Here is a 130,079-nt window from a genome sequence, read left to right as displayed (position 1 = left end):
CCGCATCCGCATGGCATGCTCTGACAGGTTCACCCGTCTGGTGAGTCACAGGGAATGTGTGGCAATACGGTGGAACTCCCCTTTTAAGACCGTCTGTTTTAAGGGGAGAGGTGGCACGAAAAATGAAAAATGACTACTTGCATATATTTTCTACAATATTTGGATGTACATTTAAGCAAAATTTGAACTTTATTTAACAAGGATTAAGATTTAAGGCTACGCCTTTTCTTGCAATCTGTCCTTGGGACGCACAGACACTCAATGATGAAATTTTAGACAAATTAAAAATTGGCAACAAAAGGAAACTTAAACTCGTGATGATAACAAACTATGTTAAATCATTTAGTCAAAACTTGACTAAATGTAAAAAGGTATAACAAGGCACATTCATGCTCATTTTACCGCTCTTTTGAGATCCTGCTTTTTCAAATGTTCCTGTTCATACATAATCTCTGAAAATGTACCTCCAATTTGAGACTCGCGCCTTTTTTAAGACCTGATTTTCAACTAACATTTTTGGAGGTCTTCTTCTTCTTCTTCTTCTGCGTTCGTGGGCTGAAACTGCCACGTACACTCGTGGTTTTTGCACGAGTGGAATTTTTACGTGTATGACCGTTTTTTTCCCCGCCATTTAGGCAGCCATACGCCGTTTTCGGATGAAGCATGCTGGGTATTTTCGTGTTTCTATAACCCACCGAACTCTGACATGGATTACAGGATCTTTTTCGTGCGCACTTGGTCTTGTGCTTGTGTGTACACACGGGGGTGTTCGGACACCGAGGAGAGTCTGCACACAAAGTTGACTCTGAGAAATAAATCTCTCGCCGAACGTGGGGACGAACTCACGCTGACAGCGGCCAACTGGATACAAATCCAGCGCGCTACCGACTGAGCTACATCCCCGCCCGATTTGGAGGTCTAAAAAGGGGGGTTTTGCCGTAGATGGGTGTGACTCTGGTACGAGAATAGTTTTTAGGTTCTAATCGTTAAACTTCTTTGAAAAGAGTTCACATTGTACAAGCTAGGTAAGGACAAATACCTTCATTGTCTGTAAAATGGTATGATCGATTGGTAATGTTTCTGATCCCATGACCTGCCTCTTTGTCTCTGTTAGCTGAGGAGGTGATTATTATGGATAATCCATCACAACCCCTGTCATTGGTCATTGTCTTTGAGTACAATTGAATAATTTATAGAGGTCATCTGCATTTTTATCGTTAACTCGGGGACTACTTTCTATAGCAAAACGATTGAGATATTCTGCGGTATAAAAGTCGAACTCACGTTTAGCTAACGATCTACATACATTTTAACATTGAAGAAATAAAGAAAACAACAAAGAATACACATAATCTGCTGGGGTGAAAAGAGCTGAGTGAAGAGTATGAGTTGGCCGAAGCGGTGTGAGAGAGAGAGAGAGAGAGAGAGAGAGAGAGAGAGAGAGAGAGAGAGAGAGAGAGAGAGAGAGAGAGTCAGAGAGTCAGAGAGAGAGAGAGAGAGAGAGAGAGTGATTCAAGGCGCACAACTCTAGTAGGGGAAGGGCCCCTGATATGGACCACTTTTTGTTTATTGCTGATAACTAGCTTGTTTTTTTGCGAAGAAGTTTTATTTTGGTTGGTAGTCCTTCTCTCTTAGGTTAACCGTTAGGCCTAATTAGAGTGAAATAGCTTTGATAGACATTCAGCAAAAATTAAATACAGAAAAAATCACAAATGGTCCATATTAGGAGCCTTTCCCCTACTCTTCATAGGCAACCGCTTAGATCAATCCCGACAACAAAATCCTGATTCAAAATCCTGAGCGACGAAATAAGAATTAAACTAAAACAGTATGCTTACAGTTTTGTTCATTTGCTATCGCTTTTAGAGCATTGATTGCTAAATCTGGTTCAACAGAACAAGGCTGTCCCATCTGTCGTCTGCTGCAGATCTGTCGTTTGCCGACAGAATCATCGGCTAAGCTTACTGATCAAGTTGGCCAGCAACATGGAAATTGCCACTTACAAAGTTGGAGATACGGTTAAAATTAAAGGTGGCGAAGAAGGTCGGATCTTGCGTGTGTTATTTTTCAATTTTAAAGTAAACAACGGTGTCTAGGTTCAGGTCATGCAGGCAGATAGATTTACAGGTTTTGACCTACATTGAATAGACCACCAGAACAAAACTACCGCAGTACAGTTCAGATAACTTACTGGCCTAAGACTGAACGACAGACATCAAAGTAAGGCTCACCAAAATGACGATTGAAGAAGTAAGTAATCCAAATTTGAACACTGAAGCACAACAGCTCGAATAAGCACAAATTCAGCAATCATCCTCATCGCTTGTAAAATCACACACGCAGTCTTTTTGGCGAATGCCTCTGACAACCGATTTGGGTCACCGACTAAAACCGGCCGGTAACTGCACAGTTTCAAATGCATTGAACTGCGCAATCTCTGTAATTCGTTTTCTAAAGCAGTATTGATGACTAAATACAAAAGCAGACGTTTTATGGCGCGTTTACCAAAAAGACAAAAGGGGACTCGTTTCGCACATGAATTTGATGACACGACTTGCGGTCGCTGAAGGTTTGGCCAGCCGAAAACAGGCACTCGCAGAGTTTGTGTCAAAAAGTGGTGTTTTTTAATGAAAACGTCGGAGTAATGGGATAAAAAGCTTACACACCTCGTCCTAAGAAAATCGACCCTAGGGAAAATATAGATTTTCAGGTATTACCTCGCCAGGGGCTCGGTAATACCTGAAAATCGACCCTAGGGAAAATATGCACGATATTTAGAACTCGGAGTGTGTAACCTATATCTCTTTGCTTTTCAGTCTCAGAGTGAGGTGGAATTGTACATATCCCTCTGTGTCTGTTTGTCTCTTGGCTGTCTGTTTGTCTGTCTGACCTTTGATCGTCTGTCGGTTTGTCCTTCTGTCTGTCTGTGTGTCTGTCTGTCTCTTTGTCCGTCTGCCCTTTGGCTTTTTGTTTGTTTGACCTTTGTCTGTTTGTTTGTCTGTCTGACCTTTGTCTGTATGACCTTTGGCTGTCTGACCTTTGGCTGTCTGACCTTTGTCTGTCTGACAATTGGCTGTCTGACCTTTGGCTGTCTGATCTTTGTCTGTCTGACGTTTGGCTGTCTGACCTTTGGCTGTCTGACCTTTGGCTGTCTGACCTTTGGCTGTCTGTTTGTCTGTCTGACCTTTGTCTGTCTGAACTTTGTCTGTTTGTCTGTCTGACCTTTGGCTGTCTGACCTTTGGCTGTCTGACCTTTGGCTGTCTGACCTTTGACTGTCTGACTTTTGGCTGTCTGACCTTTGGCTGTCAGAAATGTGTCTGTCTGTTTGTCTGAACTTTGTCTGTCTGACCTTTGTCTGTTTGACCTTTGTCTGTTTGACCTTTGTCTGTCTGACCTTTTGCTGTTTGACCTTTGGCTGTCTGACCTTTGTCTGTCTGTTTGTCTGTCTGACCTTTGACTGTCTGTCTGTCTTAACTTTTTCTGTCTGTCTGTCTGTCTGTCTGAACTTTGTCTGTCTGAACTTTGTCTGTCTGTTTGTCTGTCTGACCTTTGACTGTCTGTCTTTCTGTCTTCTTCTTCTTCTTCTTCTTCGACCAGCACGGTTGGCCTAGTGGTAAGGCGTCCGCCCCGTGATCGGGAGGTCGTCAGTGGGTTCGAACCCCGGCCGGGTCATACCTAAGACTTTAAAATTGGCAATCTAGTGGCTGCTCCGCCTGGCGTCTGGCATTATGGGGTTAGTGCTAGGACTGGTTGGTCCGGTGTCAGAATAATGTGACTGGGTGAGACATGAAGCCTGTGCTGCGACTTCTGTCTTGTGTGTGGCGCACGTTATATGTCAAAGCAGCACCGCCCTGATATGGCCCTTCGTGGTCGGCTGGGCGTTAAGCAAACAAAAAAACAAAAAAATCTTCTTCTTCGTTCATGGGCTTAGATTCCCACGTTCACTCATGGTTGGTTTTTTTGCACGATTGGATTGTTACGTGTATGACCGTTTTTACCCCGCCATTCAGGCAGCATACGCCGATTTCGGGGGAGGCATGCTGGGTATTTTCGTGTTTCTATAACCCACCGAACTCTGACATGGATTACAGGATCTTTTCCGTGCGCACTTGGTCTTGTGCTTGCGTGTACACACGAAGGGGGTTAAGTCACTAGCAGGTCTGCACATAAGTTGACCTGGGAGATCGGAAAAATCTCCACTCTTAACCCACCAGGCGGCAGCGACCGGGATTCGAACTCACGACCTCCCGATTAGGAGGCCGACGTCTTACCACCACGCCATTGCGCCCGTCGTCTGTCTGTCTGTCTGTCTATCTGTTTGTCTGTCTGTCCGTCGGTCTATCAGTCTGACCGTTGACTGTCTGTTTATGTGTCTATGATCAGCTTCGATCCTGATTTTGTTGTGATGTATTTTCAGTATGAAGGCGCAGAGAAGAAGAGCGGCAAGACTCACTGGTTCGTGGACTTGTAATATGACAGGCGGTCCTGCGGAGATTGCCGCATACATGTCAATTGGTGATTGCAACAGACAGCGGCGCACCTTTTGTTCATGTTGAACCGTCACCGTGTTGTGGAGAACACCGGCTGTATTAGCCCACACTGATCCAACTGGTCATTTCTTTAGGCGTGTGTTCATTATTTAGAGCAGATCAGAATAGTTTTAAGAAGTTAATAATCTGAAACATCATCTTGCATAGACAGGTTAAGGTTTTAATCATTTTGTAATTGTTCACATTTTCATCGCAGTTCGTAAATTTGTTTTATGAAATGCATAACCTCCAAAGGTGATAGTTTTAGAAAGTTTATTATGCATTTCATAATCATAATTTGTTTTTATCAAAGTGATGTATTGCATTTTGTGATAGCCATATAATGTTTATTATGCAGGGGCGGACGAGGGGGGGGGGGGGCACAGGGGGCACGTGCCCCCCCCCCAAAAAAAAAAAAAAAAAAAAAAAGAAGAAGAAAAAAAAAAGATTTTTCTATGCTGATTCTATGACCATTTCTAAGTTCAAATGGCACCAGATGGCACAATTTTGCTTCTTTGGGCAACATTTTTTTAGCAAATTCGGGCGCTTCGCGCCCATCACATTCACTTTCGATTCAAAGTGCCCCCCCCTTACAAAGCAACTGATCCGCCCCTGTTATGTAACGCATTTTATAATCATATTTAGCTTTGATCAAAATGTTGTATTGCATTTTGCAATTCCATGTAGTAACCATTACTCGGCTATTTCATATTTGTGAAACTAAAGCACTGAATAATGGCAACAGTTCACTAAAATCGTGAAAACAAACATTGTAGTTGTTTAAGCACATTTAAATATATTTCTAGTAGCCTAAGCTGTACTTCATTATTAATGATATTGCATGGCACACAAAAATGAATGAAAAAATTCCGTTCCTGTCTTAAATATACAATACACTGCAACACAACACAACAATATACCATATAATTTACTCCAAAGGGGAAACACTATCCCGAACATTTTCATTGTCTGGATATGTTTTAGCCAGTATAATTGTGAATTCGTATGCACTTTCTCTGTCGTTAGAACGCATAAAGCGATCACAAATTTTGTTTGTCCTTTAAAAGGGAGTGCAATGGTCTCCCTTTTCTGGTCTTGTTTTGACTTGCTTCGTCTTCTCTCGTTTTCAGGATCTTGTCTTGTCTTGTCTTGTCTTGTCTTGTCTTGTCATAACCTCAATTGTTTCATTTCTTTTCTTTGCATATTTCTAGTTCTTAGTAATAACTTCTACCGTGATAATCTTCTGCTCGTTCGCATGGAAAGAGAAACAATGTATTCGCGTTCTCAAATGAAACGAATCTGTTCAGGGTGTGTGATTCATGTTAGACGTCTCCGAAAAAGCAGTTTCTATATATATATTCAAGTTGACCATTTTCGAATTCCATTACAAATGTGGCTGTTTTTGGGGTAATGTTTTGAAATACACGTTGAAAATGTATGATGCGAAACAATGCTATGGAAAGACGGCAAATGCCCTTTCCCGCAGGTTTTATGCACACTGGTAGCTGGATTTCAATTCAGAAGGACAGAATCTTCAGAATATTGTTGTTGTTGTTGTTGATGATGAAGCTTATCTTAAAGTATTTTGTTGGTGGCATTTTCCACTGCCCGCTGCATATTGGCATAGTTTAAAGCCATTTATTTGTGTATAAACACTTTTTGAATGTGAAACCTGTAGATCAGTAGGCCTACGGTTCTTCGGTTTCCGGTGGCGAAGCTCAAAGTGTTACCTGATGTCTTGGTTCTTCATTAGCAAAACCCCGTTTGAATTCCTAGTGTTGCTGTACGTTTATTGTTACGTGTTTTGTTAGAATGTATATGTATATCATGTTTAAATAGTATGGTTTTATTCATAGTTAATATGTAAAGCGCGGAGAGCATAGTTTACTGTGGTTCGCACTATAAAAGCTCTCATTATTATTATTATTATTATTATTATTATTATAGTCGAGAGTGAATCTGGTATTTTTGTATTTTATGTAAGCATGTATATGTGCTCTTTGATGAGCATTTTTTCCTTTTCATCTGAGACAAATTGTATTAGTTGTATATATCGTGTTGTGTTTTTGATTGAACTTGTAAATTGAACTTGTAAAGCGCTTCGAGCTGTGGAGAAGTGCTATATAAATGTCCATTATTATTATTATTATTATTATTATTATATTATTATTATTATTATTATTATTGTTGTTTAGCCCTCTGTATGTCAATGAAGACGCAGACAGACTCTCCAAACAATGCAGGAGATTGGGCGAGAGCAGAGCACCCACACAGTCCAATTTTTTTGTTTTTTTAATTGTTAAAAAATGTTAAAAAAAACCAGTCTCCTTCTCTGAAGTGAAGTCCATCCTCGAGAGTTGCTTTCACAGCCCGTGGAAGAACCGTCGAGATACCCACACAGAAGATGACGACATGGAGCGTCTGACAAGAACACGACAGGTTGTTATCTTCAGGCTGCCGACTGGTTTGTGTTGGGTTCTTATCTCGTCTCTGCAGGCTGAAATCTCCTGAACACAGAGAATTGCCCAAACGCTAACCTAACAGATGTCACAACTTTGCGGACCTGAGACACAGACTCTGGCCGGGGGTGATGGACATGAAGGTGAAACTGTTGGGTCGGGCGGAGTCCCTTCTACGACCTGCATGCTCCTAAATTTCAACAACTTTGACCAAAAAGCAGAAGATTTTCGCTGTCAACCGTTCAAGTTTACCATCTCCGTGTTATTCATATATTTAGATTTGTCAAAATACGAGTATGCTTTGGCCCAGTTTAATTCTAAACAGAAACCTAAAATATATTGTTTTACGTTGCATGTGCATGTTGGGCTTTGACTTTTTTCGTAAAATAATGAATGAGTGTTAGAGGATGAGAAACAATATAAAAATAAACGGAGAGAGGGTGGAGAGAGAGAGAGAGAGAGAGAGAGAGAGAGAGAGAGAGAGAGAGAGAGAGAGAGAGAGAGAGAGAGAAGAGGCGAGTGTGGGTGTGGGTGTGTGTGTGTTTTAAGTTTCAGATCTCTTGCCACCTTTTTTGTCCTAGCGTGGGTCAGTGTTTGTTGGTACGTAGCAGAAGGACGTGATACGGAAAGTAGAATTCTGTTTACTTATTGTTTACTGGTCAGTTTTGCCCTCGGCATCATTGATGCTCATGTGATCACAGGATTGAACAAAATTGAGATGAAGTTTCAGTTTACAATCCGAACAATATTAATTACTGTCGCGCCTGTTTCTGTTTTCCGTCTGTCACACACGCGCGCGCGCGCACACACACACACACACACGCACACACACACTGTGCTTGACCCACGGACACACACTCTTAGCGCAAACGCCGAACGAAGCACAACTCACACACACAATATCTGACCCACACAACAGCAGCAGAAGAAGAAGCAGGTATATGATATTCTTTAAACTTTTAATTTTTACAGATCTCATTTGTAGAACACACCTTAATTATCACAAAAGCACACACAATTAATTCGCAGTCAAAAAAGTATTTCAGAGTCAATCCATGTACAATTAATACTGGGGTAAAAATTTAAAAGAGAGACAGAGGGAGGGAGAAAGTGACAGACAGACAGAGGGAGAGAGAGAGTGACAGAGGGAGAGAGAGAGTGACAGACAGACAGAGGGAGAGAGAGAGTGACAGACAGACAGAGGGAGGGAGAAAGTGACAGACAGACAGAGGGAGAGAGAGAGTGACAGACAGACAGAGGGAGAGAGAGAGTGACAGACAGACAGAGGGAGAGAGAGAGTGACAGACAGACAGAGGGAGAGAGAGAGTGACAGAGAGACAGAGGGAGAGAGACAGAGGGAGGGAGAGAGTGACAGATAGACAGAGGGAGAGAGAGAGTGACAGAGACAGAGGGAGAGAGAGAGTGACAGAGGGAGAAAAGACAGAGAGAGAGAAAGAAAGAGAGAGAGAGGGGGAAATGCAGACAGAGAGAAAGAGAAAAAAGGCAGGCAGAGAGAGAGAAAGAGAGAGGCAGATAGAGAGAGAGAAAACTGAGGCATATAGAAAGAGACAGAGACTTGTTGAAGACATTGCAGAGGTAAAGAGATTCAGAAATATGAACAGGTAATCAATATTACGATATTTTCAATACCAATAATTTACAGTCAACGCATTCCAATATGCACAAGTATCACTGAGATAAGAGAGAAAGAAAGGGAGAGAGAGTAAGGGAGGGAGCGAGAGAAAGGGAGGGAGCAAGAGATGAAAAGGAAGGGAGGGAGCGAGAGAGAGAGAGAAAGAAAGGAAGGGAGAGAGACTTGCTGCAGGAAAAGCAGAGAGGGGACATAAAAAGAGATGTTGGAATAAGAAAACATGTTGTAGGTAGTCATTCACAAAATATACTGTGAATATGCATCCAGATTGTATATTGGATCACATTTCTTCTTAAATTAATGTCTGTGTGCGCGCTTTTTCTGTTTGTTTGTCTGCATGTTTGATACAGTTATGTACAGTACTACACATTAACGGAAAGACGTCGTATCACAAGAAAACTATGGAAAAACAAATACCGTTTAAAATCACAAGATCACAGAGATCACATAAAGAGTATCACAACATGTCTGTCATAATCGGTTTCATCAATTACCAGTGCTTCATCGTTCATCTCTGTTCACAAGTTCCACTTGCCACTAGTCTTTGGTTCACTGGTCATAGACAACTTAGACATTCTATCCCAGGAGAATGACAGAAGCGTAAGAGAATGCTGTCCTTTAGTCTGTAACGGTGTATTTTTGATGAGCAAATTTAAATGTCTGAGGCTCTCGCCACATCACAACCACGGGGTCCGCAACCACGAGTTGGGGTTTGGTTCAAATGTTGTGCGGTCTTGAAGCGAAGGCGAGCAATTTATGGCTGAAGTCACTTTTAAACACATCTAAGGCCACGAACTAATATTGCTTCTTATAGTTTCAGCACTGAACCTACACATTGGTATGTCACATGAAAGTTTAAAGCGTCACATGAAAGTTTAAAGCGCGAACCTATGGCACATCTATGGCAGCTGGAATCTCGAGTCATCGGCGAACTCAAGAATTCCTAAAATACCATCTTGATATTTCGCCGTTTGTGCTCCATGGTGGTGGGTGAAGGCAAGTCTTCAGCGACCCAAAAGGGCGACTCAGGTCAAGTTGTTTCACGGAAAAATCCAACTGTCGTCCTTGTGGCGAAGAGACGTGCACGCTTGTGTTGTTCTTGCTGAATGATGACCCGGGTGTAGAAGGATGATGATGCTCACAAGTTTTCCTGTCGGCTCACAAAGCCTACAGTTCCCGGTAGGGGAGGGGGGGGGGGTGAGTGTCACAAAAACCGTAGACTGCGAGGGGGGGGGGGGGGTAGGCAAAGGTGTGGTGGAGTAGAAGTCTATACTCTATGGCGGTTGATATTCAAGTCGCCTGGAGCCACAATATGTCTCATGCCGGGAGGGGGGCGTGGTTGTGGCGGGATATTCAAGTCGCCTGGAGCCACAATATGTCTCATGCCGGGAGGGGGGCGTGGTTGTGGCGGGATATTCAAGTCGCCTGGAGCCACAATATGTCTCATGCCGGGAGGGGGGCGTGGTTGTGGCGGGATATTCAAGTCGCCTGGAGCCACAATATGTCTCATGCCGGGAGAGGGGCGTGGTTGTGGCGGGCAGGGTGGAATAGAAGTCTTTGGTGGTTGATATTCCACACAACTGGAGCCACAAAATGTCTCATGCCGGTGGGGGCGGCGGGATGATGAGGGGGACTACTTGGAATAGTAGAAGTCCATGGCAGTCGAAGTAGAAGTCCATGGCAGTCTTGAATGGTTCAAGACGACTGCAGTCACACGATTTCTCAAGCCGGGCGGTCGAGGTGGGGATGGTGAGGTGGGACTACTTGAAACAGTAGTCCATGACAGTCCAATCTTTGATGATTCAAGACGACTGGAGCCACAAGATGTCTCTGGCTACCGGGGCACGGCTGAGTCTGAAAAGAACAAGAACAAACACAATGAAAACCATGTTGACTGACGGTGTTTTCTTTCCGACTTAGTACAGATTTCAAATCAAATAGAGAGGCAGGGCTTTTACATGGTGGCTTTATTCAATAAGAACAAATCTTCATCAAATCAGGTGCAAGCAACATCGTCCCTTTGTATCTAGTTTTGTATCAAATATACTAGTATTGACAGTGACATTTTCATATTTATCCTAAGACGGCCAATTTTTGCCTAAAAGTCAAAATAATTTTAGCAGTCGTACAGTTAATCTTTTACTTTGGATGACAGAGTCCCCGCCGTCTCTTTACCTGTGAATGTAACAAGCGCGCGTACACTTAACAACAAAAATATCCGTCCATGTTTTACGTGTACCATCTTTACGAAGGATGGCCAACAACTAAATTTACACTAGAAACACCATGCACACAAATCAATGTATTAATTACAGAGTTCCATGAAAAGTGTTGTACTTACGTGGTCTTGGTGAGTGTGACTCCATAGCGACCGACTACTGCCTTCACGTAACACGTCGTGGCCAGCTTGCTCATCTGCACAAGAAGAAAAATAAGTAAATAAACAAACAAACAAATAAAATATGGCTTAGATTGTTAAGCACGCTTACTTTTTACAGCACAATACAGTCCACATAAGATTAAAACGAAAGCACCAATCACGGTAAAAGCAATATAATTATACGAAAATAATGTCGTATTTCTTGCTTACGAAATAACACAACAGTTGAGCTCCGTAACGGTATTAAATATCAGAGACACACAGAATTAGGCAGCGCCTAGAGACTGGGTTTTATTTTGCTCTTGTTTATTGAAGTGATTTAAGAAGACTGCCAAGTCTTTTGAAAACAGAAGAATGAAACGACTCGATCCTCAATTATAATAAAAAGCGACAATTTAGATAACGGCTATCTTTTCAATATTCAAAGTTTCTTGAGCAAAAGACGAGAATATAAATCAAAGTGCTTACCTGTTTTCGCTTTGTGGAAGTCATCTTGTAGAAGAGAGTGTGCTGGGGTTGAAGGAGAAACTGGTGCAGACACCTGGCCAGCTCCGCCTCTGGTTGCGGCATGCATCCGCTGCCTCTCTCCCTCTGTAATTGTTAGAATACATTGTCAAAACGGTAATCAATTGCGTGTGTGGGAGAGTAAGATATAAGAGAGAGAGAAAGAGAGAGGCCTATTCAGTTTTTGATGACACGGTGTTGAATTTGTGTACGCTTGCGAACAAGAACGTAGCTAAATGCAATCACATATTTAGTTGTTAGTGTTTGAGCGTTTACTACTCTTTTTTCTTCAAGTACTGAAATTTTAATAATGTAATAATAAAATAAAAAGAACATGAGAAGCTCATTTTCGAATAGTGCTTTAATGGAAAGCTTTAAGCTAAGTGTCAGTGTTTTGTCAAGAATATCCTTTACCTCCAATTGTGTGATGGTCTTGTTTAGGTCGGCTTCCGACAGAGATGTGACGGACGATTCGTGAGACTCTGCCTGCCCTGTTTCCTTTCTCAAAGAGATGTGATGAAACACTGTCCCTGTTGTCTTGGATGACCCGCTTTCTGTACCTGATAAACAGATGAAAGTGTGAGTGCTGGTTGCTAATTGACGGAATACATTTTTCAAGCAAAACATATATATACAAGTACAAGTAATCTGATGGTAAACAGTGCAACTCCCCTTAAACGACCTATAAATAAAAGCTGAAAAAAATCAGGTTTTAAAAATGGAGGTAAATTAACAGAAGTTAAGAATAGATTAATCTAAAAATCATGGTCTTAAAAGGGGGGGGGGGCCTAAATGGGTGTCTTAAAAGGGAGGTTCCACTGTAATAATGTGCTGACTGCTTCGGAAACATTATTTCGCTTTCATGATGATGCAGCAATATAAAAGCATGAATCATAGGGCATGGTCTGATTACTTTTGAAACATTTACACACATTTTTGTTTTTCAATAGGCCCTACTTCAGAAATAATTCCACGAAGATTCAGTTTACGAAAACTCCCGACAACGTTCAGCCAGTCACAGTCATGTTTGAAAGTACAGACTTGGACGACTGCTGCGTGAAGAATAAATTTACACAGAGTAAAGGTCTTACAATTATATATAATTTAATTTTTTTTTTAAAGATAGCCTTACCTGCAGTGTGTTGAGGGGCGGGCCGAGCGGGCAGGTAGCAGACGGTGTTGTTGGCAGACGACATGTTGGCGGAGACGTTGGCCCGGCCACAGCGCCGCAAGTTGTGCGTCAGTCGCTGCAGCAGGTTCCTACAGTGACGTTTCCTGGGGGGCAGTCTCCTCCTGCTGCTCTCAGGCTGACGGGTGCCGGACCCTCCGCTGCTGCCGGACGTCTGGGAGTCCGACGGCTGCAGTCTCTTGCTGGTCTTCTCTGCAGTGGTGGGGTCGTCGGACGCCGGGGAATGGATGGCTTTGGGGTTTTGCGATTTCTTGGCTGCTTCTTCATCTGGGCTCATTCTGTGAATGGTAGAGAAGGCAACACGGCGAGACTGGTTGTAGTTTTCCCATACAGAGTTGGTCCAGTTGTCGGGTTGCTGGAACACAGAGCTTGACAGCGGCAGCTTGAGGCCGTGTCGACTGCTGTCCCCGGCTTCCAGGCGTGTGCTTTCTGCTGCAGGCGCTCTCTGCTGCTGGTGGTGAGAATAATGAGGAGGCCTGAGGGAGATCTCCAGCCGGGTGCTTTCTGCCGCAGGGTGTCTGTGGTGGAGGGTGGTGGTGGAGACGAGGGCACGGCTGTTGTTGAGGCAGGCGAAAGGATGAAGGAGACTCGAAGATCCAGCCTGGATGTCTTCACATTCTGCCACAGACGTCTCCGCCTTGCCGGCAGGACACAGACTGAGCGTCGTGCTAGTGTACTGGTGAGACGATAGCTGGTAGGACCCTGAGTTCTGGGTGTCTGTGGTGGCTGTCTTCATAGAGTTCTGCTTCATAGCGATCGCTGTTGGAACACAGGTGTTATGATGCTGATGATACGGTAGCTGGAGAGAGACTGAGGTCTGGGCGTTGGTTGCTGCAGTCTTCGCCGTGTTCTGGTTAGTAGCAGGCGGTGTCGGAACAGTGGTAGGCGCGGGTGGTTCCAGCGAGAACGAGCATCCCTCCGGCTCGCGTCTTTCTGGGAGGATTCCCGCAAGACGGAGATGACGTGGCAAAGCTTGGTGCCTCCTGGTATGCCTGTGGGTGTTGTGGAAAGGGACTGCAGGCTGGTAGGAAGGGAGCGGCGAGCGGTGTGAGGGGGAGGTGGTCTGGTAGGCAGGGAAAGCGGAATGATACGCAGGTACTGGAGATTGGAACGAAGCGAGAGCGGTCTTGTGTAGGGGTACCGGGGAGCATGGGACTGGGAGATGTCTTGAAAAGACGCTTGAAGGGTGTGTTGGGACTGGGAGATGTCTTGAAAAGACGCTTGAAGGGTGTGTTGGGACGGGGAACCGATACATCGGAGCTGCCATCTTGTAGGACAATGTTGAATGGTGCGAGACGACTCCGAAATGATATGGAGAGACGGTAGGATGATAGTCTGGGACTGTTCGTTGACACGCTTGGACCGGTGGTTGATAGGCTGGCATTGTGGGTTGATACAGAGGCATTGCAGGTTGATACATAGACATTGCCGGTTGATGTAAGGGGGCTGCGAGCTGATGTGTGGCCTCTGACGAAAAGAAGGAAGGGGTTGCAGGCTGGTATGGCGGAATTCTGACTGGACGCGAAGGGACCTGGACATCACGAGAGAACAAGACAGACTTTCGTGAAGTCAGCGCTGGTCTTGGTACCGAAGTGACTGGAGACGCTGTGGGGTGATCATCTCCAGACACGGTGAATGTGGTCGCCAGCAGTCGCTTCTCGTTTTTCGTTGCATCGGTCTGAGAGACTGGAGAATTGAAGAACGCGTGGCTTGTTGAGGCAGCTGAAGAGCGTTGGAAGTCGGAGGTAAGGTTCTGACCGCCTGGGACCGTAGCTGTGGAAAGGCAAGGTTTGGGTGTAAGGGTGCCTGATTCGTTTGCCGCGTTTCTGTCTTCTTGCTTTGGGGTTTGCTGCTGATTTAACGATGCTGTACAGTCCGTGGACGATTGCAAGACTTCGTTTGCCTCTTCAACATCAGTTTGGGGGAAATCAGGCAGGAGAGAAAAAGAGGTACCGTAGCTACCGCTGCTGTCGACATCATCTTCGTCGTCACGTTCCAGCATTGAGAGTTTCTTGGGACTGAGTCTGAACAGCGCGTGTTCCAGTTCGGCGTCCTGCAGTGGTGCTGTGCCTTGCAGTGAGGTGGATGATGTTGCTGTCTCGTCATGGTCGCTGTCGTTGGAGAGTTTGGAGTTGAGTTCATTGCACAAGATGTTGATCTCTTGATGCAGCCTCTTGGACTGGTCGGACGGCGGGTACTCGGAGAAAGACGGAATCATCAGGGAAGAGTCTGGCCGCATGAACTTGATCGTTTTCCGTGCGTCGGGCGTTGTCGGTTCGGCTCTGGAACCTGAAGGGACTTGGTCTGTGCTACGATGATGGCCGAAAGAGATGGTAAGATCAGCATTTGAGGTGATGATGGGGTACACGACTGACTCTGCCTTCTGCGAGTCCTGGGGAAGATCATGATCCTGGAATCCGCTGCTGCTCTCCACAAACGATCCTGAGATGTCCTGAAACTGGCTGGATTCTGCGTTCAGGGTGTAGATGGACTCAAAGACTCTGCTATGGGGAGTGTAGGACTGACTAGCATTGTCAAAACCCGACACAGGGGTGCGGGAGCTAAAACCTGAAACGTCTCTGCTTCTTGCGTGAGAGCGGCTGACATTCACCACAGTTTCTGAGGTGTTCAGACATGTGTTCGGGGTGTGGTCGACAGAGGACTTGGACGTGTTCGGACTCATGGTGGTGGGGGTGGAGGTAGCACTGGTCAGTCCTTCTCCGGACAGGTCAAGGGTCAAGCTGTCCGAGTCCGACTTCTCCTCGTTTCTGGAGCTTCGCAGAAAGGCGGTGACGGACAGTGAGTGTAGTCCTGTGTCCTGCTGAATCGGGTGAGAAACTGGGGTTTCTGCAACACAAATGTTGACTAACATTGTACTCGCTGTCAAATATGGATAAAGGGAGAGGAGAGCCGGCGGGCACTCCAAACAGATGTGTTCCACTTTTGAACACATTTCTGTTACAAGTTTTCAACACTTTGTGACATACTACATTGTTCTGCTGCAATAGTAGCACGTGAACATAGTACTTACTAGTGTTCAAATGAACAATCATGTGTGCCTCTTTTGCTAGTAGAACTATATACTATGTCACAAACTTTTTACAAAAATGTGGAACACCAATTCTGTTTAGATTGACCGAGATAGAGACTAGAGAGAGACGGACATGAAGAGAGAGACAAACATGGAAAGACAAAAAGACAGACAAAATGGAGACAGAGATAAGAAGCTTGGATAACAAAGAATCGGAGGCGAGCATTAATGAGAGAGCGGGACCAGCACCCGTTGCTAACATAATGCAATTAACTGACGATGAAATAGACAATGTGTTGGAAAGGCTCAGACAAGTAACTCTTGACAAGAATTGCGAAGAAAAACAAACATAACAGAACAAAACAGACAAAAGTAAGCTCAACATTAGTTGACAACCAGTTTATAAAAAAAATCATTTTGAAAAGCCAACAAGACATCACTGAAAAAAACATATAGGTGATAAAACTTCTGTAACTGTAACCTCGTTTTTCTGTTCGCTGAAACTGATTTTATGGTGCGGTTTGTGGTGTACGTCATAGCATAACATTGTCTGAATATATATATATAGCGACTACTAAACCAAAGGCAACAGAAGAAACGAAATGCCAAAGAATAATGAGACAAGCAATCAAAAACTGACAAGACTTTGAAACATTGAAATTCTGAAATTTAAGCTGTGGATAGATGCACCACGCTTGCCTAGCAATGTACCCAATAAAATTGATGTTTTTCGCCCTCAGGGTATTCGGGGCATATGATACGGGGCAATCCTGGCGTTAGATGATGGGGTTGGAAATTTAAAAAAAAAGTATGGTTTAATCATAGCCTTGAGAGAGAAGAAACGCCGTAATGAGAGGTCGCTGATGTTTCTGGCATTTAGGTATTGATTGACTTGTATATGACTATCTAGGAACAGTATAAGAACATATTTATCGCTTCCATAATAATTTTCCAGAAACCCATGAATGTAGTTACGACTGAAGTTTTACAATCGTATTCTGATATTCCGATATTCTACAGGGATGTCCGACTCCCAGAGTGGAATTAATGCATGAAATATAGACTTTTTTTGTTCTCTTTTCTTTTTTTTTAAGATCATTAATAGAAAGTCCCAATGTCTATTTCCTAGAAAACTAACGTAAGAGTGCTAGAGAATAATTTTTCGGCTGTCGGTGTCCTCCCCCCCCCCCCCCCTCAAAACTACCAATTAAAGGTGAAAACCTACCGCGCCGATGAAAAGTGTTGAAAAGAACAAACCGTATAAGAAATGTTTCCGTTGAAAAAAAAGTCCAGAAGGTAAAAATAGGCAGTGTCGATAATTAAACATTTTTCAAAAAATAACCGAAAGATGTCAAGCACAAACAACATTGAAAAACGATTTCTTTATTTTAGATGTTTATTTAATCTTTTTATTTTATTTTATATTCTTAATTAATAGAAAGTCCCAATGTCTATCTCCTAGAAAACTAATGTGAGAGTGCTAGAGAATAATTTTCGGCAGTCGGTGTTCGGTGTACTCCTACATGGATTTCGGTGCGGGTGAACATACACTAAGATCAAATGAAGGAGTTTTTGTGTGTATGGGAGAATGACATGTTATGTTTTCTCTCCAAAAAGAAAAGACACACCCTATAACCCACCCTCCCAGGCATATTCCGGGCATGTCAAACTTGTGAATGCCTTCACTTGCAAACAGAACAATTATAAATGATTCTGAGAGAGAGAGAGAGAGAGAGAGAGAGAGAGAGAGAGAGAGAGAGAGAGAGAGAGAGAGAGACAATGACAATTCTTTATTTTACGAAGGTAACAGAATAAGCATAGGAATACTTTTTTTTGCATCTGGCCCTCGCCCCAAAGAGTGACTACATCTACTATAATAACTACTACTACATGAATACATAATTAGTGAAATAGTATAAGTTTATATACATAAGCGCATAATATGTAAACATTGCAGTTTATAAATGTTTATGACTAGAGGAGGAGAGAGGGAGAGAAAGGGAGAGAGGGAAAGGGAAAGAGAGAGAGAGAGGGGGGGAGAGAGCGAGTCGTGTAGTCGTAAATGTAAACTTCACATACCTGAACTGGCATCACACGGGCGCTGAGTGCTGTTGCTGTTCATGTCGTTATGGGAACACAAATCACAAAATATTCACTGTCGTTGAAGATGTCACCACAAGGGCTGTCCTTGACCGATCTGGACGTGCACTGTCACTATTAGCACTTTTCTTCAAATACAAGATCACAAATCCTCAGTAAAGTTCCACAGAGCACTTAGGTTTCGTGAACGTCGTTTCGGTTTCGAGAAGAAGTCCAAAACACAAATTAGGACGTATCTTCCGGATAAAAAATACTTGGAATCAGGCACAAACGTTGATGAAGATAGAGTAATTCCGCGATCTGAAGACGACTTTTCCCTCGGGCTGCTGAAACAGTAATTGATTTGACACTGGGGTGCACGGCACTTTATTGGGATCTCCTGGGACTGGGACTGCCTCGAGCTTGGCGAATGTTGTCACGTGATGATCAACGTACGCCACGATTGGCTGTCACTGTCAATGCGCCTCCTGTTCCTCGCCAAACCCCGCCTCTTTACTGTGACGTCAGCCCAAGGCGACTCTGAAGCGATAGCGATGGCAATTTCCGCCAATCGCTGTCGTGTAGCTCCGCCCATTCAATTTGCTTTCATGTTATGCTAATGTTGTGTAAGCGTTATGGATATCTTCGGCTATGACCATTACTGAAGTCCGCTGCTTTTTCAAAGAATTCAAATTTTCATCATTATTATAAACAATGCTAAATAGTCTTCGGCAGTAATATGTTGCATTTGTTTTTTTTCCATAACTCGTCGCTCAATATTCATGTGTTTCTAAACGGTATAATATCATATGAATAGGGAGAACATAAAAATAAAAATTGATGTAAGGTCTAACTAACCGTCGTGATTTGTGACTTTACCTTCTCTTTTTTTTTTTTTTTTTTTTTTTACATTAGTACAAAAAGCAGCAACAACAACAAAATAATGTACGCAATTCTTGTTTGTTTGTTTTCATTGATGATGTCTGACGGAGAAAAACAAGCCTTTCATACCATCCTTTTTATCTGAAAATCTCGTTGTCAGTCCGTCCCGGTTCGTCTGCCAGTCAGTCTGTCTGTCTGTCTGTACATCGAAAAATCTCGTTGTCAGTCTGTCCTTGTGTCTGCCCCGTGTCAGTCTGTCTGTCAGTTTGTTCGTCTGTCTGTCTGTTTGTGTGTCTGTCTCTCTCTCTCTCTCTCTCTCTCTCTCTCTCTCTCTCTGTTTTTCTGTCTGTCTGTCTGCCTGTCTGTTAGTCTGTCTCTATCACTGTCTGTGTCTGTGTATTTCTCTCTCTCTCCCTTTCTCTCTTTCTCTCTCTCTCTCTCTCTTTCTCTCTTTCTCACTCTCTCTCTCTTTCTCTCTCTCTCTCTCTCTCTCTCTCTCTCTAATTCTCTTTCTCTCTTTAATTCTCTCTCTCTCTCTTTAATTTTCTCTACTATAAACTTAGTAAATAAGCAATCTTTGTTCACAGTAAATTCAAATTTCCGAATAAAGGTCGTCTGCGGGCTTCTGTAAGCAAAGATTTATAGAGAACAAGCACACGGTTGTTTTTGTCTCAGCAGCTCCCCTAGCGTTAATGTGTTGTTTTGTTTAAAACCCATGTGCTGGTCTAAATGCACACACATGAATAACATTGAAATTAATGTTCCTAGTGAAAACAGAGGCAACAAAATAGCTTCGGTGATGATGCACACACAATACCCTCTGCAATTCTCTTTAGGTGTTGGTGATTTCGGTATGGTTTGTTTGTTTCTTTCTTTGTTTCTTTAATTGTTTTTTGTTTCAGTATATAAAATTAGCTGGGAGCGATGACATAAAAATCAATTAAGCTTGCACTGGCTGTGTCCGTTTATTTTCAATAATTATTGTTCTAAACTGTGCTGAAGTCAGATTCAGATGGTCATTATTGATTTGATCGTCGTAGTAGCTTTTTTTTTTTTAAATGTTATCCTCTATCTCCCCCCCCCCCCCCCCCCCCAGGTTGATTTGATGACATGTGCGAAGTGTGTGTGGGTGTGTGTGAATCGAATTTTATACATTTTCTGATTTCAAGAGGGTGATTTAAACTCTGTCACCGTTGTAAAGTTATCTCTGATCAGTTTTATTACCGAAGGATGCCTTTCACGTTTTTTCAAAGACACTTTTTCCTGGCGGTTTTTTTTTGGGTTAAAAGTCAACCTCGTAAATAACCTTAACCATAAAATTCCGTCATCCAGGAAGTCAATAGAACTTGGTGCAATAAAGTTCCATAACCGTGACGGCGGGAGACCAAAGACAAAGAATTGAAAGTCCCCCCCAAAAATGGTCATAAACCACCGACAAACAATCACTGCCGCCGTCCTTGACGATTAGAGGTCCGTCTTATGATGACCCAGACATCAGCGAGTGCGAGAGTGCAAGAGTGCTCGTCCATGCGTGACAATAATTGACAGACTTTGCGTCACAGTCATCATTGATCCGTTACCGATTCTGCTCCTCGAGTCCGGCCATCGCGAGGCTCAGACTCTGTTATCAGAATGAAGGGTTCTTGAACTTATTGAGCCAAGGGCCGTGGAAAGAGGCTGTTAGCGCGGCGTGTTATCATCTCGAGATTTTTTTGTCGGTGCCTGGAAGTCAGTCATACACACACACGCACACACACGCACACACACACAAACACACAAGCACACCTTCATACACTCACTCACGCACGCACGCACGCACGCTCGCACGCATGCATACATACATACATACACACAGGCAGACATACACACACGCACGCACACACACACACACACACACACACACACACACACACACACACACACATACACACACAGTGAATACATAATCGAACACACAAACCGACACACGCACACATACATACACACACGCGCGCATAAATGGGACGGAAAATTGCAGATATCACAATGGAAGGTTAAAGTTGATCTTTTTGTTGATTTGTTCTTGTATCCTAATTTATCAATTAATTTAGTTTATTTGATTATGGATTTATTTTCTTCTTCTTCTTCTTCGGCGTTCCAGGGATTTATTTTGATTATTTCATCATTACATTTAGTCAAGTTTTGACTAAATGTTTTAACATAGAGGGGGAATCGAGACGAGGGTCGTGGTGTATGTGTGTGTGTGTGTGTGTGTGACTGTGCGTGTGTGTGTGTAGAGCGATTCAGACCAAACTACTGGACCGATCTTTATGAAATGTTACATGAGAGTTCCTGGGAATGATATCCCCGGACTTTTTTTCTTTTTTTCGATAAATACCTTTGATGACGTCATATCCGGCTTTTTGTAAAAGTTGAGGCGGCACTGTCACACCCTCATTTTTCAATCAAATTCATTGAAATTTTGGCCAAGCAATCTTCGACGAAGGCCGGACTTCGGTATTGCATTTCAGCTTGGTGGCTTAAAAATGAATTAATGACTTTGGTCATTAAAAATCTGAAAATTGTAAAAAAAAAAAAAATTTATAAAACGATCCAAATTTACGTTCATCTTATTCTGCATCATTTTCTGATTCCAAAAACATATACATATGTTATATTTGGATTAAAAACAAGCTCTGAAAATTAAAAATATAAAAATTATGATCAAAATTAAATTTTCGAAATCAATTTAAAAACGCTTTTATCTTATTCCTTGTTGGTTCCTGATTCCAAAAACATATAGATATGATATGTTTGGATTAAAAACACGCTCAGAAAGTTAAAACGAAGAGAGGTACAGAAAAGCGTGCTATCCTTCTCAGCGCAACTACTACCCCGCTCAATTCTTGTCAATTTCACTGCCTTTGCCACGAGCGGTGGATGGGCGGGGATGTAGCTCAGTCGGTAGCGCGCTGGATTTGTATCCAGTTGGCCGCGCTGTCAGCGTGAGTTCGTCCCCACGTTCGGCGAGAGATTTATTTCTCAGAGTCAACTTTGTGTGCAGACTCTCCTCGGTGTCCGAACACCCCCGTGTGTACACGCAAGCACAAGACCAAGTGCGCACGAAAAAGATCCTGTAATCCATGTCAGAGTTCGGTGGGTTATAGAAACACGAAAATACCCAGCATGCTTCCTCCGAAAGCGGCGTATGGCTGCCTAAATGGCGGGGTAAAAACGGTCATACACGTAAAAGCCGTGGGAGTTTCAGCCCATGAACGAACAAACAAACGAGCGGTGGACTGAGGATGCTACGAGTATACGGTCTTGCTGAAAAATTGCATTGCGTTCAGTTTCATTCTGTGAGTTCGACAGCTTGACTAAATGTTGTATTTTCGCCTTACGCGACTTGTTTATTTTATTATCTTCATGATTGTTGTTGGGTACATCAGTTAATATGCCTATTAATTGTTATTGTATTTGTATGTACTTTCTATTACATTTAGTCATTACATTTCCATTCGTTTGATTGCACACTTATTTATCTTAATTTTTCTTTAATAATAATAATAATAATAATAATAATAATAATAATGATAATAACGGGTATTTATATAGCGCCTTATCCGAAGTTCAAAGCGCGTAAGCCGTGTGAGATTATGTTCATGAGTTTGCAGCGTTGTTTCAAGTAGGCCCAAAGAACATGATACTATAATACCGTTGTTTTCGGAGGAATATCTATATGAGTAGTTTTATGGCCGTACGGGTGCCCCTATTTTATTTGTGCAAAGACACTTCTATCTGGCGGTTCTTGGTGACAGTCAACCGAGGACATAACCTCTCCCATGAATATGCGTCATTGTATGCCAGGAAGTCAACAGTAGGTGCAATAAACTTCCATAACAGTGACGGCGAGAGACCAAAGACAAAGAACTGAAAGTCCCCCCCAAAAGTAATGGTCATAAACCACTGACAAACAACTGCCGCCGTCCTTGACGGTTGGAGGTCCGTCTTATGATGACCCAGTCAGCGAAGCCGTGAGTCCAAAGTGCTCGTCCATGCGTGACAATAATTGACAGACTTTGCGTCACAGTCATTACTGATCCGTTTCCCCCTTTAGCTTTTGAAAGTTATTGCCAAGCGTCCGGGCAATAGCGACCTCCTCGAGCCCGTTCAGCGCAAGGCTCAGAATCTGTTATCAGGATGAAGGGTTCTTGAACTTAGTGAGTCAAGGACCGTGAATAAAGCCGTTGGAAGTAGGGCTTTTACTTTTAACGCGGCGTGTTGTCATCTCCAGATTTTTTTTCGTCAGTGATTGTTAATCAGTTCACACACACACACACACACACACACACACACACACACACACACACACACACACACACACACACACACTCATACGTGCACAGTGAATGCGGCAAAATAGAACATACAAACCGACACTAACACAGTTGCAGATATCACAATAGATGGTAACAGTTATTCTTTGCATTTCTTCTTTTTTGTATCCCTATTTATTCATTAATTTAGTTTATTTGATTATTCAACTATTTGATTATTTGATCATTTATTTGATTATCTATTTCATTACTTTTGGGCCTATTTATTTCTTAATTTACTTGTTTGTCCTTTTTATTGCATTTATATTTCTTTAGTTGCTCAGTTATTAATCTTATTTATTAATTTTTCTTTGATTCTTTTCATGAGTTAACAGGGTGTGTTTCAAGTCGACCCACAGAACACGAAACTACAATAAGCCTACCGTTGTTTTTGTTGTTTTTCTATAATAGGTTTTATGGCCGGACGAGTACCCCTTTTTTGCAAAGACACTGTTTTCTTGGTAAGGGTCTTCTTCTTCTTCTTCTTCTTCTTCTTCTTCTTCTTCTTCTTCTTCTTCTTCTTCTTCTTCTTCTTCTTCTTCTTCTTCTTCTTCTTCTTCTTCTTCTTCTTCTTCTTCTTCTTCTTCTTCTGCGTTCCCGGTTAGTAAGGGTCAACCTCGGACATAACCTCAGCCATAAAATTCCGTCTTTTTTTGCCAGAAATTCCACGGTAGGTGCAATAAAGTTCCATAACCGTGACGGCGGGGGAGACCAAAAAAGAAAAAAAAAGTCCCCCAAGAAGCCTGGTCATAAACTACCGACAAACAACTGCCGCCGTCCTTGCCGATCGGAGAGAGGTCCGTTTCATGATGACCCAGCCAACAGCGAGCGCGAGAGTGCAAGAGTGATCGTCCATGCGTGACTGCCAATCATTGACAGACGTTGCGTCATCAGTTGTCATTGTCATTGTCATTACTGATCCGTTACTGCTTGTGCTTTTTATTGCGCGAGCATGAAGAGACCTCGAGCCCGGCCATCGCAAGGCTGGGACTGTTATCAGGATGAAGGGTTCTCGAACTTAGAAGGGCTGTAAAGAAAGCGGGTTGCAAGGCTGTTAGTGTGGCTTGTTCTCATCATCTTTGAATTTCGTGTGTGTCACTGACAGGAAGTCAGTTCACTCGCACCCCACCCCCCCTCACACACACGCTTTGATGCACGCACGCACGCGCACGCACACACACACACACACACACACACACACACACACACACACCCGCGTCACACACCACAAATTGACATTGGACAGAAAGTTGCAGATATCGCAATGGAAGGTAAATCAGAATCTTGTTTACACTAACAGTGTTTCTTGTACCGGTAATTCTTCTTTCTTTTTTTCCGGTTGTAATCCATTCACTCATTGTTTTGATTATTTACCTGTTTGATTATTGACTTATTTGATATTTTTGATAATTTATTTGGTTACTATTTGCTTAATTATATGTGTGCATCTGTTTAATTAGAAAACGCTGAATGCAGGGTTTTGGGCGCTTGAAATAAAAACACCCACTGTAAACTCATAAAGATAATCATCGAATCATAACTAAATAAGGTAAATAAATGAGCAAATAATGAAATGTAAATACGCGTATAGGGAAGGGCTTCTAATATGGACCACTTTTTGTTTTATGCTCAGGGGCGGATCTGGGGGGGTACAATGGGTGCAATTGCACCCCCCCCCCCCCCAGCGGGACAAAAAAAAAAAAAAAAAATGAAGAAAAAAAAAGAAGAAAAATGTATCACCTGAAAATAGCACTTTACACGCTCAGATTGCACCAGATTGCACAATTTTGCTTCCTTTTTTAAAAAAATTCCGGGGGGGGGCATGCCCCCGGACCCCCCTGGCATGCTCGGCGCTTCGCGCCATCGGTTCGGCGCTTCGCGCCTTCGCTGATAAGATACAAAAAACAAAAAAACAAAACTTTGCACCCCCCCCCTTTCAAAACCCAGATCCGCCCCTGTGATAACTAGCTTGTTTTCTTGCGAAGAAGTTTCATTTTGTGTTTGGTAGTTCTTCTCTTTTAGGTTAACCGTTAGGCCTAATTCTCCGATCATCATTCTGGTTTTGTTGCAAAACTTGAAAATACAAATACAAATAAAAGTTATCTGTATTTCAAGTTCAAGGGACGTAACAACCGGTACATCGTGCTTCACAGTCGAAACAGTCACAACTAATTTTGGACATTGCTTTTGAATTTTACCAGGCATTTCCTGCGTGAAATGTTATCTTGAATTAAAAACGAACGACAAAAGAATGAGCCGGTTTGAGATTCGAAAGTTGGGGTTTTTTTCAAGCGCCTTTGCTCCAACATCCTTTGTTTACTAACACGGCTCGGCCTTTTGCGCACGCACTGTGCAATATTCGCAGGTGATTGGTCAACTCGGCCATCCAAATTGGCGACAAACAACATGGCCGCCTCTTGACAAGGAACTCCGTCGTTCTTCAAACATTCAAACAGTAAGTGGATAAGCTTTTTACATTTGTCAGCAATTTTTGTAATGATCGAATGAGTCAAGCTTTGCGCGTGTTATTGCACGCGTATTTAGAGGAAGGGAGATAGGAAACGCACTCAGCCCCACCGGGTCAAACACCCCTTCGTTTGTAATGTAAACAAAAGCCCACATTTTATCGTGTTTGTTTTTTTCCGTTTGAAAAAAGATCATTTACGCTGACATCACAGACATTTGTGGTAGGCAGCTTTTTGTGTTATTGATGATCTCATTTGTAACCGGAAAGCTGGGAATCTTATTCGTACATAAGTATTAATTAGCGTGTACTGTAAGGGGATGTCAATTTGGAGGCTTGACCGAGATCTTCTCTGGTAAACATGTCAGGATTTCCCCCAACATTTCATGTGATTCGACATCTTGGATGCGAGATGAAGTCTTCCTAGCAGGGCGCTGTGCGAGTTACATCTATTTTATTAGTTTGAAGAGTGTGAAGTTCCTAACACGATAGTACATGACTCCGAAAAAACAACACTCGGTAAACACTCGAACGCGCATTCACCATTTTGTTCTTCTTGTTTCTACTCTGTAAACCGTTTACTATAACACATATATAATATTGGTGTTCTGTTTTGGTAATCAAAGTATGACATTACACATTACAGCAATGACAAGTATGTGTGTATGACTATAGATTGGCGATGTAAAGTTGCACGCACAAACATACACACACACAAACATACACACTTACAGAATGACATTTAATATATTTCATTGTCTGGTATCACTCGCATTCGTTTAAATTATACTAACATTAACAGATTATATTTGGTTATACTGTCGGTCATATAGAGACCGATGTGTTGATAAAATTAAGGGTAGTCCATCTCTCTTTTCACTCTCATTCTCTATCTGCGTGTATGTGCGTGTGTGTGTGTGCTGGATTGAAACTTTACATCGCCAATAAACCCAAAAAGTAAAATACACACACACATGACTCGTGTCTTCATCCATAGTTTTTTGGTCATTAGGGTTCGGTCAGTAGGCATGACACTGTGGAGAATGCCAGGTGCATCTTATGAATCTCATGCCCTGTGCAAGACATGTGGTCATAATCTGTTTGCAGGTTCATTTTTAAAAGCTTGACACACTTCCGGCATCACATCAGAATCAAAGACATTCTTTACTTGGTTACATTGTATGACACGGTATAACAAAGTGAACAGAAATTCTGAGAAAACTGGTTTTAAAAGGGAGGGTGGGAGGGAGTAAATGGGGGGGGGGGGGGGGGCAGTTGGTCATAAAAGGGGGGGGGGGTTATCACTGGTGATATATAATATTCAAACTGAGCCTGTTCTAAAAAAAATGAAAATGATTTTGTTAAAAGCTGTCAAGGTTGACTTTCAGAATCGCTACCGAATGAGGCAGATGCTAGAGCACTTATACTGTAATAGTAATAACAAGATCTAACAAATACCAGAAGGGAGCAGATGCTCAAAATATGCATGGACAGCAGTTAGTTAGATTTATGTAAAACCAGTCTCCTGGCCCCTGAAAGAATAACAGTTATCCCCGAGTACGCAGTAGGAGGGTCCAGCAGACTTTAATTGTGTGTCTGTCTGTGTATGTATGTGTGTCTGTCTCGACTTAACAGCTTATTGCTGGGAAACTACTGGGCGCAGTTCGTTCAAAAGTTGATACACCAACTTGATAATAGGTCCGATTGATCGTATTAAAACTTCATAATGTTACTTGGGACCTAAATGCCAAAAAACCCACAAAAGTTCTTGACGGTTGGACGAATTCAATCGGAGCGACAGCCAGCCATTGAGCTGATAGAACAGCGAAACATGTCACACAGTGATGAGAAAAGCATGATTTGCAAGCCAGCCAGCGGGTGGGGATTATTTTGGTCTCGGTGAGACTGAAAGAGATACAGTCGTCTGCTACAGATCTGTCGTCTGCTGCAGGATCTGTCGTTTGCGTGCGGTGTGTGTGTGTGTGTTCATTTTGTGCACATGTGTTAGTGTTACTGTTTGTGTGTGTGTGTGTGTGTGTGTGTGTGTGTGTGTGCACTTCGCGTGCTGGGCAACCTAATTTTAGCACCCTAGGCATTTGAGTTCACTGGGAAAATTGTCAGAGTTAGTGGCTTGGTGGCCAAAGTGATCCGGGTTCGATTCCCGGCATGGGCGGTCTATTTTTTTATATTTGTTTTTAAATTCTTGTTTACTATTGTTTATTATGAACGTTTTAATGTTTTATTTTACTCTAATAATTTTTTTAATTGTGTAAAATAAATAAATACATTTTTTTTTTTTTTTTTTAAATCCAAGTGATCCGGGTTCGATTCCCGGCATGGGCGGTCTATTTTATTTATTTTTTTTTTTAATTCTTGTTTACTATTGTTTATTATGAACGTTTTAATGTTTTATTTTACTCTAATAATTTTTTTAATTGTGTAAAATAAATTAAATTTTTTTTTTTTAAATCCACGTGCACAAGACAAAAACTTTCATTCTGGCGGAGCGAGCCAGTCTGAAGAGTACTCGGGTCCAGCGCCAGCGTTTTTTTATTGAAGTGAACAATAATAACAATAACTATAACAGCACTTTATTGTCCATTAAAATATTACATAAAAATGGAAAATTTTCTTCGGCACACCCTGCCTGCCTGTAAACGACTATAACAACAATTGTATAGGACAACACACATAAAACATAAAGCCACCTTCATCCTGTTCATTTCAATACTTGGCCAGAGTTGGGCAATATAACTCTCCTTTACCCGGTTTGTCTACATTTAGAGCAGTTACTCCCCTTCATTTGTAGACTTTCAGATTGACAATGAAAGTGACAGTCCAGCGGACGATAAGAAAAAGAAGAATATATTGTGATGAATATGAAGAAGTTTACAAAGTAAAGTATTATTGCAATCCTGAGGGGTATTGGGTTGTGAAAGTTAAAACATGTAAACTTTTTTTTAGTAAGATGTTAGTATAGATGTTAGTCAGAGATGGGAAGATCTTTGATAGCACCTTGTTTAGTGAACTTAAGGTCATTAACGTCATTGACAATAATAACAATAACTGTAACAGCACTTTATTGTCCATTAAATTTATCCCATGATAACTTTTTAGTGCACACTTCTTATGCAGTTAGTGGTTTTAGACTTTGTTTATTCAATATTTCACACATGCAATGGTTTTATAACCAGTTTACATTTCTTGTGTGCAGGATTTATTTGTGAATAAAAAAATAAAACAAAATGGAAACAGTGAGACGCTCCTCAGCAGATTTGGATGGTTCCGGATTGGCCTCCCGTGTCAGAGGTCGTGGTAGGGGTCGTGCACATTTGCCGCATGAGGACATTGTCGCATCCAATCCTGGACTGAGCAGTGCATCAAAATCAGAAAGATACAGTTACATGCATCATGATGATAGATTCAGTGATGATGCAGTGCAGAATGGGGAAGAGAACAGAAGTAGCAGACAGTCGAACTCAGAGCACGACAAGAAGCAAGCATCAGACAAAGAGAACTCGTGCAGCCCAAGGCCACAAAGATCTCGCAGACATAATTTTGACAATGGGGTCATGTCACGGATCAACACCATCCTCCGTGTGGGAAACAATGAACGTTCTGATGCCAGTGCCACACAGTCACTGGACAGAAAGACGAAAGAGTCATCCCCATCGTCGGACAAATCAGGACGTGGGTCCCCTAACCTGCGTCTGCACATCCCACCAAACACTACCTCTGCTGCACAGTTTGCGTCAATGATTCGTAAGCAGATTGCAGCTGGGGAAAGACCACGCAGCATGACCGACCCCACATCTTCCGGGACGGCTAGTGAGACTGAGAGAAAACAGACTGATGTCAAGGCAGCTGAAATCGTCAGTGATGACGCTTCCTCGTCTCACCCACAGACAAAATCATCAGGTAAGTAATCTGTACAGTAGGGCAATTCTGTTTTAAGTTTTTTTCCCCTGAGATTTTCTGTCCATAAAGCCCTGCAAGCTTACTTCAATTTAAAGACTGCCTCTCTTCGTGTCCTTAGATTTTTTTTTCACATGAGAACCCTTGGATTATTTATTATAGTATACATTTGAGCTTGAAAGCAAATCATTTGAAATATCAGTACTGTAATAGAGTAACTGAAGGTTTTATCTTGACATGCTCTCACCCTTTCTGTCCTCCGTCCCAATAAGCTCTCCAGCCACGCCTCAGAAAATGTAATACTCAGAACTCATCATAACTTCATCTGCTGTCAAGGACTAAAGCTTCTACATAAGTATTTATGCACAATAAGACATAAGATAATTTATTGTTCATACAATTTAACAATAGATGAAAAAGTTTGGTTCATCTGCTCTTAAAACAACCATATAACATTGACAACAAGCCTAAACATAAAAACAATAAAACACCCAAAGTACTACAGACAAGCAATATGCCCACATCCATACTACCCTCACACACACACACACACACACACACACACACACACATACACATATATACATACACACTGGTATGCATAATTAGAGCTGCCCAGATGATAGTATGATGAGAAACGGGCATGACCTGTCAGTAACTAATGTCAGGCACAGTTGACAGTGATGGATAGAAGGTCACTTTTAGCTACACTACAGGCAAGTAAGTACAAGTAGGTTTGACTGAGTCTGATTAATGAGTCAGTCTGTTTTTCTTCTTCACCATTTTGCAAGGACCCAACAGTGTTTTTCTTATGTTAAAAAAAAGTCTGTTTATATTTGCTACTACAGTGGTGAGTACATGTACTGTAACATATTTTATGAAATCAATGATAGTGAAAGTTACTGAAACTAGTAAAGGGTACATTCAGACCTACTAATTTCAGGCTGATTGTGTGTGTGTGTATAGTCAGTACCATTTCCCACAGTCAGGTTTATTTAGATTCGTGAGATACCTATGCACGATATGCTTCAAATTGTAAGTCTGTGTATTCCCCACAGGCTAAGATTTGTACTGTAATTGTTCAGTTATGGTGTAGTTACACTAATAGCTTAATTATGCTAACACTTTTGGTGGAGTCTTCTTTTTTTTAGGTGAAAAGATACAATGTCAGGCCTGAAAGTCACTGAGTTATGGTGATTTTACTGCTTAGGTATACAGTGTGCAGAAAAAATGTCAGTACCATTGTAACTCTAACAATGCTTTTCAAAGGTAAAAAATACATAGTAAGATCGGAAAGCTTCTTCTCTTTTTGTTTGTTGGTTAAATGAAGATGCATGGAATTAAGAGGAGGAGGAGGGGCACTGTCCACCAGTTAACGAAAGCTAAGAAAATTTGGCTTTTATTTTAATGTTCTAGTTTTTTTTAATGGTCTAAACAAAACCTTCTTTAAGTTCAATATCATGACATTTTAATTTACAAATATGACTCAAGCTCCAGATTTAACACTTTCAACAGGTTATATCACGATGTTAGTTAACCGGCACGGTTGGCCTAGTGGTAAGGCGTCCGCCCTGTGATCGGGAGGTCGTGGGTTCGAACCCTGACTGGGTCATACCTAAGACTTTAAAATTGGCAATCTAGTGGCTGCTCCGCCTGGCGTCCGGCATTATGGGGTTAGTGCTAGGACTGGTTGGTCCGGTGTCAGAATAATGTGACTGGGTGAGACATGAAGCCTGTGCTGCAACTTCTGTCTTGTGTGTAGTGCACGTTAAATGTCAAAGCAGCACCGCCCTGATATGCCCCTTCGTGGTCGGCTGGGCGTTAAGCAAACAAACAAACGATGTTAGTTTTAATTTTGTACATTTCATTTCAGGATCACATACCTCATCTTCTGCCCTTGTCAAAGCTAAAGGACGTGGGCGTGCCCGGGGACGTGCTCGTAGCAGGCAGGCCGATGTAGACCTGGCACCGGCACCAGGAGGTTCAGTCAACTCACAAGGTCATCTTGTGGAATATCACTCAGAAAATATGGACCAAGAACAGTTTGTTGATGCTAATACGACCAGCTCTGTACTAGACAGTGATGCTTTTACAAGTGAATGCATACCTGAGGATTCTCAGTCGTCGTCTCGGGCTGCATCTGACATGGTAGGAGACGCTTCCGAAGATACTGAGACCCCATTTCAAAACAATGGTGTGGATATAACTAGTTCTGAGGTGGACAAACAACACGAAACTGCCAAGAATTTGTGTCTCAAAATAGATGTGGGTGGAACCAATCCAGCAGGGGATATGTGTAGCCCTGGCCAGGTGGATGATATCACACAACTGCTGTCTCCTGACCACGAGTACACGCTGGACTGGGCTGCTGCCATGGAGACGCCCACTCCGGACACTTCTTTTGAGTCGCCGCCTGACTGGAGTATAAGGGAAGAGGATGGGTACTAGTGATGCTTTCCTTTATGTGTAAGTTTTGCCAGCTACCGGTACTTTACACAGTCATGATTTGTGGTTGGATTTGGGATGGAACATGGCGGGCATTTGTGCTTTTCAGTTAGGTAAATGGCAACCGTCATTCTCTTACTGCGTACGTTTTTGAATGTGAAATTTGTCATTTTAACGAAAAGACATTTTTGTAAAAGTGTTTTGGATTGACAATTGGAGTAAGGGAACAATGGTAGAAAGTTGTGTTGGTGCAAAACAGGACTGGCTTTCATAGGCAGTTCCATGGAAATGTTCTATCAAAAGTATGGTTCTGCAAATTTGTTTGATGTATTTGTCAGGCATTCTACATTACTTGGTTGTTCTTCAACAGTATTAATTTATTGAGTTCATTATTTAGAAAAATCATCACTGACTGAGTTTGCAGTGTTTTGATAGAATGAGCTGTGAAGGACATGACTTTGTGAGGAAAAGGTTGCAAATGCCAGATTGGAGTTTGTTATGCCTTGACTTAAAACCAGTTAGGCATTTTAGTCAAGATTGTTAATACCGTAATTCTTCATGTAATCATTGAATGTGATGATGGGATCTCCTGCCACGCTAACCTTGAAAAGAGAACATTTATGCTACAAAGTACAAGTGGGTAAGATAGAGAAGATAAAAAGAAAGTCTCTTCTGCCATTCGCTTTTAGTGACATAAATGTTAGGAAATCTACATATATTTCATTGTTTTATTGTAACATTGTCCCAGTATGTCTTACAACCCACAGGCGTTCTTTATATCAAAAATTGTACATATTTGAATGCAGGTTTTTAACAAAGCTTTATGCTTTTAACTACTCTATACTACAAAGTCCAGGCTGAGCAGACTAACTTGTCTTTTTAGCCTTTGTTTTTAGTTGTAGTTGTCTCGTTAAACTGTGCAATTTGAGCACAATTTTCTTATTAAAAGGCTCACTGTTTTAAACAGAAAGTTGTTTTTTGTTAGATCAGTGAAGATCGGGTGGCGATCACATGTTGCATTGAAAATAACTCCTTTTTTCTCAGTGATTTAGTGCAAAAATACTCACCTTTTCGATGCACTTCTTCAGGGATGTACAAGAAGAATGCATTCAAGTCATTTGTACTGTCATAATTATGCTTGTGCATAAAAGAGTAGTCTCCCTTGTACCAGCAACTGCTTCCATGAAGCTTCAGTTCTTGATTTCTTTGTTACATGGATCTGGGGTCTTTGTATAATGTTACCTTCATGCTGAAGACACCTTTATTCCATTCATGTGGTCAGAACCCTCAACCATAGCTTGTTTTTCGCTGGTTTGAAGAAGAACATGTTTAGTTGTGCCTTTCTTACCTTTTTTGTGCACTTACATAAAATTCTGGCGATTTCTTGTACATTCCTGGTCATTTGTTGAAGACGTGTTCATGATGATAAATACACACTTGAATTGTAATGCCGGATTTACAGTTCAAACGAAACAAAAATGACACTACCATTATGTTACCCGAGGGGTCTGGAACATGCACAATGGAATCAGAGGCTGGGAAATAAGAATGAGAAATCTGTCTTCATGTATATAAGGTGCAAAATGCACCAAACATTTAGGTGATGGGTTTGATTCTGTACCAATGGAAAAAAATACCCGGTAACCATTTTTATTTTTTTACAATGTTCGATCATATTGCGTGTGGTAACGCTGACTGCTGTGTTAATGACAAGCATAACCTCAGGCTTATCGGGTTATCGTTACCAAGAAGTTTTACTCCTCCCCGTGAGTGTGATTCTTTGCAGCTGCTGCGTCCGAACAAATCAGTTTAATATGGCTATGTTAAGTTTATTTTTGCTGGAAGTTTTACTAACACTGGTACCTTTAATGTGAGGTTCCGACACATCCAATAAAAGGGTCCCGCAGTGGGGCACTGCGGTTATGAAATTAAAGGCCCCTCCTGTTTTTGGAACCGCAGGAGCTTTCTAGTTTGCTGTTAGGTAGATTTTTGGTTCCTCTTTCCTGTCATGCTCTCTTTTTCTTCATGAATTCTTTTCTTTTTTCTGCCTTCTTGCTCATTCACCTGTATTTTTTCCAAAAATCTCTTCTCTTGCCGCTTGTCTCGCGATTCATGTATAGTTTAATCTGTTAGTGTTCTGATGTAAGTCCAGCAGTAGATAGGTTAAGCCTATTTTAACATACTGGAAACTGGTAATCTTCCAGTAGGTATTAATTTAGTTTTACTAAAGCCTGCTGGGACACAAGTAATGGGTTAGTGCATTTGTAAACAGGAATCGCTTGACAAGTGGCCCCCTTCATCCCCCCCTTCCTCGTCCTGATATGGCTCTGCGTAGTCGGCTGGACGTTAAGCAACAAATAAACAAACAAATAAAAGGGACACTTTCAAGGCACACTCCTTCTGGTGAAAACAAAAAGTTCTGTTTACCATCTCAGATCTGGCTAGGTATATATACATGAGATAAGAACACCCTTCCACTTGCTCACATACCAAAAACCAACATCCTGCCTCCTTGCTGTGGTTAGTTTGAATTTTTTTAATGCATTGATTTCTTAAAAAGCCATTGGTGGCTTTTAATTTTACAAAATTAATTCATAACAAATTCCCACTGTGCGCAGAGAACAGCAAGGCTTTTTGTTGTTGTTTGTTGTTGTTGTTGTTTGTTGTTGTTGTTTGTTGTTGTTTCTTGTTTGTTGTTGTTGTTTGTTGTTGTTGTTGTTGTTGATGTTGTTGTTTGTTGTTGTTGTTTCTTGTTGTTTCTTGTTGTTGTTGTTTCTTGTTGTTTCTTGTTGTTTTTTGTTGTTGTTTTTTGTTGTTGTTTTTTGTGACCAAGTGGAGGGATGGTCTTATTTCATGTATAAGCCTGGCCAGATCTGAGATGGTAAACCAATCTGTTTACTCAGGAAGGAGTGTGCCTTTCAGGTGTCCCTTTGTCTAGTATCTTTGCCAAAATATATGTGCCAGTGAGTCATGGGAGCCACCTGCAATGTACAGATACTTGTACAAAGGGATGTCCTTTCATCATAGGTACCACTGTTTATTTATGTGCAAGCTTACTACTAATTGATTTGCTCAACCATTAGCGATTTCCATTTGAAGCGTAGTGTGAAATATCTGATGGATGTGCACAGCTGTTGTTGGTGAGTGATGCTGCTGAGAGAATTTGTGATGGTCAAGTTTTGGACAGTTGTTTAGACTGATTTGACTTGTCAGTGTCAGCGTTTAAAAAAATGTCTTTTGATTTGTAAAACTAAAAGACAAACTCCAGAAATAACTTAGGTTTATTAAGGTTGTGAAAGAGTGAATTTTCTTGCTTTTAGTTTTATTGAAGCAAACCTTCCACACATGCTCCTGGTCCACCTGTTTCAGACACACGCCTCGCTAGTGACGTACCTATAATGTTGTGTGGGAAAGTTTGCCTCAATAAAAGCAAGAGTATTCATTCTTTCGCGACCCACACAAATCCCACCCTGAACACGGTCTATTACTCAGTAACAGAAAAAATGGTTATACATGTAGATTAGTTTGCATTAACACCTTGATTTCAGATTTTTTTAAAGGCTTGTACACACACACACACACACACACACACACACACACACACACACACACGCACACACACACACACACACACACACACTTTTCAGGGCAAACAGTCAAATTCAAAGTTAAGGATTAATTAGGATTGAGAACTATTTTGAACAGGTTTGGTGTTTTAAATGAAACTTGTTAAGTCCCGTGAGTGGAAGCTTAGGTAAAACCACAATTAAAAGTTTTTGCTTTTGAAGAAGTTGCTGTTTGATTTTAAACCACGGTGAAGCTTTGTATATGTTTTAATTAACACTTATCTTAAATGCTCAGGTTAGTATTTTATGATCAAATTGTATATTAGTTTTGTCACTTTTTATAGTATCTATACCTCAAGTTCTCAGAATATATTAATGAAATTATAAAATAATGATTTTTACCCTCAGCCTCAAAGGTATTTTATAGCTCTCAATTCGCTTTTACAAGCACGATGTATATAATATATTTGTCTTGGTTTGAGTAATACATACATGAATGTTATATTAATGCAGGCTGTTGGTTTCAGAATTGTAAATATATATTAATTTGTATTTCTTGTCGCATTGATGGACCAGTGAGTGATAGATCGACATGAATTGTCAGAGTTTTTTCATAAGGACTGTATGTGCATGCTGTTTTTGCATTTTCATAACTGTGTTAATACTAGGGCGCAGGATATTTAAAGCAATTTCATATTGGGCATTTGTGACTGTAATTAATGGTTCAGTTAGAGACAATGGCTGCTGGATGGTTTTTGTTGTCTATACAAAGCTCTGGAGTTTCAATATTTTAGAGATTTCTACTAAATGGTAATTTTGAACAATTGTACATATATATATATAGTACTAGATGAATACCCGCTTTGCCGGGAAGAAGTAGAGCCGACTACACGGCTGCGCCGGGGACCCGGCTTTGCCGGGTGTACGCCGGCTTTGCTGGTGCACCGCACGAAGGAAGGGAGATAAACGCGCAAAACACTGGAGAAGATAAGGAAGAGTAATACCCGGCTTCTCCGGGATGAAAGCGTTGTGGACAGTGACATTCTAAAAATAGTAACGTGCAGTGGCCTTCTAAAAATAGTATAACGAGAATATGGGTTGACGCCACACGAAGAAAGGGAGATAAACGCAAAACACTGGAGAAGATAAGGAAGAGTTAGTGGGAATGGATCTGGGAAGATGAACAGAAAAACCAAAATCGGTTCAGCGCTGCGCGCTGAGAGCACGTGTTGAAATATCTCATCGAGCAGGTTGTGTCCGGGGTGTACCTGAATATGGCCACCAAATTTGAAAGAGATCCATCGAGAACTTTGGCCGTGCATCGCGGACACACACACACACACACACACACACAAGTCGTATATATATATAGATCATTCACAGATCTGTGAAACTGAATCCTGCAATTTAGGCTTGTGATGCACTGCCATCTTGAACAAAGGTTTTTTAATCAGAAATTGTACATAAATCATTTAACTGTATCAAATTTATCATTCTATCATTTATCACAAAAACTACAATAGCAAAAAATAACATATCTATTGCTTGATTTTCACATTTGTTTTCTACACATGTTAGTACATGTACCCTATTATTTTTTAACAAGACAGCTTTACCTAGTATCATGTAACATTTTATCACCTTTTGCTAATTGCACGTGAAGAATTCTTACCTCATACCAAAGCTGTCACATCTGTATTGTTCATCATTGCTTTTTTCAGCAGCAGATGAAGCTATTCATGTTTTGCATGCTGCAGTGTCGTATGTACAGGTTAAGCATGTGGATGTCTCGAGAAAGTGTCTGTGTGTTTCAATCTTGAATTTTTTAGAAACTGGTGATATTGGCTCAAATTTCTCAGATGTGAAACTTTTTGTAAAGGGCTATGTTGGTTTTTTTTTGGTACCCCTGACAGATCTATATTTGGTGTAAAAGTTTTAAGTTTATGACACAAAGATTCATGTAGATGTAGACTGTTGTGTAGTTGGCACAGTGGAACCCCCTTTTAAGACCTAAAAAGAACCATGAGATAATGATGGGTCTTAAAAGGGTGGAGTCTTAAAATGGGGGTACATTTACAGAGGTTATGAACAGAAAGTCTGAGAAAAAAGTCTTAAAAGGGAGGAAGTCTTAAATTGGGGGTCTTAAAATAGGGGTTCCACTGTACATGTATGTCTGAGACCTGATAACTCCCCCTTTCCCCCCCCCCCCCCCCCCCCCCATGCTCCCCAGCATTTCGTAAGAGGCGACTAACGGATTCTGTTTCTCCTTTTACCCTTGTTAAGTGTTTCTTGTATAGAATATAGTCAATTTTTTGCAAAGATTTTAGTCAAGCAGTATGTAAGAAATGTTAAGTCCTTTGTACTGGAAACTTGCATTCTCCCAATAAGGTCATATATTGTACGTGTACTACGTTGCAAGAGCTCCCATGGGGTCGCCTTCACGCGGCGGGAGTGTTTCCACAGAGCTACCCAACCCCTTTACTTCTCTTCTTTTGTCTTATTTCTGCCTTACCAGTCCTTTCACCTATATTTCCTTCCAAGAAAACTCTCCCCACTATTCCCTGCAGTTTTCCAATTCTTTTCTTGTCTTATTTCTACCTGACTGGATCCATCACCTTTATTTCACTTACCAAAAGTCTTCTTTTCCACATCCTTATTTCTCTGCCCCCCGCATGTCGTAAGAGGCGACTAATGGATTCTGTTTCTCCTTTTACCCTTGTTGAGTGGTTCTTGTATAGAATATAGTCAATGTTTGTAAAGATTTTAGTCAAGCAGTATGTAAGAAATGTTTAGTCCTTTGTACTGGAAACTTGCATTCTCCCAGTAAGGTCATATATTGTACTACGTTGCAAGCCCCTGGAGCAATTTTTTGATTAGTGCTTTTGTGAACAAGAAACACTTAACAAGTGGCTCTATCCCATCTCCCCCCTTTTCCCTATCCCATCTCCCCCCTTTCCCTCGTCGCGATATAACCTTAGTGGTTGAAAACGACGTTAAACACCAAATAAGTAAGTAAGTACGTTGCAAGCCCCTGGAGCAAATTTTTGATTAGTGCTTTTGTGAACAAGAAACAATTGACAAGTGGCTCTATCCCATCTCCCCCCTTTCCCCGTCGCGATATAACCTTCGTGGTTGAAAACGACGTTAAACACCAAATAAAGAAAGAAAGACCTGAAAACTAGTGTTTGTTTTATTTCACAGAGCGTGGCTTTTCTTGTCCAAACTGTGGCTTAAATTGCACACATTGTGTTCCAAAGTTTGCATGTTGTTACTTGATCGGTATGATGATAATGTTACTTTATCAAGATTCCTTAAATAAAGCAGTATAAGTTGAACCTTGAGAGTGTGAGTGTTTTTCTTTCTTCTTACTTTGTGAAAGAAATGGCATTTTATTGAGATTAAGTTCACACAGTCTTCAAACATATGGAGACATATGATATTAAGTATACATTTTAACAACCTTGTTACACATAACGATTCAAAAACATTTAAAAAAATGACTCTAAAATGCAGTAAACATTTGTAGCTTGTATGACACATCTGATCATGAAGACAAACACACACATACAAAGACAAAGCACAAATACAGTGTCCCCCCTGAACACACGCACCCAGCCACCCCCACCAAACCTTATCAGGTTTTAAAAAGGTGGAAGTCTTAAAAAGGGAATAAAGTTACAGAGGTTCTGAATAAAAAGTTTTAAAAAAGCTGGGTCTATTTAGGGAGGGGGGGGGGGGTTCCTAAAAGGGGAGCTATGGCCAGAGAGAAAGACAGAGATTCCTGTTTGCTGCAGTTTTAATCATTAAATTAGTTGCCACAATGCTAAGAATGGTTTGAAGAATTTTCGCAGATAAAACCTTCGTTACACGAATCCATGTGAAGCTGTGTCAGAATAGTCAAGTTTCATAGTAGGACGGACTACACACAGAATGAGCAAGGTTAGACATGACTGATTTTCCTTCTGCAATTATGGTTTTCATTGTAAGGTCTTTTGTTTCTGCTATATGCTGGCATCTTCAATCTTGTTCTGATTAATTAATACGTACACGTGAATTGATACTAATAAGTTTGTGGTCTCATTTTGCAGTGAGGACTTAAAGGTGTGTGTAGAACTGCCACTTTTCCATTATAATGCACTTCTCCTACCACGTCCAGGGGCGGACCTAGTTGTGGATAAGGGGGGGGTTCCAAATTGGAGCAGGGGTCCAGGGGCCGCTCAGGCCCCGGTGGGGTCCATGGGCAAAGCCCTGGTGGGGGGTCTGGGGGGCAAAGCCCCCCAGATGCTGAAGGAATTTTATTTTTTTTAGGTCAATCGGAGGCCTCTCGTGGAAGATAACAAGGTAAAAAAACAAACGGATGGGGGGTGGGGGGGGGGTTCCGGGCACCCAGGAACCCCCCCCTAGGTCCGCCCCTGACGTCACAGAATATGTGACTTCATGCGACCTCTGCTTTGTTTCAAGCTGTAACAAACATTTTTATGATGGCGTCATGTTACGGTTCCACATGCAAGGACCTTAAAAAAAATGTAAACATTTACACAAATAAAACCCTCTTATTTTTAAATCCCGTGTAAAGGTGCTAACGCAGATCTGTGTGTCCTATACATGTAACCTTAGACTTTCATTCTGGAGCATTGTCCCCTGTGAGCGAACATACTGCTGCAAACTTCCGAGTCTTTGTAGACGCAGATAGGGGCGGGGATGTAGCTCAGTCGGTAGCGCGCTGGATTTGTATCCAGTTGGCCGCTGTCAGCGTGAGTTCGTCCCCACGTTCGGCGAGAGATTTATTTCTCAGAGTCAACTTTGTGTGCAGACTCTCCTCGGTGTCCGAACACCCCCGTGTGTACACGCAAGCACAAGACCAAGTGCGCACGAAAAAGATCCTGTAATCCATGTCAGAGTTTGGTGGGTTATAGAAACACGAAAATACCCAGCATGCTTCCTCCGAAAACGGCCGCGTATGGCTGCCTAAATGGCGGGGTAAAAAACGGTCATACACGTAAAATTCCACTCAGTCGTGCAAAAAACACGAGTGTACGTGGGAGTTTCAGTCCACGAACGCAGAAGAAGAAGAAGAAGAAGTAGACGCAGATTGTGTGACGAACTCAGCATTTTTTCCAAAATGACTACTCATGGTTTAGAAATGATGACATTTCAAATCCGACAGGTCTCGGGTTCACACTAAGTCTCATAACTGCATTATTTGCATTAACAGGCACTGTTGTGCTGCTGTGGACCTTGGGTGTTTCTGTCCAAACTGACGTCATAATGTATTATGTTGACATCACATTGAGCCCTAAACCGTCACTGTCTGCTTTGTAGAGGTGCTGTTGCAGCGAGGGTGATACGCGCAGATAACGGCATTGTTCACGAAGAGCTTCGATATCTTCAGGGCCAAGGTCCTTGAGTGAAAGTGCTCTGGGTGTGTAGCCTAGCTTGAGCTCCTTGTTCTTCTTCGTGATCCTCTCTCGTCGCTCCTTCTTCTTTTTGGCGTCAGGGCTGTTATAAAAAATACACACACACTCATCATTTTGGCGTGAGGGGTGTTTTAAATAAATACACACAAACTCTTCATCTTGGTTCAATGGGTTGTTACAAAAAACAACCAACAACAACAACACAGAAACAGACACACAAACTCTTCATCTTTGTATGAGGGCATCCTGAACCCAGGTCAAAAATTAGTTACTTCCCTTCGGGTCTCATTCTATCAGAGAGACAACTGGCGATAGCCGTGGAGCGATGATTATCAGAATGCGTATGAGGGCTGTAAAATAAATCACACACAAACTCTTCATCTTGGCTTGAGGGCTGTTAAAAACAATTAACATACCCAAACTCTTCAGATATTGGACATTGGAGATTTGCAAAGTTCTTGAGACTGGAAAAGAAGGTTTGCGGGTATGGTCGATCCTTAGTATGCATGGCCTTTTGCATACATGTCTTTAGAACCATAATAATCGTGGATCTCACGTTGAGAGAAAGAGAGAAAAAGTGTGTGTGTGTGTGTGTTTGTGTGTGTGTGTGTGTTGTGTGTGTGTTGTGTGTGTGTGTGTGTGTCTGTCTGTCTGTCTGTCTGTCTGTCTGTCTGTCTGTGCGAGGATTGGGCTTTACGGCACATTTCCTAATCAGAAATTCTGTTCAATGAATCTCACAGAACATGTAATCCACCGTACCTGAGCACTTTACTCAGGGCATCTCGATCCTTCCTAGCGGCCCTGATGACGTCAGGCGTGTCGAAGAACGTGGTGGCGTGGGGGGTCTGAGTGTGACGTCGGTTGTACAGGCGTCTCTCCAGGGAGTACACTCCATCTTCCACGGCTGCATTCTTAACGTGCGCCGCCCGCAGAAGGTGAGCAAAGATGATGCTGTCGTTGTGGCTAATGTTGGTTTTGGAGTAGTGCACCTGAACGTTTGATATGGAACAGTGATACATGCACATGTATTGATAAGCGGCTGACTGCGTAGGGAGATTTTCACGGACTGAGGAGGAAGATACCATTGGTCACTTTTCAAAACTCATTGTGAATTTCTTGATTGCCTTGAATCAAAATTCAAAGTCATTCATGGGAATGTGCACATCTGAGATTTATGAAGTAAGCGACCAGATTACAATGTATTTCGACGACCAACTCCAGAGCATACCCCACATATTTTTGTCGTTTGTTAACGGCTCAACACAGAAAGTACGACCGGCCAGATGGGATTCAGATGCAAACGTGTGATTTTCAAAGTTTTCCTTTGCATCCGGCCAGGTTATATTTCACGGGTAGCATAGACAGAATAGCCTACCAATGCGAAATAAGAAAACAAAGGATTCGCTAATAAATTCAATAAGCATATGCTTCAGAACGGATCCTAAATGCAATATATTGTACACATGTCACGAAATCAAAAGAAAATAAAGTTGTGCTTACACCAAATAAGTAAACAAAACAAGACAGAACAACCACCCCCTTCCCAGCCCCCGTGTACCCCCCCACCCCCACCCCCCCACACACACACACACACAAACAAACACACACACAAACAACACACAAACAATGTTCTTGTGGGGCAATATATGCTGCATTATCGTGTACATGTGCTCAGATAGGCTAATTATTTAAATTCCGTGAGGTCATGTACCTGAAGATGGCGCAGGCCTCCACGCACGGGCGACAAGTACTGGCTGGCTTTGTTGAACATGTTCTCTCTCTGGTGGTTATACAGCTCAGTCTTCTCATACTGCGGGTCATACTGCAATACAATGGCGTACATTTTGTACTTCATTAGAATGGCGTATGTTTTCTACTTCACCGCGGCAGTTACTGTGAACACTTTCTTGCAAGATTTAGTCTACTTTAAAGGACCTCAGACATGCAATAAGCGAGCCGCCATTTTCATATGCATGCTAACCATTTCACCGGAGGTATCACTAATAGTAACTACTACTACTACTACTACTACTACTACTACTACTACTACTACTACTACTACTACTACTACTACTACTACTACTAAAGTTTATAATAACACGCGAAATCCTTCTTGTGTAGGCTATCATGTGAACCATCCCTGATCTGTCTAGGCATTTACTCGGGTTAACATCATCATTCAAAATGGACACATACCACAATTAACAGTCTCGCTGTTCCATTTGACGAATTGCAACTTTAATTTTTGTTGAATTAATTTGGTAAGTTACACCTGTGTCAATCTGCCAAAATGATTTAGCAACAAATTACCACTCAGCACAGAATTCAGCCACACTATTCATTTTGTATATTAATCAACGCGAAATGTTGCTCTTCTCACATGTAAAAAGCCTGAACATATCCGGGTCAATGAACATGGTCGCTTACATCAGAAGGATGTTACCTTTAACAATCTTACCACCAAAAGCATGTCTTGGTAAAACAAACCCAACAGGACGATAAATACAATGGAACCCCACTTTTAAGACCTCCCAATTGTAGACTCCCGCCCCCCCCCCCCCCATTTTAGACTCTCCCTCCCCCAATTTTAGACTCCCCCCATTTTAGACTCCCCCAATTTTAGACTCCCCCCCCCAATTTTAGACTTCCCCCAATTTTAGACTCCCCCCCAATTTTAGACTCCCCCCAATTTTAGACTCCCCCCCATTATAGACTCCCCCCAATTTTAGACTCCCCCCCAATTTTAGACTCCCCCCAATTTTGGACTCCCCCCCCAATTTTAGACTCCCCCCAATTTTAGACTCCCCCCAATTTTAGACTCCCCCCCAAATTTTAGACTCCCCCCCAATTTTAGACTCCCCCAATTTTAGACTCCCCCCCAATTTTAGACTCCCCCCCCCCCCCCCTTTTCAGACCTTGCCTTTTAAGATTTTCTTTTCATAACCTCTGTATATTAACCTCCTTTTTAAGGCTGACTCCTTTTTAAGACCTGGTTGTTTCAGATTTGTGGGGGTATTACACTTGAATGTCCGCTGTATTTGCAGTATTGTGAGAGAAAAATGGTGTTGGTTAAGTTACCTGACTTGGTTGGCGAGAAAGGTGGTGAGCCTCGAAGTCCTCGGCTAGGTTGCTGTCCACTCTACTGGCTCGCCTCCCTCCTCCAGACACGCCGGACACAGTGGACATTCTCCTCGATCCCGCCTCGCTGTACCTTCTGGAGCTCTGCACAGACCCTCTCCTCAGCCTCTCCAGGTCGTCCGAATCCTCCAGTATGGGTCCGTTGAGATGATGACTCAAGGCGAACTTGTGGTGGTTGTGAAGGGTGCTGTTGCAGGGGTCGCTGAAGTGCTTACTGTGAACGCTGCTGTGTCGTCTCCGTGACACTGCGCCGCTGCCTTGGGCCCAGCTGACCTGTCTGTTGAAGGCGGAAGACTCTGATAGTCCTCTGTCATAGCGTAGCGGTCCTGCGCTAGCTGTACTGCTTCTGCGACTACTCAGCGCTGACTTGAGACTTTCACCACCACCACCAACACCGCCTGAGGTAGCAGGAGGGAGAAGCAGATTGTGGGACTGGGTCGGAGATTGAGGTGGAACCTCTCGTGATGCAGAATCTCGAGGTGTGTTTGGCCTGAAGGCTGTGTAGGAGTCGAACTCCACGTTGTAAGTAAACGGCGTTAGAGCTCTCCTCAGACCTGCTGCTTCTAGAGCTGCCGGAATGCTGTAGCGTCGAATCTGGTCCGATCCTGCCTTGAGCCTGTTCGACACGTCTTCCTCTCTTCTCAGTGGCATCTTTTCGTCAGACATCTTTGGGCTCTGAGGGACCTTCAGCCTGGTGTTCTTGAAGTGATTCCTCAGCACACGGCTTGTCAGACGGTTGAGCAGTTCCTCCTTGTCATTCATCTGTGGAGCGCTTGACGGCCCATCTCCCTCGTGGTGGTCGGACTGCACGCACTGAACTAAAGCTAGGTACTCGTCAGCGTTGATGGAGACCGCGTCGACGTCATCACTGTAATCGCTGACGTCAGAGTCATTGCTTGCGTCATCAACAACGACAACAGGGATGATGAACCGAGAGGGAGACTCCTCGTTTTCTTCTCCTTCATTCTGGTTCCTAGTTTCTTCCGAGTCTTCCAGGTAATTGTCGGTTGTAATGACTGTTACCGCGCTGACGTCAGACTTGTTTCGATTAGTGCGGGATTCTGTTACATCGACTCGAGTCACGGGTGTAGGAAATGCGGTCACGCTTTCTGAATCCGCCTGATGTTCATCGGATTTGGCATCGGAATTGGTTAGGAATTGATCTTTCTCTGCGCTGTTGATGTTGTCGGTCTGCACGCGATCGTTTGATGAAGAGTTTTTATCAGTGGGTTGTGATGCATCGACTGATGTTACATTGTGGTCAAATCTTATTTCAGCATCATTCGCTTGGTCTGATTTTCTTTCCACTACAACTGCTTCGTCTTTTCTTCTGTCTGCGTCATTCGCTTGGTCTTTTCTTCTGCCCACGTCGTTGGTTTCGTCTTTTCTTTTCTCTGCATCAAGCGCTTTGTCGTTTTTTCTTTCCATATCATTTGCTTGGTCTTTTCTTCTTCCAGGCTCATCGTTCGGTTGGTCTTCGACTAGGGACATTTCCTTTTGCAATGTGTGAGGCACTTGTTCTGGCCGGGGTAACTGTGAACGGTAGTTTTCATCAGAAGTTGTGTCCGTTTTCGGGGAAACTTCTTGTGTATGTACACATTTTTGCAAACTTTGCTCTTTCAACGGGTTTTCTGAGTGACAGTTCTCTACGTCTGTGTCTTTGGCTTGAAGTAAGCTCTTTCCTTTTTGTACTTCAACGCGTTCTTGCTTTTCACCACTGTTTCCATAGCGAGATACAGCAGTTTGTAGAGATGCTGAGGAACATCTTATGCCGCGGTACCGATGATCTTCCAATTCAGACTTCGAAGCAGCAGTACTGGCTTGCTCAATGCCGGAAGCATCTTCTTCGTTTTGCCTTCCTGTTTCAGTTTCCTTTTTCATGTCAGGAGAACCACGTAGGCTTGCTGTAACAATGGCCTTCTTTCTCCGTTGAGTTTGTAGTTTGTCTTGAGCTTTCTTACCGCGTGTGGTTGCATTTCTTCTCGGCGTGTGCGGTTTGTTGGTGGCTTTGGGTGTTCTAGTTTTTCGTGGATGTTCAGCCCCCTTGCAGCTCTTTTGGCTCAAAACTCCCGCTGACTTGGACGATTTTCCTTCATTTTGCATCTCTGGTGACACGAAATTGCTGGTTCTGTCTCCTATTCGATCCACGTGCGCACTGCCTTCTTTGCTGAAGTTCACTCTGGTATTTGCAGAGTCTGTTCTGGCAGTGGTATTATATGCAGAAAGGTGTTGCGCATTGCTATCGATGTTCTGATCGATGCTCACTTCCTGATTGCATTCACTAGCATTGCTGGGTTGATTTAAATTCAGTCTTTCGCCTTCCTTTTGTGGTGTCAAATCACGATTCTTGATTGTGTTCGTGACTTGCATTGAAGCGTGAGTAGCATGATCGTCATTTCCCTCAGCATTGATTCTTGTGTAGTTTACGTCAATGGACAGTCCTTCTGTCAGTGTTTCTTCGTAGGGTTTTTTTTCTTCAAGATCTGAAGAAGACTCAATAATACTGTCAACATCTTTGTTTTTGTCACTTTTAGGGCCAGTTTCAGTTGATAGTATGGAGACTTTTATTATATTTCGAGTCTGGTTTTGTCCATCTGCGTCTTTTGTGTCGACATCTTTTGAAATTGTGTACCGATCCCTTGTGCGTTTTGGCAGACCAGTCCCGTGTGTGATGATTTCTTCTGCTTTTGTTTGGTTTTCGCCTGGTTTATGAGTTACATTGTCAATTTGTCCCTCGTCTTCGTAGCCGCGAGGTGCTGATGAGCCTCTCCTTTTTGAACTGCTCGTGTCTTCGCCTTCAGATGCGTTCTCTACTCTAATGCGCCCAGGACAGTTTTGACCCGAAGAAAAAGTCGCTGTCTCTGATTTTACAGCTAGGGGTCCTGTGGGATGATCCGAACCATTGCTGGTCTCCAGCGGTATCTGTGTGTCGCTCGCTACATCTTCCGTTTCTCTGTGGCTGTAAAACTCTCCCTGTCTGGTTTCGCCTGCAGCTAGTTGGTCCGTTGTTTTTTGTGAGTCGCTGATTCTTGTTGAAGAATGTGCGGTCAGACCTGTTTCATCTCTGTGAGTATAGCGATCCTGACTGACCTCACCGGACAAGGCTGAACGACTGGCTCCTTTCTGCGGTTCTTTGCTGTCAGCTAACGCGCCTGCAACCCCTGCAAGATGACTTTCCTGGAGTGCTCTGCTTCCAGCCGACGCGCTCGCAGAAGATCTAGGATCACAACCACGATACCGCCCCTGTCCTCTTTCGCTGGACTGCGTTGCTGACGTTGCTTGACGTCCAGCACCAGACTTGGCCGCAGTCAGACGGTCAAGCTGGGCGGAGGTCAATTCATAGACGGCGGACGCAGCGCTTCTGATCAGAGACCTTGACCGGGGCCTTTGGGGCAGTCTGACGGCGTTCTCCTGGGGAGGGTCCGGCTGGTGTCCGAACCGGAGCTTCACCTGTCCGTCTTCAACGCACGTCTGTATCACCCGCCTGATGTGCTTGTTTGTCAGGTAGCGGTACTCCGGCTGCTGGCGAATGTAGTCGCCGTTAAAACGATCCATTGTCTGTTATGGCTGTGTTGTTGAAAAGCGTTTGTTATCAAGGAGTGTCTCCAGTGATATAAACTGACAGTATACAATAGACATCGTACAACTATGACTGACACTTTAATCCGCTGGATCAAGTAAAGTCGTGTACATATGCGGGACTCAAGTTCTTACTCTCCAGCAAACGAGTTCAACCAAAATCGCGAGATTCAAAGTAAGAACTAAAACAGAAACGTGAAAATCCTCAAGAAAATGTTTGTGTGGATGAAGACCTATTCAAACACGTTACGAACATGGATGTTTCTGACCTAACAACCTTCGGTCCATTTTTTTTAATGACACGAATTCTATGACATAACTTCAATCATCGATGTTAACTTCAATTTATTCAGTTCCGTTTGTCCTCTTATTGTTTTCTTTAAATGTCTGTAACTGTTGGATGTCTGAGCCAACAATTGCAAAGCTGTTCACATAAGCTGGAACATGTTTTTTCCAATGCAGACCTCTACGGCTTGGTCCGAGCCATTAAAACACAAACGCAGTTTCTGCCGTTCATCATTTACGCACCTCCTGTGTGTGACAGTCCTGAATGTCAAGACATTTTGTGAAGGAAGGCATGAATCCTGTTTCTCCTGAATATTCTCAGCGGAGCGCTGTTAACAGATTCTGTGCCCGTATCTCAGTCGCAAGTACTGGTCAGACGAGTAAAATAGCCTTGTGTCAACGTCAACGTTCACTCAAGATTGCTACTTCTCATTTGATTTGATAAAGCAACCACACAGATAGTCCTGAATGTCAAGCCAGTTTGTGAAGTGAAGCATGAATCCTGTTTCTCCTGAATATTTTCAGAGCCTGTACGGGCCGTATCTCAGTCGCAAGTACTGGTCAGATGAGGAAAATAGCCTTGTGTCAACGTCAACTTTCCCTCAAGATTGCTACTTCCCGCTTAATTTGTTAAAGCAACCACACAGACAGTCATATACCTCGCAGAACGATGTCTGTAGTTTTCAATCAGCAACACCCAAAGCATTGAAGGTAACACTACAGTATCTTGTGTGTGAATGCCTTCTTATCATCAAACAAAAACTGTCCTTTCACAAAATGAGTAGCTTGCCTTACGCTGCAGCATTTGTCACAAGTTGCCAACGAACTGAATATTTGGTACAAAAGGGAGAACAACGATTACGTTTGGGACTCAATAAATCCTGACAATAAAGGGCGAAAGGAGAGGGCAATATGGCATCGTCAAACAGATAAGTCTGTGAAGTATGGTTTGCACAGTGGCACTAACTCTCCTACAATGGATAAGAGATCATAAATAATCCAGCGTACGAGGGCCTTTCACGGACATCATATCTGTGCTCGGCAAACAAGAGAAATGCGAACAAAAGGATTTCACGTCTGCTGGCTTCTGTCTTCGTGTCAGGGAGTCAGGGTTGTAAACGCCACCTTGAAACAGACAGATTTAAACACTTGGTGACACAAGAAGGACTGAAAATCGCTTCAGACAAAACTAGTCCCAGTAACCCTGCTAAGACAGGTCAGATCAAAACTAGTCCCAGTAACCCTGCTAAGACAGGTCAGATCGAAACTAGTCCCAGTAACCCTGCTAAGACAGGTCAGATCGAAACTAGTCCCAGTAACCCTGCTAAGACAGGTCAGATCGAAACTAGTCCCAGTAACCCTGCTAAGACAGGTCAGACAAAACTAGTCCCAGTAACCCTGCTAAGACAGGTCAGATCGAAACTAGTCCCAGTAACCCTGCTAAGACAGGTCAGATCGAAACTAGTCCCAGTAACCCTGCTAAGACATGTCAGATCGAAACTAGTCCCAGTAACCCTGCTAAGACAGGTCAGATCGAAACTAGTCCCAGTAACCCTGCTAAGACAGGTCAGATCGAAACTAGTCCCAGTAACCCTGCTAAGACAGGTCAGACAAAACTAGTCCCAGTAACCCTGCTAAGACAGGTCAGACAAAACTAGTCCCAGTAACCCTGCTAAGACAGGTCAGACCGAAACTGACGCATCTTGGCACTTACATATGTAAGGTAGTTGTTTTATACATGGGTTGACTGTACAACTAAAGTGAGTCATCCATTTTAAACATGATCAATTTTGACATCAAATTCGTCGGAGCATGATCAATTCGACATCAAATTCGAACATGATTAGTACTAATGAGCAAATGCAATGCATTGGGTGATGTGTGCAATGCTGATCAAAAGCATTTTATTCTTGAATCTTCATATAAAATCCCTGCATGAAATTATTTCCAAGAACGAAAAGGTTCTTAAAAGGGCATTTCCGCAAACTTCTTTTTATCTTTTTTTAAATAATGGATCTTGCTCTACTCGAGTCAAAACCATCGTCAGTTAAAAAGCTATCAGTGAACATTACACGAAAAGCTCTTTCATTAATCTTAAGTTCAAACTTTAGCATGTTATTTAAACATGTACCGTTTCTGAGCCAGAAGATGGCGCTCGGATCGATAACACTGCCGGGCACCCGCCTCCCCACCACTCCCGACCTATATCAGACCCCTACCCACCCACCACACACCGGCACACACACACACACACAAACATATCCACATGCACTCCCCTCCTTTGTTGTTCCACCCACCTGCCAATATCCGAGTCTGCGCCCTCTGACAAGTAAACTGACAGAATCACTTTCTCTTCTAACTTGCTTGTACGACTGAAGAGTTGTAATGATCCACTTGACGACTCGTTATCTCTTGAAAAGCTTCGAGTCTGTCTCATCGAAAAGTTATAGTGGATAGGCAATGTACTATAAACGGTTCTGTATGGAATCAGAGATGACATACATCTATGTCTCTGATAGAATGTAGCGTACAAGTATAAATCCTAGTGGAATCGATGTAGACAGAAACATGCAAAGAATCGAATAAGGCTTGTGTTTATGAGGATCATTTAACTGGGATGGTCTTGAAAAGACTGGGTGTCGTCTTTTTCCTCCCTCGATCCTTTGTGTGTGTCCGCCGCATGATATGGTGGTCTGGGGGTGGAGGGGTTATCATGTTTTTTTGTATGTCAGTGTTTGCTTGTTTGTTTGCTGATGTGGTTTGTTTGCTCGTTTCTTTTTCTCTTTTTCTCTTTTCTACGGTATCCTTGTTTTTTTGTGTGTGTGTTTGTAGTGTGACAATTGCGAGGAAGTCACAGCAGACGATATGCTTTGATAGCTGCTGTACTTACTCGGAATGTTCAACTACATCAGTTGTATCTTTTTATATTATTCAAGAGTGACAAGACACACATACGGACACGTTGTCGCACACTGACGCACACACACACACACAACTTGAACTCACTGACACTGACACAGGCACAACTGATTCAGTCCGGCGATCAGCCAAGCTGGTTGTTTCAGGAACAAACTATTTGACTAGTTCTTACTAACAAACAAATATAAAAAATATAAGCAAATAAAATAAAACTGTATGTAAGTGTCCATTGTCATTGTTCCAGAAGCCGAAAAGTCGGAACGTGACTGACAAAATACTGACGAAGGTCTACTTTCGCTTGTTTTGACATTCACTTCCGCTTCCGGTTAGTTCATCAACAAAATGGCGGAAAAATCAAATCTGCGTCGTATGAAGTGATTTGCTTGCAGAATGTCCGACAGCGAGTCTCTGTTTTCCGTTGAAAATGATTTGGAACAGTCTGTGCTGACCGTATGTGTGATAAGCTCTTTTTCTGCTTTGTTTTTTTTTGTTCAGATCGTGATCAGCGAACAAGCTAAAATATTCCGACTGCAAGTGCAATGTTGAATGTTTTGTTGTGGTTGGAATGTAAACAAGCTGCCCATGTGTTAAGGTTTTCTTTAGTTTTTACATACACCAGAAATAATTTTGTCGCAAGAATCTAGTGCAGCTTAACATTTGAATTGCTTAAGTTGAGTGTCTGGCTGCCAGAGTGCTATGTTACTTTCAAGCTTGTTCAATACATTCTAACAAGTGGGATTGGGAAACAGTTTTCCAGTTATGACTTGATTGGTACTTTTTCAGGTTTTGTATTAGTAATAGGAATTAGGAAATCCCCATCCATGGGTAATTTCTGAAGTATTTAGACAATTGCTGGAATGAATTGAATGACAATTCATCATCAGGCTGAAGGAATGTCAACTATTGAGGTCTAACGAATGACGTATCACAACGTGCGCGGTCGTCCTTGGCGGTCAAGAAAGCCGCGGGCGCCGCCGCGATCATTGCGCAGACGACACTTCTAGACCGCCAATATTTTTTGTGCGCATCACGTGCTCCACATAAATCGGCCGGAAACGAAGCAATTGGGAAACCTGGATAGACCTTTTCGGTATCTGAGCAGCTCTCGTGAGATATCCACGAAATACGCTCTTTGACCGTCGTGAGAACTTCGAACCTCGGCATTTGCAGCTCGCACAAGATCGCTGTACCATAAGCTTTGCTATGCTCTTAAGTTTGTGAGAGCTTACGTGAGCTTGGAATATCAATAGGGTCTATTGATGTTAATTTACCAGACCCAAAAGCAATTTGGACTATAATGAGGGGATGTAAAAAGGCCGCGAGGCCTACTCATTGTCTCTACTACCTGTACCTAATGTCATGACAATAAGAATATTGCGTCATTTGACTTTATACGTAGATTTCTTCTCTGTATCCACTTTTATAGTGAATACTTTATAATACAGAAATTATAGTCACAATGACTGAATCAGTGAATGAATCTATGGCTATGATATATATTATGCTTGTGACTAGGTGTTAATTAGGGTCTAAATAGATTTAAGAAAAAAAGTGAGGGTTCAAAAATAAACTGCAAGACAAAAATGTAGAAAAACAATTGTCTTCTTCTTCTTGGCGTTCGCAGAGGTTACACGATCAGTCCAGCACTGGTGATAACCATCTGTGCTGGTTGATAGTGTCATTATTTGCATAAGCGCGTGTACCCGTGGTTTGTTAGAATGCGCCGTGCGGCCCGGGTCCTCCGTCTTCAGCGTTCAAGGTTTTCTGTCATGGTTACCTCACCCTTAGCTCATGGCCCATACGTCCTTCCCTGAGAGCACAGGGGAGAGGATTTGCCGGGATCCCACCCGGAGCTATGGTTTTAATGCGCCCTTAATCGCATTAGATGAGTCCCGTCAATGGACAATGGAACATTTCAAAGAGGGTAGAAGTGCCGCCTGCTACCCCACTCCGCCCTGGTAGGAAACACCCCCAGTTTGGTCCGCGGCTGATCTCCATATCTGAAGACCGTTCCCCTATCCGCCACCCGGGGACGCGCTGGGTTAGGGGTGGTCGCCCCACTGAAAATCCCACACTGGGTTAAGGAAGATCAGCCTGTCCCAGAAAAACAATTGTAAACAAATATAAGCAAGAAACAACAAAATAAACTGCAAATCGACTTTGAATTTGATTGGCTAATGATCATCTACGATAAATAACTGGGCATTTTATTGTGGTAGTTTAGGCAAAAAAGAAAAATATGTCTGTTTCCGGTAACCCGACCGACCCTATTTTTAAGCGCCGACCCTAAAGTGTTTTTTCGCTTTTCGCACACAAAAAAAACAAAAAACATATCAATCAATCAATATGAGGCTTATATCGCGCGTATTCCGTGGGTACAGTTCTAAGCGCAGGGATTTATTTTTTTATTTATTTTAATTTTTATTTTATGCAATTTATATCGCGCACATATTCAAGGCGCAGGGATTTATTTATGCCGTGTGAGATGGAATTTTTTTACACAATACATCACGCATTCACATCGGCCTGCAGATCGCAGCCATTTCGGCGCATATCCTACTTTTCACGGCCTATTATTCCAAGTCACACGGGTATTTTGGTGGGCATTTTTTTCTATGCCTATACAATTTTGCCAGGAAAAAACCCTTTTGTCAATCGTGGGATCTAAACAACGAAGTGACTGTGGTAAGATGAACAAAGTTAAAAAAGAAAGGAATACTGTACTCACCAATACAAGAACGAGACAAGACGGTACGAATTTTCGCTTATGGAAGCTTCATCAGGAAAATCAAGAACACAAAAGACAACAAAAAGCAGACGCAACACGGAACGAACAAGGTTTGAAAGAAAATGGAGGGGAAACACGCAAAAAAGGGAAGGAACTCTAGGAACGGAAATGAATGAAAGGGGAGAGAAGTGGTTGGATGATGTCATGGGCACAGGCATACTAGACTAAAAGTGATACACATTCATAAAAGGGGGGGGGGGGGGGGGGGGGACAGAGGGGAAAAGAAAAAAAAAAAGGGGGGAGGGGGGGGGAACAAACGTACGCACGCACACATACACACACACACACAACCAATCATGGGATCTTTAACGTGCACACCCCAATGTAGTGTACACGAAATATGAAGTCAAGTATACTTTATTTAGTTTCAATATATCTAGGTCAAAAACATGTGCTAAGTAATTGTAAGTAAACTAAGGAAGCGTTTAAAAAAAACAACGTAAAAAGACGGTAACAAAACGTAAGAAAAAGGGTTTTTTGAAAAAAACGACCGACCGACCCTATTTTTTTTTGCGATGTTACCGGAAACAGACATATTTGTCTTGTTGGCCTTATTGGGACCTGAAAATCCTGTGTACACTTTGAGTGTTTATATTATGAACCTTTGCCTGTTAGCACTAGCAGTTTTACTGTTATTGTGCATTCAAGTTTCAACAAAAGGGTCTGAAATTGTTAAAAGGGAACTCATTTGCTTGTGTGCAGGTGGTGGATGTGGAGAGGTACGTCATTGACCCGGTGTTCCTGCAGCAGACAGGGCTGTCTGGTCCCCACGCTTTTGATGCCTATGACATCACTGTGGCGAACAACCAGCATCGTCGCAAGGTGGTCATGTCATACGAACTGAACCACCTGGTCCAGAAAAGAAAGGTTTGTGTCAAGGAAGAATGCTTGAAGCTGCAGTGCTCTTGTTCCTATTATGAGTTCTGACATGTCTTGAAAATGTCCAAACAAAGAAAACAGATACAATGGAACTGGAACCCTCCTTTTAAGAACACCTATTGTAACAGCTCCCCCCTCTGCAGCATTGTTATAAATTGTGTATTAGCCAAAAGGGAGTAAGTGGTCTAAATCGGTAACACGAGTAAGTGAGAGTTGTGCGGACCCAATCTCTTGGCACCTGCAACTCACTAACTCACTTACTCTTGTTGCTCGTATGTATCGTATGCATTTAGAGCGCTTTCTTCCCTTTGTTTTTTTAGATCTTAAAATAGTTTGTTTGTTTGTTTGCTTAACGCCCAGCCGACCACGAAGGGCCATATCAGGGCGGTGCTGCTTTGACATAATTATAACGTGCGCCACACACAAGACAGAAGTCGCAGCACAGGCTTCATGTCTCACCCAGTCACATTATTCTGACACCGGACCAACCAGTCCTAGCACTAACCCCATAATACCAGACGCCAGGCGGAGCAGCCACTAGATTGCCAATTTTAAAGTCTTAGGTATGACCCGGCCGGGGTTCGAACCCACGACCTCCCGCTCACAGGGTGGACGCCTTACCACTAGGCCAACCGTGCCGGTATCTTAAAATAGTGCTTTGTCTCATTTCATTAAAGCCATATGTACTCGATGACTATACACGCTAATTGCTTTACCAACAGCTGGAGACATGCTAAATTAAGTTCCCTGCAAAATATTGTGGTCTAGGACCCCTTCAATGTTGAGATATGTTAATTTTCATTTTGATCTGGATCGTCCTATTTATAGATTTGCCAACAGAGGTAGCGTTGACGCAAGGGAAATAACTCCGCGTCTTTGTTTACATCCAAAGTTTTTGAGACTCTAAAACAAGCTGTAATGCATGTATATGGTCCGCGCATGGCGACATATCGTCATTACATGGTCTTATGGTGCGTTTGACATCGATTATGGGCAAACTACACTTTGTAAACACGGGAGCGCGTACATATGCCTTTAAGATTAGCCAAAAAGTAGATTAGCAAAGGCTGTCTGGAATGCCTACTTTACCCTTTATAGTAAGATTTAGTTATGTGGCAGCAGGTGTACAAGCTCTACTGCAGAGTGATGCACACTTGTCAACTTGACCTTTCTCTTTGCAGATACGTGCAGGAACATGTGTCAGGCTGAACAAAGTCAACATGCGGTATGACGAAACAGCGCTGGATGGCCGAGGTATCCCTGTGGTCCATGAGTTGACCGTTATTGAACAGCGAGATGAGAAAGACATAGATGGTGAGTTCTTCTTAATAGTAGTTTGACATTGTGACGTTTAACAAGAGGGAATCAATGTGGTAAAGAATCAAAGTACGATGGAACCCCCCTTTTAAGACCCCCCAATTTAAGACTTCCTCCTTTTTAAGATCTTGATTTTTCTGATTTTATGTTCATCAAAAATTAACATCTGTAAATTTACCCCCTTTTTAAGACTCCCTTCTTTTTAAGACCTGATTTTTTCAGATTTTAGGAGGTATCAAAAGGTGATTTTAGGGGTCCTGCTGTATTTATCATTGATGCTGCTGGCAAGTATTAGGCCTAAAAAAAAAATAGGTGTGGTTACGGTAACCCGACCTACCCTATTTTTAGGGGCCGACCCTATAACTTTTTATTACATTTGTCAAAAAAAAAAGAAAAAAAAAGAAAACGAGTGCAGAAAACGCAATGAAAGCGAAATCGCCCGAGTCGCACACTTATTTCCCTGTCAAGTAGGTTTAATTTGTACACATTAGAAAAAAAAGAAAAACAAAAGTGATTGCCTACCTTCCTACCCTATTTTTTTTGGCTATGTTACCGTAACCACACCTATATTTTTTTTGGCCTTAGAATGTTTCTTTAGGCCAAAAAAAAAAATTGTCTGTTTAGGGTAACACGACCAAAAAAAGTAGGGTCGGTAGGTAGGTAGTTTTTTTTTGTTTTTGTTTTTTTTGTTTTGTGGTGTGTGTGTAAATGCTATGTTGGCTGAACATTCACTTCTTATATTTGATGAATTCATGTTTCAAAACTAACGTATAAATAAAACAGAGAGAAAGGAAGAGAAAGAAACGCCAAATGTCTCTTTTTAACATTTTTACCTCTTTTTTTTTCTTTTTTTTTTTGAAATCAAAAAAAAGTTTTTGGGTCGGCGCCAAATCGATAGGGTCGGTCGGGTTACCCTAAACAGACAATTTTTTTTTTTTGGCCTTAAGTGTCTGATGCTTGTTAACATAATGTATTGGAAGTGAAATAAGGAAGCTCAATCAAAGTCAAATCTTATAAAATGATTTGATTCTTCTCTGAAATTAAGACTTTCCTGTGGTATAATTTTTCAAAGTATGAATGCAAAGAAGGCTTAGCTTTGACATCGATATCTTATTCATGAAACAAAATTATTTCTACTTTCAAACTGTTCATGTAAAATGTATCTGTTAGACCTCTCCACGTTACCATGGTACCCAAAGGACGGCATCCATCAAGCACCGCAACCCTTGGCATCCTGCAGAGGTTACTACGTTGATATCTGGTCCAGTGCTGAGGTTGCCAAGACTGTTGATGATTTTCAAGGTGTGGTGCTCTTTTCTGTGTGTCAAGCAGTGAAACCTCTGAATTAAGTCCCTTTGTTTTAAGACCTTGTTTTGAAAGATGTTCACTTTGTAAAGTCTGAATTTACCTCTGTCGACTCATATTTTTTTAGGTCACTGCTTTTTTTTTTATGTCAGTTGGTTGCTCTAATTGAATGGTTCTTTGTGACATGAAGAACCTTACAGGTCTTGCGAGAAGTGAGCTTTCTGCGTGTTTTCATGTTGTTGCAGGTTTCTCTTTTGGTCATTCTTGTTAAATTCTTCATTGTGATGTGGATGATAACACAAGCCTTTGAAATCAGATTATGGTGGGTCAATGAATAAGGCTAGTGGAACCTCCCTAATAAGTCCATTTTAAGACCTTTGAAAAATCTGGAGGGAATCTTAAAAATAAGGGTCACTACAGGTTTAATGCACACGAGTTTGAAAAAATAGGATCTTAAAAAAAGGGGAAGTCTTGAAAGGGGTGGTCACTGTGCTGACAGGTTACTAAAGAAATATGTCAGGGTAAAAAAAAAAAGGCAGCTTAGTGTACAGTCGATCCTGACCTAAAGAACACCTCTCCAGAGTGACCATCTGACTTAAAGAACACCTCTCCAGAGCGACCATCTGACCTAAATAACACCTCTCCAGAGCGACCATCTGACCTAAAGAACACCTCTCCAGAGCGACCATCTGACCTAAAGAACACCTCTCCAGAGCGTCCATCTGACCTAAAGAACACCTCTCCAGAGCGACCATCTGACCTAAAGAACACCTCTCCAGAGCGACCATCTGACCTAAAGAACACCTCTCCAGAGCGACCATCTGACCTAAAGAACACCCCTCCAGAGCGACCATCTGACCTAAAGAACACCTCTCTAGAGCGACCATCTGACCTAAAGAACACCTCTCCAGAGCGACCATCTGACCTAAAGAACACCTCTCCAGAGCGACCATCTGACCTAAAGAACACCTCTCCAGAGCGACCATCTGACCTAAAGAACACCTCTCCAGAGCGACCATCTGACCTAAAGAACACCTCTCCAGAGCGACCATCTGACCTAAAGAACACCTCTCCAGAGCGACCATCTGACCAAAAGAACACCTCTCCAGAGCGACCATCTGACCTAAAGAACACCTCTCCAGAGCGACCATCTGACCTAAAGAACACCTCTCCAGAGCGACCATCTGACCATTAAGACCACCCCCAATATTCCCAATGAGAGATGTTCTATATAATTCAACCGGCACGGTTGGCCTAGTGGTAAGGCATCCGCCCCGTGATCGGGAGGTCGTGGGTTCGAACCCCGGCCAGGTCATACCTAAGACTTTAAAATTGGCAATCTAGTGGCTGCTCCGCCTGGCGTCTGGCATTATGGGGTTAGTGCTAGGACTGGTTGGTCCGGTGTCAGAATAATGTGACTGGGTGAGACACGAAGCCTGTGCTGCGACTTCTGTCTTGTGTGTGGCGCACGTTATATGTCAAAGCAGCACCGCCCTGATATGGCCCTTCGTGGTCGGCTGGGCGTTAAGCTAACAAACAAACAAACTATATAATTTACCTTTCAATGGCGACCAGTACTCCACAACAACCACTATTTGTCAGTCCCTTAGGTGGTCATTATAGACAGGTTTGACTGTACTACACAAGTCACTTTACACATGTTGCAGTGCAAGTGTCAGACAGCCTGGGCACAGTAGACAGCCAGGATCTGTTCAGTCTGCAGGAAGTCGCCAACAGATGGCAGTCTGTCAAGTCCGCCAGGCCCCGCCTCCTGCTCAGGGTCATGCGAAGGTCAAAGCTGTTTCACTATGCTCGGCCAAATGTCAAAGCCAAATGGCCTTTTCAGGTAGGTTGAGAGTTGGGTCGTTACAAGAAACCTAACATAGTTTGTGGCTAAGGAGAAAAGCCTGTCCTTGTCGTGTCTGTGGTTGGAAATACGGCTATGGCTTTATTGCCTTTTAGTGTGAAACATTTGTTCAAAAAGAGACGTTTAGGATCCTTCCATAGCTTTTGTATATTTGATGACATGTAGCTGTGTGTTTTTGTGTGTTTTTTCTACTTTTTAGTTATTCTTTACCTTTTACAGTTCTCTTTCACCAGTAGGAACAAGAAAAACATAGGCAGAAAGCTGTACATGTCTAGTTCGATTGGTTTGTTATATCTTTCGTATGGGAAACCGTTTTTCTCTCTCTGAATTGCAATTTTAGTCAAAACAGACACATTTGAGAGTGCTTTAAAATGATTGGACACATATTCTTATGATCTCCTATAAAGATCCACCCCCTCATTTTTACATTTAGTCAAGTTTTGACTAAAAGTTTTAACGTAGAGGGGGGAATCGAGACGAGGGTCGTGGTGCATATGCGTGTGTGTGTGTGTCTGTCTGTCTGTGTGTGTGTGTAGAGCGATTCAGACTAAACTACTGGACCGATCTTTATGAAATTTGACATGAGAGTTCCTGGGTATGAAATCCCCGAACGTTTTTTTCATTTTTTTGATAAATGTCTTTGATGACGTCATATCCGGCTTTTCGTGAAAGTTGAGGCGGCACTGTCACGCCCTCATTTTTCAACCAAATTGGTTGAAATTTTGGTCAAGTAATCTTCGACGAAGCCCGGACTTCGGTATTGCATTTCAGCTTGGGCGCTTAAAAATTAATTAATGACTTTGGTCATTACAAATCTGAAAATTGTAAAAAAATAAATAAATTATAAAACGATCCAAATTTACGTTCATCTTATTCTCCATCATTTTCTGATTCCAAAAACATATAAATATGTTATATTTGGATTAAAAGCAAGCTCTGAAAATTAAATATATAAAAATTATTATCAAAATTAAATTGTCGAAATCAATTTAAAAACACTTTCATCTTATTCCTTGTCGGTTCCTGATTCCAAAAACATAGATATGATATGTTTGGATTAAAAACACGCTCAGAAAGTTAAAACAAAGAGAGGTACAGAAAAGCGTGCTATCCTTCTTAGCGCAACTACTACCCCGCTCTTCTTGTCAATTTCACTGCCTTTGCCATGAGCGGTGGACTGACGATGCTACGAGTATACGGTCTTGCTGAAAAATGGCATTGCGTTCAGTTTCATTCTGTGAGTTCGACAGCTACTTGACTAAATGTTGTATTTTCGCCTTATGCGACTTGTTATTTTTATTCCTGGTGAATACACACCACACTGCAGTATTTGTTTGACCTTTTGCTTACTACAACTCTTCGTTGTTCTCATGACACAGACACTCTACAAACATTCTTCTATTCATATAGCTGAAGAAAGATTGTGTCACCGACTGTTTTTCTGTTTCTGGTTTTCAGTTGCAGACAGTGGTTGGTGATGAAACTGGATGCTGTGTTGCTGTATTCTGGAATATACTCGCCCCCAGATACCTACACTAGTAAGATAGCAAGAGATCATGATTGTCTGTGTCTGTGAATGTGCATGAATATTGCTTGAATAGATGCAATTTTGTCAAAATGGGTCTATTAATATTATCTTTATGAATATTTTGTGTCTACGAAATGTTTGGCAGATCATAATTATATGGCGGGGGGGGGGAAGCAGCTCAGTCGGTAGCGCGCTGGATTTGTATCCAGTTGGCCGCTGTCAGCGTGAGTTCGTCCCCACGTTCGGCGAGAGATTTATTTCTCAGAGTCAACTTTGTGTGCAGACTCTCCTCGGTGTCCGAACACCCCCGTGTGTACACGCAAGCACAAGACCAAGTGCGCACGAAAAAGATCCTGTAATCCATGTCAGAGTTCGGTGGGTTATAGAAACACGAAAATACCCAGCATGCTTCCTCCGAAAGCGGCGTATGGCTGCCTAAATGGCGGGGTAAAAACGGTCATACACGTAAAAGCCGTGGGAGTTTCACCCCATGAACGAACAAACAAATAATTATATGGCTGTCATCCATACTGTTTAATATAGGTCTGAGCGTCCTCCTGTTTTCCTTTTTCTGTGCTTCTGTCATTCAAACATGAGATGAGATGTATGCCTTTGAGAAACCCGATAGTTAGAGGTTGTAAACTTCCCAAGAAATGCTCCATATGGCTTCGTGTCTCCAAACACCTCTGACAGTCAAATCCAGCTCCTGGCCTTCACGTGGCGGGCCCTGTCTTCGACTAACAGGAGAAGGGATGCAGGCGGGTCCCTGGCGCCTTAAAACCAGCTGCTTCGGGCAGATGGGCCTCGTCAACCTTGGATGGTCGCTCATCTAGGAGAAGGACAACTCCGATTTCAAAACCCGCACTGCCTTGTGTGCGCCTTGGGAAAGGCAAAGGCTACGAGAAGGAAAACTTCGACAACAAACCCGGGTAGAGTGGACTCGACAGCCCAGCAAGGCAGCTACTCTTGGGGAGGAGGCAACCCTGAGTAAGAACCTCAACCACCGAAGACGGAAGACAGCAGCCAACTTGGCGTGGGGAGAAAATCGGCTGTCTACGCTTCCACGATAATATGGCCGTAGCCATCAACATCGAACGCAGAAGAAGAAGAAGAAGAGGTTGTAAAATAAGATAAAGTGATTAAAAAAAACTAGCGACACAATGAAGCATTGATTGTAAGTTAAACTAAAGACTTAAAATGAAAAACAATTATTTCCGAGACTTCAGTAACTGTGCGCCAAATCTTGGCAAAGGTTTCGTCCGATGTTTTACATCTCCTTTTCAGTTTTGTGTTTTCTTTTCAGCATTCAGGAAGGCACTGTACTACTGCTGAGGAACTTCATAATCAAGCCAAGATTCCAAATACCAGAGCACCCTGTTCCTCGTCCACCCGATCTGCCCTGGTACGACGTCGACATCAACATCAATGCCCATCACCCCACAGCAGAGGTCACCATTTTGGAGCCGTCTGTGTTGGAGAATCTTAGAGATGTAGATCTGCCTTTGCCAGTGACCAACTTTGTGACTCGAAGACAGTTGAGGTATGTATTTCTGTGTGTAAAATCTGTATAGACTGATTGATTTTTTCTAGTTTGTATGAGATTGCGTGATATTTTTCTGCAGAATCTGGCAGGTGAAATTTGTGTTCTATTTGGAAGCTTTGTAGATCAACCTGAAGGAACTGTTTGTGTTCTCATTTTCTTATGTCTTTGTTGCTGCTGTTTGATTTTGCTTAGCCTGATGGTTCCGGATTATACATTTTCAGCTAAGGACAGTCTTGGCTTTTAAATCACTTGACCCATGTTTAAGGGCTGTGGCACATTCTACACGTTTCTGTCTCGGACAGTTTAACTGTGCTTCCTGTCACAGCTCCAGTTTCTCCGGCTTACAATATAGTAATGATTCTTGCAGACATGTTTTTCTGTTTCAGAATTAAGCCATCACTTTCACTCTTCTTTGCTCATTGCCTTTGATTCGTGGTACATTGTATTTATGTGTTTTACAGCTCTCTTCCTGATGGTCTGATCTGTGATGTGGCAGGGCTGGTGACCTTTGCTGGAGACATTCAGAGAGAGCAAGCCAAAGGTCAGTTAAAATGCTGCACAATTTATACACATTAGCTGATTAGGCCTCTAATGCAAGGCACAAAGGGCAATGTTGAATAAACTCATACTGTATTAGCGTTAACCGGTAATTACCGGTATTTTACCGATTGAAATGCAAAACAATACCGGAACAAAATTGGCTGCCGGTATGACCTACCGGTTGATTTTTAGAACTACCGGATTTTTTCGCTGGTAAAACGACAAAACTGAGTTGGACTCTTACTGGTTCCAATGACCAGCCTACCGGGTTTTTTCAGGACTGTTTGCATCATAAAAGTTTGCGTACCGGTTTGAACAAATACTAGCACCATCACTGCTCATAAAGGGATTCATGGTAATAATGTCTGATATGTTTGCCTAGCTTGTTACAGAATGTGAGAAACAGAATTTATTTTACCTCGAGAGAAACAGCCAATGTTTCTTTTTGGTATTATTGCCTTTTGAAGAGAACCTCCTCTTTCTTTTGATCAGAATCAGAATCTTGAATCATTGCGATTTTTTCTGAACTGAAATCTATAAATACATCTGTTAAATACATCTGTTAAAAATATAGTTAAACCCTGTGTGAAAAGTGAAAGATTTTGGTCTCTGCACAGGAAAACCAGGAGACTTTTGGATCAAGCGCTGGATACAAATCCGGGACCACACCAGTGATCGACCAATCGTCATAAAGCTGTACAGAGGCGTTGAGGTGACTTGTCACAATATTTTTTTGTGCTCACTCGTTACCTCTTCCACTGTTTTTCATTCAAAACATTCAAAAGATTTCTGTATTTTTGACGGTTAAAAAAAGGGTTCTATTCCTAACCACATTTTAGTTTTGTGAAGATTTTGGCAAAATAAGAAGTATGCTTGGACAATGGAAAGCTGCTTTGCTATGTACACATGTGGTTAATTCTATGCTCCTGCTAAATTAATGGTAATTTTGAGAATGGACATCACTTTCCTGTTTCAAACGTTCATGCATCAGGTGATTGCTTGCAGAAAGAGAAGTTTGAAGAAGCCATTGACACTGGTCAGTTCTTTGTGGGACGCAACATGCGAGTTGTCCACAACCTTGACCAAATGCAGACATCACGGCAAACTCGTCATGTCTATCTGACATCTTCCAGAGACACACAGGTGGGTTTATTGGTTCATTTTATAATGAATGAGTACTCAGTCTAATTAGTGACTGAAGAATAAAGTGTGGAACCTTGCCATACATATCCACTGTTTTAAGGGTCTTTCCTTCGGTAATCCACAGAATTTACTATTTTGCCAAGTATGAATTGAATGTTCTTTTTTTGTGTAATAACTAATATCTTAAAAGTAACCGATATTTCTGGGCTTGGTAGAGTGCGTGTATACCTGTGTTTGTGCATATCTGTTAGAGAGAGAGAGAGTCTTTGTATCGTTGTGTTTTGATGGGGGCATCACATTTACTTCACCCAAGTATTGAGAAGAAGAAAAAAATGCTTTAGTTTTTAAAGCTTACTTGAGTTTGGAAGTAACTGATTGAACCAACAAAGAATTTTTATTTTCTGATGCAGATTTATGTGCATGAGCCTGATGAAGATGTGGACTATCCCTTTGCTGTTACCACCACTCTAAGGGCTGCACAACAGTTTGCTAACTCAACAGGTCTCCACTTGGGTACAGAGGGAGTGCTGGACCAGATGCTTTTCTCGTTTCCCCCACAGCCAACGTCCTTTGATTCCTTCACAGCTGCTCACCAGAACTTAGAAGTAAAGCGTTTATGAGGCTATATGTGACCCGTTCTCACAAACGGGGGCCTCGCAGCGAGCCGTTCCGAGCTATCGGCTGGGAAAGGCAGTGAGGGCCTACTTGGGTGATTTTCATTTTTTTGCATTTCTGACCTCTTTATACCCTAATCTTTCATATTCCGAAATATTTTGTTGAGTTTTATTATTTAAATGTGTTAATTATGTCTTCAAAGACACAAATTCGCTCACTACACTATAATTAGGGAAGGAAAAATCGCGATTTTCTCAAAATGGCGTCCTTGAACATGGTCCGGTTGTAACTTACTTAACTTCCGCAATTTTTTTCACACAAACTTCTTTTTGGTATCAAATTAAAGCTTATTAAATGCAGTTTCCAGTGATATGCATAACTTCAAATATCCAAATTCCGACTTAGGCCCCCTTTTGTGAGAACGGGTCACAAATGGCAGAAAAGCTGCATGTCTGTTGTAAAAAACATGATGAAATGGGATACCCTGGATGAAAACAATACTTTGTCGTGTGTATTAGGATAATAAATTTAGGACGAAAGTCGCTTGTTCATTTCAATGCTTGTTATTCTCTCAGGTGCCCGAAGATTGGTTCCGCTTAGCTCTCACTTACTCATGTTGCACAAAGCTACTATACTTAGAGCGCTTACATCCCTTTGTTTCTTAGATCTTGCTCACTCATATCTTCAAAGGGCAAAGTAAAGCACAGCATAAAATGCGTGTGATCAACACTCATTCTGTTCATAGCAGCTTTGGTTTCTGACTGATTGACTGCTGCATAATTATGTAGTGGCATCATTTTGAGAATTTTGAATTATTTGTTATTGTTCTGACAGATGATTGTCTTTTAATCACTAGATACAATTTTGTGTGATACGGTTGTTGATCGTAAATATCCTCACAACAGTCCCACAAAGAACTGACAAGTGACAGTATGCTGACATATTTTTATATCTTTTACAGCTGACACCAAGCGACGGCTGGGAATCGTTTGTGGAGAAGTTGAGCTACAGAGAAACCACACATATAGTTGTTCAGGCGCGACTTGTGTCTGCTTCTTTTCATGCAGGCCATGAGTCTCATCGGTATGCTACACACATACAGTCGAACCCACTTAAAACGAACACGCTAGTTACGAATTTTGACTTATAACGAATTAGTTTTAAGTTCCCAACTGAATACCTCTTTCTTCATGCTTAAAAAAAATGCTTAAAACGAATTCTTTATAACGAATTTACGCTTATAACGAGCACTTTTTGGATTCCCAAGCATGCATAATGTCTGTAATTTACTCACGCTTATGACGAAATCTTTAAACTCGTCCCGAGATCGACATATCATGGGAATTTGAGAAGTTTGAATACACGTGTGTCAAAGTCTTCCCTTGCGTCGACTGCTTGAACCATTGCTCAACCGATCACTGAATAAAGTTAAACTGATTACACTGTACTCACAAAACAATTTCAAATTTAGAATCAAAGTGATTGATAGCTCAGACACTGAACATGAATGACTGACTGACGTTTATTTCCTTCGCGAATACCAAAAACGAAACATCGAACGGAAGCCATTTCCAAAAAATATAGATGCCACACTCTCAACGTTTGCGTTCGCCGGTTCGCGATAGTTTATCAGTCAGTCAGTGCTTTCGATTTGGATTTGAACATCATGTTGCAACAAAACAAAACAAAAACTAAATTGGCCAAGGTTTGCTACCCGTCGCCAAGGTAAGTGATTCCGGACAAATGATAGGAACACCGCGAATGTGGACAGTGTCAGTGTGTGCGCGTGTGTGTGACCAAAAACGTAACAACTGGATGAAACATCTGTGTGCTCACTCTCACTCAAACTCAACAATCATCACTCAACATGAGACACACATGAACATGTACCTGAATATGTCACTTTATTGTCTAAACGTGAAGCAGCATGAAAGTTGCGAAAGAAACAAATTGAAACACCATAAAATGTACAAGACTTAAAAAAAAATAATAAAAAAAAAATCGATCAATTTTCTTAATACGAATTTTGGTTAAGACGAACTTTTTTTCCGATCCCCAGTGATTCGTCTTAAGCGAGTTCGACTGTAGTTCTGTTCTTTTCATCAGATGTGTGAAGATGTATCATATGTGTGTTGTCCTACATTGATCCATACTGGTTTATAGTCATGCATTGAAATTTACTTGGCAGCACTATTCAAAATCAGTATTTGATAAGAAATGTGAAGATATGTATGTAAATGCCTGCTTGTCCTACTTTCATCCACACTGATTTATAGTCATGCATTAAAGTTTAGTTAGCTGCAGTGTTCAAAGTTAGTGCTTGGTATTTCAGTGTCCATCTTGACTGAACTGTACGTTCTGTTCATACTTGCAGGAAATCCAAAAGACAGCTTAGATCACAAAAACAGGTAAGAATTGAACATGAAAGTGATTCATTTCCAGACTTTGATGACAGATAATTTTCTCACAGAATTATTATGATAAAAACTTACCGAGTATACATAGAGAATCTTAACTTTAACTAACGCAGGAAACAATTGCATGAGAAGCTATCTTTTCTTTTTTGTGTGCAAAAATTAGCCTTTCTTTTTGAGACTATTTATGATATCATTTACATTGACATGTTGTGTTGCCATGAATTTATAAAAATTAAAAAAAACCACCACATGACATAAAAATGCACACTCTCTAAAAGTAGATTTTAGTTTGGGTGTATTTAGTACACTGTTTATTATGTAAATATCTTTGTAAAATGTTAAGCAGTGACATATCTACATGGACATGCATGTCTTGTCATGTTCTGGTGACATCAGTTTTTGACTCACATGCGAAGCAAAAGTGAGTCTATGTACTCACCCGAGTCGTCCGTCCGTCCGTCCGTCCGTCCGTCCGTCCGTCCGGACGGACGGACGAAAACTTTAACGTTGGATATTTCTTGGACACTATTCAGTCTATCAGTACCAAATTTGGCAAGATGGTGTATGATGACAAGGCCCCAAAAAACATACATAGCATCTTGACCTTGCTTCAAGGTCAAGGTCGCAGGGGCCATAAATGTTGTCTAAAAAACAGCTATTTTTCACATTTTTCACATTTTCTCTGAAGTTTTTGAGATTCAATACCTCACCTATATATGATATATAGGGCAAAGTAAGCCCCATCTTTTGATACCAGTTTGGTTTACCTTGCTTCAAGGTCAAGGTCACAGGAGCTCTTCAAAGTTGGATTGTATACATATTTTGAAGTGACCTTGACCCTGAACTATGGAAGATAACTGTTTCAAACTTAAAAATTATGTGGGGCACATGTTATGCTTTCATCATGAGACACATTTGGTCACATATGATCAAGGTCAAGGTCACTTTGACCCTTATGAAATGTGACCAAAATAAGGTAGTGAACCACTAAAAGTGACCATATCTCATGGTAGAAAGAGCCAATAAGCACCATTGTACTTCCTATGTCTTGAATTAACAGCTTTGTGTTGCGTGACCTTGGATGACCTTGACCTTGGGTCAAGGTCACATGTATTTTGGTAGGAAAAATGTGTAAAGCAGTTCTTAGTGTATGATGTCATTGCTAGGTTTAGTTATTTGACCTTGACCCTGAAGGTCAAGGTCATGTAAAGGTCAAGGTCAAGCATGTGAGTCGTATGGGCTTTGCCCTTCTTGTTATGTTTTCTGACCACACAGCAACATGTGAGCAGTACCTCCAGTGTATCAGGTGAGGATGGCGCTGTTCACCTGGGATACCACCCCTCATCTCCAGGTAAGTTGTACAGTGGAACCTGCGATATGAGGCCCCTCTGATGAGAGGACACCTTCTAATAAAAGACACCTTCTGTTGTCCCTTTGTGTGTTAATTTGACTTAAAGTATACCTGTAGGAAAAGGACACCTGCGATGTAAGGACACTTTTGGCTGGTCCATAGGGTGTCCTTTCATTGCAGACACCAGTATACAAGTGTTTGTAGACATATAACTGAAATTGCCGAACATTTTTTGGTAGGAGAATGTTTGGAGAATGTACTATCTCCAAGCTAAAACAACAAAAAGTTTCTTTTGGATCAGTGGGGTAAATTCATAACGGAGGTCATGTTTGATGGAGTTCATTTTTTGTAATCTCTATGTACTTACCTGCAGAACAAATTAAATAGAAAGCTTGCATGGGAACACACTTTCAAATATTAAGGATACTGATGTCAGTTTGACAAGTAATTCCTTAAAGGCACAGTAAGCCTCCCGTAAACCATCACAGAGCTCCCCGAGCGTCTAAATACAGTACAAGCATACTTCCATTTGAACGCTCACCGAACGGGAACATCCTGGCTGCTTTCTGTCGAGCGTGAGACATTTTCAAAGAATTTATTTTCGTAGACTTGTTCCGTTAACAACAACGGCGCCTCGTTTTTGCGCTAGACCTAACTTTTAAAATCTAAATAATAAATTGACAGCTTGTTACACAAACATTCTTTAATCATAAAAGAATTCGTTTTTCATCAAGACAAGATCAGAACAATTCGAAGTTGTGAAAGTTTAAAAAAAGAAAAACCCGGAAGCAGGGTCACGCAAGGGTCGTAGCAGACGACGGCCGGTTTATCAGTGCAAATCGCCGTTCCTCTCAACAGTCAAAAGCCATCGCTAGAGTTCTTGTGAACCACAGCCGTTGTTTCGTGCATAAAAAAAAACGTGCTATTGTAGATAAGCTCACGTCGAGTCGCATTCAAATGACTAACTATGACGACTGCATTGTGAAAAGGGAAAACTGGATCACACGGGTTCACGATGGCTCAGGGGTAAGATAAACCACGCAAAAATAAATTCTTTGAAAATTGTTCGCTCTTTACGGAGGGCACCTAGGATGTTCTCAATTGGTGAGTGTTTAAATGAAATGGTGTTTGTACTGTGTGTAAAAGCCTGACCGTATCTGTGATGGTTTACGGGAGGCTTACTCTGCCTTTAAGAGTTTATTTTGATTTAATTTGCTAAACATGACAGACAGCACAGCATTGTAATGCTTAAAGACCTGTTTCTTCAATTTCATCTTCTTTTTTCTTCTTCTTCAGTGCCAGGCATCAATTTGGAGGAAGACAACTTCCTTACCCTTGAGTGGAGAGGACTGAACGCTGATGTGATTCTCAACACCGTCAAACTGTGTAACCTTCGCACATGTCCTGCAAATCTCACTCTGCAGTCCTTGCTTTCTGGAAGCTATGATGCTGCACCAGGGGAAAGATGTGCAGATTTGCGTGCTGACGTCATGGACAGACTTGTGGTGTCAAGAAACGTTCAGTCGCTGCCTCGTTATGTGATCTTGTTGGACGTGTATTGTGTGGACGGAGAAACAGCCTTGTTGGGAATCAACAGAGCGTTCCCTGTCTTTAGAGGCAGATGATTGAGAAGAGTGCTCTGCTGGTTAGAGTGACTGTTGATTTGTTGTGCTGGATTCCACAACGGCTGCGCTTTAAGTGCCATCTGAATGTCACTGATATTATGTGGATTAAGATATGATTGTGATTGTGTGTAAGGGCAGGTGGTTTTGTGTGTGTGTGTGTGTGTGTGTGCCATGTTTCTGTGTACATAGTCAATAATATGCATGCATTTGTTTACGTACATAAGAGTTCATTTGTATGAGGTTATCCCTAAAATGAATGTTTAATATACCAGCTATTGTTTTATTTCAGCGCATCTGTTTTATTTTAGTATATATGTTTGTTTGATGGTTTTATTTAAGTGGGATTTTCTTTTTAATGGTTGAACACATTGACAGTAATAAAACTATGCATAGATTTTTATAATTGCAAAAGATTAGATTGACTTGGATAGAGTTCTCTTCAAAATCATGGTTTTGCATGCATGGCACAGGTTCTTGTGAGTGGTTAACAAAAATGGGCATACACGTAAAAACAAGATGGAAAGATTTTCAGGTTGGAAATCCTAATTACCTCTTTTTACATTTAGTCAAGTTTTGACTAAATGTTTTAACATAGAGGGGGAATCGAGACGAGGGTCGTGGTGTATGTGTGTGTGTGTGTGTGTAGAGCGATTTAGAGTAAACTACTGGACCGATCTTTATGAAATTTTTCATGAGAGTTCCTGGATGTGAATGCGTGATATATTGTGTAAAAAATTCCATCTCACACGGCAGAAATTAATATGTAAAGCGCTTAGAGAACGTCAAGCGCTATATTAATCTCCCCATACAATAATATCCCCAGACGTTTTCTCATTTTTTTGATAAATGTCTGTCATATCCGGCATTTTGTAAAAGTTGAGGCGGCACTGTCACACCCTCATTCTTCAATAAAATTGATTGAAATTTTGGCCAAGCAATCTTCGACGAAGGCCGAACTTTGGTATTGCATTTCAGCTTGGAGGCTTAAAAATTAATTAATGACTTTGGTCATTAAAAATCTGAAAATTGTAATTAAAATTATTTTTTTTATAAAACGATCCAAAATTACGTTTATCTTATTCTTCATCATTTTCTGATTCCAAAAACATATAAATATGTTATATTTGGATTAAAAACAAGCTCTGAAAATTAAAAATATAAAAATCATGATTAAAATTAAATTTTCGAAATCGATTTAAAAACAATTTCATCTTATTCCTTGTCCGTTTCTGATTCCAAACACATATAGATATGATATGTTTGGATTAAAAACACGTTCAGAAAGTTAAAAAGAATAGAGATATAGAAAAGCGTGCTATCCTCCTCAGCGCAACCGCTTTCGCGCTTTTCTGGATTGTTAATTTCACTGCCTTTGCCACGAGCGGTGGACAGACGATGCTTCGAATGTACGGTCTTGCGGACAAAATGCAATGCGTTCAGTTTCATTCTGTGAGTTCGACTGAGCTTGACTAAATGTTGTATTTTCGCCTTACGCAACTTGTTAAATTATACTGTAGTTCTATTCTCATGATTTCTCATGACAACGCAAACAAAATAAAAGACAAGTCGCGTAAGGCGAAAATACAATATTTAGTCAAGTAGCTGTCGAACTCACAGAATGAAACTGAACGCAATGCCATTTTTCAGCAAGACCGTATACTCGTAGCATCGTCAGTCCACCGCTCATGGCAAAGGCAGTGAAATTGACAAGAAGAGCGGGGTAGTAGTTGCGCTAAGAAGGATAGCACGCTTTTCTGTACCTCTCTTTGTTTTAACTTTCTGAGCGTGTTTTTAATCCAAACATATCATATCTATATGTTTTGGGAATCAGGAACCGACAAGGAATAAGATGAAAGTGTTTTTAAATTGATTTGGACAATTTAATTTTGATAATAATTTTTATATATTTAATTTTCAGAGCTTGTTTTTAATCCGAATATAACATATTGATATGTTTTTGGAATCAGCAAATGATGGAGAATAAGATAAACGTAAATTTGGATCGTTTTATAAATTTTTATTTTTTTTTACAATTTTCAGATTTTTAATGACCAAAGTCATTAATTAATTTGTAAGCCACCAAGCTGAAATGCAATACCAAAGTCCGGGCTTCGTCGAAGATTACTTGACCAAAATTTCAACCAATTTGGTTGAAAAATGAGGGCGTGACAGTGCCGCCTCAACTTTCACGAAAAGCCGGATATGACGTCATCAAAGACATTTATCAAAAAAATGAAAAAAACGTTCGGGGATTTCATACCCAGGAACTCTCATGTCAAATTTCATAAAGATCGGTCCAGTAGTTTAGTCTGAATCGCTCTACACACACACACACACACACAGACACACACACACACACACGCACATACACCACGACCCTCGTTTCGATTCCCCCTCGATGTTAAAATATTTAGTCAAAACTTGACTAAATATAAAAAAGAAAGAAAAAAAAGTTTTGAATTGGCTTGCTTGTTTGATGAAGTGTGCTCCTGAAGCATTGCTTACACGCACACACACACACACACACACACTCTCTCTCTCTCTCTCTACCAACATTTTGACCCAAAGTCCAGACTGAAGATAACTAAGAAATTGCTAACATAACAATGAATGTCTGTCCATAGGTTTTGGTTCTGTGATTGTAATTAATCAGTCAGATACCCCATCGAATAACCCAACCCCCCTTTGTATGATTCTTGGTATGTCATCATATTCAGAAGTCTGTATCATAAAGTCTGTCCGATAGATTTCTCTAAATGTTTGTACACTTTTTTCAACGCACTCTTAAAATATTAGCTTAGTCCATTTTGGGGGTCGATCGGTGTCATAAAGTCATATTTTCTTATTTCATACGACTGATGGGGGTCCAGTAGCTCAGTTGGTAGAGCACAGGTTCGAATCCAGGCCGGAACGGACACAGGTCAACTTTATGTGCAGACTCGGAGACAGTATCCATGTTCCTCCCCATTGTCACCATTGTGGCAGGTAAAAGACCTCGGTCATTCTGCCATAAGTGCATGTGGCTGATTACACCTAACCACCCATACACATGGGTAGCACGTATCTGTTGCTGCTAGCTTTCCACTGCCGGGAGGAAGCGACCTGAATTTGCCAGCGATGGGACAATAAAGTATAAGCAATGGAAATGAAATGTGGTTAGTGTCATTGCTTTCATCTTATTTAAACTAGATAACAAATAAAAAATTTCAAAAATTTAAATGTTAAAAAGTATTGACCATGGGCGAGTAAATTCGTTTCTGAATACAAAGAGCAAGAGTGGGTGGAAGGATGGTGGTGGGGGAGGGGCTTAAGCAAGGGAAGTAATCTCTACAAAATTTGCTTCTCTCCCTTCGTCAGCAAGAGCAGACGATCGTTTCGCTCGTTTTGGGATTTTGTTGCAAAACACCAACCTGACCTTTTGACTGAAATAAGAAATTATGGCCAGAAAGTATGTTGGTTTGAACCGATTACACTCAACTGAGTTTAAAGGCTCTCCAAACTCAGGATTTTTGTTGAGGGCCACATTGAAAGTGTCATTCTCCGAACTAACTTGAATTGTTTCTTATGCGCATGTCCTTGACGTCATCAAACTTCCTGTATTCGTGGAACGATTTTGTCAGTGGAGTGTGTGTCGGCTTTTTATCAACAAACAATAAAGAGTGAAACATGTTCTGATCAACATACTGTCCTTTCTAGACGGGTGAGTTTGATCCCCTTTCTAGTTTCTGTGTCACTCGACATATTGTTTTATCCGATCTCGAAGAAAACTGACCGCCATATGACTGGTGATTTTACCTTGTTTCTGAACAAAATTAGGCTTTGAGTTTTGAGAATGTGTTCTGATTCAGGCGCAGTATTGTAAGTAATTCACCAAGTATCAGGGAAAATGTTCCCAAAACGTGGTTAGTTTCAGCCGTTGTTGATGTAACAATATTATTAAACATGTTGAAACCCAGCTCTTGACTAGCTGTAAACAAAGTAAGAGTGCCCCTCCCATCTGAAAATTGTGAAATGTGTTTGCTTGAGTCAGTTGAGTGTGGACGTTTAGGCAACCCAAATCAGCCGCAATCCTATGTTTGACTGTTTGAGGAGATCTATTTAATGATCATGTCTAAGTTTTATTTCAGACTGAATTGTAGCTGATTCTATGGTACTCATGTGTTCTTGTTTGTCGAGATGTTATTGTTAGTCTGTTGTCTGAGGCTTAATAAAGTTGATTGCTGTCGAGTTGATCTTGATCAAAGTCAAACACTGAGATTAAATATTGCTGGGATAGGGAAAACACAGCACATTTAATCAGTGAAATTTCATGACAGCTTTGTGAATGTGATGGTGTTTTATTTAATATTAAATATATTATATACTATTTTTATTCTACTATCGGTCAGGTGTTTGACTTTGATACAGTGATATTGAGTCATAGAACCATGAAGATTTGTAACATTATGCCGGAGGATCAGGAAAGGTTCTGCATTGAACCCTGGACATGATTAGTGCAGTGTTTACATTCAGTTATAAGATTTGTCTAAACAGATGTAGTTTAAGTTAACGCTTTCTGCTTTATCTCTGTGCAGGAATGCATAGGAGTGAACTTTTCTGTAGACCTCAGATTTTCCAGCATCAATGTTAGCTAGACGGAGACGTACCAACTCGGGGTCTGAAAACAGTCAGCCTACCTACAGTCAAGGACCCTACTCGCCTCCAAGTCCAAAAGATCAGAGCAGTAAATATCTTCGTACTTCACCGCCACCGCCACCACCAAAACCTCCAGTTGATCCAGAGATGACGTGTCGAGATCGATCCAATGAGTTTATGTCAGCAGTTAAGCTGCTACAATCAAGACAGGTGAGTGGATTACTTGGGTGTACACATGATACCAGAGTAAATGCAACGAGGAAACAGTGACATGTGTCAGAAGTAGGCTTTTCATTAAAAGAAACTGAATTCATTTGGAATGATGTGGAAACTCAGCTTTGTGTGTATGGTTTAGAATGGGGTGTGGGAATGGGATGAAGTTATTGATTTTACGGTTCTGGACTATGACAGGCAGGGTTTTCTTTTATAAATGTTTCCAAAAGTCATTCATTATTTTTACTCTGCTTGTGTTCTCATAATAATAATAATAATAATAATAATAATACGAATATTTATAACGCGCACATATCTCACCAACAGGCGACTCAAGGCGCACATACACTCGTTCACACACACGGAGACTTAAAGTCACTAGCACACACACACCATCAAACATTAAAATATGTACAGTTATTCAGGGTGGGATGGGGTGGGCAGTGTAGAATGCATGGATTATTTGGAAAAAAGGAATGTCTTGAGTGCAGATTTGAATGATTCGAGGGACTGTTGTTGACGGAGGGGGAGAGGTAGTGTGTTCCATTGGCTAGGTGCTTGGAAAGAAAATGAGCGTTGACCTGCTGGGCTACTTTAACTTGAAGAATTTGAGTACTTGTATTGTCAGAAGTCATTCAATATTTTTTAATCTACATAGTACATGTACGTACTCTTGAAATCAAATGCTTCCTTTTTACATTTAGTCAAGTTATGACTAAATGTTTTAACATCGAGGGGGGAATCGAGACGAGGGTCGTGGTGTATGTGTGTGTGTCTGTGCGTGTGTGTGTGTGTGTGTAGAGCGATTCAGACTAAACTACTGGACCGATCTTTATGAAATTTGACATGAGAGTTCCTGGGTATGAAATCCCCGAACGTTTTTTTCATTTTTTTGATAAATGTCTTTGATGACGTCATATCCGGCTTTTCGTGAAAGTTGAGGCGGCACTGTCACGCCCTCATTTTTCAACCAAATTGGTTGAAATTTTGGTCAAGTAATCTTCGACGAAGCCCGGACTTCGGTATTGCATTTCAGCTTGGTGGCTTAAAAATTAATTAATGACTTTGGTCATTAAATATCTGAAAATTGTTAAAATAAATAAAATTTATAAAACGATCCAAATTTACGTTCATCTTATTCTCCATCATTTGCTGATTCCAAAAACATATAAATATGTTATATTTGGATTAAAAACAAGCTCTGAAAATTAAATATATAAAAATTATTATCAACAATTGAATTGTCGAAATCAATTTAAAAACACTTTCATCTTATTCCTTGTCGGTTCCTGATTCCAAAAACATATAGATATGATATGTTTGGATTAAAAACACGCTCAGAAAGTTAAAACAAAGAGAGGTACAGAAAAGCGTGCTATCCTTCTTAGCGCAACTACTACCCCGCTCTTCTTGTCAATTTCACTGCCTTTGCCATGAGCGGTGGACTGACGATGCTACGAGTATACGGTCTTGCTGAAAAATGGCATTGCGTTCAGTTTCATTCTGTGAGTTCGACAGCTACTTGACTAAATGTTGTATTTTCGCCTTACGCGACTTGTTATGGGATAAGAAGACCAGCAACAGGCATGTATATTGTCAAGTAGTAAATCAGTGAAGATAAAAGACTGCAAAAGATATCTGAATGGAAATAGAGGTTGTTAGAAAATCCATAGATTCACCCATTATCTTACACAGTTGACTTGTTTGGGATTGCAGGGCAATGGAGTTGTACCCAGACACAATAAAGCACTGCAGGCGAGAAGCGAGTTCACAAGGATTGCAAAGTAAGACATTATTTGGCTTTTCACTCACCTGAGCAAACAGGAGAGTCTTTGTAACTTTATATGAGAAATACAAACAGTAGGGCTTTTGTTTTGCTGTTGTTTTGTAAAAAATAAATGAGAAAAAAGATTCTTTCTTATCTCTTTTCTGCTTGAAACATTTGGAGAACTTTGGATGTTTGGCTGCTTCTCAACTTTATTAAAAGCTAAGCTTTCTTTGGCGCATTCTCTTGCTTATTTCTTTTTTTTTTTTTTTTTTAGATAAAAGACTTCTACAAAAAAGGGTTTTCTAATGTTGAGTCTTAACAACCACTTAACAATACAGCATGTGTTATGATCTAGGAATGTTCTATCTGATAGGGGAAAAAGTCAGTTTAATTCTTTCTTGATTTTATTGCCTTCTAAATATAATATTTCTTATTTATTTCTCTTTTTTATTTGCAGACTCATTGGAAAAGACCTTGCCAACACATACACAAAATTGGAAAAGCTCACGATATGTAAGTACTCATTTGAGGACTTGATAGTACCTCTTTGACACTTACTACAAGCAAATGATGAGAATGCAAGTGTAACTTTGTAAGATCATGTAGTGTTCATAAATGACACAAACGAATCTATCTGAGAAATGATTTGTTCCAAAATAAAAACTACCTTTTATACTTGACCCATATTGAAATATTAAAAAAATAGCTAATCTTCTTGAAGAACACATGAAATCTTGTTTGAATCCTGCAAACAGATGCACATACACACACACTCACACACACACACACACACACACACACACACACACACACACACACACACACACACACACACACTCACACACACACACACACACACACGAGTGTACAGTACCCATCAAATGAAATGCGCCACCCTAGCACAGGCGTTGCAAAAGATTTTTCACATGCTTCCAGATTTTTGTAAAATACAACACACAAAACATTGTATAAAAAACCCACCCAGATCACATGGAAGACGGGCAAACAGTATTTTTATAGCCCGGTTGTAATGTTTAATATTCAGCAATGAGTGGGTTGGATGCTCCAATGTGTATTTCATATGTTTGTTGTACTTCTTTTGGTCAATGCTTGGTCATTCTGGACTTGAGTTCTAATTGTTTAACATGAATGCTTTTGCTTGTGTTTTTAAAGTATTTCTACTGTGTTCCAGTGGCAAAAAGGAAATCATTGTTTGATGACAAACCGGTAGAGATTCAGGAGCTGACGTACATCATCAAACAGGACATCAAGAGTCTCAACGAAAAGATTGCTCAACTCCAGACGGTCAGTATACTATTCTTCTTTGAGCATTGTTATAAGCAGTCTTGTAGGGTCATGGTGCACTTTAGATTCATGAGGAAATTATTTCAGTTTTCAAGGCAAAAATGTTATCAGACAGCTTTTTCAACCAGCTTATTGAACATATATTGAAAAGAGAAAAACATGCCAAGCAAGTTCAAAGTAATTTTTGTTCTTGGTGATACCTAACTGAAAGCCTGGATTGACACAAAGACTTCACTGGATAACAGAATAATTTGTGTGAGTAGGCTAGAGACAAGGCAACTTGTGTGTGAATTTTGATCACCTTGACTATCAAATTTATTGCTGATGAAAGAGAAATAAAGTGATGATTTAAACTGTCCATATGATCTGATGGTTCGGTGCAAGAAAGCTTTATGTAGCTGGTTATCCTTGTCTAAATGAACCTGTGCTTTCAAATCTGTCATCAAATTCAGATTGAGAGATCACATATATGAAAGGAAGTTAATTTTCATTTTTGTTTGCCCTGCCAATAGACGTTTTCCGGAAATAACTGTCAGGATTTTTGGCGGTCTGATATGATACCATTTTCTTTCGAAAATATAATCATCGGAGCCACGAATCGCCACGGATGGCTTGCTAATCACTGGAAGTGTTCGCTAAACATGTGTGTTTTGCTAATAACACATGACCTCAAGCCAAACCCACGTGATCTCGATCAAAACATGTTGTGATATGTGCCAGCGATCCTTTCCACAACAAATTCTAAACTCCGATGAACTCATGAACGCTGATTATTGAAAGAAAAGGGTATCATATTGTGTGCGCGCTGCATGGCATACACATTGGAGTGGGTTGTTCGTCCCGATCGCGGAATGCAGCCTGTCGGAGGCATGGAGAGAGCTCCGGATGTTGTGAAAAACCTGTCTGCAGTTCAGTATTGGCTTTAACTGGCAATTACCGGAAACGAGAAAATACCAGAACAAAATTGGCTGCCGGTATGACCTACCGGTTGATTTTTAGAACTACTGGGGTTTTTTCGCCGGTAAAACAAAAAATAGTACTCTGAGTTGGACTCTTACTGGTTCCAATGACCAGCCTACCATTTTTTTCTGGACTGTTTGCATTATAAAAGTTTGCGTACCGGTTTGAAAAAATAGTGCCATCACTGGCAGTTTTAGGGGCTCCTACTCCTCCAGACCACTGATAATCCTGACAGAATTATTTTCGAAAATCGTCTTATTAAACACTGTAGATCTATGTTTCATCAATGTTATGTTGTTGTATTAATGTAAGCTTTTTTGTTTCAGCTGGCAAGGTCACAGAAAACAAAAAATGGCCACCATCAGCATCTACAGACACATTCCAACTCTGTGGTGGTCGCTTTACAGGTATGGAATGAAACTGAAAGGGATAGGAAAAGAAAGTAACTATTTGAAAGGGAAAGGTATCTAAAAGTGTTTGTGCCATTTTTCATTCCCGGAAAGCCTGAATCGCGGGGTAAAAATGGTCATTCATGTAAAAACACACTTGTGCGAAACATGAGTGAACGTGGGAGTTTCAGCCCATGAATGAAGAAGAATAAGTTTGTGCCATTTAGACTTGTAAACTACAGCAATGCTGTGTATGTGTCATGTCCCTGTCGCACATATGTGTTATAGTGTTTGAGTCGAACAGTAGTTTTCTGTCTTTAGATGCCGGTTATCTTATCATTGCCATTTATACCAATGGTTTGGTTTTAAAACGTGTGTGGGCAGGTGTTTGGTTGTGTGTGTGTGTAGGGGTGTGATGGGGGGGGGGGGGGGGGGGGGGGGTCCGTTTGTGCATGTATCCTCCGGGGGAGTATACCTGTAAATGCCGGTTGTTGTAAAAAGAATATGTGAGAGTGCGTGTTGATATACCATTTTACGTCTTGTTCAGAGGAGAAGTGATATTTCACACTGTATTGCAAAGATACACATTGTCTAATCTAATGTTTAATCATTATAATTTTATATTTTTGTGCAATATCGTTTTTGACTCATATGCGAAGCAAAACTGAGTCTATGTACTCACCCGAGTCGTCCGTCCGTCCGTCCGTCCGTCCGTCCGTCCCGGCGTCCGTCCGTCCGTCCGTCCGTCCGGAAAACTTTAACGTTGGATATTTCTTGGACACTATTAAGTCTATCAACACCTGATGTGGCCTGATGGTGTATGGTTACAAGATCTCAAAAAACATGTGCAGCAACTTGACCTCACTTCAAGTTCAAGGTCACAGGGGCCGTAATACATAGCATCTTGACCTTGCTTCAAGGTCAAGGTCGCAGGGGCCATAAATGTTGTCTAAAAAAACAGCTATTTTTCACATTTTTCCCATTTTCTCTGAAGTTTTTGAGATTTAATACCTCACCTATATATGATATATAGGGCAAAGTAAGCCCCATCTTTTGATACCAGTTTGGTTTACCTTGCTTCAAGGTCAAGGTCACAGGAGCTCTTCAAAGTTGGATTGTATACATATTTTGAAGTGACCTTGACCCTGAACTATGGAAGATAACTGTTTCAAACTTAAAAATTATGTGGGGCACATGTTATGCTTTCATCATGAGACACATTTGGTCACATATGATCAAGGTCAAGGTCACTGACCCTTATGAAATGTGACCAAAATAAGGTAGTGAACCACTAAAAGTGACCATATCTCATGGTAGAAAGAGCCAATACGCACCATTGTACTTCCTATGTCTTGAATTAACAGCTTTGTGTTGCATGACCTTGGATGACCTTGACCTTGGGTCAAGGTCACATGTATTTTGGTAGGAAAAATGTGTAAAGCAGTTCTTAGTGTATGATGTCATTGCTAGGTTTAGTTATTTGACCTTGACCCTGAAGGTCAAGGTCATGTAAAGGTCAATGTCAAGCATGTGAGTCGTATGGGCTTTGCCCTTCTTGTTGTAATTGTGAGGCAGGCCTAAAGACAAAAAAATATGTTGTAAAGTATTTGTAAAGTAATTGTTCTTGTTATGTGCTTTTGCTATTCTCTCTCTCTCTCTCTCTCTCTCTCTCTCTCTCTCTCTCTCTCTCTCTCTCTCTCTCTCTCTCTCTCTCTCTCTCTCTCTTTCTGCTGTGTGTGTTTGTCGGTGAATCAGTCTAGCTGTCTTATTTTTTAATGGTTCATATTCTCCTTAATTTTCAGGCCTGGGAATTGTCCGCCGAACTTTTTTTTTGTTCCGCCGAAAAAGCAAAAGTGTCCGCCGAAAAAATAAAGGGGAGAGGCACACAAAAAAAGCACCGGTTACTTTTGCCTTTGCGCAAAAGCCTGCAAAAACTTTCCGTACTTTGTTCACGCACTGCTACCGCCCGCCTCAGTTACTTGAACTTTTATATTTGAAAGTAAAGCAGATTGCACAGATTGTGCCCCCGGACCCCCCTAGTAAAGCTAGGCGCTTCGCACCGTCGACTTGACGCTTCGCGTCTTCAGTTATACATTTTCAGCCTGTTTTACAATTTTCAATTCCCATGCCTGATTTTCAAGGCACTGGTATGTTTAGTAGATAATACATGCATGTAATTCTACTCCAAGGATGTTGTCTACTGAACTGTGGTCAATACATTTTGAGACTAATTCTTGCTTGTTTTGGTTTCTTTGCAGTCAAAGCTGGCATCCATGTCAAATGACTTTAAAACTGTGCTGGAAGTAAGAACTGAAGTGAGTAGTATTTTTCGAATTTATTACAGTAAAATATTTTCTCTTTTTACTGATAGTTATTTTAATTTTAATTGACATTATCAAAGAATTTGTTCCACGAATGTCTGTGTGTGTGTGCTTTCTGAGTATTCAGAAGAGTCTTGGTAAATGACTTGGCTGTTGTAGACAGAAAAAATTAAATGTTGAAATTCTTTTTCTCAGAGGTTTTTCCCAACTAGAGCCTCCAAATTTCACCCACTATTAGGTTTTAATAATCTTCAAAGGAGATGAAAGTTTGGTGTACACTTGTGAAATTTCAAGATCACAGCAGGGTCGAGGTTTGGTCAATAAGTGGGAAATTATTTTTTGTGTGCGCGTGTAGGGAACCAAAACAACAGATAATATGTCTATGACGGAGGTGAGTGATATGAGCATTTGCTCTCCTTGTGTTTTTCTATGTTATTTGATTGTCAGTGTTGCTGCAAACTCGTTGTGTGTGTGTGTGTGTTTTTGTCTGTGCACACAAGTGTTCATGTTTTACATCATGTTTGCGACTTGTAATGACAGAACCTGAAACACCAGAAGAGCAGGCGAGAGCAGTTTTCACAGTCCAGTGGGACCACTCCCACACTTCCCCCTTCAGCCTTACAAGGACACCACAGTGAGTTACGTTTTCTTTCACGCCTCTCTTCTAAAAGAGATTAGAATACAGCAAGGATGGTTGTGATAGTTTTCTGGAATGATTTTGTTAATCAGCGTGATTGTACTAAAAACCTGTCTGAAATACCTGGTTTTCAAACCTGTGTAACTTTTTAATGTAAAGGGAATCTAAAGTATTGTTTGAAGTTATAGATAACCATTGTGTGTAAAGGGTACAAAACAACCTGTATGAAACTGCTGATAAGTTAGATAACTGACCACATCAAAGTCAGTTTTAACCTTTTTATAATATAAAAGTTGAGGATCATTATAGCCTTCTATTGACAACCTCACAATATACTGGTACATGCATTCGTGGAGGACAATTTTGCAATACATGCAACAGTGGGGAAACCTTTGCATACAAAACCAAACCTGTCCATCCGCCAGCAAGCCTAAAAATGTACCAGGTATCCTGATTATGTTGTTGTAACTGTTCAATTCTGTCACTTTAAGAACAGCTGCGTTTAGAAACTGCACACTTAATGATTTACTTTTAAATCACTGAAATCAGTTGTTGTGAATCAAACAAACACTGAACATGTGTTTTTACTGTTGCAGCGGGTTCAGTACTGCTACAGGACGAAGCGCACCATGGGGGAGACGTGGCCATTGACATGGGTGCCATGGACAGAACTCGCTTCCAGCAGCAGATGCAGATCACGGAAGAAACTGTAAGTCCTGGTTAACGTTTCTGCTACGAAGCTTCTTGTGTGCCAAGGAAACGTTAATTTGAAACTTTGTAAATTTAATTAATTTTCTGATGTTAGGGGTGTTAACAAAAACTGAGTATGTGAATAAAGGGTGCACTACAAATATTTGATGAAAGGGTGCATTATGATTGTTGACCATCAACTTTAAGCCAGTATTTTTCTTTATAATTATATGTTTGGGGAAAGATGTAATATATGTTTGTATGAACTTGAATTTATATATAATTGTCTCTAGCAGATAGTAATTTGCTAGCCATGATTAGAGGCAAGTTAAGATGGTTTTGTGGGATTCATATACATATTGTTTGGTAGACGTGTAGCCTAATGATTGCTCCCATGGGGTCGCCTTCACGCGGCGGGAGCGTTTAAACAGAGCTACCCCACCCCTTTACTTCTCTTCTTTTGTCTTATTTCTGCCTTACCAGTCCTTTCACCTATATTTCCTTCCAAGAAAACTCTCCCTACTATTCCCTGCAGTTTTCCAATTCTTTTCTTGTTGTCTTATTTCTACCTGACTGGATCCATCACCTTTATTTCACTTACCAAAAGTCTTCTTTTCCACATCCTTATTTCTCTGCACCCCGCATGTCGTAAGAGGCGACTAACGGATTCTGTTTCTCCTTTTACCCTTGTTAAGTGGTTCTTGTATAGAATATAGTCAATGTTTGTAAAGATTTTAGTCAAGCAGTATGTAAGAAATGTTTAGTCCTTTGTACTGGAAACTTGCATTCTCCCAGTAAGGTCATATATTGTACTACGTTGCAAGCCCCTGGAGCAATTTTTTGATTAGTGCTTTTGTGAACAAGAAACACTTAACAAGTGGCTCTATCCCATCTCCCCCCTTTCCCCTATCCCATAACCTTCGTGGTTGAAAACGACGTTAAACACCAAATAAAGAAAGAAAGCCTAATGATTAACACGTCAGCCTTCCATGTGGAAGGTCCGGGGTTAGAATCCCTGTTGCACCCAGCATGCTTCCTCCAGAATCGAAGAATAACTGCCTAAATGGTGGGGGGAAAACTGCCATATACGTAAAAGCCCCACTTGTACCTACAAGTGTACATGGGAGTCGCAGCCCACGAACACGGAAGAAGAAATACAAGAATAAAGAAAAGTATTTGTGTGTGTCATTGATGGGTATTTTTCTGTGTGTAGGACTCTTACATCCAAGAGCGAGCGGACACTATGCAGAGCATTGAAACAACGATTGTGGAACTGGGAACAATATTCACACAGCTGGCGCACATGGTGAAGGAACAGGAGGAAATGGTTCAAAGGTTTGTATTATATCTTTAAATATTTTGTTCTTCTCTGTTGCAGCCCTTTTTATGCTGCTTTGACTACACATACCTGAGATGTGCATCCCCAAGTAGCTCGATCTCACTCTGAAAATGACACTTATTATACAGTGGAACCCTCATTTAAAACCTCCAAATATCTGAAAAAATCAGGTCTGAAAATGGAGGGTGTCTTTAAAATGGGGGTAAATTTACAGAGGTTATGAAAAAATAGTCTGAGAAAACAGGGTCTTAAAAGGGAGGGAGTCTTAAAATGGGTGGTCTTGTAGTTTGCGATATAAAAGCTGTCATTAGATTTCTATGCGGGTTGTAGTATGTTTATAGAAGTGTTTATGCCTTTGATGTATATTTGTATACTTTGGTTTGACTGACACATTCTTTGTGTGTGTGTGTGTTTGCAGGATAGACTCGAATGTAGACGATGCGACTCTCAACATAGAATCAGCCCACTCCGAGATCCTCAAATATTTCCAGTCCGTGTCATCGAATCGATGGTTGATGATCAAGATCTTTGCTGTTCTCATCATCTTCTTCATCGTCTTTGTGGTCTTTATGGCTTGAGAAACGACTGTGAATTTTAAAACTGTGAACTTGACCCAAAGCCACAGACAACATACACCCTGCACCTTCGTTCTCTTTCTTGCACCCTTGTGTTACAACACTGCAGGGCTGCAGATATAGTTACTGTGGGGTAGGATGCCAGTAGGTACCAAACCAATATGATACAGCTCACAGGCATGAGGTATAAGGATACTTTTAGTCAGACTAGGTCTCAGAACAAAGATGGGTTTAGCGGGTAGTTGTGGTGGAATAGAATTTTGACACAGGACGAAAGGACGCCTTTGGGACCACCAAAAAATGTCCATACAATGCAGGTGGCCTATCATGGCAGGAATAGTTTGGTCAAGATGATAGACTTTAGATGTCCTTTCATGAAAAGTGTCCTCATCTGAAGGGTCTGGCATTGCAGGTACCAGTGTATTTGCTACAATTTTAGTCATTGCTAGATTTTCTTCTGTATGTTTTTAGTAATTTTTCTGTTCTTTGAAAAGTTTGGGTGGTAGTTTTGGTGAACTGCTTTGTACCATAAGTTAGAATGACCAGAGTGCGACATCCAACATCCTTCTCCACTTGCTTATAGGCAGAATCAGTTACCTGTTTGAAATGCCACGAGATTTTTGTGCCAAGGGGGTGAAAGAATTCTTTTTTGACTGAAATTAATCATTTCTGTGTGGCCAAGAGTGATTGCTCAGCTGCTGATGTGATTTAAAATAGCTACATGAATAAAATAACCGCAAGATTATTGATTAGAAATACTGTAACGACAGGAGCAGAAGGCTACTTGAAGTCAGATTTGATTGTGATATTGTCTTGAAATTATCCATATGCATTTGGTGTACCATTGTCAACCTCAAAGTTGTGTGCGCCACATCTGACAAAAACAATGGTATTGTCCTTCCGTTGTCAGGCCTCTAAGAGTCTATTGTGTGTAAGGTTATCATATTGTTTGTGAGACTGGCTTCAGATGTGATTCACTGGAATAGGGCCATTCATGCGTTGAATAATCATTTCCTTCCTTTAGAGCAGGATTTCTTTCATCTATTCACGCTGTCAAGCACATTTCTGAGTTTTGATTTTGTAATTAGCTTTGCGCTTCACTGGCATGCATATCTAAGTGCCTGTTTTGAATGTGAAAGTGATTTTTTTTTTTTTAGGAATGAAAGTTAGATGTGTCATGGGACCTTCACAATTAATACCAATGGCAACTTAGTTTGATAGACAGAAAAAGCTCAAGATTCAATAGTGTATGGTAGTGTGTCATTGTTAAAAACCCTGAAAAGTCCAACCACACTCGCTCTTTTTCTCCCATGTGTTATCAGGTTGTAACAAAAATGCAGCTGCATGAATGTATTGTTTTATTATCCCTCTTGACAAACTGTTTTAAACTGGAAGTGTTAATGCTTGCATGTGGTTGCAATCATTGGATGACGGCGAATGAACCCCACATTGCCTGAACAAAACCAGTTACATAGCAAAGAAAATGAAACATAGCAGGTTTTCCCTCATAGATACTGTTTGCTATACGAGGTAGTTTACCTGTTGCACTTCCAATTTGTTTTATAACAAAATGGGACTCTCTTGTCCTGGGATAGCTGCGAGATTTTCTGCATTGGTTACATGCAAACTGGGTGCTGTTTGACATACATGTAATTGTGATTTATTCCTCACACTCATAAAGTTTTGTTTTCCAAATTACCTATCGTGGAACAATGAGTAAAAAACAGGCTTTTTTTCTGTCACAATATGTGCTGTCCGGTGACTTTTCCCACATACGGTCAGAAGTTGTTCAGGAGAAGAAAATGATGAACACATTTTTCAATCAAAAATCGTGCAGATTGATACTTTGATATCAGTTCATAGGTTATGAATAGTTGTTGAGACAGAGGCAATTCTTTTCTTGATCATTTCTGTCACTTCAGATTTACACAAGACCACAAGAGTTCCATGCAAACATTGTGGTGTGAAAAAGAGTTTGTTCAAGTGGAATTATGCTCCTCCATTTATTGTCAAATAACCTGTATCCTGTCAAATTACTAAGAAATCAAAACATTTGTAATGAGCAACTTTGACTGCTGCCACTTTAGTGCCTTTCTCACTACTGGTATTGACAGCAGAAAATCTGGTTATGCAGCTGTTACAACATCCCCTAGCGCAGTATTGCCTGAAGCAATGAAACCCACACGCTGTTTATTTAAGAAGTGTGATGTGGTAGAAAATAGAAATGTCTTTGATGTATACTGTTCGGTTTGTTCATCACAGTGCCACTGTTTTCTTCCGTGGTATTTGGTACATTTGTGAAGGTAAAAACGTAGCCAAAGTGAATCATGACCGTTTAAAACATTTTAATTGAAATCTGAGTTGTTTTGAATATCAACTTTACTTTTTTTTTTAAAGAATACAAATGTTCTTTAGATGATGATTGCTTCTTTTGTAAGAAAGTAGGGGGTAAAGAAGTATTCTTACGAGATATCGGTTTCAAGAAACATAAATCCAGGGACGTTGGAAATCTTTGCTGCTTGTAATATGGCAGTGAACAGGGTCTGGTTTGTCCAAACATGTTATGTGCGAATGATAGCGCCTTTTTTTTACTGAGAGTTTAGATATATTATGCCTAAACAAAATGATTGCACAACACTGGTAGTATTGATACAAATATTATTTATTATCCGACTAAATAAATAAGAAACTGAATAAAGAGAGAAGAATAAAAGAAGAGCGAAGAAGGCAGAGATGTGAGCTGAAGAAGAAACTCCGTGATTTTAGTGTGTGTGTGTGTGTGTGTGTGTGTGTGTGTGTGTGTGTGTGTGTGTGTTCTTTACTTTAAAAAAAATGTATATAGAAAGTCTTTCAGGCATATGGGAGAGGGGAGAATGTTTCATGTTCACCAGTTGTGTGGCCATTAATCTATGTTTCGCCTGATCATATAAAGTATTAATTATTCTGTGTAAATAATGTTTGTAATGTGTTTTGACTTTGTGAGATGTATGTACTGGAAGATTTTTGTGAATATTTTTCTTCATGTGTAACTATTATGTTTATTTCAACTTAATTTGGTTTCCTTTTTCAATTTGATTGTGATCTTGAAACATTTTAAAGATGAAATTTAGTCAAATGTACAATGATGAACTGATAGTAAATATCATGTGTGTAAATACCTTCAAATGTCTGAAATTTCAATTTAAGTAAAACTTCTCCCTCTTTCAAAGCAATGACCCAATATGTGTATATTATCAATTAAGACACTGCATTGATTGTTTGTTTTTTATGTCTTTGATTGTACATATTATGCCATGTTTTTTTGTCACTTTGCATGTGTCAGTGGGATTTAACATCTTCAAAAATACAATTTATTTCTAGTTTCTGTGTGTGTGAGTGTGTGTGAGTGTGTGTGTGTGTGTCTCTCTCTCTCTCTCTCTCTCTCTCTCTCTCTCTCTCTCTCTCTGTGACTGTGACTGTGTGTATGTTCTATCATTTTTTACATTTAGTCAAGTTTTGACTAAATGTTTTAACATAGAGGGGGAATCGAGACGAGGGTCGTGGTGTATGTGTGTGTGTGTGTCTGTGCGTGTGTGTGTGTAGAGCGATTCAGACTAAACTACTGGACCGATCTTTATAAAATTTTACATGAGAGTTCCTGGGTATGAAATCCCCAGACTTATTTTCATTTTTTCGATAAATGTCTTATGACGTCATATCCGGCTTTTTGTAAAAGTGGAGGCGGCACTGTCACACCTTCATTTTTCAATCAAATTGATTGAAATTTTGGCCAAGCAATCTTCGACGAAGGCTGGACTTCGGTATTGCATTTCAGCATGGAGGCTTAAAAATTAATTAATGACTTTGGTCATTAAATCGGAAAATTGTAATTAAAATTATTTTTTTATAAAACGATCCAAAATTACTTTTATTTTATTCTTCATCATGTTCTGATTCAAAAAACATATAAATATGTTATATTCGGATTAAAAACAAGCTCTGAATTAGTGAAAATTAAAAATATAAAAATTATTATTAAAATTAAATTTCCGAAATCGTTTTAAAAACAATTTCATCTTATTCCTTGTCGGTTCCTGATTAAAAAAAAAATATAGATATGATATGTTTGGATTAAAAACACGCTCAGAAAGTTAAAACGAAGAGATACAGTAAAGCGTGCTATGCAGCACAGCGCAACCGCTACTGCGCTGAACAGGCTCGTCACTTCACTGCCTTTTGCACTAGCGGCGGACTACGGTCATTGTAAAAAATGCAGTGCGTTCAGTTTTATTCTGTGAGTTCCACAGCTTGACTAAATGTAGTAATTTCGCCTTACGCGACTTGTTTTCTTTTGTGAAATCACTGTGGTTGACATTGACACTGGATGGGTGTGTCCTCATTTGAAAACATTTTGTTGGTTGCCAGGGCTGAGGTGCACGAAGATCGAAGCGGGTGACAACCATTGGGTGGTAACTTGGTGAGAGTTGTCACCTTCTTGGGGGCTAACCGACTTGGGTCTCTCCCTCCCACTTGGTCGCGGTGCACGAAGCCGTCTCGGTCATTTACCCTACTGTGTCGGAGGTTATAAATAGATTCGGGAAAGTGACTTGAGTGGCCTTAGTGCGCATGCGCTGATCATGGTGTCGGGAATCCAAGGGAAATTAAAGAAATCTTGACTAGTATAATTATCAGAAAAGGGAAGGGCAGTGACCAAAAATAAATGATACAATATTTGTAAATGTGGATAAGCACTGAGGCGAAAAACTAACGTGTGTCTGTTTTTGAGCGCTTTTAGGGCACATCAATTAGGGTTGGGGTTGGGTGAAGAGGGAGATGCAAAAAAACAAAAAACTACTGTGAATTTTGGTTATTTTTATCAAAATTCTGTTTGTTTTATAAAGTTATATCTGAGGTTTCACAGATTTTCAATTTGCACTGATACACTGGCCTCGAATGAATCCCTCGGTAATGCTTTTAGGTCTACGACCGAACCAAAATCATCCTGTTTCTTAATGTTTTGAGCAATGGGTCTTTTTTTTTCTTTACATTTTAATTCAGCTTCATTCTACTCAGAAGAAATTCTTTCAATGTGATGACAAAAACATTAGATAGATGTTTGCTCGGAGAACGTTTGTCAACACAGCAACATTTAAAAAAGAAAAGGAGGACGATATAGATTGTTAAATAAAAGGATCTGTGCTTTAGCATTCTGTCTCATCGTCATTGTTAACTGTTGCACTTCACACACACACACACACACACACACACACACACACACCACACACACACACACACATACACACACATACACACACACACACACACACTTTTGCTCCAGTTACAATCATGTACTTCGTAAGGCTTTATTCAAGTTTGTCTCTTGTTCTTAAACATCCGAATTCAAAGCACACGTCCGAGCTGAGAATATATACATAAATGTCTGCCGCCATTCAATGTGAAATAATGTTGATTTGTGATCCAAACACTTCCGAAGAATGCTGGTTCGTGTGACTTCAGTCAACCGGCGCCGCATCATCACAACTCCACCCCTGCCTGCCTGCAAAAATACAAACATAGATGGTGACACACACAATTCAACCCAATTTTTGTTTTTACAATTTCTACATCCGTTGACCGAATTAGTTATCATTTGGTGTTTATTAACGCTTATGCATGACGAAGATCAACAAAGTTGTGAGTTTACAGGTTAAATGGAGGGGTACTTTGGAACACTTTTGAAAGAAGCTAAAAAAATCGGACCATGAAACCTACAAACAGGAAACTTCGTGGAATGGTGATGAACAAAGTGAAATTCATGCACAACAACCATGAAGATATTCGCCGAACACGATTGACTGGAAAAATGACCCCTTCATGGTAGAGTCACACTTGCGCAAAATTAACCGATGACAGGAACGCAATCCTCTATGGGGATGCCCTCCTCCTGCCTGTAATGGCTGTACTCAAGACACTGATTGTCTAAGGTTGTTTATGGTATACTACGTCCTTCAAATAATCCCAAAAATATCAATCTTGAAGAATTAAATCGGGTTCGTTAGTCTACCGCTCCATTTTAAACCTCGAACTGTTGAGTCCATCCCCGAATTTGGATTCCTTTTCGAAAGACAACCAAAGTCAGACCATTTCACCTACAAAATAGCATCTTTCGGGACTACTCATGCCGAAGCTGAAATTCATGTACACCAAGTATGAAGTATACGAAATACCCTTACTTTCTTGCAGACACCTCAGTTAGCTATCATGCATGCAACTGACTCAAGAAGTCTCACTGGGGAGTTGGAAACTGTGTCGTCTTCAGCCGATTAATACATTACAATATATCAGTAAAAACACACACACACACACACACACACACACACACACACACACACACACACACACACACACACACACACACACACACACACATACACACAGAGAATTACAGTCAGCATTGCAAAAATCAAAGATGAATTTTCTTATGCATAATGCCAAAGAAGGCAAATTAGTCTGATTTCTGATCCTGTTCTGCAATGTGTGCTGGCGTATATGTTTAATTAGCCCATTGTACATATCTTGGCGGTAAAAACCGTAAGAGATCAAAATCAGATAACATTAGGAAAATGATACCGCTTGCAGAAACAAAACACAAGAATGCATACTTCTTTCATTTTAACCAGTCTGAAAAATTCATGTTCGCCAATGTAAAACCTTACATGACATTTCCACGAACAGCTTCTATACAAAAGTATGCCCTAGCATTGGGAACTTCGTGGGACTCGAGAAAGAAAAAGAAATAATAGCTTAGAAACTATTCGGTGTTGTGTTGTTATCCTGCAATTGAATAGATGAAAAATCCATGCGTCCTTAAAAGGCACAGTCCTTTCCATGCAAACGATTTGGCTCAACCCAAACCTGGCGATGCTTTTACGTAGAATAAGACTTCCCCTTTCCCAAGACACATGACAAAATTCAACAGCCTGAATCAGTGAATGCTTTGTGTGCACAACAAATTGTTATTTTTAATTTTTTTGTGAATTCACTTCATTAACAAAAAACTTGTAAAAAAAAACAAATTCACCAAATTCCAGCTGAGCAGAACTGCTTTCACAATAAGGACTGGGCCTTTAAAGGTACGTTCCTCATCATATTACCCAGTATATCAGACACCACATTGTCATGTTTGTCCAGGTTTTTACATGGAAAAAATAAAACTTTATTTTAACATGGGCACATACGTCTGACTTCTTTTGGTGGAGATTGGAGGATGTGCGATTCATTTCCTACTAGGCACTGGTGTCAACATGTGAAATTCATTAAGCGAAATGTTTTCACTATACACAGAACATAACCAGGCTATCAAATGTGTGTTCAAGTCAGAATGATGCCCTCATTTTTTTTTTTAATTTGAGAGATCTGTGATGTCTGACATTTTGGTTCAAAATGTAAGGAATTTATACTTAAGCTCTAGTCTAATGAGTAAAAATGTGTCTTGTCAAAAACCAAAAGCATATTCCTTCCTCTACATGCAAGACTTTCTTTTATCTGTGCATCTTCATTTAGTACAGCAAACAAACAAAAACATCACACTCTGCATAGCGAAACAACTTGCAAAGAAAACCTCACAATCTTTATTGGGAGAAAGCCCCTGACTGTTGCCATGTTTTATGCATTAAAAAAAACCCACTGAAACTGTGTGTTGGAATTCTTCAGTTTGATCAGCTATATGTGTTTAAAAAGTTACCTTGATCATTCTGACATGCTGTGGCTCAAATCACATCTCAGACAATGTTGTAGACTCCATAGATCTATAGACGTTGAGGCGCATGGAAGAACTGCATTCTGTGGAAACACAAAACATACACAGAGGAAGAACAAGTCACAACTTTTAGCAGCAGCAACAGTATATATGATTTTATTAGTGTGGTGTTCGTGATCTAATGAGTTGGGGGGGGGGGGGGGGGTGGACGGGGTGGGGTGGGTGGGGGGGGGGGGGATGTGAGAAGGCTAGTTGGGGAACCGGGGGAGGTTTGATATTAGTCAGCATTGTCATTTAAATGTTAGTGATTCAAATGACTGAATTTAAAACAGGGAGATAGAGATTGTGAATATATTTGTGTGTGTGTGTGTGTGTGTGTGTGTGTGTGTGTGTGTGTGTGTGTGGGTGTGTGTGTGTGTGTGTGTGTGTGTGTGTGTGTGTGTGTGTGTGTGTGTGTGTGTGTGTACAGGGTAAATGCAGAGCCATTGATTGGAAACAAAAACTTGTTACTGTTAAATATCAACAGTTATACAACATAAGAGGCAATGGAAAAGTATGATATGGATATGAAAATATATGTTGCAGGTGGAAGAGGGGAGGGGGAGAGGGAGAGGGTCTTTGTTGCTAGCAGTTAGTAAGCACCTAAGGCCAGCTGTTGTTCTGGGTGTAACCTTGTAATGTTTAAGCAAACATGTTTGTGGATCACCTTCTGCATTTAGATCTGTTTGAGTGCAAAGTTACCTTGATCATTGTGGCATCCTCTTGATCCCATCACATCTGAGACTATGGCCTCTAGACTCCATGGTCAGACGCTGGAGTGATAACAAGGTCATTCTGAAAAATTGAACATAATTATGCAGAGAGGGGGCAAGGATAGGGCCGGGGGGTGGGGGCAGGGTTGAAGGTTGGTTACAGTGCTAGTTGGACATGAGAGTGTTATGGGGTGAGGATGGTGCTGATATTAATAAGCATAATCAGTTAAAGCTCACAACTATCTTGATCTTCACAGACATGAATTGCATAATGAATCCACAAGCATGTACCTTTATTTTTGCCCTTGAGTTATAGGTGGAAGGAAATGTTGAGTGGTAAACACAAGTTGTATTGATCACTGGGTCAGCCTGTGGTCAGTCCCCTTTGATCTGCAGATTGCATCAGCATAAACAAACACAACGTCATCATCGTAAACAGCCTGAATGGTCAATCATGAATCTAAGAATACAAACACTGGATCTAATTTGAGAGTCTGCAAACGAGTCAGTTTGAAGATTCAATGAAAATTTGGCAGTCAATGAAGCAGATGAGGACAGGCACAATACTGAGCAACGAAATGCTGACATGAGCATCAAAAAAAAAAAATGCTCAGATGGAAAAGCCTATGATTGTAATGGGAGCTAAAACACAGCTTTACCGGAAATAAAAGTCAAAACATAATTGCCTTCATGTCTCTTTCCTTTATTGATCGTCAATCATAGGTATGCATGGACAATGATGTAAGTACTTGGTGGACACCAACTGCAAGATATTTCTATCAAGTTAAAACTTTTGGAATCTTTGATTTTGTCTAGTGTTTGAGTTACATTTTATCCATAAAATCCAGCCAGACAGCACCTACATTTTGTGTAAATCAATTGAGCAAGAAATAGTTGTTGTGAAGACACCATTACTTACATCATTTGGCAAGTCCATCACTTTTTTACAAGAACAAGATTAGGCAGCATTGTAATGCTGCTTATTTAATTGATCACCTTTCTGGTAGACCATGCAACACAACTGAAAACAAAAGTGAAGGCCTGAAAATAATATGGCAAGTGAATCAGATGTAGCGTAAGTTATGAAGACACCAAGCGTAAGTTATGAAGACACCAAAATTGTGAAGTCTGTTATGCTTGAATTCTAATACTCTTGAAATCTAGTCTGGTGTGTAAGAGGTTCCTGATACAGTTTGAAATGATCAAATCATACTTGAATATTCAACAATGGCAAATATTCACAGTTACAGGCAAAGTCTGAAAATTATTACGTAAGTTATTTTTGACACCTGAATTGTTGTGTCCAACATTACCAACATCATCAATTATCATCGTTTCACAACTGATTATTTTTCTTATTTGCTTGTTTTCTTTTTCTGTTTTCTGTAGAAGATAACATACGTAAACATGTTTTGATTTACATTGTATCTGCCATCTACCACAATGAACTGAATTGCTGATTGCGTTGGTTCGAGTGACACGAAACGAAAATGGTGTCAGAAATACGAACGTAATCTAAAACAAGCCACACAATTAAAATGCAGGAAAATGTAACTAAAATTTCCCCTCAGAGCTTTCTTTATACAAACTCGAAGAAACTTTAAGTCAATCACAAAAATATCAACTTTTGTTCAAGAAAAGGTTAAATTTTCCTGACGTTCGTATTGAAAGACACCAAGAAATGTCGGCAGAGTGGCGAGAATGACGAACGAAATCCACTAAGTTCAGCATCAATTTAAATAAATGCTGGTGATTTTGGATAAAACAGGAACAAAAGTAGTTGCCTGTTGGGTAACTCAGCAAAATCAATTAGGGATCGATGATTCTTGAAGTTCGTCTGTCTGAAAAACTCTTGAGATGTCGTAAGTTTGCGCGAAACGCCAAAGACACGAACAACTTCCAGGTCAAAATACCTCCTCTCAATGCATTGTGGTAAAGGTGAAGGCCATTTATTCGTAATCTGTGGAAATTTCCGCAGTGCATTGAGTCGATTGACATTCGTTCGTGTGCCTGTGTCGACTTCGCGTTAGATTTTGGAAGTGCAAAAACGTAAGTAACGCAGTGACGCAAAACGTCGGATATTGCCTTTCACACATTCTTTCACAACCCTAGGTCTTCTGATTGCTTTTATTTGTGCTAGATTGTGTCATTTTATTCAGTAACTTCCAATTATCAGTGGAAATATCAAGTTGCATGTGAAAGATATGATGATGGTATGGACTTCGATCAGCGTGTGAAGTGAGACACGAAGCATTACTTACAGAATGCAATTTTTTCGTCCACGCTAACGACACATTATACGGTAAAGAAAAAAAATGAGCATATCTAATTGTTAAATACACTTAGTTTGACCAAAATAAATACAAACATGACACTACAAACTGCTTCACTTACCATTGTGCTTTCTCAAACAAGATCACTCATTTTTGTCAGGTTTCAGTGGCCATTTTAAGTTGTATTTTCAATGGAAAATAATCAAAAACAAAATAACCATCAACAGAAAAAATAATCTGTAAAATGATATTAATTCTTTATTCTCTCTTTAATCACAATACAACAACATTAACAACCAGAAGAAAACAGTTCTTTGCAAAAAAAAATCCAGAAAGTGGCTACCATTCATTTTGTACTTTTTGCTCAGTATTGTGCCTGACCTCAGATAGATCTGGCCTTGCGCTTGTGTTTGCAAGCAGATACATGTTTGAACATCCCTTATCTTAACGTTATCATTCAACAGATTGATATTTTGCCTGACGATTTTCCTGCCGATGAGCTAAACAAACAATGACAAGAAGGGCAAAGCCCATACGACTCACATGCTTGACCTCGACCTTTAGGGTAACTAAACCTAGCAATGACATCATACACTAAGAACTGCTTTACACATTTTTCCTACCAAAATACATGTGACCTTGACCCAAGGTCAAGGTCATCCAAGGTCATGCAACACAAAGCTGTTAATTCAAGACATAGGAAGTACAATGGTGCTTATTGGCTCTTTCTACCATGAGATATGGTCACTTTTAGTGGTTCACTACCTTATTTTGGTCACATTTCATAAGGGTCAAAGTGACCTTGACCTTGATCATATGTGACCAAATGTGTCTCGTGATGAAAGCATAACATGTGCCCCACATAATTTTTAAGTTTGAAACAGTTATCTTCCATAGTTCAGGGTCAAGGTCACTTCAAAATATGTATACAATCCAACTTTGAAGAGCTCCTGTGACCTTGACCTTGAAGCAAGGTAAACCAAACTGGTATCAAAAGATGGGGCTTACTTTGCCCTATATATCATATGTAGGTGAGGTATTCAATCTCAAAAACTTCAGAGAAAATGGGAAAAATGTGAAAAATAGCTGTTTTTTAGACAACATTTATGGCCCCTGCGACCTTGACCTTGAAGCAAGGTCAAGATGCTATGTATGTTTTTTGGGGCCTTGTCATCATACACCATCTTGCCAAATTTGGTACTGATAGACTGAATAGTGTCCAAGAAATATCCAACGTTAAAGTTTTCCGGACGGACGGACGGACGTCCGGACGTCCGGACGGACGGACGGACGGACGGACGACTCGGGTGAGTACATAGACTCACTTTTGCTTCGCATGTGAGTCAAAAATCACGAAGTGGTAAGATTTTGAAGACGAAATTCAGTCATACAAACAAACTCAACAGAAAGAATCTAGCTAACTACTGTACAGCTTTCGACAAAATCAACGCATTTGCATGCCTTAGTCATTCCTGCTTTGATTCCAATAATTCTACATGATCGTACTGCACAAAAAATACGAAAACGAGCTGATCGAAATGAGTAACACTGCCTCACCTGCTATGATTGTACTGTGAAAGCGAAGGTCGTCTGCGATTCGAGATTTCAAAGTCGCGTTTCTGCACTCTCAGCGGTTATCTTGCTCGAAAATGTTGCGACCCATCTCGTCATCGGCGCTTTTCCGGAAATGACCTGCGCTTTGTTGGAATTCCAACAATGGCCGCCATTGTAGGAATTCCAACTTTGCGCTACGCGATTCTAGAAATGTACCGCGCGCATAGTGAGAATTCTGCTCTTTCTTAGAATGCGATGTAAAACGATACAAGTCATGATGGCCTATGATGATCCTTGTGTTTTAAAGTGAAAAAGCAGATGCATTGTATAACGCACCAAACCAACCGAATTACAAAAAGCAAAAACACTTTTGATAACTTGGTAACAACACAGTTCAACGACCCATCCCACTCGACCAAAACGCACCAATTTTACGTAATTTTTAACGTTTCAGATCTTACATTTTACAACAACAAAAACACAACAAGAGTGTTCCGATATAACTTTTCACTGGTAACTATCGATTGTAATAATTTTTTACTCAGTCTTAACTGATTATATATTAAACTCACACAGTCTCTCTGGGCTGCAGAGACAGCATTACATCCCTTTACTGAGTAGGCTTGATCTTGATCTTGATCGATTACGCTGCTGGGTACCAGAAGACTGGCGTAAATGCAGCGGGGGAGAGTGCGGCAGCCTAATGGTGGTGCACGGCTGCTAGCTTGGCATTAAAGATGCCAATGCTTTTGGAGGTTACAGTATTGTCCTCAAGTAGATTCCAGTCTTGTGCCGTCTTCACAAAAAAACTTGTCACTGCATGGTAATCTAGGCTCTTGAAACGTAATGTGCAAGTCTGTGCGCTATGTGATTGATTGTTGCAAAATGTTGATTCAAATTAAAGACGATTTCAGCCTGTTGTAACAAACTAACACTCTACTCTGAGGAAAAAAAATCATTGTGTTCAAAATAGATCGAGACAGCAGCAACTAGCTAGCTGCATGCCGCTGAGTGTCACTGAGAGAATTGTTACACAGTGTACCCCCACACTGGCCCCCAATTCAAGACTTCCCCTGTATAAGACCTTGCTTTTTCATATATACCTTATTCATGACCTGTGAAAAGGGTATACTTTTTGTGTGCCAGTCGAAGGGTTGCCATTTCTAGAACGAGGCAGCTCGTTTCCGGAAATGCGGCGCTTTGTTGGAAATCAAATGAGGTTTCGGGAATTCCCGATTATTCCAACTCTGCCCCGGATTCTTACTTTGCGCCCAACAGAAATGTGAAAAGCATGACTTGAAATCGAACGGAAGGCACCATTCTACCTTTTCGTTTGGGCGTTGTTCTTGTAAAATCTCCGAAAACGTCATTTGGAAAAAGGCGGTCGCCATTTTTTTGGGTGCCAACTTCTTTGAGTGGGGCTGCTAGCTAGCTGGTCCAAACGGGAGCCTCCCATTCGGTACGCAACCCTGGGAAAAAAGCTTCGTGCACCCCGACCGGGAGGGAGCGGACCGACTTGGGCAGATCTCCCATTGGTTGTCACCCACTTTGGCTTCGTGCACCTCAGCCCTGGTCCCCGTTCAGACCACCAAAAGAACACATCAAAAACAAGAAGACGAAATAGAAACTAGTCCCTCGGAACGCATCATAAACTTGAGAAATTGTGATTCGTTTCGAACATGAAAAAATCGCAGTTCCAGAAAAAAAACAAGGGAAGTCACTCCTACCGTCTAATTGTCGTCTGCCCATTACAAAATGGCGGCCTCCATAACATTGTGTAGGCAATGTCGAAGGTGGCTTTTGCAGACAGTTGTTCGGACACCAGGCTTCAGGGCCAGACATCTAGGACCATGGAAGGACAAGGACTACGGTTGTGAAGTTTCGATCAACGTTGGTGATGGGTGAGAAAGTTGTGTCACTTCAGATTGCAAGCTATTGGTTGGACGTGTTCTTGAAGCTTGTTGTGTTTCAGTTTGGGAAGTACAAATCTACCCTTTGTCAACTTTCCCATAGGCCTAACCGATGTTGTCTGTTCGTGGATTATGTTCTATATTAAAATGTATAAAAACCACATTTGTTTGGCTACAAACCCGCGTATTCCGTAATTCGCAGCGTCTGAACAGGCACTCAATTACTAAATCGCAGTATTACTATATATAATTATTTACGTTTGGAGACGACTTTTTTTTAACTCTGGCTGTATAACACCTACTTTGGCTTTGTGTATTTTCTCGTCACATTGGCAATACCATCCCCCCGCAGTACATTTAATTTGTGTTGTTTTTCTCTCTTTTTCTTCCTTTTCTTTAAATGTTTGTGATAAAAGAAGTGTACTAATATTAATAAGCCAGTCTGTAAGCTCAGAATCAGATAATAAATAGTAGACTGGATTTAAAAATTTATTGGATGTCTTTGTCACTATCGCAGTGATGAACTGGATACAACAGGGCTCTGTGCTACGCCCAGTGTTGTAAGACTCGTTTAATGTGAAGAATGTCTATAGACTATAGAGGCAATATGCTTTGTGGCATGCACATTTGTGTTGTGCATTAATAACTCCAGCTAATAAGTTCCATATTCATCTTCTTTCAGACAACTGCAGGTCAGTTCAGGAAAACTGGCCAGGTTCGCTGATGGAGCTGCAGTTGCTCAGGTAAATATGCAGTTTTGAATAACAAACGACGGGCGCAGTGGCCTAGTGAATAAGACATCGGCCTCCTAATTGGAAAGTCGTGAGTTTGAGTCCTGGCCGCGGCCACCTGGTGGGTTAAGGATGGATATTTTTTCGATCTCCCAGGTCAACTTATGTGCAGACCTGCTAATGCCTTGTCCACCTTAATTCGTGTGTACACGCAAGCACAATACCAAATGCGCACGGAAAAGATCCTGTAATCAATGTCATGTTGGTTATAGAAACACAAAAATACCCATCATGCTTCCTCCCAAAGCGGCGTATGGCTGCTTGAATGGTGGGTAAAACAGGTCATACACGTAAAAACCCACTCGTGCAAAAAACATAAGTGAACGTGGGAGTTTCAGCCCATGAACAAAGAAGAAGAAGAAGAAGAAAAATAACAAACATATTGATATTTGAGACCATACATAATTTGGAGCAAGTTTCCTCTTCTGCACAGGTAAGAATCTGCTTTTTGACATTGGACTTTTTAATTTCATGGAGCAAACCCCAGTACTCAGTCAGTGTTGTTTTCAGGCCTCAGTCTTCGGTCATTGACATTTTTTTATATGACCCCTGGCTGGGCAACTGTTTCAAAGTTTGATACTTTTGTTGCTTCATGAACTTTTGTACATGTTTTGATTTTATCCTTGTTTTATTTTGCTTTGTTTCAATTAGCTGGGAAACACTTCTGTACTCGTCACTGCAGTCAGCAAAAAACGCTCTTCGCCATCTTCATTTCTGCCCCTCACAGTAAGTTTGCTTAAATAAGCCTAATCTGATAAGTAAAAATGTTTGCAAACTCTCATTCTTAAGTTTGAGATACGGGTGGGATATGATGACATTATGTGTCATTTAATCACTTTTATCTTAAGATGAATCAGTCATTTATCAGCGAATCTGTGTTTTTTACTGTCATAAAAAATATGAGTCATCTGAGGGACTCCCAAACGTCATGACAAGTCATTTAAGATGTTAATGCTTTAGTGACCTGCTCCTATTAAATCCATGAGCAGTATCAATACCAACTGATGAACCTGGTTATCATACATTCATGTTAAAGGTGAAGTTTTGTTCGTGCAGTATTTGTAATAATGTGATAAATTCAAATTTGTAGAAACTAACACTGATTGGTTTTGTTTTAATTAAAAGATTATTTAACATTACCCATGATATATCTGTTGGCTTATATAGTTAGGCTTGAAGTTTGCAGATTGGTATATTTTTAAATAATTCCTCAAATAAGCTAAATATTTGTGTGTGCAGGTTGACTTCAGACAGAAGGCTGCAGCAGCTGGCAGAATACCAATGAACTTTTTCAGGAGAGAACTTGGCTCCACAGAAACTGAGATTCTTACTAGTCGCGCAATAGGTATGTGTTCTCTTCTTTTCATTTTCATAAACTATTCATCTGTTGTATTATTGTTAAAGTTCTGACAACATGAATGCTGTGCTTAGTCAATTTTTTATGCTTCACAAATGGAGCTGCAGAGTTTCTACTGTTGTTGTTGTACTAATAGAAGAAACGGTGAATTACACTTTTCAGCTTTATATTGATATATATTTATTTGTTATACAGTATCTTACTTGTTTAATCATGTAATTGTACTTTCAGACAGGTCACTGAGGCCCCTGTTCCCATCCTCGTATTTTAGCGATACACAGGTATGAGTATTACAAGTTTAAGTACAGAAGAGTAGATTATGTTCATTCTGTGATAAGATCTTTAACTTTTGCTTTTGACTGTAAGGTATAAAATACCTGTCTATAACATCCACCCAAGAGACTGACCACAAATGATCGTTATAGACAGGTTCTATAACATAACGTCTACCATAGAGACCAACCACAAATGATCGTTATAGACAGGTTCTATAACATAACGTCTACCATAGAGACCAACCACAAATGATCGTTATAGACAGGTTCTATAACATAACGTCTACCATAGAGACCAACCAAAAATGGTTGTTATAGACAGGTGCATGGTCAGCTTGAAAAGGTGAACTATAGAGAACAAGAGTTGTTGGGGATCCTTATGGGCAGATAGCTGCTATCAACCATAGAGACCAACCACAAATGGTTGTTATAGACAGGTGCATGGTCACCTTGAAAAGGTGAACTATATAGAGAACAAGAGTTGTTGGGGATCCTTATGGGCAGATAACTGCTATCAAGAGCTGGTTGACAGGGCAGGTTGGACTGTATCTTGTTTAGTTTCACGACTGCAGCTATTTGTCTAGTCATTTTCAGTTTAGAGAAAAGTTACGGGAAAGTTCATGTTTAATTTATTGTTTCACTTTCATATTGAAACAAGATGAATTATCAAGGCAATCTGCTTAAAGTGCTGTTGTGTTACACATGCCAATGATGTTTAATGTGTAGCAGTACTTCCCAGCTAAACGTCTGAAACGTTGTGAAATTGACATCACATATTTGATAACAATAATTAAATTACATATTCTTACTCCGAATCACATAAAAGCATTGACGCAGTCTTACATGCTAAAGGTCTGAAAAGGCTACCCGTCTTAAACAATTTTAAAGGGGAGCAACCCAACACAAAAAGTGTAAATGCAGGCATGGTAATGACCACCTACCCGGGGAGTTACCTCCCATCCGGGTTACGTGACGTCACTTCCCCTGTAAACACCACATGTCTTCATACGACATTTCAGCCTACAGCAGAGAGGTCGTCGAATTTTTGGCTCCGTGTGTGGCTGAGTGCTGGTGTTTGTAAGGACACCCACCGGCCTCCTAACCCGTCTTAACGGCTTGCCTTTACGTGTTTGGTGAGCTCTTTCCATTTTGGTCATTATTTTGACAAGAATGTTGTTGTAGTTGCTGACTTTTCGTCCGTTTTGCGGACTTGTAAAATTTTTTCAGTAACGCATTTTGGGGCTCCATGTTTGCTTGTCAGCTTAGCTGACGGCGAATGTGGCACGGCCTATATTTTGGTTAGGTAAACCTTATTTTACCTCTTTACTTGCCTTCTGCTTTGTTAGTTGGTAAGCGCTTCCTTTTTAGTCATTAGTTTGACAGGAAGTTTGTTGTAGTTGCTAAATTTTTCGTCCGTTTTGGACTTGTTAATTTTCAGTAACTCTTTGTTTTGCCGCCTGTTGTCTGCGTCAGCGCGTCTGACGGTGAGATAACATGGCTAGGTGTGTGTCGTTGGTCTTTCAGACCATTGGCATTTGTTGTTGTTTCGTACTAAGCATGTATAACCGCTTTGTCCGTTACTTATTCTGCCCCAAATGAATTTGGGGGGCAGTTTAGCACGTCTGTGACGTGTCTTGCTTCTTGCTTTCCCTCTCTTGGCATCGGAGCGCGGCGCTCTGGTGTCTATACTGTTTTGCTCTCTCTTTCAGAGTTTCGCAGTTTGGGAGGGAAGATTGCAGCTTCACACGCCTTCTCCAGTGTTGTACTTCCGCTGGCGGCGGGTGATGGCCGCGTTTTGGCTTCCTGTCGGCCACGGCTTGTCGCGGGCCTTCAGCTGCGTCTGCTGCCTCCTTGGGGGGGCATGGACGGTAAGTCGAACTGCTCCACTGGCTCTCGTGAAGCCACCGGACGCTCTCTTTTGAGCAACAGTTCTTGGTCGCAGGCTCACTACCTGCAAACTTCCTGCCCGTCAGGATATGCTGTTCGTCATAGTTCCGATCGCACAGCGTTGAGGGGCTATGACTCGAGCAATGGCGGCTTCCGCTTGCGAGAGTCGCGTTTCCGGGTTTTCCCGGAGGCGAAGGTCAATCTGGCACACCCACGTAGGTCCCTGCTGGTGTCGACTGTACTTCCTGCTAGTCAGGATATGCTGTTCGTTGTAGTTCCGATCGCACAGCGAGGAGGGCTATGACTCGAGCAATGGCGGCTTCCGCTTGCGGGAGTCGCGTTTCCGGGTTTACCCGGAGGCGAAGGTCAATCTGGCACACCCACGTAGGTCCCTGCTGGTGTCGACTGCAAAACTTCCTGCTAGTCAGGATATGCTGCTCTTTCTAGGCCTGATCGCTCAGCGTGTACGGCCGTGACTGAGCAATGGCGGCTTCCGCTTGCGGGAGTCGCGTTTCCGGGTTTTCCCGGAAGCGAAGGTCAGTCTGGCACACCCACGAAGGTACCTGCTGGTGTCGACGGTGGACTGGCCTTCGGGCCACCGGGCTTCCGGCCCCAGTCCTCGCAGCAGACGCTGCCGCTGTATGCGGCTTCGTCCGTTGCTTATTCTTCTGCTCTTTCTAAGCCTGTTGCAGTGCGTGCACGGCTGTGAATAGGCAAGGGCGGCTTCCGTTTTCGGGAGTCGCGCTTACGGGTTTTCCCGATAACGAAGGTCCTCCATCCCTTGCACTCACAGAGGTCATGGCTGGGGTTGACCGTTGACTGGCCTTCGGGCGTTCTGGCCGCGGCCTTAGTCATCGCAACAGGCGTTTCCGTTTTTGCGGCTTCGTCCGTTGCTTTTCCGGCTCCGCCCGGAGTTCCCGTTCCTCCCCCTGCTGCTCCTTTACGGAGGTCAGTGGTGAGGAACAGGATACGTCCTACGGACATCCGGACAGTCGTCATTCCGGTTTATCGGGAGCATAGGTCCTCTTTTGCGAGTACACTGTGTGTCTCTACTGGAGTTGTCCGCGGACTAGCCTACGGGCGTTCGGTCTTCTGCCCTCAGTCCACGCAACATTTGCTTCCGCATTGTGCGGTTTTGTCTGTTGCGTTTCCGGCTTTGTCCGGATGCATTGTTCTCCTTCCTAACACTGTTAGCGAAGTGAGGAACATCGGCTGGCCTATGGGCATGCAGGCTTTCAGCCTCGGCCGGGACGGTAGTCACTTCACTGGTCGGGTGTTGCGTCTACTGTCTATTCAGTTCTGGTGGCTTCGGATGTTACCTCCTCTTTGTCTTACCCTCTTATGGGAGGGGTGAGACAGGACGGTTTCCGGTTGAACGGGTTTCCGGTTTTCCGGTTATCCTGTTCAGTAGCTTTCCACTGGCAACTGTGACTTCGGTCAGTGTCAGTTCTCTGGGCTATTCTGTTATACAGTCTTTAGCCAGAGACCAGACACGTTCTGTCGAATCTCTCGGCTTCTCTCAAGGCCTCGATGGAGATTACTTCCAGATTTTTTATGGAGGGACATTGGCTTCCTCTTTGGTTGCATTCAGCGATGTCGGACTTCCGTTCCGCGAAGGAGGAGTTTTTCCTACTTCCGGTTTGATAGTCACCTTCAATGTGGGTACCATCTTCCGCAGGTTTTGGCTGGCCATCTCCTACCGGAAGTGGTATCCACGGGTTCCGGTTCTGCTACTCGGTTTTCACGGGTCAGTTCCGGAACACGCGCAGCCTCGGCTGTCTTCGGCTACACAGGCTTCGTCTTTTGTTTCTTCCTGTCATAGGAAGTTCTCTTGGCTGAAGCTGGGTCGGATTTTGCTGGCGTCTTTGCTCTTTCGCGTACACCTTAATGGGAACGCAGGAACTTAGAGGAATTTGGACGTCAGTTTTTGGAATATGCCTCTTTTTCAGGGATGATCGTCAGAGCGCTCTCGCGCTCTTTCCTGGAGTCACTGAACATTCCACGCTTAGTGTGTATCAGGACTCTGATGGCATCTCCACTCGTTCAGCCTGGCTAGGGCGAACGAAGAACAATGAGGCTGTCCTCCCTTCACCTCTCTTTATAGTCGGGTGTAGGGAGGACTTGTTTCTCTCGCATGCTCAGGTCTCTGAGCAGGCTAGGAGGGACAATTGGGCTTTGACCGGAGTAGAGGGATCTGCTTTTTGTACTTCGGTGTTTTTTACCAGAAAAGAAAAGTAGATCCCGTGGGATAGAGATCAGCGGATCTCTGACTTCTCTCTACAAGGGTTAAAGCAGAGCTGGCCTCCTCACGGGAAGCAGGCTCAGGCCTCGGGACGTTTTCAGCAGGCGGCCATTGGGCAGTCTCTGTCTGATTCTCGAGAATTAGATCACCTTTGAGCAGGGAGAAGGGCAGCCTTAGCAGCAAGCCTCTCTCCCCAAGGAAGTGCCCCCGATCACACCCCCCCCCTCCGCCCCCACTTTGGTGATGGCGGGGCGGGTCTCCTCCTTGCAAGTTTTCATTGGGTGGTCTCTGTACACAGCCAATAGTTTGTGGGAGTGGTGAGGTCGGGGGACTCCCATTGATCTATTGAGGGCATATTTGCTTATGCGTCAGCCGATCCTTTCACAGTGATCTAGGCCCATCAGCTCGAGCACCCGCTGAGGTCTCTTCTGGTCGGTGCTAGCGCTGTCCTTCGGTTATACTGCTTCAGTCCTCAGTTAGTGTGACAGCAGTTCAGCCACGGGCTGCTGCAGTGGCACTTCCGGTTTTACCGGAGAGGTTGTTTCTTCTACAGACGCTTCATAAGTACGTCTGAGTTTTGGAACAACGGCTGACCTTAGGGCATTCAGGCTTTTTAGCCTCGACTGGTGCAACGGCCATTCCACCTGTGGGCGGTAATGGTTGTTGTTTTCCCGGTTCTTGTGGCTTCGGACTTCGACTTTCTTTCCTTTATTTCATCTTAGGCAGGAGATGAGATAGGACGATTTCCGTTTGAGTGGGGCTGCTGTTTTCAGGCTTCCCCGTTCTTCTCAGTTTGCCACAAGCTGCTGGACTTGGTCCTGGTCGTCTTTTGCAGAGTCTGACTCCGTCTTTCTCTAGCGATCAGACACGTTCTGGTGTTTCGTCCAAACTTAAGTTGCGCTTGAGTTGGCCTCGGAAGTAACATTCAGATTTTCCTGAGGGGACATTGTCTTTGGCAATGCATGTTGGAGGAGTCATTCTTTGTGGCTTATCTCCTCTCTCAGGTTTTTCGCTACCCCTCTCCTTTTGGCAGAGCGGTATCTAATGTTCCCGTTTTCCTTTGCTGTGGGCTTATAGCCCAGCATATTAGGTGGCAGCCGAAACTTATGTTTCGTATATTTACCTGGTACTTTGGGTACTTTGGTACATGGCTGTTCCACGGGTTTTACGGCTCTCAGCCTGAGCCTGTGCTATAGTCTTCTACTCTGCGTGGTTCGACTATGGCATTTTCGGGCTGCGGCGTTTGCCGGTTGATCGTCGTGTCTGACTCTCAGTCTTTCAGAGGTAGACAGACATGGCTAGTTGGTCGGCTGGACTCAGGATTTTCGCCTGATTTGGCTACGAAGTTTACTTGGGGTTTTTGAGTTTCCTTCATTTACCTTCAAGCAGACTGTTCTGTAACAATCTGGCTTTTAGTCATTTTGTTTAGGGTCACCGGTCACTTCAGTTTTTGACCACGGTGATTTCTTCTCTTCTGAGGCTTACGCTATTTCGTAAGCCTCTGCTTCCTCGTATTGCTTCTCTCTCTGCTTTCGCATTGACTGTTAGGGCATTACGGGCGACCGTCTCTTTTGAGATCTTCCCGTCGAGGGGGGCTCTGGTACCTTGTACTCAGGTGTATCTCTCTCTCTCTTTGTTGGGTATTGGTCATTCTGCCTTGGTTTGACCTTTATCTCTCATTCCTTTTGGGCTTCACGCCATTCCTAAGTTTGATTACTTTGGCGTGATCGTCTTATGGTCGCCGCGAGGTTTGTCCCTCACCTCACTGATCGGACTACCTTACGCATAGATCGTTTTTTCAGTGCATGTGCATTTCCTTCCATCCGAAAGGGGGGGGGGGGGGCAGCTTGTCTTTCCCTCTACTTGGCTCGGCTTTATCCAAGGCTGGGTTCTCTTTCTGGGTCGTTTGGTCCAGGAGATTGGAAGAAGTGCTGGGCACACATTTTTGGCTCTCTGATGTTGTTTTTCGCATCTTTTGCCTGAGAGACATCTCGGCTGTCAATCAAGATGGTTCTCAGGTCCTTTCCTGCCTTTTTGGCAGTGGGCCAGTTCCTGGCTAGGGTTTAGAGTGAGTTAGATTTTCTTTCTCACTGGGCCCTTCCCTGACCTTTTGGCAGCAGGCCAGGTCTTTGGCAAGGTTTTAAGAGTGTGTTTGGTTTTTCATTCCCACCGCCTTGTTGAAGCTATCTGCTTTTATGTGATTCGGAGTAAGAATATGTAATTTAATCGAAAATTTTTAAGTAAATTTTCATTTCATTAACTCATTCGAGGCGCAGCTAAATTTCCCCTGTGTTCCCTGCCAACGCGCGATTTAGAGCCATTTTGAAAAAAATATTAAAAATCAACAACACAAGATAACCTTACATACCTTATGTTTTTGCAAAGTTTGAAACTTACTCTTTTAGAAAATATATGAAACATTTGAAAGTACATACCTTTTGTTGTCTTCATATCCACGCAAAATATCCAATTTGAAGCAAAACAAAAAAACTTTCTACGTCATGGGTTCATCATACACAATGTCATGATCGACACTTGCATTGCCCGAATCATCACCCAAATGATCGTCCATTGGCACAAAATCGTCACCAGAATCTAAAATATCATCTCCACTATCATCATCACTGAGGTCAAGATCAGAACCGTACTGAATAACACGTTCTAGCACTCTTTTCAAGTTACTACGTCTCAGCAGAACGATCCGCCATCTTGGAAAAGTCAAAACACGTGGGTCGCACACCGTCAACAAAATTTTTATTAATCCCAACAATTTAAGGGAAGGAACTGTTTACAGTGAATGGTACCACTGTAGACAGATAGAAGTTCATTGCAGGGGTTGTTTCCCTTGGTCAGCAGGACCGTTTACACCGTTAAAAATTCGTGATATCCGTCGGAACTCAAGTGCCGGCACGCAGCCAACGCTAAACACAGATGTCGGAATTCCAGTTCCGACGCGCCTCGAATGAGTTAATATACTTACCCGAATCACATAGTGTATTCCCTCCCGCCAACCCCGCATATGATTTTTTAGTCTATTAAGTCGTATGAAGACATGTGGTGTTTACAGGGGAAGTGACGTCACGTAACCCGGATGGGAGGTAACTCCCCGGGTAGGTGGTCATTACCATGCCTGTATTTACACTTTTTGTGTTGGGTTGCTCCCCTTTAAAATTGTTTAAGACGGGTAGCCTTTTCAGACCTTTAGCATGTAAGACTGCGTCAATGCTTTTATGTGATTCGGGTAAGTATATTAATGAAATGAAAATTTACTTAAAAATTTTCGATTATAAGACTATTTTGTGATGTAGAAAAAATCCCTGCCCTCTTGTTTGCAGCTGGTATGCAATGTTCTTGCCATGGATGGAGCTAATGATCCTGATATTGTCAGCATAAATGCAGGTAAGTTTTGGCAACAAGAGATCAATCAATTGCATGGTTTTGTATGTAAAAGAAAACTGCTATTTTAAATGGTTTGCTCAGTTTGTCGTATTGATGTCAATTTGGTTTTCTAAAGTTAAATTGCTGTGTTCATATCATCAGGTCCTTAAATTTCATAGAACAACTGACACTGATTTTCTTTATGAATTGTTCATTGTCACTTTATATTGTTGAAACTTGTAATCAATCTGTTAGTCCTGAATTGTGTTGTAGTACTTTTTTCTTCTTCTTCCTCTGCGTTCCCGTTGCTATGCTATACTGCCAGTGTTGTTGAAATGAACAACATCTGTAGTTCCAGCAGGAACAATACAGAGGTCCAGAAGCACTTCGTGTAGCTAAGACATGTATGTGTGAGTGTAGATTTTGAAATCACCCGTACGTGTAAAACAGGCTTGGTCCAGATACACACGAAGTGTAGATCCTGGCAAACGTGACATAAAAGATGCACTTGATGAAGCTACACATACACATTCTGAAGAAAGCACTTCATGGACCTCTCTATTGGCTGAAGTAAAATACTATATGCTAACTTTTTTTTGTTCGGCAGCTTCAGCTGCTCTCAGTGTCTCCGACATTCCATGGAACGGGCCAGTGGGTAAGTTACACTAGATGTCTGCTGTCCATGTAAATGCATAGTTTAGGCCAGCGAAGTCATTCTGGATGGATGTCGGTAAAGTGGCACATTGAATTTCTGTTTGATGAAAGGATCACATGGTCAGCTTATTTTGTGCTGATGCAGCCCCCTATAAATATGAAATACACATGTGTCATTAGGGTATGCTTTATTGTGAACATAGACTGGCTGTAATTCTTTGGGAATACTACAAAAATTGACATTCTGTTCCAGGTGCGGTGCGTGTAGGCCTGGTGGACAAAGAAGTGATCATCAACCCTACACGCAGACAGCTACAGCAAAGCACACTGGATCTCATTATCACGGCAACACAGAAACACAAAGTGGGTGAGTGGAACTCTATCTTTATTTTGCTTTTTTTCTGTGGAACTATACCCCCATCCCCCCCCCCCCCCCCTTAAGGCCCCCCCCCCCCCCTTCCCTCACCTATTTAAGACTCCCTCCTTTAGAATAGAGCAGCTTTGGCTTTGTGGCCATTTTTCCTTCTTCTTCTGCATTCCTGAGCTTGCTCTTATTTTCAAATTATTGGTTGGTATTGGTATCATATCCTGTGAGGTTACGCTCATGGAAATTGGGGTTGCTGTCTCACTGGGGAAAGTGAGCTGCCATACAGCACGGCACTAACCTTTTTCTTTTTCCTGCATGTGTACACTACATTGGGGTATGCACGTTAAAGATCCCACGATTGACAAAAGGGTCTTTCCTGGCAAAATTGTATAGGCGTAGATAAAAATGTCCACCAAAATACCCGTGTGACCTGGAATAATAGGCCGTGAAAGGTGAATGCAGCGCCTAAAGGCAGTCGATCTACTGGCCGATGTGAATGCGTGATATATTGTGTAAAAAATTCCATCTCACACGGCATTAATAGGTAACATGCGCCTTGAGTCGCCTTGTGTGGTGAGATACGTGCGCGATATAAATCCTCGTAAATAAAAATTAAAAAAATAAAAATAAATGTGTATATTCATGTTTCCAAGCCTTGAGACTTTTGCTGTGAACTTGGGATTTTTATCGTGTGCATGCATGCACACGGGGGAGTTCGATCACCAAGGAAAGTACATGATGTATTCACAAAGTCTACTCTGGGGAATAAATCCTTCGCCGAACGTGGGAGTTGAACCAACGCCGATAGCAACTACCAGTTTCCAACCAGCGCCTCTACCAACTGAGCCCGTTGTCATTGTGGGAGTTAAGCTTGCCACATCGATTGTTTCCTAGCCACTTGGGCAGTATGACACGTTCTTTGAGGGTTTGTGGCTTAACATTTGATTGTTTAACATTTTTTCTGTTCCCAGTGATGTTGGAGGGATTTGGAGACGCTGTTCACCTGCACGACTTGCAGCGAGCGATCAGCAAGGGCGTGAGCGAGGCTCAGGCCATCATCCAGAGCATTCTGCAGCTGAGGGAAGAGCTGGGACGACCCAAGCGAATACTTGAGCCTCCTACGGTCTTGGACGTAGAGGTCGCTGAGGCATTGAGGAGGCAAGTTTTTATTTTGCTTTTTAACGGTGCAGGTTCTGGATTGTCAGAGTTTTTCTGTGGTGTCGGTGGCGTCTTTAGCTTGGGTGTTCGTTTTGAGAGCTGAGATTTTTATTGTAGTGGAATCCCCCTTTTAATACATTTTGTGTTCCAAGCATCTGTACATTTATCTCCATTTTCACATTCCTCCCCTTTTAAGACCTGAAAAAAATGAAAAAGTAATGTCATAAAAGGGAGGATAATTTATTGATTCATACAACATTTATTGCAGCCTCTCCTTGGCAAGAATTCGTGAGGTGCTGTTCAATGATGACCATGATAAGGTAAGTCAGATTGTGTTTGTGTGTGAGGGTTTGTGTGTGTGGGTGTGTGCGTGCATGTGTGTTTAAAGTGCATCTGACAGAGTAAGTTTGTGTTTATTCTCATGGAAGTCTTTTCATTTTGATTCTTTCTACTGAACAAATATTTTGTTGGTTACCCCCCCCCCCCCCCCCCAGTCTCTTTGAATTGTGACATTTTTGTGCTGACAATTGATTACTACTTTTGAAGAAGGGTAACATTCTGTGATTTAACAATTTTAGTGATTATAATGTTGAAGTTGGTATTAATGTGATGTGTTACAGATTTCAAGAGATGTTCAGATTCAGGAGATCAAGGCAGATGTAATAGAAAAACTGAAAGGTAAGTGAGAGACATTTTTGAGTGAATAAACCGGGATGTTGCAAGTGTTGAATTTCTTTGACACATTTGCCGAAATGGCCATGCCAATTTTGACAAAATCAAAAAACAAGAAAGGTAAGTTATTGGAACGTTTGTTATTGACGCAAATACGTTACAGTCACAAATATATCGACCCAACGGTCTTCTTAAGTGCACAGACAAACATTAATAACGAAAACTTATCTGGCTGATTTTTTCTTCCGCCTGCCATGAAGCCGCAAGCGAATGAATGTAAGAATTTTTGACAAGTTTTGACAGTTTTCAAAAGTCCTCCGTGTTTCTTTTTCCCACAGTAAAAAAACATGTGAGGCGATTCTGTCAAAATGATGACAAAATTTGTGGGCAAAGCCAAACAACAATCCTGTTGAAGAGGTTTAGTGTTGTCTCATTAGACATTTGAGTGCTCCTTGTTTGATTTAGTTTCTTTAGCTGCATCTTTTACTGGTGGTTGTTTCAGAAACTTTCCCTACAAGTGATCCTGCTCTTATGAATGAGTCTTACAACAAGGTGGCCAAGGAAATATTCCGTAGTCTTGTCTTGGATGAAGAACGAAGGTAACATTATTTCCATCTTATTGACTGAAAAAAGGTTTTGTAGAAATACAATTTTTCTTACTATTTTTTGGTCACAAACATTCTTTGATCTTTGTCTTATGATTTAATTGTTTTGGTACTATTTATGCAAGCTCAAATTTAGCTTTGTATGAAATGAATTGACAGTTGCGAGATGAACTATGTTAACAATAAAAGATATCTTGACTCGCCTGATGAAGACAGCACAATTGTTGAATAATTTATTTTTATCCTTTGAAAACTTTGTTTGGAACTTTTGTTGTTAGTTATTGTTGTTCTTGTTTTTGTCTTTTTCAGGCTTTTTTGTTGTTGTTGTATTGCAATTTGTGTGTCTCTGTGTGCATTTAACTAAATTGTTTACATGTATATTGTGTAGCCTTTCATGTGATTTTAAAAGTAGTTCAGAAATGTTTTAACGCTGCCTCAACTGCATCTTCTTTATTCTCTTCGTGCCTTTTACGTTCTTGTAACTTGTGAACACAGGTGTGATGGTCGCAGTCTGACTCAGGTACGCGACATCACCTGCGGTGTGGATCTGTACAAACCTCTCCATGGGTCTGCTCTGTTTCAACGTGGACAGACACAGGTATGTGTCATGATTTTCTCTTTCTGTCCTTCTTGCAAGTAACTGTTAACCTTGATTTTTTTTCTCCCCTTTTGTTAAAGATTTATTTTCTTTGGCAAAGTTAGAAAACATTGCTCATAATGTCTGTAAATCTACCTCCATTTTAAGACTCCCTTTTTTAAAAGACCTGACTTTTGCAGATTTTTGAAGGTCTTATTTGGGTGTTTTTTTGCTGTACGTGTACTGATGCTTAGATTAAGCATTGTTAACTAAAATGTGTGTTTGTGTTTACTTGGCTTTATTGTTGGCAGGTACTGTGTACAGTGACATTTGACAGCCCTGAAGCAGCGGCAAGGGTGGACCCTGTCTCCGTTCTCACTGGGTCAGTCTGCTTAATTACAGTGGAACCCCCCTTTAAGACCGACCCCCAATTTTAGACCTCTTTGTATTTAGATTTTCTGTTCAGAACCTCTGTAAGTTTATTTCCACTATAAGAATGCCTCCTCTTTAAGACTTTTGTGAGATTTTTTTTAGGTACAGTGGAACCCCCCTTATTAAGACCCCAAAATTTAAGACTCCCTCCCTTTTAAGGCCGTTTTTCTCAGACTTTCTGTTCAAAGCCTTTGTAAATGTACCCCCATTTTAAGACTCCCTCCTTTTTAAGACCTGATTTTCACAGATTTGTGGAGGTCTGAAAAGAGGAGTTCTAGTCTACTGAGCTGATTTTGCTCCTGCCATCTTCTTCTTCTTCTTCTTCTGCGTTCGTGGGCTGAAACTCCCACGTACACTCGTGGTTTTTTTGCACGAGTGGAATTTTACGTGTATGACCGTTTTTTACCCCGCCATTTAGGCAGCCATACGCCGTTTTCGGAGGAAGCATGCTGGGTATTTTCGTGTTTCTATAACCCACCAAACTCTGACATGGATTACAGGATCTTTTTCGTGCGCACTTGGTCTTGTGCTTGTGTGTACACACGGGGGTGTTCGGACACCGAGGAGAGTCTGCACACAAAGTTGACTCTGAGAAATAAATCTCTCGCCGAACGTGGGGACGAACTCACGCTGACAGCGGCCAACTGGATACAAATCCAGCGCGCTACCGACTGAGCTACATCCCCGCCCCGCTCCTGCCATCTTAGAATCAACACCCACAGACAAGTGATCACTATCTTGACTATTTCTATGTTGAACATCTTGTTTGTTCACTGTGAAGACCAATAGGAGGGGATGTTTTGTTTTGTCTATAAAGTAAAAGTTCCATAAACTTACCTTTCTCTTTTGTTTTCCTATTCTTGATTTTGAAATGTTGGCACTCTATCTTCGGTCAAGTTTTTTCAGAAATTGTAAGCTAACTGTTTAATCGAAGTCTGTTACTTGTGGTTAAGGAGTTACGCAATTTATATTTTGTATTACATTTTGCTCTTTTCTTCAGGAACATCAAAGAAAAGAACTTCATGCTACATTATGAGGTATGACATTTTTCTCAAGATTCAATTTTCTTTGTTTGGTTAGATATATTTTCTTAATCTGGCTCTCATCCAAATCATTACATTATTTTGTTCAAACAGGTTTCTTAGGTAGTTTGACACTGACAGATCTACATTTGTGTGATAAGATGAAAATTCCTTGCACACACTGTGCCACACTTTACTTAATTGCCGAACCCCCGCGGCTTAGCCAGATTGCATCCAAGATGTAGAAGAGATTTGTGTTTTTTTGGTTTTTTTGCCAAGCACATCATTGTGGGGCTTTCAAAAATATGCATCCGTCTACAATGCATCATCATCCATCCTTCAACATTTACCACTCAAGGAAACCTAGAGTTTGATAGACATTTTAACAATTCATTTTAACAACAAACTTTCGATGTAAATGGCAAGTATACAAGACATATCTATATTCGCAACATTAGAACAAAACAGACAGACAGACATATAACATACCATTCGCCTACGAGTAATACCAGAACATAACACGCAGAGTACAATACTGATAAAAAGAAAGAAAGAGGGAGAGAGAGAGAGAGAGAGAGAGTGTTTTTTTAATACATTCGGTTACTTCGCCCCATTCCAGTATCTGGGTTAGCACGTCTTAATGCTTGTGACTTCTGTCATTTGCAACAGTGCCCTTTCTCTTTTACTTTTTTGAGAAAACATTATATATTTTTTTGTTTAGTTTCCACCATATGCAACCAATGAGACGGGACGGCCTGGGGGAGTTGGAAGGAGAGAATTTGGTCATGGTCAGTTGAACAGGAAAATGTGTGTGTTTTTCTGTCCATGAAGGCATGATGGGATTTGTCACATGAAATGCAGGCAGGTTTGACAGCATTGAGCAAGTCTGCCTTGCTTCCTCCTCTCAACAGCTTGTAGTCTGCTTTATTTCTGTCAGAATTCTTATTAAAAAAAAGTCAGTTAGGGTTTGTTTGGTTTGAACAGTGTTTTATTCAACAATTCATAGATACAATATATAATGAGCATGTTTCAAATCAACAACAAGCTATAAGCTGATAGTGGTGATCCTAAAAGAAGAAACAAACATACAAATGACAATGTCTTGTGGCAAGACTTTAACATATTTGTTTGTTTGTTTTAACATTCTTAGTTGGTTTTGTATGTATTTTGTAAACAGTACTTTCATTTAATTTCAGAAAACCAAAGAATTAGTAGGAAGTTTCACCACACAGTAATGTGCCTGTACCACATCAGGGGTTGTCCAAGATGATTGTGAACAATATTATTTTTGTGAACAGGAGCGTTAGCAGAAAAAGGATTGAGAGCAGTGATCCCCAACAACTCCCCGTTCACCATTCGCTTGACAGCGGAAGTCCTAGAGTCCAATGGTAAGCGATTTGATATATTTGTCTTCACTTCAACACCCCCCCCCCCATCCATCCCCACCCCCTACTTCCCACCTTGTTTATAGAGAGCAGGAGCTTTTAGGATATTTTTGTGAAAGATGCATCATGAATTCAACAATGTCAAATTAAATATTTTGACAGGGATCTACTGTTTTAACTATCATTGCGTCTCCCCAACCACCGCCCCCACTCCCTCCAAATTCATGATTTTTAACAAGCCTCTTTATTCTTTTGGTTTGTCTAGATTTGTCTCAGGTCAACAGCAATACGTGCATGAAACATTTTTGATTCAATAGATATGAGGATTGTATGACTTTCAAGCAAACTTTTTTTTCAGGATCGTCTTCAATGGCTTCAGTGTGTGGCGGCAGTCTGGCCTTGATGGATGCAGGGGTCAAGGTCAAAGCAGCTGCTGCTGGGGTCGCCATGGGCTTGATGTCGCGCACTGACCCTGAGACCGGAGATATCTCTGAATACAAAATCCTCACTGATCTTCTGGTGGGTAAAAAGGACATGTTTGTCTCTCTCCCTCTGGGTATGCTCTGCATTTGTCTCTCTCCCTCTGGGTATGCTCTGCATTTGTCTCTCTCCCTCTGGGTATGCTCTGCATTTGTCTCTCTCCCTCTGGGTATGCTCTGCATTTGTCTCTCTCTCTCTGGGTATGCTCTGCATTTGTCTCTCTCCCTCTGGGAATGCTCTGCATTTGTCTCTCTCCCTCTGGGTATGCTCTGCATTTGTCTCTCTCTCTCAAGCATAATCTGGCCTGCCCGAAGCCACGCATTGACATATTTAAAACTAGTCTTTCATACTCGGGAGCTTATGTCTGGAACTCCCTACCTACATGCTTAAAATCGACCAGTAACCTTAAAACATTCAAAACACATCTGCAAAAATACATTCAAACATCACTTTAATGTAATGTGCCTGGTTGCTCAAACGTATGTGTGCCTTTTATCCTTCTGAAAATGTGCATGTATGTGTCTTGCGTCAACTTGGTGTGATAAGAATACATTCTCGTGTATTACTCCTTCTAGTATCTAAGATAGTATTACTGCATTTTATATTGGCATGGTGATTCCTTCATAATCTAAGATGGTATATATTAGGTCATGAACGGTTTTTTATTTTTTTTTATTTATTTATTTTTTTTGTTTAAACTTTGCTACCTGATCCTTTATTTGGTTAGTGTGTCGTGTTATGTTGGCTTGCCTTATAAGTTAGTTGATCTTCTGTGTGTGTGTGCGTGTGCGTGTGCGTGTATATATATGTGTGTGTGTGTGTTCTGATAATGTATGGTTGTATATCTGTATATCACATGTCGATAAAAAATGATCTTATTCTTATATTACTATTATTGCGTGTGTCTGCGTTTCATCATAAAAAGTTTGTTCCTATGTATTCCCATTTCGATTATAACCATTTTGCTTAGATCAGGACTAGCTGTAAGAAAGGTCCTACGGACCTAATGCTATCTTTCCTGTAATAAAGTTCAATGTTCAATGTTCAATGTGTATGCTCTGCATTTGTCTCTCTCCCTCTGGGTATGCTCTGCATTTGTCTCTCTCCCTCTGGGTATGCTCTGCATTTGTCTCTCTCCCTCTGGGTATGCTCTGCATTTGTCTCATTTCGCACATGTTGTTTCAACACCTGATCATAAGGTAGTGTTAAGCCCAGTCCACGGTCCCTGATAGCCAAATAGGTTGAAGGGATGTTAAGAATCAACAACCAACCCGATGGAACCTGCAAAGAAATGTATGTCGTCTTTTGAGATTCTGAGCAAAGGGCAGCAATGGGGAAGTAGAAAGAAAGACAATACTCACCATATTGCACTCTGGAAAGGATGGAAATAAAAGCAGATGTGGTGGGACTGAGTGCCTAGCAGGTGTGATTGGATATTTCAGCGAATAAACCAGTCAATGATCTTTGCTGTATTGGATTGTCCAGGAAGCATTGGATTTAGAATATGTCAGGACTTTCAATGAAGATGTCCTTTTATTATTTGCCATCGTAAAAGCTTTCCATCCAGATTTACAGTAGCAACCAGTGCAACAAAACAAAATCTGAAGGAGTTAATGAATATGAACAAAACTTTATTTCTTGTGTCATTTATCTTTTGAGGGCTTGATTTCAGAAATGACTGGCAGATGCATGCAGCTGATAAAATATTTTTGTGCCAATTGACTTGCCTGGGTAACAGAAATAAAACTCGCGTCCAGTGCCTGTGTTGGTGTAGGCTCTGTTTATTCCATGTGCCTCTGTATCCTTTTGCAGGGCATAGAGGACTACATGGGAGACATGGATTTCAAGATGGCGGGTACCAGGCATGGCATTACAGCTCTCCAGGTGGATTTCAAGCTGCCAGGTGTCCCACTGGAAATTGTCTCCAAGGCTTTGGAGCAAGGGTTTGGTGAGTAGAGTTAGTCTGTTGGGATGCTGTTTCTTCTTCTTCTTCCAAATCTTCTTCCAGGACGTTTTAAGTTCAGCAAGTAGAGTTGAGCTGATTAAAATGGGTCTGTGGGTTTTTGTTTTGAGGTTTGTTGTGAAAGAGGCTGCTATTTCTGCTCATGGGTTTATTTAAGAAGGCAAGAAATGAGAACGAATTTTACATGCGCATACACCATGCGTGCTTGCTTGGATATGTGTATGTGGTCTGACATTCATTAATCTTTTAGTATTGATATCGAAAGTCAGTTAAGAATTTGTCATATCTGGCAGAGAGTTAAGAGATGTGTTGTTACTCTGCTCAATCTTTCTGCATTCTTTTCAGCTGCGAAAAACGACGTCTTGGATATTATGGATGCGACAATATCCAAACCAAGGGAGAGCTTGAAACCAAATGGCCCCCTCATGGGTGAGAATCATTGTCTATTGTGTCAGAAATCATAGCATTGTAATATTTGCTTCAGCATTATCAGATCCTGTTGATCTTTTTTTTTTAAAAAGGGGACACTCTTACTGCAGTGATTAACATTTTTGATAACCCTGCAATACAGAGCAAGGACAAAATAAATACCATTTGTCTAAAAGGCAGACAGCTTCACAGAAAAGGATGAAATGATTACTGTTTCATGAGGTGAATATTTCCAAGGAATGCAAGTATTCCTTTCCAGTGCTTGGAAGTTTTTGATAAGCAGTTTGTGTCTTCTTGTTCTGCAGTGAAGGAACAGAAAGACAAAATATAAACCCAGACCTGGGAGTGCAAAAGCAGGAAGAATCGTACCTTATGTTGTTTGGTCAATTGTTTTATTTTATCGTGTCAAATAAATGCTAATCTTTGTTGTCATGTTTTGTTTATTTTTACATTTAGTCAAGTTTTGACTAAATGTTTTAACATAGAGGGGGAATCGAGACGAGGGTCGTGGTGTGTGTGTGTGTGTGTGCATGTGCGTGTGTAGAGCGATTCAGACCAAACTACTGGACCGATCTTTATGAAATTTGACATGAGAGTTCCTGGGAATGATATCCCCGGACGTTTTTTTCGTTTTTTCGATAAATACTTTTGATGACGTCATATCCGGCTTTTTGTAAAAGTTGAGGCGGCACTGTCACACCCTCATTTTTCAATTAAATTGATTGAAATTTTGGCAAAGCAATCTTCGACAAAGGCCGGGGTTTGGTATTGCATTTCAGCTTGGTGGCTTAAAAACTAATGAGTGAGTTTGGTCATTAAAAATCGGAAACTTTTAATTAAAATTATTTTTATTAAACGATCCAAAAACAATTTCATCTTATTCTTCATCATTTTCTGATTCCAAAAACATATACATATGTTATATTTGGATTAAAAACAAGCTCTGAAAATTAAAAATATAAAAATTATGATCAAAATTAAATTTCCGAAATCGATTTAAAAACAATTTCATCTTATTCCTTGTTGGTTCCTGATTCCAAAAACATATAGATATGATATGTTTGGATTAAAAACACGCTCAGAAAGTTAAAACAAAGAGAGGTACAGAAAAGCGTGCTATGCAGCACAGCGAAACCACTACCGCGCTGAACAGGCTCGTCAGTTTCACTCCGTTTTGCACAAGTGCGTTCAGTTTCATTCTGTCAGTTCCACAGCTTGACTAAATGTAGTAATTTCGCCTTACGCGACTTGTTATTTATGTATCATCTTTGACAACAAAAGACAAAACAATATTCGTGTATGCTTTTTCTTTTTCACAGAAAAGCTGGACATCAAACCCCAAGACCGATCCAAGTTCTTCGGTGTTGGTGGCCGCAACTTGAGAAAGTTACGCAGTGAAACTGGTGAGTTGATTCAAACAACATTTTCATGCCACAGCTCTGAGAGATTTGTGAACTGAAACCTTGCTTTTGTAGGATACCTTACTGGGTTAATATGTTGTTTGTCTTTTTTGTTCAAAGGATTTTATGTTTTTGTTTTGTTTTGATTATTGTTTCTATAATTACAATATCAATATGCAAAGGGGGCTAAAAAATTTCATTTTGTTCTACATGCTGAATTTAATTCAGCAATGGAGTGACTTTTCTGCGTTGTATTTTCCACCATATATATGTCTGACTCGTTTCTCAACAGGTGTGACTGTGACCCCATTGGACGACACCAATTTCCAGCTGTTTGCTCCAAACGCTGATGCCATGGATGAAGCTCGTGAGCTGATTGAAGAGTTCCTTAAAGATGAGGTAAGCATGCACAGTAGCTTTGCTTTTTTCCCCCTAAAACCTCACCTATGCAGGTGATCAAAAATAACATGAAAGCAAAACTGCTTTAATCACTCATGATCTCAGACCTGCATTGAAACATTTAAGTTTCAAGTTGTGAAGTACCATAACTTTGTAGTCACTTTGGGGGAAAAAAGTGGAATGTTTTGTAATTCCCAAGAAAGGTAAACGCATCAAAAATGTAGCAGATTCAGCAATAACTGAAGTTAGCAAGGCAAGTAAAGATCATGCCCCGTTTTTAGTTGAGAGACATAGTTTTAAACAGTTTGGACGTGTGACACACATGTTCAGCACTTTTCTACGAAAAAGGAAATAATTCAATATATATTTCTTCTTATTGCAGCAGGAACCAGAGCTGGAATTTGGTGCTATTTATGTCGGCAGGATTGTTGAAATCAGGTGAGCTACTGCTGTTATGATTTTGCTGAGAAAACAATGAAAATACAGTAAATATTTTCACACTTATGATCGAGTGTTTCAGGCACAAAATCATACACTTTATAGAGTTTTTCCATGTGTCCCCCCCTCCCCCCCTCCCCTCTCCAAAACAATAGATGTGAAGGTCATTTTTTTTATTCAATAGATGTGATGGTGACATTTCATTGTACACTGCACTGGTCTTAAAACAATGCAGCCTTTGAGTATTTTGAACAGTAAATGTCTACATTAATTGGGAGAGTCATCAGACTTCTGAAGCTATACAAAAGTTAGCATGCCCATTGAATTATTTTGCAGGGACATGGGTGTGATGGTGGAGCTTCATCCCAAACTGCAGCCCGTCTTGTTGCACAACTCTCAGCTGGACCAACGCAAGGTAAGGCCAAACAAAAATATACGTTGGTTTCGGGTAACATGACCAAAAAAGATTGGGTCGGTAGGTTGGCTTATTTTATTTATTTTTGTAATAATTCTTTTTAAATTTAGTCGATTTTAAAGGAGGTTACTTCCCTTAGTCTTGGTATGGTTAGCAAAATGTGCCAAAAGGTATTGGGTTTTTTGAGAAACGGAAAAAATGCTTTTGGGTCGGCGGGAAAAAATAGGGTCGGTCGGGTTACCCTAAACCAACATATATTTTTGTTTGGCCTAAGGAATGAGACTTCATCAACATCAAAATAAAGAAGCTGTGTTAGTTTGCAGGTTTTTGCAGCATCTGTGTGAGAGAGAGACAGAGAGTGAGTGTGTGTCTGTGTATCTGTCTGTGCATGAGTATGTGTTTTGCGTGTGTAAGTGTTGAGTGTGTAGGTGTGTGCCTGTGCGCTTGAGAAAGAGACAGAGAGAGAGAGGGGCAGGCAGGCCGACAGAGAAAGAGACAGAGAAAGAGACAGAGAGAGGGGCAGGCAGGCCGACAGAGACAGAGAGAGAGAGGGGCAGGCAGGCCGACAGGGAAAGAGATAGTTTAGCTAGTCTTGCCGTCTGAGCTTGGCCATAATCCTTCAGTTAGCAGTATAGTTTTAGCACCTACAATGGATCCTGCAGGCTAATTATTTGCAAATGGAAATGTGCAAATGTGTTATACAAAAGAGCATTGCATTTTATCTCCAGATCATACCTGTATTAGCTGTTCAAATTTTGACTGCTATATTTGGCCTTTATTCTCTGTTGTTTTGGCCTTGGTACTTGTAGTTCTCACTCACTCTTAACCCTTAGGCTGGTTGTCGCGACATATGTCGCGCTACTTTACTTTGACTATATTCTATACCACAAGAAACACTTAACAAGGATAAAAGGAGAAACAGAACCGTTAGTCGCCTCTTACGACATGCTGGGGAGCATCGGGTAAATTCTTTCTCGTCCCAACCAATATGGGACTCCCCCTAACCCGCGGGGGGTACTAGCGAGGGGTCCGTCGGAAACACTTGGACTGGAGCATGTGTTTCCGATAGACCTCTCGCTACTGATTGGTTCATCCTTTGTTTGTCAGAGGTTTTACAAGAAAAGGTCACTCTCCCACAACACCTACAACCCTGGTGGAGTTATCTTCGGAATTCGTCTATTGGCTCCATCCCATCTCCCCCCTTCCCCCGTCGCGATATAACCTTTGTGGTTGAAAACGACGTTAAACACCAAATAAAGAAAGAAATAAACCCCTCGCTAGTGATTGGTCCATCCTTTGTTTGTCGGAGGTTATTCAAGAAAAGGTCACTCTTCCACAACACCTACAAACCCGGAATATTTATTTCCAAAAATTGTCTTTTAACCCTTACACTGGTGCAATTCTGTAACACAAGTTACATAGCCACTGCGTCTATTTGCTGCATGGTTTGATTTTGCCATTACTTCTTTTTTCCATGTAAACTGTCTTTGAAGGTGTATTGAAACATGTTGTTTACTTTCAGGTGCGACACCCCAGCGCACTCGACCTGGAGGTTGGTCAGGACATTTCCGTCAAGTATTTTGGGCGTGATCCCATCACCGGTCACATACGAATCTCCCGCAAAGTTCTACAGTCCCCCGCCACGTCTGTCATCAGGAACATAGGATCACGAGACGCATGACTTCCCTCCTGTTTCTGCAGTGTTTCTTTTCAAACTTGTGACAGTGAGACAGTTTCTCAGTTCTGAGGAAAACTGTTGTAATCAAGAATGATGTTTGCTGTGATGTCTGCTACAGTGGAACCCCTGGTTTAAGACCCCCTAATTTAAAACTTCCTCCTTTCTAAGACCTTGCTTTTTCGGATTTTCTGTTCATAACCTCTGTAAGTGTAAGACCTGATTTTCTCAGATTTTTTTAGGTCTTAAAAAGGGGGTTCCACTGTACCATTAACCCCCGCGGGTTAGGGGGAAGGATTTACCCCTCCCTGGTCCCCCCGCGGGTTATAGGGGGAAGGATTTACCCCTCCCTGGACCCCCCGCGGGTTAGGGGGAAGGATTTACCCCTCCCTGGTCCCCCCGCGGGTTAGGGGGAAGAATTTACCCCTCCCCGGTCCCCCCGCGGGTTAGGGGGAAGGATTTACCCCTCCCTGGACCCCCCGCGGGTTAGGGGGAAGAATTTACCCGATGCTCCCCAGCATGTCGTAAGAGGCGACTAACGGATTCTGTTTCTCTTTTTACCCTTGTTAAGTGTTTCTTGTATAGAATATAGTCAATTTTTGTAAAGATTTTAGTCAAGCAGTATGTAAGAAATGTTCAGTCCTTTGTACTGGAAACTTGCATTCTCCCAGTAAGGTCATACATTGTACTACGTTGCAAGCCCCTGGAGCAAATTTTTGATTAGTGCTTTTGTGAACAAGAAACAATTGACAAGTGGCTCTATCCCATCTCCCCCCTTTCCCCTATCCCATCTCCCCCCTTTCCCCGTCGCGATATAACCTTCGTGGTTGAAAACGACGTTAAACACCAAATAAAGAAAGACTGTACCATTAATGTCATTGACAAGGCTATGTAATGTATGTTGCCTGATCCAGGATGTAAGATGTTAACTACCAAACATTGCACAGTGGAACCCCACTTTTAAGACCTAAACGGGCGGGGATGTAGCTCAGTCGGTAGCGCGCTGGATTTGTATCCAGTTGGCCGCTGTCAGCGTGAGTTCGTCCCCACGTTCGGCGAGAGATTTATTTCTCAGAGTCAACTTTGTGTGCAGACTCTCCTCGGTGTCCGAACACCCCCGTGTGTACACGCAAGCACAAGACCAAGTGCACACGAAAAATATCCTGTAATCCATGTCAGAGTTTGGTGGGTTATAGAAACACGAAAATACCCAGCATGCTTCCTCCGAAAGCGGCGTATGGCTGCCTAAATGGCGGGGTAAAAACGGTCATACACGTAAAAGCCGTGGGAGTTTCAGCCCATGAACGAACAAACATGCTACTGCTATGGAGCAGCCTGGTCACCACAAAATGTGACAGTGCATAAGAAAATGGAAATGTTGGAATTTTGTGACAAAATTAGTTTTGAATGTTATGATCATGTCATGAAATGTAAGCATTACAATGCTGCTTAGTAACATTTAAAAAAACCCATTAATTCTGTCTTCCTTTCTTTAAAAGTGTCAAGCTTCTGTGGGCACAGGGGCTGATTTGATTGAGTGAATGATTAAGAAAGTATGAGAGAGAGTGTGTGTGTGTGTGTGTGTGTGAGAGAGAGAGAGAGATCATTAAGACCTATGTACACTGAGTAGTTTAAGCCAAGAATCTAGTGACTTGCTTTTTCACAGGTCATAAATGTGGCCATTTCTGCGAAAAGGGACCTTGTTGAGCTAAGCCTCTGATTGGAGAAACGCGGGGTCAAAGTTAGAGCAAAATGTAAACAAACTTTGCTGTGCTGACTGATGCCCACTTCAAGTTGAATTTCTAAAATGTTCAATGAATTATCAGCGATAGTACAATGAACAGCAATTTAAAGTAATGGAAAATAGTCTTGGGATCAACATTACAAACTTCTACAAATGTTTATGTTCATTCCTCCTCAGGAAAAACACATCGAACCGATGACAAGTTGACTGCGATGATGCCGAAAATGCCGACAGAGTGTTTTGTTGTGCTTCGAGAAAAAAATTTTCGTCGCTAGTTTTGGTCAAGTTAAAACAACTTACCTATTTTTTTTTTAATGTTTGACAGTAAGCTTAATATAAACTTTCATCTGGAAGCACATTCAGCAAAGTGATGTAGCCAAATCATCACACAGCTACATTTCACTAGACGGATCTATACGCATAGTTCAGGTAGATCTGACTTTCACGCGACCGTAGCACTGTACGAAAAAGCAGACGACAAATGCAGTTGCCCGATGAAGAACAGTTACTCCCCGTTTACATCTTTAGTTGCTTCCCTTGCTAAAGTTACTGATATTTAGATCAGTGGTTACTGACTGGGGCATTCTGTTCTTTGCAGCTGTGAATTCTGATAGTGGAAGGGCAAGTCAGTCTTCTCAGTTGAACACGGAATGTTCTGCTGACAGAAGTCACTTTGGGATAAGACAACGATTTTGTTGACGAGGTCAATGCTGTTAATTCAGAATATTTTTGTTGCACTTCGCCCGGACATTATTTTGTGACTCCGAAGTCGAAGCAGATCTACTTTGATCACGATGGTGTTGTAAAGGTTCATGATGACAACGCACACTACTAATCGGTTAAAGAGTTCTCCAAGAGCATAGGCCTATTGCGAAGCAAGGTCTTCCTCTTCCTGATCGTTTGAATGCCCGGACATCGTAAATGAGAACCTGTTGCTCTAGCTTACTGTTTGCTGTCTCCACTTAGATCTATGACAGGCTACAATTTCAGGTAAGTTACCATATAGACTGCAGTGTGTGTTTTGTGTGTGTGTGTGTGCGCGCGCGCGCAGCTTGTGTGTGTGTGTGTGTGTGTGTTGTGTGAGGGTTTGTGTGTGTGTGTGTGTGTGTGTCTGTGTTTGTGTGTGTGTGTGTGTGTGTGTGTGTGTGTGTGTGTGTGTGTGTGTGAGAGAGAGAGAGAGAGAGAGAGAGAGAGAGAGAGAGAGTAGAGAAAGAGAGATGATAATGACGATGATGATTTTTATGATGATGATGATGATGATGATGATGGTGGTGGTATGTGTGTATGTGTAGTATGTTTTTAAACTTCTTTTTTTTTTAACCAATGTTACTCTCTTTCTCTCAGTTTGCTGGCGTGGAACAGCAAACAAGTCCAGCAATTCACCGGACAGTGCAACAACAAAAGACAGAAGTGCCTGGCCACAAAGCAGGTCTTCGACAGAATGGGGCAACAGCAATGTCCAGCCGGTTGCAGTTCCAAGGAAATCAGCATGGTTTACCCTTGGGACTTTGCTCAGTAGGTAAAGACATATTAATACTTTACAATTTGTCAGTACTTAAAAAAAAAGGGGGGAGCAATACAGTTATATTTGTGTTTATGTGCTGTTTTCTCCAACAAAGAAGCACACACACAGACACACACACAGACACACACAGACACACACACACACACACACACACACACACACACTACATTTTCGATAATGTCACCATACCATACCAGCTTAGAAATGGCAAGTGGACAGGTACCCAAAACCAGACTTGAGCTGTGCAAATAGTGGTTAGTAAATAATATGTTGATCAACTCTGTGGTTGCCTTTGTTTCAGAGAAGCAAATCGTCTACCTTGCGAATGAGGCAGGGGTACAGAGGAGGGTAGTAACTTCAGTCTTCGGCATGGTGCATCAATACTTAGGCATGCAGTTTTGTGTGTGAATGAACAGCACAACTCCATTTTGAAAATGTCTTGATCGTCGGCCACATCAAGTTCGACCCTGATTGGCATTTCAGTTTGTTGAAAGTAAAGGGAGACGTTCGATAGCAGAGTGCACGGATGACATTTTCAATTCAGTGAAGTGATGGACAGACTGACAGACCCACGAGTGCAAGGACACACAGCACCATATGTTACTTTCTACAACTGGAAGCTGTATTTACCAAGGAAACTGAACAATTAATCCTTGTTATGAAATTTAGAAGTACAGCAGTCCCTGCAATGTACGGCCCCCGGCGTGAGCGGACACCTGACATGTACGGACACATTTGCTTGGCACGGAGTGTTTTCCTTCTATACTTGCCCCCCCTTAAACGGACACCTGCAAAACGTGGACGCGGACACTCATTTTCGGTCCCAACAGCAGGTCATACCTCCAATGTACGGACAGACCATCGTCAAATGTTCACCACAACAAAATCGATAACAGAGCAGTCCGGCTCTTGGTACAAAGATCACAGCCGCAATGGTGTCATGACAGTCACTGATAACTTGAGTGCACGTGTACCCATCGTGTGTCTGTGTGTAACCTCTTTCATTGACAAGATACTCTTGTTTCCCCTCAGCCTTGACCAGTGAGTCGGTTGCCTAATCTATGAACCCTTCAGTTGTCTTGCTTTGTCAAAAGTTACGACACAGTCAACTGGTTTTGCTCTGAGTGAACAGTGCAGCTGGCCTCTCTGGCCACAGCCCCCAACAGTACATGGCTGGAGGGAGTGAGAGAGAGAAAGGGGGGGGGGGGGGGGTGGAGGGTTAGCTGGCTAAACTCTGTGGGGTGTCCGGTGTCACCGCATGTCAGCAGGAAGAGCATTGGAGAGAAATAGAGAGGTGTACTCTTCCACAAAATTTCCAAGCATCAGTTGTCACGGCTTGGGGTAGGCATTAGTGAGGGAGAGTGGGAGCTGTGTTATGTACAGTGTATTTCCGACTGAAGAGTGAAAAGTCACTGCCATGCCACATGATCGGCATGCAGTCAATAAAGCCAGACAAGAAACAAATAAATTACTTGATTATGACATGCAGCTCTATCTGCTGCTATTTATTCAAACTGGTTTTCAAGCTTATTCTTGCAAAGCATCTGCACACGCTCCTCTGTGTTGTGTTTGTGTGGCTGCTTTCGTATGTCAGTGCATGGTGAGTGTGTTCACTGCCTTGAGGATTTATTTTTATCTCTTCTTTTCAACACTTTTCATACAAATCCTTTTTACAGAACGTTTAAAGAAGTATTAGGAGTTTATTGTTATTGTTTAGTAGCCACAAGAAGTGATTAGCCTAGACTCAATCCTGTTGTTTGTGTGTCTGATCTGTGTGAGTGTATGGGGGAGGGGGTGGTGTGGTCACCCCTCCCGTGACCGGACACCTGCAATGTACGGACAGTTTTGCTATGGCCCAAGGGTGTCCGTTCATGAGAGGGACTGCTGTACCACAACTTCAAGTCGACAAGTGTGTGTGTATTGTTTTCAGCAGACAGCCTCAAATAGTTTGTGTTTGTATGTGCGTGGGTGAAGAAAGAATAGAACATGGCGGGGGGAGAGGTAGTATGAAAGAAGAAGAAATATTCGAGAAAAAAAATCATATGGCTGATTGTTTTTACATTTAGTCAAGTTTTGATTAAATGTTTTAACATAGAGGGGGAATCGAGACGAGGGTCGTGGTGTATGTGTGTGTGTGTGTGTGTCTGTGCGTGTGTGTGTGTAGAGCAATTCAGACTAAACTACTGGACCGATCTTTATGAAATTTTACATGAGAGTTCCTGGGTATAAAATCCCCAGATTTTTGATTTTTTATTTCGATAAATGTCTTTTATGACGTCATATCCGGCTTTTTGTAAAAGTTGAGGCGGCACTGTCACACCTTCATTTTTCAATCAAATTGATTGAAATTTTGGCCAAGCAATCTTCGACGAAGGCCGGACTTCAGTATTGCATTTCAGCATGGAGGCTTAAAAATTAATTTATGACTTTGGTCATTAAAAATCTGAAAATTGTAATTAAAAATATGTTTTTATAAAACGATTGAAAATTACTTTTATTTTATTCTTCATCATGTTCTGATTCCAAAAACATCTAAATATGTTATATTCGGATTAAAAACAAGCTCTGAAAATTAAAAATATAAAAAGTATGATTAAAATTAAGTTTACGAAATCGTTTTAAAAACAATTTCATCTTATTCCTTGTCGGTTCCTGATTCCAAAAACATATAGATATGATATGTTTGGATTAAAAACACGCTCAGAAAGTTAAAACGAAGAGAGGTACAGTAAAGTATGCTATGCAGCACAGCGCAACCGCTACCGCGCTGAACAGGCTCGTCACTTTCACTGCCTTTTGCACTAGCGGCGGACTACGGTGATTGTGAAAAAAATGCAGTGCGTTCAGTTTCATTCTGTGAGTTCCACAGCTTGACTAAATGTAGTAATTTCGCCTTACGCGACTTGTTTCTTCTGCATGGGAGGAGAGAATGATAGAAAAAGACGAAAAAGTAAAAATTAGGGTAACGTTACAAAAAGGGCAATAACTCCGGAATGAAACATTATTTTGACCTAAAACCATACAAGTAATAACGGCAGATGATTGAACTTACTATTTCCCGGCAAAAGTTTGTTTTTAAAAGTTTGGCCATTTTAAGTCATTTTGGGGGTATCTCCAAAATAGGGTCATAACTCCGTGAAAAATAAATTTGAAGGTCTGAAATTCTCACATCACGTTCTAAATATAACAGTCTGTCAAATAAAATCCAAAACTCAAAATCGATAAATTTGTCAACAAGGTCCCTTTTCGCAGAAATGGCCACAAATGATCTTAACCTCAACCCCTTCTGTTTCCGTGTGTGTGTGTGGATTGGTGGGTGTGAGAGAGAGCTTGCATGTGGTGTTTATGCCACATGTGTAATGTATAATACATGCAGACTGTCAAAAGATTTGGTTTGTTGTTCTGATGGATAAAGTTGTGCCAAAACATGAAACATTGAATACGTTTGTTTAGTGTGTGCTGGGGGGGGGGGGGGGGGGGGGGGGGAGGGGGATGGATGGCGGAGTTCTAAAGAGTGTGTATATGCTTGGCCAGTGTTTGTTTATGTGTGCATGTACAGCTCGGCAAGCATTTTTTCATTTGCCCAAAGATGATGAAGCAATGATACATGTAGTCAATGGGATAACTGATTGATAGAAGCAGCATTCGAGAAAATGACCCCGGAAAATGCAATCACATAGTCCGGATTGTGTCAAAGAATGTTTGACCAAAGTTGACCAATGAATTGGTTTAAAATGCGATCGCCACATTGACGCCTCAACTTTCGTAAAAAATCGGATATGACGTCGTCAAAGACCTTTATCCACACAAAAACGTGTGGCGGTATCATCTGGAAGAATTTACAGGTAAAGTTCTATTTAGTAGTTTGTCTCATTACCCGCTAAAACGGCTTCAAAAACTGCCTTTTATGCCTTCTGAGAGGATTGACACCTACACCGCTCATTATGCCGTAGCGTCCTTGGTAAACAAGATATGTGAACAAAACTGACTGATTTGGATGCAGATTTGAATGTTCTGTCTAAGGACATGCTAAACATGTTTCGT

General features: G+C 41.3%; 6 protein-coding genes and 1 long non-coding RNA gene across 10 annotated transcripts in view; 5 read left to right on the top strand and 2 right to left on the bottom strand.

Moving 5' to 3' along the window:
• Window positions 1–7,347, top strand: part of LOC138952490 (xanthine dehydrogenase/oxidase-like) — a 53,947-nt gene extending 46,600 nt beyond the window's left edge. For all 3 annotated transcript variants that reach the window (XM_070324170.1, XM_070324168.1, XM_070324169.1), the window contains exons 34-35: window positions 1–40; window positions 4,419–7,347. The exon at window positions 1–40 is cut by the window's left edge and continues 128 nt beyond it. In XM_070324170.1, coding sequence (XP_070180271.1) covers window positions 1–40; window positions 4,419–4,472 — 94 coding nt within the window. In that variant the 3' untranslated portion in view covers window positions 4,473–7,347. The remainder of the gene's footprint in view (window positions 41–4,418) is intronic.
• Window positions 7,348–25,411: 18,064 nt separating this feature from the next.
• LOC138953426 (uncharacterized) lies at window positions 25,412–38,785 on the top strand. Its single transcript, XM_070325235.1, has 3 exons — window positions 25,412–25,515; window positions 28,739–29,442; window positions 31,313–38,785. The coding sequence occupies exons 2-3, from the start codon at window positions 28,770–28,772 to the stop codon at window positions 31,885–31,887; spliced, it is 1,248 nt and encodes a 415-aa protein (XP_070181336.1). The 5' UTR covers window positions 25,412–25,515; window positions 28,739–28,769; the 3' UTR covers window positions 31,888–38,785.
• Window positions 38,786–39,871: 1,086 nt separating this feature from the next.
• On the bottom strand, window positions 39,872–47,560 carry LOC138952675 (dentin sialophosphoprotein-like). The gene is made up of 4 exons (XM_070324374.1): window positions 43,946–47,560; window positions 42,579–42,689; window positions 41,627–41,856; window positions 39,872–40,949 (listed from the first exon to the last, which is right to left on the bottom strand). The coding sequence occupies exons 1-4, from the start codon at window positions 47,558–47,560 to the stop codon at window positions 40,724–40,726; spliced, it is 4,182 nt and encodes a 1,393-aa protein (XP_070180475.1). The 3' UTR covers window positions 39,872–40,723.
• Window positions 47,561–51,112: 3,552 nt separating this feature from the next.
• LOC138953673 (RPA-related protein RADX-like) lies at window positions 51,113–71,271 on the top strand. The gene is made up of 15 exons (XM_070325558.1): window positions 51,113–51,238; window positions 54,279–54,443; window positions 55,637–55,769; window positions 56,943–57,074; window positions 58,745–58,923; window positions 60,403–60,482; window positions 61,776–62,012; window positions 62,477–62,556; window positions 63,173–63,267; window positions 63,561–63,698; window positions 64,109–64,303; window positions 65,275–65,396; window positions 66,688–66,721; window positions 68,006–68,081; window positions 69,378–71,271. The coding sequence occupies exons 1-15, from the start codon at window positions 51,179–51,181 to the stop codon at window positions 69,704–69,706; spliced, it is 2,055 nt and encodes a 684-aa protein (XP_070181659.1). The 5' UTR covers window positions 51,113–51,178; the 3' UTR covers window positions 69,707–71,271.
• Window positions 71,272–73,252: 1,981 nt separating this feature from the next.
• LOC138952980 (syntaxin-5-like) lies at window positions 73,253–87,874 on the top strand. The gene is made up of 11 exons (XM_070324746.1): window positions 73,253–73,406; window positions 74,281–74,551; window positions 76,271–76,338; window positions 76,780–76,835; window positions 77,515–77,627; window positions 78,914–78,994; window positions 81,235–81,291; window positions 81,838–81,931; window positions 82,531–82,643; window positions 83,838–83,959; window positions 84,382–87,874. The coding sequence occupies exons 2-11, from the start codon at window positions 74,330–74,332 to the stop codon at window positions 84,539–84,541; spliced, it is 1,086 nt and encodes a 361-aa protein (XP_070180847.1). The 5' UTR covers window positions 73,253–73,406; window positions 74,281–74,329; the 3' UTR covers window positions 84,542–87,874.
• A 1,966-nt stretch (window positions 87,875–89,840) lies between these two features.
• On the bottom strand, window positions 89,841–96,916 carry LOC138953140 (uncharacterized). 2 transcript variants are annotated; one of them, XR_011451489.1, is made up of 5 exons: window positions 96,859–96,916; window positions 93,320–93,418; window positions 93,018–93,110; window positions 92,262–92,359; window positions 89,841–90,074 (listed from the first exon to the last, which is right to left on the bottom strand). It is a non-coding gene; the product is annotated as an uncharacterized lncRNA (long non-coding RNA). The 2 variants fall into 2 exon arrangements; XR_011451488.1 differs by lacking the exon at window positions 96,859–96,916 and having other exon boundaries at window positions 89,846–90,074; window positions 93,320–93,568.
• A 1,687-nt stretch (window positions 96,917–98,603) lies between these two features.
• On the top strand, window positions 98,604–124,436 carry LOC138953133 (polyribonucleotide nucleotidyltransferase 1, mitochondrial-like). The gene is made up of 25 exons (XM_070324924.1): window positions 98,604–98,756; window positions 99,448–99,508; window positions 100,208–100,282; window positions 100,796–100,901; window positions 101,145–101,194; window positions 108,653–108,716; window positions 109,303–109,350; window positions 109,603–109,716; window positions 110,688–110,874; window positions 111,143–111,194; window positions 111,495–111,552; window positions 112,049–112,145; window positions 112,647–112,749; window positions 113,040–113,110; window positions 114,161–114,197; window positions 114,904–114,970; window positions 115,481–115,570; window positions 115,926–116,086; window positions 117,860–117,995; window positions 118,356–118,439; window positions 119,759–119,842; window positions 120,132–120,238; window positions 120,621–120,676; window positions 121,013–121,091; window positions 122,614–124,436. Exons 1-25 carry the CDS (start codon window positions 98,611–98,613, stop codon window positions 122,770–122,772), a joined length of 2,292 nt encoding a protein of 763 aa, XP_070181025.1. The 5' UTR covers window positions 98,604–98,610; the 3' UTR covers window positions 122,773–124,436.
• The last annotated feature ends 5,643 nt before the right edge of the window (window positions 124,437–130,079 follow it).

Source organism: Littorina saxatilis, linkage group LG17, assembly GCF_037325665.1.
Source record: "Littorina saxatilis isolate snail1 linkage group LG17, US_GU_Lsax_2.0, whole genome shotgun sequence".
Lineage (NCBI taxonomy): Eukaryota > Metazoa > Mollusca > Gastropoda > Littorinimorpha > Littorinidae > Littorina > Littorina saxatilis.
Note: the sequence above shows the minus strand (reverse complement) of the source record. Positions and strands in the feature narration are given on the sequence as shown.

Excerpts from the sequence above, each read along its gene's own strand:
- LOC138953426 (XM_070325235.1), top strand. The coding sequence starts at position 28,770 with ATGGAAACAGTGAGACGCTCCTCAGCAGATTTGGATGGTTCCGGATTG. Across the intron at positions 29,443-31,312 it reads CCCACAGACAAAATCATCAG|GATCACATACCTCATCTTCT; the intron begins GTAAGTAATCTG and ends ATTTCATTTCAG.
- LOC138952675 (XM_070324374.1), bottom strand. The coding sequence starts at position 47,560 with ATGGATCGTTTTAACGGCGACTACATTCGCCAGCAGCCGGAGTACCGC. Across the intron at positions 41,857-42,578 it reads GAGGCCTGCGCCATCTTCAG|GTGCACTACTCCAAAACCAA; the intron begins GTACATGACCTC and ends TCAAACGTTCAG. Across the intron at positions 40,950-41,626 it reads GCCCTGAGTAAAGTGCTCAG|CCCTGACGCCAAAAAGAAGA; the intron begins GTACGGTGGATT and ends TTTTTATAACAG.
- LOC138953673 (XM_070325558.1), top strand. The coding sequence starts at position 51,179 with ATGTCCGACAGCGAGTCTCTGTTTTCCGTTGAAAATGATTTGGAACAG. Across the intron at positions 63,699-64,108 it reads CATCTTCCAGAGACACACAG|ATTTATGTGCATGAGCCTGA; the intron begins GTGGGTTTATTG and ends TTTCTGATGCAG. Across the intron at positions 64,304-65,274 it reads CTGCTCACCAGAACTTAGAA|CTGACACCAAGCGACGGCTG; the intron begins GTAAAGCGTTTA and ends TATCTTTTACAG.
- LOC138952980 (XM_070324746.1), top strand. The coding sequence starts at position 74,330 with ATGTTAGCTAGACGGAGACGTACCAACTCGGGGTCTGAAAACAGTCAG. Across the intron at positions 81,292-81,837 it reads TGCTGGAAGTAAGAACTGAA|AACCTGAAACACCAGAAGAG; the intron begins GTGAGTAGTATT and ends TTGTAATGACAG. Across the intron at positions 83,960-84,381 it reads CAGGAGGAAATGGTTCAAAG|GATAGACTCGAATGTAGACG; the intron begins GTTTGTATTATA and ends GTGTGTTTGCAG.
- LOC138953133 (XM_070324924.1), top strand. The coding sequence starts at position 98,611 with ATGGCGGCCTCCATAACATTGTGTAGGCAATGTCGAAGGTGGCTTTTG. Across the intron at positions 109,351-109,602 it reads TCCATGGAACGGGCCAGTGG|GTGCGGTGCGTGTAGGCCTG; the intron begins GTAAGTTACACT and ends ATTCTGTTCCAG. Across the intron at positions 112,146-112,646 it reads GTCTTGGATGAAGAACGAAG|GTGTGATGGTCGCAGTCTGA; the intron begins GTAACATTATTT and ends TTGTGAACACAG.